The 121,941-nt window shown below is 39.9% G+C and overlaps 1 protein-coding gene and 1 pseudogene across 1 annotated transcript; both read right to left on the reverse strand.

Annotated features, from left to right (window-relative positions):
* Positions 1-51,172: 51,172 nt before the first annotated feature.
* LOC146709596 (PAK4-inhibitor inka2 pseudogene) lies at positions 51,173-53,269 on the reverse strand (annotated as a pseudogene).
* Positions 53,270-58,725: 5,456 nt separating this feature from the next.
* LOC146709597 (guanine nucleotide-binding protein G(i) subunit alpha-2-like) lies at positions 58,726-121,137 on the reverse strand. Its single transcript, XM_085456638.1, has 9 exons — positions 120,368-121,137; positions 73,932-73,974; positions 68,368-68,509; positions 66,188-66,348; positions 63,606-63,734; positions 61,178-61,307; positions 60,852-61,005; positions 59,821-60,031; positions 58,726-59,719 (listed from the first exon to the last, which is right to left on the reverse strand). Exons 1-8 carry the CDS (start codon positions 120,483-120,485, stop codon positions 59,841-59,843), a joined length of 1,068 nt encoding a protein of 355 aa, XP_085312764.1. The 5' UTR covers positions 120,486-121,137; the 3' UTR covers positions 58,726-59,719; positions 59,821-59,840.
* Between the last annotated feature and the right edge of the window lie 804 nt (positions 121,138-121,941).

Genomic DNA, 121,941 nt, shown 5'->3' on the forward strand with positions numbered 1-121,941 from the left:
TCTTTTCTCCATATTTCTCTTTGGCCACTGTATGTCTGAATGCAGATGGCAGATCCTTACAGACAATATTCACCATTCTGGTAAAAAATCCAACAGATCCTTGATTCACTTGTAGACCGTCTTGCAGCATTACTATTCTCTACAGTGTATTTCACTGTTATCATGTTTTGGTCATAAGAAATTTCCAATATGATTTTGGTGACAGCTTTTTTTAGGTGAAGAAATTCATTCTGGATGTGGGTGTGGAGTTTTCATGAAAACCTTTGATTCATCTTTGACGCAGTCAGGCACAGCATTAAAGTTACTGAAAATAGCTGACAGATGTTGAGCCAAAGACAGAAACATCAGATCTACTCTGTAGGGATATGGTAGCTAAAGTAAACACACAATATAATGAAGGAAACATGAAAAAAAAAAACATTTAAGTGGATCAAACCAATTACATATGTTGGTGGCAGGACAGCATCAGACTGGAGTGATTTTCTGAGCCTGAATGTAAAGAACAGTAACATTGTCTGACATTTGGAGACTTTTATAGCTTGGCATTTTGTTGCAACACTGACCAAAACCAGACTGACTATCAACGAGCTTTGATCAGAGCTAACCCACATGAAAGACACATGCTGCCAGACTTGATAAGACTCACAATAAACAGAAAACTTTTGCAGTACTTTGAGTATCAAAGCTACTTCTTATTTTAACCCTTACCATAAATAGATTATGTTACCTTTTAAATTCATTAGGAAAACAACTATTTTCTAATAATTGGAATTTAAATTAGTCTTAGCCTTGATCTGTCAGAAGCAAGCAGTAACCTCCTAAACCGAAAAATAATAAAGGCTACAGCTTCTTGACTAGCTCCAAAAGACACATAATCAACAGAGAGTGCTATTTTAAAAAGCCCCAAAAAACAGCATTGAAACCCATGTTTAAAAGGTCTACGCATAATTATCCCCTTAGAAAGTGGCTTAAATTTATCAGTGTGGCTGCTTTGATTGATTGGTGGTTCATCCAAATATGGTCACTGGCTGTGAACACAATTAACATTAGAGGCAGCCAAAGCTTCATTAAAGTTGAAGCTTCAATTTTTGCTTTGCTTTTCAGTTTTTATCATGTTGTTTGTTTAGGTAAGTTTATTTATTTATTTATGTTTTGGTATGAAAGTTTTTCAAGATCTGGAATATTAATTTGTCTATGTCTGCCTTACTTAGAAAGTACTTGGGGTAAACTGCTGTTTTAAATGCACTGCATAATTAAAAGTGACTTGACCATTGAGTCGGCAAACAATGGGTGACACCACGGTGTCCACCTTTAATTTACACTCTGTGGTCTGATGGTCACAAACTGCCATTTTGATTTATGACAGAATGTAAACCAGTCATATGATTGGTTAAATAACATACATGTATTCTTACTAAATGCAGTTTAAGATCTTGTAGCCGCACCTGAGGTAAGATGTTATATTGAGCTAGCTGGTAAAATTCCACATTGAAAGAAAGCTTTTATTATCATCGGATTGCCACACCCAGCTTCACAGCAGAGGCTTGCTCAGACTTCAAATAATCTAGTTACAGTTTATGTAAAGTCCAACAAAGAGTGCATCAACTTTAAGGTTATTCTTTAACATCTATAACCTCGTTTTGATTCAAATGTGCACTTTTCTAGGGACTTCTGGAGGAAAGTTTGCATTTCACGGTTCCTGATGTGCACACATGTTTAACTGCAGCAACTCTGAAACCACAAATCCCTTCTTAATACCTACTAACACCACCTCTAAAGCTCACTGGTAGATTCTGCTGTAATTATCTACTGTAAATACATCAGGACTCGTGCATTTCTACAATAACACTGCACAGATCTGCTAAATACTGTTCAGTGAAATTATTTTAAAAATGAAAAGAGACAAAAAATATTCAAGAATCCAAAGTTAGATAAAAACCATTAAGACACACCACACTGAGTTTTCTAATGTTCAAACACTGCTTGAGGCCAGAAGCTCATAATCACTGATAAATGTTTATTTTTGTCCGAAACACATCCCACATCACACACAGGAAGCTTAATATGTTCCAAATGTAACCCCTCTTTCCCTTTTCAAAAATCAAAGCATCTATTTTGAGGCTCTTACACCTACAAATTTAAATTATGTACCTATAACTCCTACCTTTTATGTTATTTTTTTCACTGTAGGAAATCTATAGAAGTTCTGTTTATTGCTGGTTTTGTAAGCCAAGTTTTGAGACTATAGTCTATATTCCCAGCCTTTTCTGAAGTACAGTGGCTAACTTACCACTTTGTAATGCGATTTAAGATGTCACCAAACACGCCATCTTATGACTAAAAGTTGCACTAAATGTTAAATGGACTACAAACAATGGATTTTTCTTCTTCTTGCTATTCCCACGATACACTCACAAACCCTTTTCTATTTTCAGGCACAAATCTGTTCACATAAAGTCCTGGTAGAAATACTTCCAAGTAATTACTGCCAATTTACAAGCCAATTGTGGGGTGACCTATTTCTGAATGTTTTTTTGATAGATGTTCATCAAGTCTATATTAACAACGTGTCTAGTCTGGCTTCCACACCTGGAATGTGTAAATTATGAACTGCTTATGGGCATGACCACACCCATGACTAGCCACTTGGCAAATAAACCAATCAAGAGGGTTAAAGGGTCAAAAGCTCAGAAGCTGACTGCTTCTTCTTCTTCCTAAACACAAGTCCCCCAAGCCGTCAGACTCCTGAACACTCAGTGACAGGACTGACACACACACCTTCATACACCAAGTTACTTTTTCCACAATGCTCAGTCTTTTGCACTGTCTTGTTCTATCTGGTGTTACACTGTCTTTGTTTTGTTTTTTTGCAATTTTTGCACATTGCACTTTATATAGTCCTGTGTTGATTGTCTGTTATATATTATGTGGCACCATGGTCTTGGAGGAACATTGTCTCGTTTCACTGTGTACTGTACATGGTTAGAACGACAATAAAGCAACCTGACTTGACTTGAAGTCATTTTTAAAAAGAAAAAGTAATGTGTGCATAACAGCACAGACAGAGGAAGTAAAAGACATTTAAACCTGTGGAAATTGTTTAATACTCATCCTAAAGCTTCTGTTGGAAGTTCGTACAGGAGCTAGACTATGCTTTCTAAAAGCTACACTTTTAGTAGAGATGCCATTCTCCCAGGGGGGCAGCGGGACACAGGCCACTGTGCTGTGACAGAGAGCAGGATTGTGTAAGAGCCAGCATAACATCAGTCTAGGGGACAGAGAGCGACACAAGTGGACAAGGGGATGGAAGGATCAAACGGGGTGGAAATGTCACAGTAAATTACTCAAAGTCTCGAGCTAAAACGCTCAGGATCTTGTGTACTTTGTACCCAAAGGTTGATCTTGGCAACTAGAGACAAGCGCTGCTCCGAGGCCATTAGGGAATTAAAACAAAGAGGGAGGGCTAATGCAGACTTTTTTGACCCCTGAAGTCAAATATATCATCTCCCACTTCCAACAATAATGGTTCCTTTAACCAAACAAAACAAAAACCTTGTAACAGCAACATTTGAATCTTATCCATGACCCCTTGCTGTAACAACTTTCAAAATAAGCTCCAGTCTTATCCTCCTATTTAAGCATCTCACTAGCTTTGTATTACTATTATCAAAAGCCAGACTGACTGCATCTGAGAAATGACAACATTCAATGAGAAGTTATCCGTCTCATTCAAAAGCATTAATGGACTGAGACAAGTCAAATTCACAGGGCTTATAGTTGGTTTAATCCAACATAAACACAGAGAAAGAGAAACCTAAGCACGAGTAAAAATGGGCCATTGTTCATAAAATTGTTAAAGCAACTTTCTTTTCCTAAAACCTGAATAGAAAATGCTGGACAATGCACACATTAAGCACACGCGGTAACCAGCAGCAGCAGGCCTTACTTGGGATGACACACTTGGGATGAGTCCAGAGACATCCACTACCACAGTGGCACGCCAAAAAAGTTAACCAAGCATGGTTGCAGCAATGCAGCAAATTAAAAGGAGAGAGAGCGAGAAAGTGGCAGGGTGCATGTGAGGCTGTGAGGAAGACTCTAATCACTCCTTATAAATATTTTCAGGCATTTTTTTTCTTTGCTGTTGTCTGAGCCAAACCACAGCAAAGAAAATGATGTCCTCAGAAGTAGTACAGACAGTTGAAACCAATCAAGATACAAAAGGCTGAGGAGGAAACGTAGGAGGGAGATTCTTTCGCAGCATCATGGTGTAATAATGGCCTCTCGCTATAAAAGTTCAGCTGAGGTCAAGATGTTATGAACGTCTAGTTCAACTAATCTAGGGATTTGGGTTCAGAGAAAAATTATGTTCTTTCATTCAAAAGGCAGTGGCGCTTACGATTTATTAAGACTCCTGTGCCTGATTCTCGTTATCATACAGAATACAGAAAAGCCAAGCATTTAAAAACACTTGTAATTATGAGAAGGGTGAAAATTAGGTGATGAATGTTCTGGATGTTCTTGTGCCAAGTGAAGCTTTTTTTTTTTCTGATGGCAAAGCGATGGGCTTAAAGGGGCGGTGTACTGGCTACAGTTTGGGTAATTCCCCCATTTGCACAGTTGCGCTTACCAGACTGCAAGGTGTGCAGAGTAAGTGAATGCAGTGCACACATGCATAGCATTCTTATATAGACTGTCATTAGTAGTCTTCAGTGTAGAAATGCATGCAAACTGTGCACGAACTGCACCCAAGCACAAGGGCTCCCACAGAACACAGTTTCCACTTATCTTACCTGGGGATCTCTTCTCCTTGCACCCGACTGCAGCCTGCCGCTCCCCACCTTTCCACCTGTGGCATATCCACCAGCCCTGGATCTCCGTGCAGTATTTTGACCACACAGACGAGAATCACAATCCCGGCGTCCAAAATCACAACTTCAAAAAAGGTAAAAAGTAATCCAGTGGAGCTCAAACGCCCAGATCCTGTTGCTGCATCCCGGTGGAGGACCGTCAGATGTGAACGCTATTTCTGAATCCCGAGGCAGCGCTGCTCAGCGTGGGCTGAACTCAAGCAGGAGCAGAACAGTCCAGACTTGCTCGGATGCCTGAAGGGGAGTCCTGAGCTCTCCCTTTCTACTGCCTTTTTTTAACCTCATTCTCTTTTCCTGTCGTCCCTCCCTGCTGCTGACTGAAAAGCAGCCCATGCAACCGTTTACATGTGAACAGTAATCTCGTTACTTCTACCTGGAAAACTTCTGGTCACATGATTTTTATCCTGCTGTAGACCGACTTGGAAAAAGTTATGTGCACCGGTGGTACTATTACAAAACAAAAACAATAGTGACTAGTACTTAATGAAATATTTAGTTTAACTGAAAAATGTGTAACCAATGATCTCAGACTGTACATTAAAACTCCTCAACAAAACAAAAACTGTAATAAAAAACAGCCTTTCTATGCCTGTACTTTGATGTGGTGCTAATGATGCTCAAGGCTAGCTTCTAAACAGCTTCTTAACCAGGGTGCTGCAACTTTATTTCGGGGGTTTGTGGAGTTTGTTTATTATAAAAACAAAGTTAGAAGATTTTAAATGAGGCTTTGCTTAAAAGGAAATGCAGAAGAGTTTTCCAGAAGGCTCCAAAAATAAACATGTAATTATGTCAGGAGTAACATGGATAGGCAAACCCTCATGAAATTTTCTTACAGACACATAGTAATATAACAAATTAGGGATAGCGCAGTAGAAATCATATGTTTATTTTATTTTTCCTATGGGCTTATAAACCTTATTATAACCCTTTCATTCATTTTTAGGCTAGAAATGCTTATTTTACTATAAAAATAATTAAGATTAAAAAAAAATACCTATAGGTCAGAGAAACCTGCGACATAATGAAATTCCCACGATATAAATTTAGAGATAAATCTTGTGACACAAGACAGCAAGTGCAACTAGCTTAACAACTGCCTTGTGTGGAAAAAGCATAAACTGTCAACATCATGCAAATTAAGTACCAGTTTCTAAATTTGAGCAAAATAGGATATGGGGTTTGATACCTCACCTTCTCAATGCAAGACTTTGACTCACTTTAGTCCCCTGCAGCTTGATGGACTTCAGTTTGGTCAGTTTACGAAAGGGGGTAAACCCTCTGCTTTGACAGGATACTTCTTTGGTCATTAGCAAGGAAACAGTATGAGTTAAAACTGCAGAGTCTCTGCTCATCAGTATGCACTGGGATATTGGATCAACATTCCTACTTAACCTCAGTGCAGATGCAAATCACAGAAAAGTATTTTTAATTAGAAATGGAGAGGCAGGATTGCCTCATTATCATTTGAGGTTTTAAAAGCATGCTTATCCAGCCACTGTTTTCATCAGCATTTGTCAACAGCTTATCTTTTTTTTTTAAGTGTTTTCATGTGTGGTTATAGATTATGTGTGACAGGCATAGCTTCTTTGGTAGCAACCGAAGGTTTGGACTGCTTTTTTTTTTTTCAAGAAACATATCCACAGTTTTTGCTGTAATTGTAGTTCACACTGTAGTTAACGCCATTTGAAACACTTTAAACTGGAAGCAAGAACCTACCAATTTAATCAAAGAAAAAGATTTATGGTAATGAAAGTGTATCCTTCATAATATATGTACCGTTGTTCAATAAAATGAATGCTCTTCTACAGGGAGCTGACAGACACTCCCTGGTTCTGTTACTTCTTGCCAAAAGCCATCACCCTACCAGCCACTCTGAGCCTCTGTAACTCACATCAACACCAAATTAGACTGCTTGGCATTCTTTGCAGGGCAGCTTCCTATTGTTAACTTTTACTAGCGTGCTAGTTATTGTTGCCATAGCAACGACTGCACATCTGCGCTATACCTATTATATTCATGCAGGATTATTCTGACTGTATGCACTATTTACAGGTAAATTACACTCCTACTCTTAAATGGAAGTGCTGCACTTCATATGTCATATGGTGTTGTGAGTTCTATCTGTTTTTATGATATCTGAAGTGATTAAAGTCCCAGATTAGATTTTTCATGCTCTCTTCCTCTTCTGTTCAGAGGGTACATTTACCACTGAATTAAACCTCAGAGGTTTCTTTTTTTTTCCACTTTAAGCGAGAGCCAAAGGCAGACTCTGGTGTAAACAATCAGGCAGGAAGGCAGACAGAAATCTGTGCTAGGCAGATGTGTTGTGTAGCTCTGGATCTTTTGAACCAGCCAGCAAAACTGAAACCATAACCATGCTGCACTAATAAAAACACATTCCAGTACAGAATGTATGTTCTCCTGACAATGCTTTTTTAACCTCTGCTGGTTGGGAACGATTGAGACAAGATGACTTGTGGTTTAAAGTTTGTACTTTGCACATCACCTCGCTGATTTAGTCTCATGTGTATCCTTCAATCATAATCATAACCAAGATACAACAGTAAACAGCCCATGTGGCTTGAATTCAATTCCCAGACCTGCTGAATTCCTTTGGTCAGGGCGGAAGTGAGTAAGACAGTTATCCTGTCCCCAGCTTTTTGGATCATTCTTTCCTGTAGCCAGGAACTGTGGACAGTTATTATAGTAATTATTTCAAATATATGCATTTACTTCAGCTGCAAGAATTAAATTGTGTGAATGTGGCACTGGGTTCTGCTGGAAAACATCTTACTTGTTCAGTAAAACCTAAAAATAGTTTAAGAAAAGAGAGAGTGAATCATATCTTAAGAGAATCATCCGTCTACTCGGTTCTGTTTTCATAGATGTGCGGCCAGGAGAACGTGTCAGTGGAGGGATGTCATGAGAGCTCCGCCATGCATGCAGTTCAGGAGTTCTCATGGCAGTGTTCAGCCTGGAGACATAATAGGACATAATGAACCCCATATGATTAAAACAAGATCAAGGAGGCAGGGATTACAGCTTGTAATATTTTAAAAATGAACTTCTTCAAGCAACTTGCTATCAGCAAGTGTGAACATGGTTTGTGGAGGACTGAGTTGGCACTGGTTACTTCATCTCATCTCGGTTTCTGTCATATTCAGAGTCAGTTACTCCATAATAGCCTTGATAATCTGTGGTGCTACTATTTTCTTTACAATTTCTCCACTAAACATTTTTATTTATTTTTTTGTTGTTTTAAAGATTAAGAGAGGTGCGCACAGGTACTGGGTGGTGACGTGTGATGTCTGTTTTCTGTGCTTTTCCTTGTGATTGACACCAGTCTCTCCATTTCCTGTTCTCCCTTTACCCTTCATTTTTTTTGCACACGTTGAGGTGATTTACCTGGGTTAGACATTAAAGGAGAGTGCAACGTTTCTTCATGTAGGCACTAATTTTGTTCTCTCACCATTTTAAACAAACCAATCGTGTGAAACGATTTGAGCCTTCCTTTGGTTTTTGTTTGTTGCAGACAGGTCTTAAATCAGACTGGTGAGTGACAAAGAAATGCACCATCTGTGTTTGTTTACCAGACTCAACCAGGCAAAGACAATAGACTGGCCCTCTGAATGGCTTTGGAAAATGTAAAGGAGGACAGAAATTTCGGAATTGTGATGCATTTTCATTAGGTTTAGAGCGTTCCCTCATCATAAAGCTAGCCTTCTTACAACACCAGAGTCGATAAGTAATAGATAAATAGTTAAATGAAAGAAAAGTTCCTGTTTTTTTTTTTTTTGCTGTCTATTAAACATCTATCAAAAAAAGTAAAATAAATAATTAAATAGAAAAGTTTCTGTTAATTAACAAAGCAATCTGAGCAATGAGCCACCAGTTTAGCAAATTAATCATTAAGCCCAAAGAGTTTAAGTCATTTACCACAAAAGCATTTCTTCATCATGTACAAAACACTGAGACATATTGTTGAAACTGCACTCAGTATCTTTATATCAAGATATCATAGGGATTAAACATGTAGTTAAGCTTCTTTACACTGACAGAAAGGGGAATTTCACTGGTGTGGCCCACATAGGATCAAAGTGGGCTGGATGTGACCCACAATGTAAAATGAGTTTGACATCCCTGCTTTAAGGTTATCTATACAAACTGCTTTTTCTTCTGTTTGTCTGTACTACAGGACACAACAGAGGAGTGTTTAGTTAAGAATTCACAAACTACTCACCTTGTTTTGGCAAGGAAGGAGGGCGATGAACAGCCAAGCTTCCTCTTAATTCCTTAATCACCTGCAGCTTTCTTCTTAAATACCACACGTCCAGGTGACAAATAGCACAGTGAAATGCTCTCGTAACTAGATTACAGAAGAACGAGAGGTGAGAAGAGAACATAAAGCATGAAGTGTTCTGACAGGTAAAGTATAATTAAAAAGGGAAATTGTCAGATTGGTACATAGCTGTGTCCAGTGTTTGGTGGGGGTGGTTAGCAGCTTAAAGTCAAGATTTAGGTTTGTAGGAAGGTTAGGAGGCTGGGTGATTTTCCTTTTTTCTCTTTTGAAGTTTGAAAGGTTAACGCGATCGTGGTGCATGAAGAAAAGCTATGATGACTAGAAAAATGACATTTCCCCAAAAGTCAGCTGATAATAAGTCGCAGTAAAGTGCTACATAAAAGCTACTCGAGTTCCTGCTCATGCTTGTGAAATAAAGACGTCTGTAGACATTTGTGAATAGAAGCAGTAGCACAGTCAGTGTAATTAATATAATGATTGCACTGACAATTTCACCTCCAACCTCATAGTGTCAAGAATAAAATCTTAACTTTTACTCGTTATTACTTCTTTTTTGAAAATAACATGCATTTAAAAGTAAATTACAGTGTCCATATTTTACAGTACTATTCTGACCAGATGAACACCTTTTTGATCATCTGTTTCCAAACCAGCACACTGTGACTCAAAGCATTTCATTTGCTCTTAGATGTGTCACTGTTGCCTCAAAACAAACGCTGTGTGTTAGGAAACATGCTGTCGCTGCAGAATGCTCTGCTTTGAAAGGCTTCACTTCTTCAGGTCTCTGCTCGGGATGAGTTCCCACTGGCTTGCAGACAGAAGGCAGCAGTTGATGTTAATACCGGGTTTTTTATTAACACTGTGGAAACATGTCTGAACAAACGGATGTAAACAATAGCAGTGTCTTTGATGATTCACCAGTCTGGGCTGGATGTTGATTTCCTCTGTAATAGCACCGATGGGCATTGTCATTCTTGGCTGGAAGATCCAACATGTTTTAAAAGATTTAGAGGCAAAACCTCAGGATTAAATGACTGTCACGTCTTTATTAAAATTAAAAATTAAAAACAAAACGTAAACATAATTGAAAACGAGCAATTATGTGTTTCTTTAATCTTTGTACCAGTCTCTAAGGTATAGAGACAGCTGCTTTTTGTTTTGGAGAAGCTCATCCCTGCATAATTTAATTATAAATCAGAATTTGTGTGTGGTCCCCTTTCAGAGTTTTAAAACACCACTTTACCTTTCCAGCTGTCCCATTACTCTATAACAACAGGGTTCGTGGGGCTTAAACAGAGAGCGTAGACTTCCAAATATCACTGTGATTCACTTTCAGGTCTCCACTGCTCTTCCTGTGAGCGTTCTGTCTGCGTAGGTACATATTAACCCCTCTTGTAGAACTTCTCATGTCTTTTAGGTGAAATACACTGTTCATCACAAGGATTTTTGACCTTTGACTTGAGCAGTAGTGCGCTGGGTCCAACAGTAAACGCTGCTTTGATAAAGCAGTTATTTGAATTGTTTGGAACTACACACTTTGTTTCTCAGAGTTTGATGAGTGGATCAGTGGAATTTTTTCCAGCAGACATCGCAGAAGCACAGCTGGAATTAATAGCAAGGTTCAAGGTTCAAGGCTCTCTATTTGTCACATGCATAGTTATACAAGTATAACACACAGTGAAATGTAACCTGACACGCTCCTCGACATGTGCAAAAATGGGGGTGGGGGGGGGGGGGGGGGTAAAGGAAGAACATTATATATATATAGTATATACATTGGGTGAATGTGCAGTAGTAGCAGCAAGCAGGTGAATTCTGTACATTAATAAGAATAGACATCTGACTATTTTACAGAATAGACAATATAAACATATTTAATTATTAATTATTCATTATTATAATAATTATTAATAACTATCCTAAGAGAAAAAAATTCCTAACAATAAGAGGATTTCCTGCAAGCAAGGATTTGGCAACAGTGGGAATGAAGAATTCACTTTTAACAGGAAGTGACCTGGATTCGAACCGCACGATCTGATATCCTCGTGTTGGTGTTGTTCCCAGATCATCATACTAAATGTTGTTCCAGGATCAACATTGCAAGTGACCAATCAGAATGTTGTGACGTCATACTTTTGCGACTTTGGGAAAAACCGGCGTAAAACAAAAAACTGTGCTTAAGCTGCGTGAAACCGCCTCTGTCCGCCGATCAACGGACCCTGACCCTAACCCTAACCGTAACCCTTTAATAAACAGTAAGCAGAATTGATATTGTCCTTGCAATGTTGGAATTTCATAAATGCACGAATGGCTTGGCGCTCAAAAGAATAACGTCACAACAATGTGATTGGTCACTTGCAATGTTGAACCTGGAACAACATTTTCATGATGGTCTGGGAACAACACCAACACGAGGATATCAGATCATCCAGCTGAACCAGGATCAGGGACGGCCTGCAATCAGCTTTGACCAGATTTGGGATAGGTTGGTAAAAAGAAGAGCAAAACACCCACTATGGGAGAAAATCTTCAGTATTAAAGATATAAGAAGACAATCAGAGACTTACAATCAGTGTTGGTCAAGTTACTTGAAAAAAGTAATCAGTAACTAATTACCGATTACTTCCCTAAAAAAGTAATCCTGTTACTTTACTGATTACTTATTTTCAAAAGTAATTAATTACTTAGTTACTTAGTTACTTTTTAAAAACACGATTTACAACCTGAATAGGTGATAAAGTGATAGATCTTTCAGCCCAATTCTACTTTTTCTGCATAATCCATCATACAAAATGTAATCAAAAGGAAAAGTCTCTTTTTAAAACTTGTTTTATTAGTTTTAATCTTTTAACTTTTTGCATCAAGCAAAAATTTAATTATATGCAACATCCTCTGACTGGAAGAAATTAGTTTAACATTTAAACCTATTTTCTGCACATTCCAGCACATAAAATATTTTTTTGTGTGTGTGTTTACACTCACTCTTTCAAATAGATGCAAGTAAAACACAGCAGAAAATAAATAACATCAAAGACTAGCGGTCCTGTTGCTCTATTTTCACCTGTAAAGCAGGAGTGGGGTAGGCGGAGGTTTACCCTGGTGCAGGTGTGCTGCAGCGGGCAGTGGAAGAATCCGCGAGTTTCTCTGTGAGTTTCCCATTACGTCGTAGCGCACTCGGTGCTTGTTTGGAAGTTTAGGGGTTTTTTCGCTGTAAAAAGAAGTTTTCTTCCCACGCACAACGGACACTAATGTTTTTGTCACTTTTTATGGAATCAAACTCAAAATAAGGTCAGTACTTCCACGCTTTTTTTTTTTTCCCCCGATATTTTTATTAAAGTTTTTGCATCGACTTTTACAAAAGACAAATTGAACAATATGCCGTTTTCTTTTTAAAGAACATAAAGCAATATAAGACATACACTCCCACCTCATAATTATAGCAGTACCAGTGGGTGTACAAACAGAAAAAGGAAAAAATCCAATCTAATAATACTAGTAACAAACCCTAGGGTACAAGACAACAGTTCCTGAGTGTACAAGGGAGATGTGGAGAGTATCCAAAACCCCCACCTCCACACAGACACATAAAAACCAAAACACACAAACAAACAAAAAAAAAAAAGAAAAAAGAAAAAAAAGAAAAAAAAAACCCACACATGATAAATGGTCAGCTTAGTTATAGGGATAAATCAATTCTGTTAGAGAAAAGAAATATGTATAAAGTAGTTAAATAAATACCATCATAGAACGCAGGCACAATAGAATCCATATACTTAAACTTAGGCCTCTTACTTGAACATAAGATAAGAAAAAATAAAATATGATAGAGTCTGAGCTGGCTAATTGGGAGCATTGCGAGACCGCAAAGTCTGAACATGATCAAAAAAGGGTTGCCAGGTCTTAAAAAATTTGGCCGTAGACCCGCGCAGGGTGAATTTAATCTTTTCGAGTTTGCTAAAATGCAGAACGTCTCTGATCCAGATTTCCCAGGATGGGGCAGAAGGGGACTTCCAACATAGCAATATTCTGCGTCTTGCCAATAAGGTGAGAAATGCGACCAGATCCGCTTGAGGCGTCGGCAAGGCAACTGAATCAGGAAGAACCCCAAACAAAGCAGTTAAGGGCACAGGTTGGAGGGTTAGCTGGATGATCTTAGATAAAATCAAGAAAATATTAATCCAGTATTGTTTGAGGGATGAACATGACCAAAACATATGCATTAAAGAGGCAGGTGTTTGATGACAACGGTCGCAGTCAGGGCTAAGATTGGGGTATATCTGAGCTAGTCTGGCCTTAGTCCAATGTACACGGTGCAGAATCTTACATTGAATCAGCCCATGTTTGGCACAGAATGAGGAGCCATGGACCCGGTAAAGAATTTTATCCCAAGAGTCATCCTGAATCACACACCCCAGATCCTGCTCCCATGCCAATTTAATAGCCGAGATTGAAGAGTTGCCAAAGGAACATATTCTCCCATACAAACAGGAGATCAGGCCCTGTAATGAGGGCGGAGGCAATAGAAGGTTATCAAAGTCATGATAAGAAGGTCTAGATGGGAACTGAGAGGATTTCTCCTTAACAAAACTCCGGATTTGTAAATAGCGAAAAAAGTGACTTTTTGGAAGGCCAAATTTCAATGAGAGCTGTTCAAAGGAGGCAAATGTATTCTGAATGTACAGATCAGAAAAAGACCTGATACCCAAAGAGGCCCACAAATAAAAAGCACCATCAGCTAACGAAGGCTGAAAAGAGGGATTTTTCAAGATGGGTGATTGAAGGGGAAAAAAGGTCAACTTAAAATAACGACGAAATTGATACCATATTTTCAAGGTAACTTTGACAATAGAGTTATTATAAGAGCCTGTACTCGAAGGCTGCTTTTGGGCATAAATCAGGGCTGGTAAAGAGGCTGAGACACAGGAAGAAGTCTCCAAACTGAGCCAGGCCGGGGCATTATTCGTGTCTTCCCCCTGTAGCCAATACCTGAGAATACGAATATTACATGCCCAATAATAGAACATAAAGTTTGGTAAAGCCATCCCCCCCATCTTTTTCGGTCTTTGAAGATATGTCTTGCGTATTCTGGGTGTTTTTTGTACTTCCACGCTTTAAACGCTGCACGCTCATACTCTCTCCCGCACTCGATATATGATCCATTGTTGATCTGCACACAGCTGTTGTCACGAACGTTGCACTTGCTTACGTCACTGTCATGAGACATTCTCGCAAAAAAATCACGGTTTTAGTAACGCAGTAACGCAGCGTTCCTACGGGAAAGTAACGGTAATCTAATTACCGTTTTTTGCAATAGTAATCCCTTACTTTACTCGTTACCTGAAAAAAGTAATCAGATTACAGTAACGCGTTACAAGTAACGCGTTACTGCCCATCTCTGCTTACAACACAGGTTTCAAAGGAAAAACTAACAGAGCAAAGAAAACTAGAAAACTGGAAGAAAGGACACAAATTAAAGTGGGAAATAAGTACAACTAAAACCACGAGATATAACATGAGGTCCACTAGCCTTTATTGTATTGTATAAATAATTATGAAAAAAATGCTCTTTTAGTGAATTTTGCCTGGGAACTTCTGCGATATAACACTGAGGAGCTGTGGAGGTTGATGTTTTGTGCACACACTGCCTACTGTCACTGTGAAACCTGTGACCTTTCTAAGTAAATGGGACGTCTGCATTTTACAAATTGTACACATATAATTTTCAGAAATCATACATTTATATTTGGAACATATGAAGAAATTTAAATTATAACCTTAGTGAGAAGCAACAAACAAAATCAGATGGTGTTAGTCATGGGTTGGAAATACTGAGGTTTAGTTTAAAGGGTGGGTAATGGTTTAATTGTTCCTAGCTTGATTTCCAGACAGACAGCTGACTAAGCCTCTTCTCACGTGTATTGACTCAAACAAGCATTTTTGTGTGGTCTAACAAACAAATCTGGCTCATCTTAATGTACACGGATAAACACAGCAACACTCAGCCAGTGTTTCGGGATATACTTTTTTTTATTTACAAAATACATCCGCTATTTTCAAATAGCGATTCAATGAGTCATGTGCAGTTTGCAAGGATTTAATGCTTTACTGAGGGTGCATGTGCACTAGGAATAAAATGTGCAGCTGAGATTCTAGTTTAATGCTGACAGAAAGTAGAGGAGCGGTTTCTGTATGTACATGATTTGGGGGTATCATACATCATCTGGAGGCCACATGTTCGATCTTAAAAACCTCCAGAGTAAACTGTGCAACAATTCAAATACATTTGTACCCTTATTGTGACAAATTCATAGGAGTGAATAAGGAAAGTATCACAGTACCACAGCAGGATCCGAGAGGATGGGACATGTGCAGTCTGGTGCAGGGTTGCTTTTAAATAGCACGGTCTGTATGTATTGCACCACCACTAGAGGGAGCCACAGGACAATGACTTCCCAGCTCAAGTCATATGAGTGTCGTTAAAGAGGTGGAAGTATTTTAATGTATGCCGTTACAAAAGTCAAACAAACGAAACTCACGTGACAGGAAGTGAACATTTCTAAACCATGTGTAATATATTAGTGTTCTGCAATAACTGGTCCTAAAATTACGTTTTGGCAAAAGCTGTGGATTTTTGTTTGTTTTTAGAGAGCGGTGGCTTCCTCATTGGTATCCTTCTAATGGAAACCAAACTCCGTGGACTGTGATTTCTTTTCTAACCCATCCATCCATCTTCTTAAAACTGATCATTTGAAAGGGCTTTATAACAGCTGGTATAAAAGCTATACCAGCTGTTATTAAGCAAGATGTGAGGTACTTTGGACAGGTTGCCTGTCCATCACAGAGCTTATTGTATATGCAAGAAGCAGAAGTAGTGAAGGCAGATGAGTTTAAATACCTGGAGTCAACCATCAAAGGCAAAAGACAGGAACAAGTGCACAAGAGAGGTAAAAAGGAGAGTGCAGGCAGGGTGGAGTAGGTGGAAACCAGTGCCAGTAGTGAGACCTGCAGTGATGTATGATTTGGAGATAGTAGCACTAAGAAGAAGGGGACAGTAGGCCGAGTTAGAGCTGATTTTCATTGGCAGTGACAAGAATGGACAAGAAATGACTAATGTAGAAGAAGAACACCAATGAATGTAGTCAAGCTTCTCAAATCTTCTAGGTTGTTTGATTCCCCGCTTCTAGGGAGAATAGAGATGAACACCTGAACTCTCCGTGATTATTCTTTAACCTTTTAAATCAGTAATTTCTTAATATTTCTTTCTTAAAAATCATAAGTTCAAGCAGTTCCAGATGCTTCCTGTGAGTAATGTCAAAATGCTTTTTTCTTTTAATGACTTGAGCTCATTTGTCTCCATCTAGCTTTTACTGAAATTTGTTGCCTCTTACAGTCACTTGAATATATTCAAAGTCAGCACAGGGAAAGGTTCTCCTTCAGGGCTTGTTGGCAAAAAGCATTTCTAAAGTGTAATTTCCTGTAAACCCAAAAGGCAAATATGATATGAAACAAAGTCAAACATGATACAATATAAGAATCATACTTCCACACCGATAGGTAGTCCCTGAGCTTTTCATTGTGACATGTGCTCATTGTATATATTGTATTGGTGTGGGAATGAAATTGGTACAATTAAAACCAGAATTACATTCTTTCTGTGAAGATGAGACAAAAATGCAGAGTTCTTTAAAACACTACACAAACCATCTTTAAGAACATGCCATGAAGGTAGATGGTCACTAGAGAGCAGCAGAGATTCAGCACTGAGACTTCGAGTCTTTGGGATTAACTCATAATTTTGGTACCATAGTCTTGTGTTGATTACATTTCAGTTTTGCTAGCAATCAAGAGTTGTTACATATTTCAGATGAAGTAAACACAAGTGTAGAGTCGCTCGGCATACAGGTTAAAAGTAACTCTGTAAATGTCAAGGCTCAGTTTACTCACAGAGGATTTAGCTGAAAGTCGAGCTTTTGTTCTAGTACAGAGGAGCAGTAATACTCAGTCCCTGTGACCTTTTGTTTAAACCAACAGACAAATGTTCGATCAGCTGAGGATGAGTTACTGTTTTCTCATCGTGATGCCTTTTGGTGACCTTTCGATGCTTGCCACAGAATTTCAAATCGTCAAAATCATACCACCTTAACAAATTTGAATGTAGTCACATGTGACTGAAATTTCTCTCGGTTGATCCTTCCACCCATATTTATTTATTTCCTTTCATCTTCATGTTCTTCATGTTCAGACCTGTCAGTTTTGTGACACTACAAAAAGTGGAGCAATAATAGAGCAAGGCGTGGAGAGTTCAGATCCCTGCCCATCCTAATGTTTTTGAGAGATTTAGTCTGGGTCTTAATGACTTATTGCTGCATCATTATCCTGCATGTTTGCAGTATTTAGACATACACAGCTGGTAACTAAGCCACTGCTGTGCTTTTATCAGTCATAAATGTTGTGAAAGCAGAGGAATAGATAACCCCCCTTTTTCATACACAGAACACACACCCATTAAGAAGAGTTTCTTTCATTTGTGCTAAATGAGTTTTGTAGTAAATAGCACACAATGATGCTTGAGGAAGAAAAGAAAAAAGGCTTTCTGAGAGTCCTCATAAAGGGTGAGAGGTCCTTTCTTTTCTCAAAGCCCTACTGAATAGACTGCTGCCTGCTCTCTCTTTTTGGACATAATGAAATACAGTAGACTTCCCCTGCAGCCCTTTCAGCCCTGTTGGACACACACACTCACACACACACACACACTTGGCCATTTTTCCATCATTTCAGAAACCATTACATTGACTTATGTTCGTTTCCTGGAAACGCACTCTAACATGAATCTCAACTACTGCTTGCCTAACTGTGCCCATGATTGTAATCTTAAAATGTTTTAGGATTTTTGTTTGGACTCCATAAGGAAGACATGTCCCCATAAGGAGATATAGTAAATAGTCTAGGTTTCCACACTGAAGGAAATACATGTATCATACACACAAGTGTGCACACGATGTGCAGTGGACATTTCCAACAATGGAAATTGTAATCACACTAGAAAATTTATGAGTGGACAAATGTGTATTAGACAAAGCTGAGTGATAGTGGCACAGTGTGTATAATGCTTTGAGGCTTTGATACCCGCTCAAGTTGATGACTTCTGTTATTTACACATGACGAGGAGTCTGAAAGTTGAATCCTTGTACTAGTGATGTATGTTATAGTTCATAAAACAGTTTTTTTTAAGCAAGTACTGACAAGCATCATTTGTATGCCACTCAAAAATGCAGGTTTCAAACTCAGATGAATTCAGACACTCTTCATCAGTGCCACTTTTCATGTGACAAAGGGATTAATCTGAATAGATTTAAAAACAGAAATGCTTTTGATTGATTAGATGTTGGTATGTGTCTAAATGCACCAGAAAATTATCGAAGCCAGCTGCTCCAATGGTTTTCTTTTAATTTCCAGTTTTAAAATGTGGTCTCTGACTGGTTTTCAGGCTCTCTGAATTAAACGATGCGGTGTCAGGTTCTTGAAAAGATTTTTAGGTGTATCAGCTTTTCACCGCTGGCAGTTTATTTATTTGTTTATTTACCAAGTACCAATTTCTATTTTCTCCCAATTTATTTGAGACATAAGAAAACTGCTCCGATCTGTTCATGGCTCTTTGTCTGTAACCTATGATATAATGAATTATAATACATTGAATCGTGGTGTTTTTCATAACGCTGTAAACATTGGGAGAGAAATGCAAAAAAATGCTTTTGTGCTCAAATACTTGAAAAAATATATGACTATAAAGAGTTCTATAAAGAAACGCTTCTCATGCGTCTGATATTTTACAGTGCAGATGAAGAGAGTAAGGCTGGGTTTGCTGTATATCTGTAGCCCTGGTGGGCTGACATGTGATGACAGAAGACTGGCAGCCTCCTCCATCTGGCCTCGCTCTTGGAAGCAGTCTGGTTCACCTATCTGTGTGTGTCTGAAACCCTGGCTCTTGGCTGACTGCCCTACGACCATAAATTACTGTGTTCGTGATCGTATGCTTCCAGTGTGTTTGTGTCGCAACAGTTGTGTCTGTGCCCATTCATATGTGTGTTTGTGTTTCTGGCTTTAAATTTATCCTCAGGTGTTGCTGAGAAATTTCCCAACTATAATAAGTCACGATGTTGTGGATGCGCATGCACAGATCATCCTCACCACAAACTTATATATTCAAAGAGAATTCCAGGAAGAGTCATTTAATGCGTCACAGTTTCAGTGTGTGTGTCTGTGCTTGTCTGAGGTGAATTAACAACTCCAGTCATGTTCACACCATCCCCACCTCTTTCTCTCTGGTTTCTTTATCCTCTTTTTTTTTTTTACCTCCTGCCTGTTCTTCCATCTGCTCAGGGGTCTGTGTTGGTTGTGTGTTTAAGGCTATTCTTACTGGGCAAACATGCTCCATTTTCTTGAGAGAGGTTTTGTCACTTTGTCAGAGCTCCTCACATTCACCCTCACACACATTCAAGCACATGTCCAAACAAAAACTTCAAACATGCTCAAATACAACATTTGCTCAGCTAAGTTAGGCAACTGTATTCAGCATTTTTTAAACCAACAGTGGCTTAAAACACCTACTACTATGAAAAATGGGTGACTTGTAGTGACAAATCAGTACATGACTGTGCAGTTTCCCTCAGCCCTAAGGGGTTTTAGCATTTTTCAGCTAGCTGATTTAGCTTCTACTCTCATTACTGCCATTCCCAATACCAAAAAAACAGACAGATGAAGTCAGTGACCAGCTGGTGGATGTGAAGCAGTATTTAGTCAAGTCATTAACACACACAAGTCCATTACTATTCAAAAGTCTTGAACCACCGATTGTGCTGGAAAACTGAGAAACAGGTTTAGTAATTCATTAAAACCAAATCTGAAATACAATATCTAGACCCTTTCCAAAAAATTTGAATATCAGGGAAAAAAATATTTGTCTTCAAAACGTTAAACTTTCAGAAATTATCGATTCAGGGCCCACAACTTAAATTATTTCAAGTACTTAGTTGTTTATTTGTACATAATTTGGGCTTCCAGCTTATAAAACCCACGAAAACAGGAATTCAAAAAAATTAGAATATGGTGAAGACATCAGCCCAAATTTTACAGGGCATGAATGTTTTAAACTGAGTGTCACACACAACTCATCTACTAAACTCAAAGCACCTGCACAGGTTTTCCCAGGTGTCATTAAATTGCTTCACTTTGATTCAATTGTCTCAGTTAGGTTCAATATGGGGAAGACTGCATACTTGACAACTGGCCAGAAGAGCATCACTGATACCCTCCATAGGATGGGTAAGCCACAAATGTTCATAGCTAAGGAGGCTGGCTGCTCACAGAGTGTTGTGTCCAAGCATATCAATGGAAAGTCTAGTGGAAGGGCAAAATGTGGCAGGAGAAGGTGCACCAGCAGAAGGATCTATGGGGTATTATCAAGGGGAAAATGAGGTCCAACAGACCCAAAAACAAAGAAGAGCTGACAGCAAGCATCAAAGAAATCTGGGCTTCCAAAACTCCCAGGCAATGCCACAGGCTGATTGCCTCAATGCCACAGCGCATCGGGGCGATGATTAAAGCAAAGGGATTTCCCAAACAAGTATTGTAGATTGACATATTGTTTTGAAAGTACCACATTTTGATTGATTTGATGTGAATTTCTTCTTTTTTTTCTGCAAAAACTGAGTAACATGTAACATGTAAAGTAAATGGTGATGTCTTCACAGTATTCTAATCTTTTGAATTCCTGCTTTCATGGGTTTTATGAGCTGGAAGCGCAGATTGAAATGTGTCCCATTGTTTGTTTTTCTATACAGGTATGCTTTTACTGCACTGCCAGTGTGTTTGCCTTGTCAATTAGATTTCCAGATGGTATTGCATGGTGGATAAAAATCTAATGGTAATTTCCTGTATTCATAATTTTATGATTTTTGACAAGATCTCCAACACCACTGGCTGAAATGCAGCCCAAACCATGACAGAGCCTTGTTTGCCTGCTTTATGACTGACTTCTTGATCGCCACATGGTGTCTAAACACTACAGGCCTTGGCTTACTTATTATTGTTATTGGAACCTGCTCTGCTATGTAGCTTCATCAAAGTCTAATTGCCAGATGGTTTATCACTCAAACTTTATATATAAATAGAGCAGCATGACGGTGTTGTGGTTACCACTGTTGCCTCACAGCAAGAAGGTCTTGAGTTTGACTCCACCACCTGGCTGGGGTCTTTCTGTGTTCTCTCCTTTTTCTCCGTGGATTCTCTCCTGGTACCCTGGCTTGCTCCCACACTCCAAAAAGTTCACATGGTTGTCTGTCGCTCTGCATTTGCCCTTCGATAGACCCCCACCCCCCGACCCTGACAAGGATAAGTGGAAGAGAATGTTTAGATATATTACGTGTTCACTTATTGAAATAATCATAATTAATTAATTAATTAGTAACAGTAAGAAAGTGTAAAATATACTGAAAATTTTATTCACTCTTTAATATGTCAGGATCTTTTACTCTATAGAGTTATGAGGTGAGACACAGTGCAAGCAGTCTGGTATCTCTGCCTATTAGAAGTACTGACACAGAGACACAAACGGACAGGATAAGAGCGATCTCTTCCCCTCACGAGCTATATTTTGTAAACTTTGTACCACTGTGAGTCTGTATATATAGAGAGAAGCCTTTGAAACTGTCCTGATGCATCCAGCAGCTGCTTGACCTGCCACTGATATTGGTGGGTTCTCATGGCGTGTTGTCTTTGTGTTGGGGTCCTGGGCCTGGCACCCATCACACACAGGAAACAGGCCCTGGCCCTGAGCTGCACATTAAACACACAGGAAATACACACAGGAAACCATGTCTCAATTCTTCGTGCAAGACTCGCACACTCCTCCATCCTGCACTCCTCTCCTCCAGAGAAGGGCTGGCCGCCAGAGCCCTGCTGCACACTCAGCTGACAACCTGTCTAATTTCTCTGCAGTGTGTGCAGTCTGCTGCAACCCAATCACCCCACATCCTCCACATCCCCCGCAACTGACTCAGATCCACCATGACCCCTCCAACCAAAACTGTTTTTTTTACAAAGTAGAAGGTAGGACAAAGGTCACAACACTTTTCTGCACACAGAATTGTTGCAATTAAATTATACTTCCATAAATGCTCTTTTGCATTTTCATGCACTTAGACACCCTAATGTTTTTATCATAATCAGAAAAATGAGAGATGCTGACCCTTTTTTTTTTTTTTTTTTGCCTGTCCCATTTGGTTCTTTAGCCATCAGAATTGCTGTCTGAAGACCAACAAGGATACCCAATGGATTTACTTTGCCAAATGGATCATCGTGGCATTGCCGTATTGGTCCATTTGGTCGATCTTTGTTTTTATTATTTATTATATTTTATTTTCAGATGTTACAGACGGGACAGACATGAGTGAGGGATAGGAAAGGGAGAAAGAAAGAGGAAGGAAAGGAAAAACAGAAGGGGAGAGGGACAGTGAGAAAGGGGGGGAGAAAAAAAATAAAAATCTCCTGGATCACCTGTTGAGAGAAGAATAGAAAACAAGCAGAAAACAAAAACAAAGCAACATACTAAACACAACACCATCGCATTAATCTAGCTAAGTGTAAACAGCAGTAAATACTAAATATTCAATGTTGTTGTGCAGCACGCAGGACAGATGTGCTTCGAAGTAGCAGCCAAGAAAGGTGTAATTTGGGTCTACGAGCAGTGAACACCCGTGTGCATACCTGTGTGGATCCGCGCGCTTGCATTCCAAAGGTTTCTCCATGTAACGATCTGCTAGGGAGTGTGGGGGGGGGGGGGCCACAGCCCCGTCCTCCGGGGTGTGAAGCGGGTATGGAGGAGATCAAAACTCCAGACATCCAGAGGCCCCCAGAACACAAGAGACCAAGGAAGACCAACAGAGGGGCAGCCGCGCCACTGTTCCAGTAAGAGCTGAGGAGAGTCCCAGATGAGGGCTCACTCAGCAGCCGCGGAGCAGAAGCCAGGGGGGGTTGCAGTGACGCGCCCATGAGCTCCGCCGGCCCCCAGCTGTGCCTGAGTGACCGAGCCCCAGGCCGAGAGGCCGGGGGCACCCAACCTCCGAAGGGGCCCAAGCGAGCCCTAGGCTCCAGGCCCCGATAAGCGGCCGCCAAGGAGTGAGCCGGTGTGTACCTGGACGCCCACCCCCAGACACAAAGAACCACCAACGCACCGACACCTGAGGGAGTCCGCCACTGGCAGGGGAAGTGGTGGTGGGCGGAGATAGGCCTCCAAACCTTGGAGGGCCTGAGGTGTCCCCAGAGAGGTGGCGTCTGATACCCAACCTGACATATAGACACAGACATACAGGCACACACAGACACAAACATCCATTCCCACCCCCCCACCCCCCCCCCCCCCCCCCCCCATGCTCTCATATGCACTCACTCCACACTCAACCAACGTGGAGACAGACATAAAGAGATGCTGTACACACGATCACACTCCCCAAGCGTACTCTACAAACCGGGTCTAGGTACCCTTGCCCCTGGAGGGGGGAGCTGCACCCAGACCCAGGTGGTGTTACCCTTTTCCCTGCGGTGGGGAGAGGCAGACCACCCCGACTCCGTAGCAGCAGGGAGGCCCCACACCCCAGACCGCAGTCGGACGGCCAACTCCTCCTAGCCCTCCCGCTCCAGCAGGCCGCAGAGAACGGGGGTGGGAGAAGACTCCAAACCTCACTCCACCCGCTCATTGTAGTGTTGATGCATGTGTGTTCTAAGGTGCAATTAAAACCCAGGAGGGCATGGAGCTACCTGCCAAGGAGCAGCAGGTAAGCGCATGATGCTGACCCTTTTCTGTAAATGCATTTCAGTTTATGCAGCTTAGGTTTGACAAGCTACTGTATTTCCCATCCACATCCCCAATTCTCCCATGGTCCTTCTTTTTCCTGGTGACTGCCATGTCAGGGAAAAGCTTGCTCTGATTCATGAATCTGAGACTATTTAAAGTCAAATTCAATTAAGAAAGAAAGTAAAGTGATAAATGAATTGAGGAATTTTAAAAACAAAACAAAAAAAGCTTGTCTCCAGCATGCACTGGGCAGTTCTCTGCTCATTACAGGGAAACAACACCGTATTGAAGTTGATCTGTATAAGTGTCAAAATAGTGCTTGATGGAGTTACCACAATGGGCTCTGCTGCCAGTGACGCTGACCTTATTTAATACACAGTGATTCCAAAATCCAGGGTAAATAGAGCCAAGAAAGAGTCACTCATGCAAATACCCTGAGAATGAATCTTTCTTGTCTGCCCTCCCACGGCAGCTAAGCTCCAGCCATCATTAAGTCTTTAGAAGCTATAAAGACTGTATCTGTTTACTGTTGATTAATCAACATCATGTTTGGCTCTGCCGCTTTGGAATGAGCTGTCGTCTTTGTAATAACTATTTCATTCTCATGCCAAACACCCAAGAGACTCTTCATCAAACTGGGATGAATGTATTTGTGGATTTATAATAGTAACGTAACTTTTCCTTCTTGTGTTTTTTTGGGGGGTTATCGGTTAATATCTCTGTATAACCGCTGTATTCATTTGCTGTAGCTGTCATGCATCAGCACCATCCAAACTACCCAAAAGGTGCTCTGAATGTTTTTAGCAAATGTTTGTTTTAAAACCCCAAATAACTAACAGGCAGAAAATGTTACTTACATCCATGACCACATCCCGGAAGTGCTCTGTTGGCCTGAAATCTGATGACTATGGAGGTCATTTGAGTACAGTTTAAGAAACCAGCTGATCATTTAAGCTTTAGGACATTAGGCATTATAGCAGTCATCAGAACATGGGTGACAAAACAATACTCAAGCAGGTTGTGGTGTTTAAATGATGCTCAATTTGTGCTAACAGGCCTAAAGTATGCTAAGAAACACTGCAGCAAAAACTGAGATTCATCAGACCAGGCAATATTTTCCAATCTTCTGTTGTCCCTGAGCCTGTGCAAATTGTACCCTTAGTTTCTCAGGCATCATAAGGCTTTTTCACCCACAGAAGTATCACTCACTGGATATTTTGCTCTTAGAGAAAAAAAATCCCAGTATGAAATACTCAGACCTGCCTGTCGGACAGTTTCCCTTGACCATTTCTACATGTCTAAATACACAGAACTGCTGCCATGTGACTGACTGGTTAGATATCTACGGCCGGTGAGTAAAAAATACCATCAGGTTTCACATAATTGGTTAGCCAACAATAATCAATCCAAGAACAAGTATGTAATGGGAACCCAGGGTAAAGCACTTTGGATAATGTTCATTTTCACAAGACCACCATCAGGCGAAAACTGGACAACAAATAGTGTGTATGGCAGGGCTGCAAAGAGTGGGCCCTGTTCTCCAAAAAGAACACTGCGCCCCATCTGCATTTTGTTAAAGATCACAGAGACAAACCACAAGGCTGTTTGAACAATGTTGAGTGTCAGAATGAGCCTAAAATAGAGCTTTTGTTTTAAGTAAAACGAGTTCTGTTTGGAGAAAGGAAAACACTGCATTCCAGGATACCAATCCCATCCAAGCTGTGAAACGTGATGGAAGCATCATGGTTTGGGACTGTTTTGCTGCATTTGGCCTATCATCACTACAGGAGCAATAAAGTTTGAATTATACTAGCAAATATTAAAAGAAATTTTCAGGACATCTGTCCTTGATCTAAATTCCAAGATAAGTGTGTCATGCAACAAAACAGCCCTCAGAAAACAAGTCTTTCTACCAAAGAATTTCAAGAGAAAAATACCATTAATGCTTTGTAATTCCTGACCTTAATCAAGTGCAAATGTTGTAGAAAACATTTTCTCTTAAATTTTTTCCAAAGACGATCAAACATGACAATAAGTGAAAACATTTGATTGCATGTTTTGATGCACAAAGGAGTCATAGCACAAAGGTCCACACGTTTGCCTCTTACAGATAATAAATGACTAAAGGTAATCCTTCCACCTCATTTCTTTAATTCTTTTCTCTGAGTCAACTTTTGAAACTTTTGGTGTTTATCAAAAACTCTGGCAAACTTGGAAAATTTCAAGTTTGCCAGCTTTCTTATTACAGCTGTATGCTGCATATTTAGAAGGTAAGAAATGGTGAGTGAAGCTGACCACACGTACAGAAAAGTGGCACTGGTTACTCTTGTGATCAGCGAATGACCCAAAGTCATGAAACAGTCACAATATGCGCACCGGAGTCTTAATTATCTGACGGCCAAAAGATTTCTGTAATTTTAAATTGGTTGACTGAAAGATCTGCCCAGGTCATCCTCCAACATGTAAAGGAACATAATCATACTTCCTGATGATTATATAGTATGTAGTGAATGCTTTTGTAATGCCCAGAATTACTATTATTGAAAATCCTACCTGCTGTGTAAGTGATAAATTTACAGACCTACTGAGCAGGAGATGCTCTTATGTAGATATGAACTTCCCTTTTGAACTATTCATCAAACTACAGTCCTGTTTTGGAGCCTGTCCTCCATCTGGTTTCCATGTCTGGGCTTCCAATGTGGAGCCATCTATCAGTGAGATAGAAGTCTCCTGAATATTTCCTTTCTCTTTCCTCTATTTAAGATATCTCTGTTAGTGTTTCTGTCTCCAGCTCATCTCTGAAGTCTTCTTTTGCTGCTCTTTCTCTGTCACTCATGCAAACAGACTTAAAACAGTATGAGTACACATTATCCTGCTTTCTGGATAAAGCTGAATAGAATATCTAGAATAAATACAATAATGTTCAGGTTGCATCCCCCCCCCAATGCATACTTTAATAAATGTCCAGAAATTGCCATAGTAATATGCAATGTAATATAAAGGCAATTCAAAGACCAAGCTATGAGCCTGTGAGCAAATATGTCACAGAGCAGGAAACACATGGGGAAGGAGCAGTGATGCAGGAGTTCGGATCATGTTTGTGTGATTCCTTTGAGCTTCCCTTAAAGTAAAACTAGATTGGATTTTAAGGCAAATATTAACCATGAGCCATGACTTAATTGAAAACCAACTCCTAGAGTTTCAGGCCTTTCTGCCCTCTTCATCAGCCCCTTGGGGTAGAGTGACCTCTTCCTCTTCAACCTCTGGTGACCTTGTGCCAGGTTTTGAGGGATTGACTGATGCTCACCTGCTTTTCATTTGCAACATATGTCACAAGTACATTCATCATTATATCTTATGTGAAGCTGAGCAGGTCTAGATTTGGTTAGGTTAGATTTGGTTAGGTTTAATACTTTAAGGTTCTGACATAAATCGGAAATGTCAAGAAGCTACAGGGTGTATGTAACTCGATACATGGGACAGTCTGTATTTTCCCCTTCGAGCACCTCAAGGAAGTCTGTGTGTATGCATGACCCCACAGTTTCATGCATAGACAATCAGATAAATGGCAGGTTAGCTCCAAGCAGAAGCTCATCATCTGTGCCCGTATTCTGTTACCCGGCACTGACTTACCTGACATGTGTTCTGAGAGCAGGATCCAGATGGAGGCATGACACGTTTGAATAGAAATGGCCATGAGGATCATCACATACACACACACTCAAATATGTGTATGTGTACACATCTGTGCACATCTGTACCGAGGATCTCTGCTCCGAGGTTTGGTGAAAGGTCGCCGTGACCTGAATTTTTCCATGCAGGAAAGTGTTTCTGAATTCCTTCCATTTGTAGTTTGTAACACAGGAATAAGGTTGCAGGGACATCAACACAATGTAAATCAGGCCCAATATTGACCGAGGGAGCGTATCCAGAGGCACACTCCCACATGCTTTTCTGTGGAAAGTTATTCCACACAGCGTCTAGGGAGAAAGGCTCCCCCTGTCAAGATCCTGGCTGTCAGCTATGAGGTTAATGAGAGGGAAAGCAACAGTATTCACAGGGCCATTGAACTCGTAACAATACTCAGTTTATACCTAAGCATTACAAAGACTGAGGGTAACCGACCAGACGTGAATGACAATAAAAGGAGTGGTGATAGTGTCTTACTGCATGTTTGATATGTAAATTATTCTTATTGAATAGATGATATTGAAGCTAAAACAACTGTGTGCTGCATATAAGCAAACATCTGAATGCAGACCGGTGCCATTAACAATACTGTGTTTTACTGCTGAGACTGGATGCTGTACCCATTGAGACATTTAGTGCTCAGTTCAGTTCAGTTTTATTTAAATAGCACCAAGTCACAATAACCATTGCCCAGAGAAGTGTTACATTGTAAGGTAAAGACCCTTTAATAATACACCCCAATAAAGAGCAAGCACTTGGTGACAGTAGGAAAAAAAAAAAAAACTTTTGATAGGAAGAAACCCCACCCCTGGGTCAGCTATAAGCTGTGTCCAATTGGGGGTGATGGGAGGAAGACAGGACACACTGTGGAAGAGAACCAGCGATTGATAATAAGTGATTGAAATAATGATTGAATGCAGGGTGGTGTATAAACAGATAGAGGAAAAAAGTGATGATTGAAGAAGAAATGGTCAGTGCATCATTGGAGCGGAACTAAAGGTGAGTACCGGATCATATGATCCAGTCCTAACTATAAGCTGGGCGGTCTGTCTCCTACATCCAGTGCTTGTGTTCTTGTATTGGTAATGGGAGAAAGGGGCCATGGGACTGAATAATAAATGCCTGCAGAGGATCTTGGAGTCACCATTAGGTTTCTGACAAGACATGTCCCACTGCAGTGACCAGGAGGGGTGACAAATGGTGTACAAACAGTTGCAGAGCGCACACTGAATGGAAATGTATATATGCAGATGGAACGCGGCCACACCGACGTTGAGAGGACTGACCTCGGGGTTAACTACTCTGCTAAGTGCTTAAAGTCATAAAGCTAAAGGTGTGAGAAAAGGATCATAAATAGAAGTCGCTTTTAAGAAAGGGCTGGTGTGGCAATGGTGATTGTATGTGTCTCAACCAAAGATGTTTAATTCCCTGTGGCATTGCCTCACACTGGAACCAGACGGGGATTATTCTGCTAAGTGCTGTAAGATCTGGCTGTACAGCATAATTGGCTGCAACTCCAGCTCAGCTGTGATGTGACTGATTTTGTCAAAAGCATATTCAGTATATTACTTTATATTCTTCATGCTGTTGTCAAAACAGTCAAAATTTCACATAATGTGAAACAAAGAGGAGCCCAGCTCACCAGGAAGTTCTATTTCATCTGTAAAAACACTCAAGTCATCCAACATTGACTTCTGGGGGTAAATCCTGGCTAGCACTGCAGATTTGCAAGTGATTATTGGTTCTGCTGATTTAAATAGCAGGAAAAGCCTCTATGATTCCCATCACCTCCTGTAGGCCAGGCATGGAAGAAGCGTTAAAGCCTGTTGTGGTACGTGGTGGATGCGATGACAGTCCATCCCGTGGGAAATATTTCCTTACACTGCTGGCTTTTAGATCAGAAAATGCGCATCATCACATGTGTTCAGAATTGAAAACTAAGAACTCCCGTTTTCTCAGAACATGACCAAAAGCCTCACTATCCATTGACTGTCTATTTAGAGGCTGGTGTCACTAAAAAGGTGTGAGTGGTGCAGCAGGCCCTGAAGCAGGCATGGAGGGACAGGAGTTGCAGTAGCTCCATGGAGGACTCCATACAAGCTTGCTTTGTGTGGAGAGCCGTTTCCTGCATTCACAGGAAACCCTCATATTGGAAACAGATTTTCTCAGATGGTTGATCTGAGCCAAAGCCCAGCTGAAAGCACTCTCAGATGCTGCAGAGTGCACACAGAAAAGGAAGAAGGAACTGTGGGAGGGGGCCAGCTTTGAAACTCATCCCCCTCATCTTGCAGGGTGTGGGGCATTTCCTTCATTATTTTCTCTTTTTTTATGAGCACATATTTCTCTCTCTCTCTCTCTCTCTCTCTCTCTCTCACACACACACACACACACACACACACACACTCACTCTCTCTCTCTCTCTCTCTCTCTCTCTCTCACACACACACATTCTCTCTCTCTCTCTTGCACTTTCTTTTTTTCTCCCCTTCACATGCAGGTCTCATGTTTCATTGCTGACTTTGTGTTTGGTTTTTCAAATGTCAACACACACGAGTCAGCCTGCGTGGAGGAGTTACCCCAGCCCCAGCGGCAGAGTGAGGACCACGAAGACCTGTGGTCAGATGGAACTTTCAGGGTCCAAACATAAATACAGCATGCAACACACCATCACAGCATGCTTTTAAACTCTCAAATAAAGGACGGTAACATATATGGATCTCAGCGCAAGCAAGTAGTCATCTATTGGGTGTATAAAACTGTCAGGAGAAATCCAGCTGACCCTGGACTCAACCCAAACAATCTCCCTGCTACATGTGGACACGCACACATATCTGGGTTTCACACATGCAAGAATGTGCCTACTTTCTAAGGAGTTGATTTTCTTGGCCTGCAGTACACGGCTTATACTGGAGAATAATTGCAAAACTAAAATAAAAACAAACGCATAACATTCATCACAGAATTTCTGTGTCTTTTTTTGGATCTAGCACTGCTAAAAAGAATTTGTTCCTGCTGTCACATATTAGTCGTACATTAGCTTAAGTAGATGTCATTGTAAGGTATGAACTTTGTAATCTGATATTATTAAGTCATCATTAGGGTATTATCTTTGAGGTAAAAAACACACATATAGAGACAGAGCCCAAGCAAACTGCACGTGCAAGCATTAAACGCAACCAAGAGCTGACGCCCTTCCAAAAGCCTCTAACAGGCTAAGAATAAATTTTGCTCTATGACTGCTCGGACAGACTCCACCTTTAACACACTGGCTTCAGATCTGGCTGTTTGTGTGCAGTTCTCATGGTGTCCCTGTGCCTGTGTGGGGTCTGTCCAGGTACTCTGGCTTCCTCCCATACACATTAGGTTAATTAGTGATTGTAGATGTGAGTGTGAATGGTTGTGTGTCTCTCTGTGTTTGCTAGATTTCACTCCAGGGTGTAGCCCGCCTCTCGCCCCACGACAGCTGGGGTTGGCTCCAGTAACCCATCCTTATTTCATCTCTGAGAATTTATGTCACACCACTGAGCTCTGTGGCATAGTTTACTAATGCAAACTATCCAGTGATGATGAAATCTCCCTTTGCTGATTCTAACATGCCTCTGACAGCAGGCAATGCATCAATATGATCTGAATAAAGTCTCCCAGTGAGAAGGCAGTTTGTGACTATGTCACACTTGATGCACCAAGTAATACCTCAGGGGCCACTACACCAAATCAGCAGCTTAATTCTGTCCAGGTATCACCCAGTAGCCACCACCATACTCCAACATAACCCCGAGGTCAAGGGAAGTGCGTCGGGGGTGGGACCCCCCACAATACAGGCAGGATTTTCAAGGCCACACAGTTAGATCTCTGGATATTAATGTTTACCTCATGACAATTTAAAGCAGCCAAAGAGGCCAAGCAGAAATAAATAAATAAATAGTATAATAAATAATTCCTGCAAGACTTTTTTATGTGACGGGCCAAACTTTTTGGAAAGAACACAGGGTCACGTTCACAGTGTAGTTCTAATTAGCTAAACACAATAAAATGCCTGGTGTTTTTCTAGAACATGCTTTTTAGTTTATTGTGTGTGTTTTTTTTAATTAGGATGAATGTCGTAAAAAACACTGAGATCATAGATCTGGTTGTACAAACCAGTTCAAATAGCTCTGGTTGTATAAAAGTGTAAATCTCAATGAACACAAAAGCAGTGATATTGTTCTAATACAACATATGGATCTAACATATCTGTAGATTATTTTCTTACCCTGATACGTTGAGTACACTTTACTTTAAAAACCCATGTGATTTTCACTGAAGTGATATTCTCACTGCAGGGCTTGTTAATGTTACATACGGTAATTTCCCCAGGCATTAATTAATGAATATTGCTGCTTTTAAAAGATTGTGCACCTCTTCCACCTTCAGACAAAGAGAGAGAAGAAAAGAATAATAAGGAGTGAAACACAAGTATCTACCTATACCTTGATCTGGCCTGGATGTAGTTTCACAGTATTTTAAATGAGGTTTGTAAAGTTGCTACATCAGTCACTTCTTTGAGGGTTTTCCAGCTTTTCCTCAGGGTGCGTTTCTCAGTAATCCTCATTTCTGTAAGGGTCCTTTTTTATTTTGATTAGTCTTCTTCTTTCCTGTGTGCTGCTTTGGCTGACTGCATATCTTTTGTACATGTTGGTGGGCCAGACCTCATCTTACCTTCCAGGTGTTCTAAATGATCCGGAGGAATCTTGGCAAGTTGGCAGCGAGCTGCATCTTGGGGCGCCAAGGCAGATGTGGGCACACTGTGCACTTTGCACATAAATCACTGAAAACAATAGTCCCACTAGATCCATTTATTACAACAATACCACAACTGCAGCCATGCCTCAGTTCTAAAACAATCCTGACATCAACCATATGCATCAGTGAGCACACGCATGCATGACGACTCACTTGGGATACTGCCGGAGAGAGAACATATGTGCTGTAGGTTATGCCAAAGAAAGACTTCTTCTGCTTTCCTTGAGGGAGAGCGTGAGTGTGTTCAAAAACCCCTACACGTGTAGTTGAAGAGCTCTAAACAGGGGTTAGTGAGAGAAAGGCTTCCCTTCGATCATATTTTATTCACAGGAGTGCCACGCTGCCAAATATGCTCCTTTTTCAACGAGGCCTCAGGGTGTGTGCTGTAAGCTTCTGCTGGGAAAAATGTGCTCGCTTTGTCATTTTCTCCCTCTGCTCCTGTCTATATTTGAACATGAGAATCTCCACTGTGGTAAACCAGATGCTTTTCTCTGGCTTCAGACTGGGAGTTTTTCCTTGGCGTGGCTATGTGATTAAATACTAGGACAGAGAGGAGAGCAGCTGAGCGGATCGGACCGCCAACCACAAACTGGGATCCTCACAGTGCAAAAATTGCGTTCCGGTCAAAGGGATATGAGAGCTGTTATCTTGCTGACCGCTGTATGTAAAGTATTGTCTGTCATGCTTTTCCCACTGAATTTGTTCTGTCATAATAAACAATGAAAAGCCATCGTTTTGTTGTCGCTTATCGTGCACAGTCTGCAAACAATGTTGAATTTGTATAAGATAGAAGAAAAGGTTTCTGTAAATATCACACATCTGTTTAGAATAGCAATGCAAATGAAAGCAAACCCTTAAAGTTCAGCAAAGTGATTTTAAGCAAAAGCAAATGAGCTACCCGCGTATATGAGCCCCCAGTGTTTTTACTACAGCCCGTATTTTCATTCCGCATATAGTTTATCTTGTTTTTACATCTTGCCATCATCCTTATCTTGTTGAGGCAAGTCATCCTGAGGCAAACCTCACGGCAGATATGCATACGAGAAAAAGAGTGGTCCTGTCCCACAATGCATTCAAAAACTTTTTGCACTGCTGCACAGCTCTGCAGCTATAATTAGCTGTTCTGCTTATGTTAACACTTGGACCCAAAAGAATATAGCCTTCACATGCACTCACTCCCACTTTATTAGCTACACCTTGCTAGCCCCATTTTGCTTTTAGAATTGGCTTCATTCTGTGTGGCATGGATTCAACAAAGTGCTGAAAAAAATTTGCATTTTGGTGCTACTGCACATTCGTCGACCGTTCCACCACATCACAGAAGTACTCCGGTGGGTTGAGATCTGGTGACTGTGGAGGCCATTTGAGCGAACAGTGAACGTGGCATCAAAAAGGCATTTTCTCTCAGAGAATTGCCGCTTGTATTTGGTCTTTTTTAGACGATTCCCAGTGAACTACAGAGATGATTGTGGGAAAATCCCTTTAGATCAGCAGTTTCTGAAGTACTCAGACCAGCCCATGTGGCATCAACAACAGTGCAATTCAAACTCACTGAAATTTCTTTTTCTCCACTCTGCCACATGCCTAACTACACTGAGTTGTGATCGGTTAGATATTTGCATTAACAAATGAGGGAAACCTTGTTATTCTCGTTCTTTTTCACTCAATGCACAAGTGAAGAAAAAGGCAATGTCTTTAAGGCAATTAACATAGCACAACCTAACCTGTTGTCTTTTTCTGTAAAATGTACCAAATAACCAAATCTGTGCAATAACCTCCAGTGTTTTGTAAAATACTGGAATTCTTTATCTGTGTATTTATTTTTTGCACAGTTACCTTAGCAACCTGTCACAATCTGCAAGATGCTGCTGGGAAATGCTGAATAGGAGAAGACGTTATAAATTACTTAATATTATAATATTAAGTAAAATTATAATATTACTTAATTTTCTTGTATTCTGTTTGTTATTTCTGCCTATTCTTTCCATTCATTTATTTCCACGTTAAATAATCACCAGTATCAGGATCCATGTCAGTATACCATTCATTGAGCACTTCATCACTAAGCAGTTTTTAGCTTAATGTTGTGTTTAATCTGTTGCCAGTGTGCAGAGTCTGGCCTATGAAGTCAGATGATTATAAGATTTTTAGCTAAACCACCTATTATTTCATGCACAAAGTTACGACTGTTTGTGTGGCTTTCATGATCTGTTAATGTGCTTTGAATGTAAAGAAATACACAGTGATTCACTGACTAAGTCACCGTTGACTCCGTGACTTAGTCAGTGACAGCAGTGATCCTTCAATAAAAATTTCTGACTTCATTTAATACATGTCTACTCAAAAGGCATGAATGTACAAGCCCTGCATCCAAAAATATATTTCCATTTCCTTCAACTGTTTTTTTTTTTCCATACTGGCTGGGTGTACGACATCAAGCACTGTGCAGCATGTAGAAACATGATGGCGTTTAATATCTATGGCCACATTTGTAACCACATGTGTATGCTGCTGATTTAAAAATAAATAAATACATTTTTAACACGTGATTGAATGCTAACATATGAGTGGCATTCACAGGTCAGTTACAGATCACGGCTTTTCTTACATTTAACCAGGGCTGTCTTTTAACAGCCAGCAGCGACCACGGAAAAAATATACAGTCATCACTTGTGAGCAAATCTTCAGCAAACACAATAATATTGGTTTAAGGGATGGCAGTGCATTATCTAGACCTGACTACTCACTAAACCCATACGAGTGCAAAGAAGCAAAAAGAATCCAACTCACACCTTTCTTTGTGGTTCGCAGCCTGGTGCCAATTATCGTGATTGGACCACGGTATGCTGTGTCCCAGCACAAAAGCCACACACCATCAGGTGTGGGACCACATGAAAAACCTGAAATAAGAGATGGGCTGGGGGCAGCTGACCACTGGTGTATTCCAGCTGTGATCCACTCGACAAAATTAGACTTCAGTTCAGTTCTCAGACAAACTAACTGAAATCGGATTCCTTCACAAAGTGGTGCACTGTTTTAAAAACTGGGAAAGCAGCTTACTCTCATTTCCCTGATGCTTGAACCAGAGTTTTACAGGGAGGCCTTCAGTACAAACAAGCATGTGGGATGTGTTACTGGAGTGGAGGGGCAAGCAATTTATCTTGAAGAACAGCAGTGGACAAGAAGAAGATTAAGTTGAGGCCAGATTTCATTTTTGGGCCAGTGCAAGCACACAAGTGGTTCCACAGGCAACAGAAAATAACCGCTCGGTTATTTTCTGTTGCCTGGGAATGTCAAATACTTCTTTCTGCAGCTCAACTGTTTAGTTTGCTGATTAATTTGACGATGCTATACATTTTTTGGAAAAAGCAATAGTTTTGTAAGGTTAAAATCATATCTGTCACGCTTCAAAACTCCCGAGATGTTGCCTGTGGTAAGAAACAGCCTGATAAGCCTCACCTGTCACATTCATCCAAATATGGTGTTGGATACAAAACGTATAACCCTTCGTCTCCACATCCGCCTCACTTGCTATTGTTTAGACAAGCTGCTGTAAACGTCTGCCCATAGGGAGGACTAGCAAAAGGTAAGTACACTGTTTAAACTCAGCAGCTTTCAGTGCTTTTTTTAGTATCTCCTTATATAGGCCTGGCTCATCAGTTTGTTGGGCTGCGGCATTTCATGTCCTCCAGAGCAGCAGACAGTGAGCCCCTGTGTAAGAGCAGCCTTCAGGGTCCAGGAGGTCAGTATGTGCAGCATAGTGCAGGCGTCTTTTAGTTTGAGTGGACTCTTGTGTCTTTGTTTTCCTCTGCTCTTGTGCTCTTGTGCCACACTTACTTTCAGGTTGTTAACAGTCCCAGTGGTCTGCAGTAGCCTCTTTTGTAAAGTAGCAGGCCACACTTGGGACTAGTCTGTCACAACTGACCTTATTGATCTTTTTCAGCAACCATGACATCTGCTCGGTGCTAATTGAGAGAAGTTTCATGCCTACAACTGTCAGCCACTATAGCAAAGTGCCAGGCTGTTGTAAAATCTAATTGTCTCTTTGTCCTTAACAAGTAAGTGTTGTTTACTGAAAGGCACCGACCGAGGAGTAAAGATGAACACTCGGTTAATCACTCATATCTGAAAACAGAAGAAAGTTAGTTCGACAAAAACACACAAAGGGAATAGCTTGGCCATGAACCGACCATCTACCAGAACCTCTAATGCACAACCAGTATGCTCACCTGTTACGTTACTGTGCAATTAAACTAAATGAAATGTGTAATTGTGTGATTCCATTGCGGAGTTTGAGTGGCACTATATCTTGGCTCATTGCAATAACTTCCTGCGGTCTTGCTGTCACTGTGATGTTTCCCACTACTCTAGTTTTTGTACAGTCTAAACAAAGAGGATAAAACATGTTTATAAAAGATCTTCGACAGATCTGCTATAATCTGGTAGGCTATACTGATCTGTAAACATTGCAAAACAAACTGTTTCAGTGTGGTAAGATCAGATCTTCACGCTGAATATATATAAGGATGAAAATATATGTATATATCCTTATATGTTTCCATATATGCATTCTAAATCTACCGTTTATTTTGTTTCAATCTGATTTATTGCTCTTGATGAAGAGAAAAAATCTTAGGTAGATGAACCAATGAACCAATTAAAAACCATTTAAACTGACTGGGTTATTTTAAGAATCTTTGAGAATCTGTATTCTCTCAGTTTTTCTTGAACTATAACACAGTATGTGCTGTGTAGACACTGGACTGTACCATGTAGCATGTGAGGCGTCAGAGATCCGAGTACAGAGAGCAGACTGAAGGGCACACATCACCTCTGGGTTCAGAGGTCAAAAGGAGCCACACTTCCTGTAGCCTGTACCATGGAACCCCTGCTGTCTGCTTTACTGGCTCCCTCATTGTTCAGATTTATCATCCCTGCCACTGATGTGGCTTCTCGCAGGGGCCATTAAAGACCAAAGAGCATCACCCCAAACCAGATGTTCCACCTAACAAAGTCTTCAATGCAGTCTTTCACTGAAGCTTAAAAGTGCATGAAAGATGGGCCTGACAGTAATCTGTAGAAAGTCACAACATGAAACACTCCTGCAAATGAAAAGACTTTTCCAGGTATAAGACACTTCTGCTTTGGATTATCACAACTACATCCTTGGATTGTGTGCATTGCATTAATATCATGCCTTAATAATGGTTGAATTGAAACAATTCTGCAAATAAGAGCGGGATAAAATTCCATCACAGTGACATGAAAGACTGAAAGACTGCAGCTTTTGATGCCAAGTGTGGCAAAACCAGTTATTAGATTTAGGGGGAATTTACTTTTCACACACGAGCAGGTAGTTTTGGATAGTTTTTCTCCCCCTTATAAAACAAATCATCATTTAAAACTGCATTTTGTATTGCTCAGGTTAACTTTGTCCAAAATTATTATCAGTTTGAGTATCTGAAACATTGAAATATGACAAATGTTCAAAAACCTAAGAAAACAGTGAAAGTCAGTAGGATTGTGACATGACCTGACCCACTTCTAATTATTGACTTGAGTGCAAAAAAATGCAGGGAAAAAAGCACGAAAAGCCCTCTGAAAAAACTTTTTTTTCTTCTCTTTTTTTTTTTTGAAATAAATTGACCATCAACTTAGTGAGAGTGATGCTCCATCCACCAGGAGTAAGAACAGGGATTGCCCAGAACATAATTTAGCTGTCAGAAACCAGCATGAAGAGCTTATTACGAGACATTCTGTGGTGTAGCTTTGTGTCTGTTCTGGAGGAGGGAGAGCCTGAGCTCATAGAAAAGGGAAAGTAAAAGATGAAAAAGAAGACGGGAATATGAGAATGTGAGAAAGACAGACTACAGTCTGGTGTGGTCTGATGATGTGACATGAAAGCTCTCTGTCATTCATAGTGGCGTCTGAAGTCAGCACTGGAGGATCACCACCCCGCTGCTGCCTGCTGTGCTACAGAAGCAGAATGTGGCTGAAGAGTCAGGGGGGCTGATGATCACATCAACCCTATTAGGAGAGTGCATGTGCAGAAGGCAGCTGTGCACAAAGGAGCACAGTGTTCACCTCTTTCAGCTGATGGAGGACGGTTTCACGTGCCATGTTGATAATAGCATTAGCATCTAATCAATGGCAGCACTTCAGACTGCTCCCACTGCAGATGATGCACATGTATCCTTGTGATGATCATGTGGTTTCTTATTTGTCTAATGCTGACAGTGAGGCGCTGCAGAAAAAGAAAAACAGCCTGTCCCCCAATCTTTAATTTTTAATTATCCTTATGCTAAAGAGATTTAACATTTATTATCACCTCTTGGCTTCACAGCTGTGTCACGGTGCAGTGTGACTGACTAAGCAAATGTTTGCTTCTTCCCAAACAACAAGTCACGTGTCATGTGACAGTTGAAATGACTCAAGCAAATTAAGGCTCCGGCTCATCACAGTGCGCACATGCTCTCTCTGCATGTTTATGTGTAATTAATTTCTAGAGCCAGCAACTTTGGCGTCGCTTCAGGGTTACCAGAGAAGGTGTCAACAGCTCATTGTCACGTACAGGGCTCAGTCTCAGTCAGTTTTCATTTATGCACTTTAAATAGACTAGACCGGCAAAATTACTTTTTTGTATTATATTTTTGTTTTTCATTTTATCTATTTATTTATTTTATTTAACTTTTATTTAACCAGGAAATCCCTTGAGAGTCTGTTTCCAAAGGAGACCGGTCTGAGAAGGTACACCATTTACAAGGTTACAAAAGCAAATTAAAACAAGTAGCATAATCCAAAAAATAAAATCTAGCTTGGGAACAATAGTTTCACTCTAGTAATTCTTTATAAATGCAATGAACTCTATGAGAGAGACAAAAATCCCGAAAGGTTTTTGTCTGTCCTTTTGAAATATTGTTACACAGATTGTTGCTTGCTGCCCAGCAAACATACCATCTTGTATGGCCACTGTGGGTATAGACCCACAGGTGCTGTGCCCCACGTGCACCTCATATTTCACTCTGGTTTCACATTTGCCCTGTGGTATATCATCATTTGCTTGTTGGGCAAGTGTGTAAAGCTCTACATTATGGAGCAACTCGCTCAGCCCATAGTGGGGTTAAAAAAAGTACATGATTAAAAGCAAAAGAGAAAAAAGAAGCAGCAGCAGAAGAAGCCAAAATTCTAAATTCATTCATACTGAATACAGCTTATTTTAAACATTTTCATTTGTCCTTAATAAAAGACAAAGGTTTAAAAGGTAAAACTGTGAAAGTTTAAGACATAGCCACTCGTATAAGTCACTGAATATATAATAATATATGGCAACATCCAAAAGCCAGTTAGCTTAGCTTAGCATAAAAACCAAGACTCAAAGAAGACAACTTGGCATTGCTGCAAAGAGAAGAAAGTCCAGCTAATGGGATGACTGGAACTCAGGTTCTTTAGTAATTTCATGTTGGTTTGAGGCTTTTTTTCATAGCCAATCCCATTAACATCCCATTTTGGGTTCCAATAAAAAAACTAATGCTAGCTCAAGTTTTTTAAAACGGTGGGCCACAATTTGACTCATGTCATAGTTCATGTTCAACTTTTTCCTACAATCTGAGATTTCCACATTATTGTTTAATCTTTATTTATATATTTCCTTCTTTGCAAGTTTATACTAAGAAAAAAGTATGTAAGCCAGAGTTTTACACTTACATACAGATATAATGTAGCAACAATCTTCTCATTTAACTCTCACCAAGACATCAGATAAGGAAATGATTTCACAAATGTTTGAACTGTTTCATTGAATAAACACACGGATAATTATTATGTTGCAGCAGTAAGTGCACACTCAGCACATCACAAAAAAAAAATATCCATGGAACCAGGAAAGCCCATTTGTCTCCCGATTTCACCTAATTTAGGTAAAAACACAGCATGCTTGTAGGTTTACAAGGATAGCTGATGCTGCCTCAGTGTGTTTTATCTGCACCAAGAGAAACAGCCTTGCAGAGCAATGTATTGCTTAAAGTTAGCCAAGAGCACTGCCTGATTTCACTGTGTAAATACAGGCATTAGCTGAGGTTTATTTGCACTAGTGTTGCTGATGTAAGTTTGTATTCAAATACAGGCGGTGAAATGGCAGAAAACAAAACAGAAATGTTCAAGAAATTATGTCAATTTTATTATGCAGAAAACTATGAGTGAGTCCACAGATAGATGGAATATAAAAGTATGTGTGTTGGTGGGGAGGGGGCTTTTCCCTTTCATCATTCCTCAGGTCCTTTTATTATTTTGCCAAGGCAAAGATGATCGTGCATCATGTGTTTGGGGGAGGGTCGATGTCGGCGAGTAGGATGGATCATCACTAGTCACGAGGGGCCACAGAGGTGACAGAGCTCAGTGACACAGTAATTAGCAACACAGTGGTCAGCCTGTGATGTAAAAGTGGCTGTACTGTGTACTGGTCCGCCCCGCAGCTACACAGACGCTGCGGTGCCTCAGGTCACCATGAACGCCCCGGTCATAAAGTGGTCGACATCACAAGCTTATTACCTCTGTGTGTCCCTGTGCAGCTAATTGTATGAGGGCCATTTTGAGCTTTTCACCAGCACAGTGAGGGCATTTGGGGAAAGTGAGGACATCTGGCCACCTCTCACTTCATCGCATCTACTCTAAGGCAGGTTGTAGGTTTTAGACATGGTTTTGAGTTAAATTAGTGCCCAGTTTAAGCTTTGATTAGGATTAGGGTTACTGTTAGGTGCTGCTTTGGTGTGTTTTTATATGGGGAGCCACAGGCTATAGAGATAGACTCTGTCCTCCAAAAGGACAACAGCTTATAGACTCACAAAAGTGTTGCCATGTGTCTGTATAACCTCTGGTTTCACTTTGTTACAAAAGTCATTACAAGAACTGAGGGTAGCCCGTAATACTGGTTGTTTAACACAAAAAAAGTAATGTATAACACATTAATTGCTAGTTTTCTTAAAAGGTATGCAATATATTTCTTAATTACTTGCCGGCGAATGTAATTCATTACGCTACTCATTACTTAAGTTACATTAAATCCCCTTTCTCAATGAGGACACACATATCATCTTTTATCTAGTGTTTACCTATGAACACAAAGCAGAACTGAAAAGCACAAAGACACTTCAGAGTGATCATATGTATTGTAAACAAAGTAGCATTTGATCAGTTATGAATCAATGAGTTTCAGGTAATTTTCCATCTCTGTAAATGTATTATTTAAACTTTAGCCAGAAAATTATTACAACTGTTGCTGACAAGCACTCGTTAGCGTACCAGCAACTCTGTGATTAGCACTAAAGTTAAAGGGACAACTTTAGCTGAGAGAAATGTTGGTGGGGTTAATTTTTTGGTTTTTATACCCAAGAAAGGTTAAACAACAACAACAACAGCAAAAGCATCAAACTACATAAGTCAGGAGGAAATTAAAAGCATAAAGCAAAAGTTCAAGGTGAGCCAGTTGAGGCTTTTCTGAGGGATTTCACTAGAATGTCACTACAGGGACAGAAACAGGATTATTGGCAGGAGAACGCGGATGTTCACCTACTCCAGTCCATCAAACTTTTCATGTGACGAATGCTGGTAAGTTTTTCCCAAGTTCCATCCAGCTTGTTTTTTCCTTCTACTACTGGGCTGGTTTAGCCGGTCGAAGGAGCTCTCGAGAGTTCCCATATTGCACTCCCTTGCGTGTAACAGTGATCCATCCCATTTCCTGACTCATCATCCAAATCCTGCCGTTCACATCCTTTCTAAGCGACAAAGGGAGTGGCAACAGGTAAAGGAGGGACAGAAAGTTGCTTCAAGGCTGATCTGCAGTGGCGGTTGGTTGAGAGGCCTTTAGGTCTTTGGATATCCAGAATATTTCTGATTTTACAGGCAACACCTGTTTTTTCTTCCCGCTAAAAATTGAATGGCGGCTGAATATTACAACTTAATTTCCTAGTGCTGAGCAATGACCTGCTTTGGCACCATATTATAATTGACAAATTTGTCACCAGACATTTCTGGGTAAACTCAATAAAGCACATATTACATTCTCATGATGTGAGGATTGTGTTGGACTGTACTCGAGGTTGTGATCATATGATAGTCTATCCCGACCGGGTTAATTTCTCCATCAAATTAGCCTGCAGAGGTTACCCCATGACTATGTGCTACTGTCTTCTTTCATCAAAATGTGACTCTCATTAAAGTATCTGGTTTATGTAATTGATCCCTCTTTGCAGTCCATTTACAAACTAAAGCTGGGTAAAAATGAAAGTGATCATTCTTTTGAGTAACTCCACACAAACTAAACTGTTAAAGTTCTTTCATAACGTGTCACCTAACCTGTCTTGGTTTTTTTTTGTACACCGTTGACTCAACTAACCGATCTCGTCTAAATTCTAAGGCAAAGACAGCCACAGCTTGAAATTCTGGTTATTAAACCGTGACAGTGGTTGTTGTTGACAAATGTACAGCAATGTGCAAACGTCTTCAGCTACCTCGCTTTTCCTCGTGGTTTCCTGGTAAGGAGAGAAAGAGGAGATTGAAGAGATTGATTGGTTTAAAACGTGCAAGCAAAACACGGAAATGCACTGTATAAGCCATAAAACAACTCATTCTAATGAGCTTGAAAGTTGCTCAGTTGTCTGTTGTGTGTAGACAACAACACAGGTTCATCCCTGGAGTTAGGCGCCCTTTTTTATGCCTAAATGATTCATAGGTCAGTGTTAAGAGACTTAACAAACAAGAAAAACAATCCCTCTAAAGATGGTTAGGTGCAAGGACTGGACTGAAAATCAGTGAAAAGGCAAAGAAAGAAAAACTTTAAACATTTGTTATTCTGTAGCAGCGGAGATGGGTTCACATAAAGGTGGAAAGTCAAAAACTGAGTCTGGTTTTTAATGTGAAATCATACAATGTAGATGGGTTTATCAAATGAATACACATTAAATGATAATAACAGTCAACCATTGAAGTTTAAGGCCAAAGGAAAATAGCTTGAGAACAAATGTAGCTTTACAGTGATGAGTGCCAAATACATGTAAATGAACAGGATGTAGGTATCAGCTGAGTGGGAGAGAGATGTGAGAGATTCTTGGGGGCTGTGGGGGGCTCTGAGTTTAATATTTGACTCCATCAGTCGTACTGAAGCGTTCACCCAGTCACGCGGTCCGCATTAGGACTGACAGCTTTGTTTAAAATCAACAGTAGTCCAGGTGCGGCGGGCAGCCATCTGCTGCAGTAGCCCACCTCCTCTGGCCTGTGTTGACACAGGGGCCACAAGGAGAACGCGCTGCTCCGCCAGACAGGGGATTTTACTTTTCAAATATAGCTATGACATTATAACGAATTTACTAAACAGTCATGTGCTAGCTAACGACCTAGCTTTCTGAATGTAAAGCTGCCTAAAATACATTATCTGCAAATGTAGAATCAGGTTAGCGAGCTTTATGGGTTCTACCATACTTATGCGAAACATAGAAGTCTCTTTTTTAAATTTACTTACTAAAAATTCTGAAGCTGCTGTCAGCAGTCATCAGCTATCATAATGTGGTGTGGAAACTTTTGTTTCTATATAGATAAAGGATAGAGATATAATTTTTTAAACTGTAGTGGTGCTGATAGGTAGCTTGCCAAAAAGTGCAGTTCCTGGAGTGGACAGTCCTCAAACACTTTCATGGTAATGCTTGTTTTAAGGTAACAGAGCTTTGTCTGTTTGCATAGGTAATTGCCTACAGAGAGCCTGCGGAGAGGGGTTTTCAACCAACGCAAACATGCTCCCATGTAGTCCTTCAAAAACCCAACAGCACCCAGCTCGACCAAGCGTAGCGCAAATACTTATTGGTTGACAAGTGAAAAGGAGAAGTGCAAAAACAATGTTAAAGATCAAAAATATATATATATTAAAATACAGCATGACTCTGGTCTGCAAGAGTAGTTCCACTGCACACTTGAATTCCAGGGACAGTTATCAGCACTGTTCTCACATGGGATCAATCAGACATCTCATGGATTTTGAAGTCTGGCTGATTAAAGACAATTTAATTTTCAACAATGTGGAACATCTGCGTTCTTCCATGCAGCTCCATAGGGTAATGTGAACACTGCTGTCAGTCAGTGTTATTACTCAAGGACTCAAGGACGGTAGATTTACCTGCAATTGATAGACAGAAAAGTTGTATCAATCATTGTGGTAAAAAAGTGAACTATATATATTACAAAATGTCAAACTATCCCCTTTAAAAAGAGGAAATATTTTATATATATAACATAAATAGAGGTTGCAAATAGGATGTGCAAGAAAATTAGCTTTGCTTCTATGAACCTTGAACAATGTTTTGTATTATTTACTACATCTAAAAGGTAGGCATCTGGTCTCTCACATGATTGTATTACTTTACAGTCTGACGCTCAACAACCACATGATGACGCACACTTATACCCCCGTTCAATCCAGCTGATCCTCTATGACACATGATTTGAGTTTGGGTTATGTAAAGCTGTTATCTGAGTGGCCTTTGTCAACTTCTGTAAAATGCCATCTACCTCACCTATGGTCTTACAGAGAGTGGTGGAGCAGTTTCAAAGGAAACCGGCGAAGCTCCTTGAATGCATCAGCATCTGTTTTTAATGGATGGAGCCCATGTTGGTTAAAGTGGTCCAAGATGGCCAGATTCTTTCAAAATGAGGTTAACAGTGGGGTTAGCGTTCAGTCATCCACAGTGTATCTTTACTCCATCGTATTAGAAATAAATCTTTGAAAATGTAAACAAACAGCCCGTGAAGTGCCACGATCACTACTTGTGTGTGACTGTGTGAACCCACCCCCCGGACATTTTCTCTCATTTTTCTCAACATTTCTATTTACACTCGGCCTGCTCTGGCATATATCAGGACAAGAGGTCACTAAATAAGTTCAGCCATCATAACAAATTATCCATAACCAAAACAGTATGAGAGCAAATCAGCCATGACCAACTGGTTCAGCCGAACAACGATGCGCAGTCCGCACAAACAAATATCACATCTTACTAACAAATACCTGCAGGGGGCTGGGGTGAGGGAGGGGGGGGGGGAGTGACGGCAAATTTTATTTCGATTAAAAGTGAATTCTGAATGGAGAATCGAAGAATGAGGATGAGTCGGAGGATGTCAGCAGGAAGTAAAAATGTCAGAGGAAGAAAACTAAGAAGAGTGGGAGGAAGCGGGAGACTGAGAGATCTTTGAGACCACACAATGTCTGCTTTCTGTTTGTCTCATCAGTGTAGCACATCTTAAGACTGGAGAAGGACTCCATTGTGCAACCATCCAATGAGGGTTTTCAATCCAGAGCTGTAGAGGGACAGTTAGTGGCGAGACCATGCTGTGGAGCGCCACAGGAAGACAACTTATCAAGGTCGCTCTTCTGACCCCAGTTTCCTGCTCAACAGAATGACCGATTGTCTGATCGGGCTCGCATCCTAATTACTTTTCTCACATCCAGACACTTCTTGCTTCCATAGCTGGGCTTTTCATTGCAGCTTGCTTGACAAAACTCTCATTTATTCCTGTATTTAACTCCTCATTAGCATTTTGCTCCTTGCCTTCTCTTTCTTCTTCATAAGTGCAGGATGAATGTTTCTTCCATTGCTTCTTCTTGTCTCTCTACACTCTTAAAGTTTATCTGACCACAAGCCAGCCCTTCCTCGCTGCTTGCGGCAATGTTGCATCCTGTGTCTGCAGTAGTTGGGCAAGATGGAGATCCTATTTCTTCACTCTTCTTTGTATGTCAGTCACACGACAACACTTTAAGTTATGACCCACACAAGACTACATGTAGATTAGTCTGAGTTAAATCATCCCCTAAGATTAGAAGACGGTGCTGTATGGTTGGTGTAATTCTCCTTCATGTCTCTGACCAAGGCACTGGCTTTTAGCTGAAGTTGCCCAATGCATGTGGCTGCTTACTGCTCCGAATGCTCAACATTAATTAAATGCACTGACTGGATTTCCCAGCAGGGATCAATAAAAAATCTTTTGACCATACATGTATATATATGTGTGGCTATACAACATAAATCAGGGTTATAGTGTGTGTTTTTCCATACAGGTTTGCAGTAGTTATTTCAAGCAGAGAAATCCAAAAAACTGTTTTCTTTGCAAAAAATAGAGCGTCTTCTTTGTGGTTTCTGGTTTCTGGGTTCAGCTGAGCTCTCCAGCAGGGATGCTGGTTTCTTGCCTGTAGCCTTCTGTTCCTGTTTTATCAAAGGTAAACTGTGTGACAATGTTTGTGTGTGTGTGAGTGTGAATACTTGTGTTTGGCAGTGAAAGTTTGACTTAGCTGTGATGTTAGAGTTAATGCCCCGACTGGTCATGTGGCCGTGAATGGACTCTGAATGCCCAGAGTCGCTCTCACACTTACATCCTCCAAAAGCAAAAGCGTGAAAGAATGTTGAGAATGTGTGGCTTTGGCGTCGTCTACATGCTTTGGAGAGTCTCCTTTGTGTTATTTACTGGTAGTGTGTTAAAACCGTTTCCATTGTACTGTAGATCTATAGAGAGCACCAGCCTCTATTTAGAAATATAAACACACACACAAACCATACGTGTTTCTGCCCCACTGTCTTAAACCAAATACATTTTCCAAGTGGACATTAGAAAAGGCAATTTTGGACCCTGTGGGCCCCGTCTTAATGAAAGGGAAATTGCTGCTGTGTGGGAGTGCTGAAACGTGAGGTTCTGCGAAAAATTAAAAAACCCATTAATAGTCTCCAGAGAAGCTAATGTTTTTTCCATCCTCTTCGGTGGTGTTTTTCCATGTCAGACTGCGGAGACATCACGTTGGCAGGCACCAAGGCTCTGCTCTGCTTTGCAGATATGCATGGAACAGGCTCTGCAGTGGCCCATTATCTTGTACCTGTGCCAAACGTGGGTGAATAGGACACAACGTTACACAAGCTCAGGCAGGTCTGTGCTCACACGTAGTGCAACTTCAAGGTAAGAATAGAATGCAAAAATAAAAAAAATGCCACCACATTCCAGAGATGGTGCTTGTGTTTATTCAAGCCTTAAAAACAGCAAAACAGCCCAGAGTAATCCTTCATAATATTGCTGAAATTGAGAAATAGCATGGATGGACTGTTTTTACTGATCTCCTGCAATCAAGAATTCATTCATAAATTCACAGAAATTATGTGGGAAAAATGTGAGAAAACTTGTGTTGGCACAGGTTTAATACAGATGGATATTTGCCTCATGTAGGAACACACAAAAAACAAGCTGACCTGCTACAGATAAAACATTAAACCATCAGATATAAGCACAGAGTAGTGTGGCAATTTAGCTCCTAATGAGGCATTTCTTACACAGTGGCATTGGATTACTTGCAAAGGCATGTGTTGTACTGAACAGAGGAAGTAGGGTCTGACCTAAGGGGCCCTATTTGGCTATGAGAACCAATGCAAAGCCTCCTGGGATATTTAGACCATGTCATCTCAACTGTTATGATTCCCACGAACTTAAGACACCAGTTTATAATTGTGAAAAGCAGCTGTGTGACTCCTAAATGCAGTTTGTACACACCAAAAGGATGAAAAAGTTCTCATGGACTTGAAATTAGACGGAATATATGTATATATATTTCAATTACCTATATCAAGTCGACAGACAGACAGACAGACAGACAGACAGACAGACAGACAGACAGACAGACAGACAGACAGACAGACAGACAGACAGACAGACAGACAGACAGATAGATAGATAGATAGATAGATAGATAGATAGATAGATAGATAGATAGATAGATAGATAGATAGATAGATAGATAGATAGATAGATAGATAGATAGATAGATAGATAGACTTCCTGTCCCAGTCCTGATGAGTTAAGTTAAGACAGTTAAAGTTTTTTCCCCTAAAGGAATCAGTGATGTTGCACTTTCTGTTTCTCTGAAACATGGAATCCAGAAACTGTTGGTAGCCCAAACAGCTCAGTGAGTCAGTCCTTTGGAATTCCTTCAGAATCCAGTGTAAATCATCAACATTAGTTTTATTAATGTCATATATATTACTGTCATCCGATATCCCAGCATTTTGATGCCATGAACACAAGTTTCCTGATCCACTCCAAGGGTAGGTAGTGGTTACCTGGGGGTTTACCCACTGTAAAATGGAAATAAATTGCCAGATTATGCTATTTAATTTTCCTATTTCCAAGTAACACTGATTCACTTGGATCTACATAACTGTCAACAGGAGTTTGATGTACAAGGTAAAAACACCAACTCTCTGTTCTAAACTATCTGAAAAGTAAATTACTAGAAAAATTCTTCTTCAACAGAACTAAAAAGAAAATGAAAGAAATTGTACGTTGCTAGATTTTTCCCTTTGTTGTATTTTCAGAAAACAATAGTCACTGGTGCTACAGGAAACTGAGAAGCCCTACTGACTCTACTTGTTCTACGTCTTGTTACTGGACAGCTACTGTTTTCATAATCCTGCCTACGCCCAGGACAAGCACTAAATGGCCAGTAACCTTTCAAAGATTTTACCTGCAATTTGATGGTCAGAAGTTTAATTACTGGCCCTACAGACCAGCCAGCATCAGCAGTAGAAACTTCCACCCCTGAGAGCACAGAAAGACTAAAAGAGCAAACCGTGCTGAAAAACAAAATTGTCTGGTTACAATGTAGATTTTAGCGCTCACATGAGCTTGTGTGTATGGCAACACAAAAAAATTACACGGCTGAGGAGTTTGGCAAATTTTGTCACCTCATCCATCTACTCCTTTTATTTACTAACGTGATAATTACATGATTACATTCGTGAACATGATTTCATGCTGGCACCGAAGCTCCCGGTGAGGACCAGGACTAAAATTCCCAGCTAAACTTTTAATTAGCAGGAAATATGTTTTGTGTCCACTCTGTTAGACTGGGCCACCCTGTAAGCATGCGATGCTTCAACAGATCTGCCTCAGATCATCTCATGTGCCAAGTTCATGAATGTTGTTTACGACAACTGTTAGTAACAGAGTTGAACTTGCTCTAAGCAGAATGTGGGTGGCAGCCATTCTGTTGAAACTGGAGTCATTTTAAAAGGACCTTCTACTCCTTAAGCAACCTCACCTCTGTGCCCAGTGAACGTGCTCCTCTAAAGCCTTTACGTGCTTTCAGAAGGAGGCAGTGGAATCAGCTGGATGGGTAATGACACATAGTTCTTAGCTACATCGGTAAAGATCGGTAAAGATCCTACACTAATACAGAGAAAACCCCAACATTTAAACGACCCCCTATGAACAAGCCCTTAGCAACAGCGGGAAAGAAAAACTCTCTGTTTAACAGGAAGAAACGTGTGAAAGAATCAGGCTCGGGCAGCCATCTGCTGAAACTGGTTCTGGCCTGTAAATAGCTATAAAAGATGCTCCTGCTTTCACATCTACTGCATGTAGTGGGATATGTTCAGTAGGCAAAATGCCATTGAGGTGATTAATGTGTTGGATTCATTGTTTCTTGTGTCCTTTTCTCTCATTCCCACTGGAAACTAACATGCGCCTTAAATATAATGAGCTCAAGGAAGAACCAGAGAAAAAGAGCACACCCAGACGATTTGCTGAGATTCTCTTCACAAAGACGCTCTGTTTAGCTGCCTTTTAGAAACTATCATGTGAATATTGTAACTGCTTCATGATAAGAGCTCATTTTATCCCCAGTGAGTGCTCAGCAGTAAGCCCTCAGTGACATTCCATCAGGAGACCTTGATAAACAGGCCAAGACAAACAGCGCCCAGTTAGAGCCATCTTTCTCTCCTCTCCTCCCCTGTCCTTGATATCAGGCATGATTGGTGAGTCTGGCTGCAGCAGAGAGCATGGGAAATCCCATTGGGGGAAAATTCTTTATCTTTATATGGTCTGGTGTAGTTTCTCCTCTGAATTGATGAGCAAAGTGAATTTGTAAAGGCAAAGGTGAAGTGATTGTTAGCTTATCTTGGTGCATATGCCACTCAGCATTTTTCTCCCTTTGCTTGGTGAGCACAAGATTAAGTATACCATTAAGTAAAGTGTGTGGATGAGTTGGTACCACCTGTAAGGCTGGACCACAGTAAGAGCAGAGCCCAGGTTAAATGAGGCAGGGAGCTATTAGTGAGACGTTCTTCATAAAGCAAAGAGAATAAATGTGTGCACCATCTGCAGCCAGCTGCTTCGCCTCCTCTCACCTTTTACTGCAGACACATGGGGAATTACCTCATTGGGAACACAGCACTCTGTTGATACAGCCTCTGATTCTGGCCTGTAAATAACTTTGTTGTCCTGGTTAAAGCCTCTCTAATGGATTCAACTTTTTGTTGAGTAAGAACATGAGTCCCATGGTATCTAACAAAGTACTGGAATGACTATAGCTCTGCGCTTCCTACACGCTATCAATTTATCTTTTTTTTTTATTATACCCCAGTTACACTGAACCATCCATCTACAACCACCATCTCATGTGCCCATTTCTAATGAAAATAAATGAAACCACATTCATTTGCTTTATAGGAGAGGACGCTTAAAGCGTCCTTTAACCGACCAGACTGTGGAGATTTATTATCAGTGTAAGGAAACTGAGATAATGATGGCAGAATGTGTTCCAAATGTCTCTGAGAATTTAAAATAACCAATGAAAGGTATACATAAGAGCAGGTAGAGTTTGGGTTTTTATAACTTCTTTATTTTCAGCATATTAAAAATGGGAAACAGTCATATAAAAATAAAGTGACTCTGAGGATTGTTCAGTCTGTAAATGGCTCCACACGAAAATGGATGTCAGATGTAGCTGATAATATTTTTGCAGATTATAGGCTGCCGGCTGCCTGACTTCATGAGAGCTGCAAAGCGGTAGAAGTCCGCATCAAGCTCATTAATGCACGCGTGCGACTGGTGGAAAAACGGAACTTTGGACTGTGCTGCCACAACCGGACAGGACAGACGTTTTGCAGCATTGTCAGTTCTGTTAATCTGAGATTCAGTGGATCTCATCCTCACTTTGTCCTCCACACTCTTAGACAGTCCAACTAGTTTCCTCCTCATATTGACGAAGAAGGCTTTTCCCAGCCTAGGCCTTGAAGTTGGCTTCAGGTTGGTAGGCTCTGGACATTCTGGCAAGTCCATCCAGTTCTGTATGAGATCTGCAAAGCTGTTGTCACCTAAAACCAGAGGTTGGCGGTTGCGCCCTCTGGTCAATAAAGAGTTTGTCCAGTCCTCTGGGTCACTGGCCTCAAATGATGTCCATGTCTCCAGACAAACGTCGGAGGTGGATTTGGGGCGAATACGTCCGCTTGGCAATCTTTGTGTGCGCATGCAGGCTGAAGATGACACCCGCACATTCCTGGTCCTCCTCAGATATACTCCATCATCCTGCCACGAGGCCTCGGAGTAGCCTGAATCAAACTCCAGACTCTTGTGACTGCTGGGAGAGGCCGTGCTCAGCCTGAACCCAAACCGGCTGCTGGAGTCGTCCTCATCCTCTTCCAGAGGACTCGCCAGGCAGCAGGCAGAGTCGTAGGTACTGGCTGTGCTGGCATCAGACATCCGCAGGCGTGCGCGTTGCTCCCGTTGCAAAGCTCGCTGCTGACAAGCGCGTGCCAGTGCCGAGTGTTGGACTAAGGCTGGGAGTTGAGCGCTGATGGGAGCAAGGGGGCGCCTGGCTGCAGGGCAGCTTTTCCAAGGTTGTTTTAAATCTTGCAGTGACCTCATCATATACTGCATCTGCTCCCGTAGGCAGTCACCGGAGTCACTTAGGCAAAGCTGCAAAGAAAAGACAAAGAGTGTTAAGAAGTTGGCAATAAGTCATATGATATGGAGCATGAATAAAGCTAACAAAAGAAGATGACTGATAATCATTAATCCTTTTTAAATGGAGTGCTGGGTAAAGGTAGGAACAGGGACTACTTTTGGGACATGTTCAAACTTGCTTGGAGTACATTTCAGCCTATGAAAGAACATCTTTTCCTATTGTAATCTTTAAGGTCAGCTGACCTGCTGTTCAAAGAGTGCAGTTCTTCAAGAAGCCAATTTCAAAAACAAAGGCTATATGTTTGTCCGTTAATTCACTGAACCACACCAACAACTAGAGTGAACGCCCTAATTTCATTGACTCAGAAATGATTCAACTGACAACCCAGACAAATGTTATTCCAGAGAGAGAAAAAGACGTCCTGCCCAAAGTGAAGCGACCTGCACACAAAAAGGTGATTTCGGCTTAGCTACAGGGGTCCTGTCTCTTTAAGGGTGCAACATGCCTGCATATTAATTTTACCAGGGTAATACTCCTGCTTCCTCTCTGACTCAAGGAGCGGATTGGTCAGAATCAGCCAGTGGACACTGGTGGCTCACTCAAACTTAAACAAGAGGTGATGGAGTAGCAAAAAAGGAAAAGTGGGGTCTCCTTTTTTTAAACCCACTTTAATTCATAATCCTATGAAAGGATAAGCAGTACAGGAGGAAACCTGACACAGTCCAATACCCGCCACCACAACTGCAAGGTAATTGCAGGATTCTTGTCAATACAGTAACCTCTGAACCTCTATGACCTCTCATCTCCTAGTCTACTGCAGAATTTGACCCTGTTGCAAGACCTTCTGCCCCCATTTTGCTTTTTATCATAACTCTGCAAGCTGCTGCACAAAACGTAAGGAAGTAAGGAACGTGCACAGGAGGATTATCAGCAGGTAGCCTATATGAAGTATCGGACAACATGTTCTATCACGGAAATCAAGCAACGTCCCAGTTGATGAAAACAGTGAATGTCTGGTAAACAGTTAAACTTCACCTTGTTTTTATGTGAGGACAGAATGAACTCTTATCATTGTTAGGGGAAACCAATGCTATGTGCAAAACCCACGATTTAACATGTTCCACGCGTGGAAAGACTGACTCTACTAGCCTATTCAGAATATACTACAATGGTTTCGGGGTTTACACTTTTATAATAAAATTAATATAAAGCAAACTTACCATCTATTTTCCTTTCATCTGTAAAACTTTATATCTGCAAGAAAGAAAATGATGGAGTGGATTTAATGCAGCGCCCCACAGACATGAAACCCCTCATAACTAATAAATAACACTTCATGAAAGTATATAATAACAAGAGTTTAGGCTACACAGCGCTTACCTTGAACGTGACAGCTTCGTCCCATTAAGAGAAAATTGTCCCGATTCGTTCAAAGCAGTCGCGGGATTTAGTGTCCCCAGTAAGGAGTCAGCCCTTTCGGCTCCAGTCGCTTGATATGCTGAGTGAAAATTTCAGCCCCCTTGGCCTCCTTTTACAGCTCCGCGCTCTGCAGCCAGTTACAACCACTCGTGTCTGAATGAGCCAATCAGGGCGCAGGATGCCCGCAGAGCTCATTTGCAAAACAGCAGGAGAGAAAAAAAGATACTTCTGTAGAATAGCACCCCCACAACTCAATTCAGATTTTTTTAAACATACCCTTCATCATAAAACACCGTTGTCGTGTAATGTTTGAACGCAAAGACCTGGGAAGATTTAACCCAGACCTAGAGATTACTTTAGTGGGCCTGTAGCATTTATAAATGATGTTATGAGATTATGAGAGATATGAAAAGTCTTTCTTTCTATCGCTCCCAGAAATAATAATAATAATTCAGCTTTTACTTCATTTTAATTCACTTATTTTGTTGAAAATGCGATCATAAAATCGCTTTCTGGCTTCAGAAAAACAAACTAAACAAAACTGCAAATAGTAGAAGTTTTAAGAAGCTTCTGTTTTTTTTGTAAGAAGCAAACCCCTAACTTATCAGATGGTAAAAAAAAAACTTTCTTTCTTTTTGACTGCGACTGACTGCTTCATATCCCCTGTGATGCATTTATACGTAATCAAACACTTTTCACTGTGTTTCCTTTCCTAGCCCCTTTTTCTTTCCCACATGAGTGTTTTAATCCAAACCTTAGCGCTCTTTTTCAGATTACTTCTAATTTTTGTGGTGCTTGTTCAATTGGTGGCTCATTGCACTCTCATCCATTTATTCAGAAGCAAAGTAAGTGCCCGAGTGTAAATGTAACTGCATGCCACCACCACAACAGTCATTTGGCACCCCACCTTCCATTCAAAATAATGCGTATGCAAATCCAATGGGCTAAGGCATGCATTAAGTTGTTGGTCTTTGGGGAATGATCCTGATGGCCCACTGTTCATGTGCAGATTAGTGCTCACAGCAAGCCTCAGAATAACGGAGCCAGTTTACCTGTTCCAGAGTTAGATTTATACGAAAACTTGGCTTTGTGCATGAATCTATCTACCTGTGTTTGTGTGCGTGTGTGGCTCTGAATCTGCCATCCAGAAAAAAGTGAATTGTCCTGACAATCTAATCCTCACAAGACTGTAAATGGTTCATTTTATAGGCTACTATCTGAGTGGAACCTGTAGGTTTTAAAGAACACCAGGCTTTTAGCAATGGGAATTATTTGTTTCCCCCCAAAATTAGTGACTTCAAAAGACTCCCATTATCAGTGGTTCCCCTTAAGAGTCCTTCTGTGTCCACCACACATCCCATACACTTTACAGGATGAATTAAGTAATTAACTGCACTGTGCTTTAAATGGAACTGTGATTATTTTTCTGCACAGGCAGAGCAATGCTGCTCTCCTAAATACCTAATGGACTGACTTATTGTACAAGCTGATACTTAAGCAAATCTGACTATCCCCAATCAGACCAGAGATGAACTGCTTATTATCTTCATTATAGTCATCCCATTGCCTATGCTCAGTTTTCTCCTGTCATTTCAAATCTCAAATGTTTTAGGATTTATGTTCATTATGGAAGCTGCTTGAGTAACTGAGTCAGGGCACACAAGATAAACTTTTAATTCACTTTTAGGTCCTGCTGGAGGCTTTCCAAATTCTTTTATTTTAAACCTGAGCTACATGCAAGTGCTTAAAGTTGTTGTTCAAAGATCAGGGGGACACTTAATTTAACCAGATGTTGATCTTAGCAGATTAAAACAGAAAGCTATATATAAAAATAATCAAAACATCTGCTAAAATGGCCTAAAGTCATATATAAAACATCACAAACACACAATACAGTTTTTTTTTTCCAAGCTTTAGGAAATGTGTAGTTTTATTCTTTAAAAAAGGCTAAGACGAACTTCTTGTTTCACTTCTGGGTACAAAATCATTCATTTTATTCTTGTATGGCCTAATATGCACTGTTAAGTTAGCTTTTCTTGGTCTTTATGGGGTGAGGATGATTCATATATACTCTTATTGTGTGTGACATAGAAAAGTCAGAGAGCCAGAAAACAAACTCTAAGATGGCAAGATCAGTCGAGATTTGGTGATGTGCGTGTGTGTGTGCGTGTTCAAATAATTTCCCAGCCATTGTTTCCATCATAAATGTTCAGCCCACAAGTTCACAGTTATTTTGTGGTTCTTTATAATTCCCAAAGAGGAAGGAAATCTCTCTTCCTGCTGCTGGCTGGTTGTAAATCATTGGATCAGAGTGACAACAAAAGATTCAAAATGTAAATGCACCGATCAGTCATTTAACACCTCACCTGCCGTTTACATTTCGTGAATAGATGTCTATGCAAATCTGAATGACGGATTCATCCAGACAGTTGGGGAGCAATCCAACATTAAGTAGCATATGAGCATTTGCAACGGATGAGCACTTAAAATAAAACTGAAATAACTGGTGACTGCACAGAGACTTTGACATCATACCTGATGATTAAAGGACCTACTGTGTGCCTGAGACTTCACCCTGTCTTCAATTAACAGAACCGGAGCGCCCTCTGGAGAAAATACTTTGCAAGGGAAACTGGCTTGAAGAGTACCAAAGGGTCATGCGGATTTTTCTGCATGCAGCTAACAAGCATTTTTACATTACCACCCCTGTCAATAATAGATTCCTTTACTAAACCTACAGCAATGCAAATATGCAATATAGCATTATGAATGTCAGTATTATTATATATGTGCTTTATAGGCCATAAAAAGTCTAACAAGCTTTGTCACAATTTCCTCCTGAAGGATCATTTCAGGAGGAAGTCACAGCTTTGGTAAGACTGTATTATTAGTATGCCACAAGCTAATGTGAACTTTTTGCTGTTTTCTATTCCCACCTTATCACGCTCATCAATAACAATAACAATATCCCAGGCATTTTCATGTCCAGGTAAACTGAACGTTGCCGCTGCCATTTGCTAATCAAAAAATCTGAGTGGTGAAGTGTTTATGCAGTCAGTTTTCAATAAATAGCAGATGCATCTGACTGTGTGGTTTTTAAGACGCAACATATTTCTCTAGACCTGCAAAGTACAATGTAAACCTTTTCTCCAAAACAGTCTCATCTGCTTCTATAGTTTCCCCTGTAGAAGCTACAATCGAAATGTACTATATATGCTATATAGCAAGAACAGCTGCAACGAGACGTTTTCTGTTTCCTGACAGTGTTAAATGCTTTTGGTGGTGATAGTTTTGTTAGAGACTGACCAAAAAAGTTGAATAGTCTGTAAATATTTGTTGATCAGCTATTATCTCTATATGCATGTGTCCACCAGATGGCAGTCTCAGTGTTTTTAAAATTCGTGCATGCCTCTCGCATCAACCAGAAGACATTATTGAAGCAATAAAAAGCTGTATATAGCAGGTCTCTTACTTTCAAATTAAGAAGTCTTCCTCCTGTAAATGAAAAGAAACATCAAGCACAAGCAAAACACTTTTTAACACTTGTGTTTAACCCGTGAACGCCTAGTGTTTTATATGAGACACGCAGATTTTTGTTTTTGAGACTTCTACGACATCAGCGAGATTTTCCCCCTGAAAAATCTAAATTAATAGAACAATAAATTTTTCAGCTTTTTTTTTTTTTTTTTTTAAATAAAGGCAGATGTAGCAAATACGATAAAAATGAAAACTCATGGCAATAAAAATGTAATTAATTTTTTAAACAAATTTGTCAGACTGTTCCATAAACTCCTGGCTTTCTGGCAATTATTTCATGGTTCAGGTTTTAAAGGGCTAATGCAGCACTCCTTTAGTCTTTTTTGGTCTAATATAAGGAGTAGCTTATGCCAAACAGATGCATGTTTACCAACACTGACTGTTGTACACATTACTGTGCAAAAGTACTGTAACCCCTCGTTTCTTTGTATTTTGTTTGGGAAATGGGTGCAGCGATTTTTGTGATTAGAAACCTATAAATACAGTACATCAGTTCATCTTCCAACAAGCTTAAAAATCATTCTTTGGTTTATTTTTCAACACAGCCTGAGCTCTCTTAGTCAAGCTTTCTTGCAATTTCTGTAAGTAGTCTTCAGGAAATGTTTTGCAGGCTACTTGAAGGACATTCAAAGCTATTTTTTAGATGTTGGCTGCTTTTGTTCTGTTCTTTGTCAAGACGAGCACACACTGGTTCAGAGTAATTGAGGTCCGGGCTCTGAGGAGGCCAATCCATAACCAATAGTTACACATATTTTCTAACCAGGTAATCTTTTACCAGATGTGGGATCACTGTCATGCTGAAAAAAGAAGCCAATCCCAGTACGACACTTTCCAGATGATATTGCACAGTGGGTTAAAATCTGATGGCATTTTCCTCTGTTCATAATTGCGTCACAATTTTGACAAGATCCCCAACACCACTGGCTGTGTAGACACAACACTGGTTGATACCTTGAATTTACTGCTTGAATAATTCATTGGTCGGTGTTAAAAAAAATCCTCTGAAAATTAGTCAGTGACAAAGACTGGAATGAAAAAAACAAAACAAACAAAAAACAGCCAAATGTGCAAATGAAAACTTTGAAAGACCTCCAGAAAGCCCCAAAGCCCGGAGAACTATTTAATCAAGCGCACCTAAAAAGAAAAATTACAAATTAGTCACCTTGGAAGCAAAACAAAGGGGGGTGGTTCAAGACTTTTGCACAGTACTGTAGCTGTGTTACAGTTCACTACATTTGCCAGCTTTTGATCAGCTGCTCTAATGCTAAAGTCAGTCATCTGTGGAGAATTTAAGGCCAGGAGCATTCTTTGCTTTTACCGTGTCCAATTGACATTGATGAACACAAAGATATGTATTACTGGAGTTTAGTTCTTCCTCCGTGGCTGAAACCATCTAATCAAAACCTGCTTAGCCATGATATTAAAAACAACCCTTCGGTTATTTTACTGGTGTAAAACCATCAACCCTTTGTTTGAATCATCTGTACAAATTTACAAAAAAATATAGCATCAAAGCTCTCAGTGAACATTTTATTCAGTTATCACCTGAAACATGAACTGGCAGCAATATTAATGTAACACAACAGACAGGAAACCCCAATATACCGAGTCTGGTGATGTCTACTTTTATTTAAATTAAATCATAAAGGAATTTTTAAAGCATTTTATTATTTACCAAAAACACTAACCTCTTTACGGAATTAGATTTTTGTCTCTCATTAACAATCACAATACTACTCAGAGATTCTAGGCAGCAGAGCACAGTAGGTCAAACAGTTCTGAAAGCATTTCTAAGAAATGGTTGTAAACAGAAGTCAAGGCACAAATATACTGCAACAGACATGGAAATGATACTATAAAAGTGAAAGAATGTTAGGTACACACATACTTTAAATATTGTTTAGAATTGAGCCACAATTTCCCCCCCAGCAGGTGAAGCCATTTTTTCTTTTTTAGCTTTTTAATTTTTTTTCCTATTTTTTTTTGTTTTTGTTGGAATGTTACATACTTTGTGTGGATTACAGAGCTAATATTTGCCAAGTTGAGTCATGCAGAATATATACTTTTTGCTATGAATGATGAACTGATGTAAACATTATAACAAAAGCACTTTTTTATGAATCATATTTTATGTCCATGCCTGTGCTTCAGCTCTTAAAAAATAAGCATCATGTGATTAAAAGGTTAATAATTTGCACATTGGAATTTCTAAAAGTAAAATGAATGCATATATATATATATGCAAAAGAAAACATTTCCCCTCCTCTAGTAATTGAAAATAAAGAAAAACAATAAAATAGATGTTGATTTTTGTGGTCATAGCCCAAAGAGTTAATAACACGAGCAACTGGATCAGCAATTGTTGAAAATCTGCAAGGCTCGTCGGGTTTTCAGTCTCTTAGGTGTCTTTTTAAAAAGCAGATCAAAGCATAAATCGTGGTTGGCCAGTGCAGTCATTCATGATCCGTGTATAATCCCCCATCGCTATGGTCAGAGCGGTTCAAGTAATCCTAACAGAAACACAGAAAACAAACAAAAATATCTCAGTCACTTTGGTTTATGAATCCACATGGCTCTTAGTGACTTCAAGTCCTTTCTTCTTTTGACTCACCTCGACTCTCAGACTGATTTTCAGAAAAGGCCACAGTCCTTCAGGTTGTTCTTGATGATGACATCGGTGACGGCATCAAACACAAACTGCACGTTCTTGGTGTCAGTGGCGCAGGTGAAGTGGGTGTAGATTTCCTTGGTGTCCTTCTTCTTGTTCAGATCCTCAAATTTGGTCTGGATGTAAGTCTGGGCCTCCTCGTACGTGTTGGGGCCTGAGAAAAGTTTCAGGAGAGCTTAATCAGTGTGGAAAAGAAGTCAAATCTTTTTGCTGATAGGCAGAGACAGTTTCACTTGGCACTCATCCAAATCAACTCTTTTCCAGCAATTCCTACAAATCAAGTATTATTATTTCCTTATCCTGCATTGTAGTTGTGCACGTAGTTGCAACTTGCACCTTTATGCATGGGCAGTCTGTTACATTTAAGTCAAAGAAACCCCCGTTTTACTTAAGGACCCTGAGGAATGTTGTTTGCACTTTTCCTTTCTCACATGTAGCAGACGAGAGTTTACTGCCTGCTTCTAAAGAGTTCTCAGGTGAAGGATTTTCCTGATTAGAGCACGCAGCAGGAAGGACACATGGAGTGCATTTGCTTACACTGTACCGATGTGAATCTTTTAAATTTCATATTTTCATTAAAAATGGGGGCACCTTTCTTGTGCCAAAACAGTACACTCATTTCTGGCTTAGTGGAAAGCAAGTGGGGAGGAGGGGAGTATAATTTGCATCCAGAAGATTTAAAGAAGATTTTGGGAAAGTGTTGTAAAAACACCTTCAGATTTTGTTTTCTAAAAAGTTGCTCATTTCTGACACATGAATTGACTGATAATGCACAAGAAATACAAACTGGGGCTAGATTTTGTTTCATGATTTCATGAAAAATACAGGTTGGCAAGTGAAAACAAGTCTCAAAACAGGTTTTTCGTGTTTATCATTCTACACAGTTGCAACGTTATCACTGGGCTTGCTATAAAGAATAAACACAATGACAAATGTGTTTATGATTGTGTTTGTACTGAGGCAGTCATACATACCAGTGTACTCAGGGAAGCAGATGGTCAAAGGGCTGTGAGCAATCTTCTCCTGAAACAGGTCCTTCTTGTTGAGGAACAGGATGATGGACGTCTCTGTGAACCACTTGTTGTTGCAGATTGAGTCAAAGAGCTTCATGCTTTCATGCATCCGGTTCTGGGTGGGCCGGGCACAAATGCGGAGATAAAGAGATTATTAGAGAACACTACGAGACCACACAAAGGAAATGAATTCACTGAAACCTCGGCCCTCCTTCCAGTTCTTTTCATTTTCTTGGGACTGGACTCCAATGTGAAGTTCAGCAACTGTTTTCTAAGTGTTTACTCACCATCTCTTCATCCTCAGCTAGGACCAGATCATAAGCACTCATGGCTACACAGAAGATGATGGCTGTGACTCCCTCAAAGCAGTGGATCCACTTCTTCCTTTCTGACCGCTGGCCTCCAACATCAAACATCCTGTACAAACAAACGCAGTGTAAACATATTCCTATGAGGTGGATGGGACTCAGCAATGAAGGAAACATTTTTAGGTCTCTCGACCTAGTTTCCCACTTCTGCCTCTCTTCAGGCCTCTGCATTTCCCTGCCTCCTGAAGGCATTTCAGCACAGTGCAGCTGGTAACAAGAAGACTTAAGGATGACGCATGGTGCGGAAGGTTTCTCACTCAGATTATGTATAATTTATTCATGAAGATGGAGAGGACTTGGATGCACGAGCGAGGATGCTCATCTCGACTGTGCCAGACTCAATATTCCTTCTTTTCAGCTTCTCAGAAGATATAGTTGACCGTTTGTGACATTTTAAAGCAATACTCATATTATGACAGTATTCTTCCTGCTGAGCAGAATTTGATTCACTACGCAGCACTTTGGCTCTCCCAAAACGGCCAGCTTTGTGCCGACTGAAGCAGGAATCTTTAGAACAGTGACACACTTTACACTGTTTACCCCACCAGTGTGCTCATCCACAGCACTGCTCACATAAGTCATATATATCATACACTCCAGCACGAAAGAGACTGGATTAGGTAAACACGTCTGCATGGATTTGGTTAATGTCCTTTACAAAGGATTACTTTATATATCGAGACACGATGTGACGCCTTCCACATGGGAGCCACGCACTGACACGCTTATTTACAGTAAACTGAGTGAAGAGGTGTTGAATATTTTACAAATACTTTCCCCTGTTGTTTGACTACTGTGCGCATCAGATATGAAGTATAATGTGGTTGTGTGTGGTTATAGCAATGGGGATAACACCACTAGCAATAATCACAAACAAAAACATTTCTGAGAAGCATGGCTAGAAATCAGTGTTCAAATTTCCAAAACAGCAACAGTTTGCATTCCTGCAATTATTCCACTGATGTGTATAATCCTGCAATGGCAACCATTCAGTCACTAAAATCTCACACGTTCCCACAGTTTACTCGCAATCACTGATATCGATCTTTGCTCATCACTGAAGGTTTTCCCCTCTTTTTTTTTTACCCTATGAATCGTAAGTAGAAATGTGACATTACAGTACAGTAATGGATGGCATGAGCTGTTAAAGGTTAAATAATACTAATAATAATGGCCTCAATTGTTCAAATGAGCAACTGCTCTGCAAACTGGAAAATAAATAAATGTTTTCCTTTCTGAGAATTTTATGACTTTCAGTAAAGAAGAAACATTGTGTGCTGCAAAGAAGCCACAACAGTTACAGTGCAAATATAAAAGCATGATTCATAAGCCCATAAACACACTTTCTTGGCTGCTTTGGCAATATTCAAAAAGTTACTAGAAGTAGTGGAGCCCAAACTCTTTGAGGTCATGTATATCATCATATATACATGACCTCATCATTACTTGACTTAAGCCTTTATCAGTGAGGAATCATTCACAGTTACTTCATTTGCATTATAACAACTGAAAAAGCTAAATAATTAAATAGCAGCTGAAAATGGTCCTCGGGAACACAAGATTTTCAGTGTGACATGCATCCAACACTTTATGGACCTCTACACAGAACCTTTCGATGACAACTTGTAGTCAAAGCAGTAAAGCATCATTTTCTGAAAAAGGCGTTTTTATGTGCATATTAAATAGAGCTTAAAGTGACATTATAAAGCCTGGAAGATCAGATTAGACTGCAGTGCTTTTGTTCAGTCATTTTTTGTTCACATTCATAATTTAATGTTATCAATATGTAAATAAGAATGCTCAGAGCAATCACAAAAATGCAGCACTACCCCTCAGCCTACTAATACACACACACCTATGGTATCAATTTAAAAATCCTGCATTTACAAGATTGTCTTAAAACTTGACCTCGATGTCAAGGTCACCAGGATTCGAACTCGTCCGACCTTCAGCAGCTGCACCCAAGGTATCAATTTCAAACGTCTACATTGCCTCATTTTTTGAGTTATCACATTTGCAAACTTGCATATCCACCTGCCCGCCTGCCCAGCGGTTTGACGACAAACCCCATCATCCGTTTATAGCTGAGGGGTAAAATGTAAAGGTGATGCGTCTCATGCTCTATGATTAACTGTATTATTAGATAAATGTTAAATTCCTGACTCATCAAATCCATGTCTTTTAGTTAGCATGCTTAAACAATTATTCACTTTTGATGTTTAAACAGTTGGGGGGGAAAAGCAAAAAAAAGTTACAGGTTACAGCCTAATGTATCTTTTTTAAATTTTGAATTTTGTTTCATAAAATTAGCTTAAAGAGCCGAGAAAAACAGTAAAAGAAGTCTTACTTGAAGTGCAGGTCCTTGAAGGTGAAATGTGTTTCCACAATGCCTGTGGTCTTGACTCGAGTCCGCAGCACATCTTGCTGTGTGGGGATGTAGTCTGGCTTGGCTATCCTCTCCAGGTCATTAAGGTAGCTGATGGAAGGATACAAACACATTGCTATTTATCAACCTTAGAGCATCCTCCTCTAACCTAACAAAGGGTGTTTCATCTTGAGATACTTTGTTGAGGTAAGATGTGAGAGAATGTTCTTTCTGGTTCAAAGCCCCATCTGTTCCTGGAGACAGACGTGAGACATGTCTCATGCTGGCAGTAACAGCACCGGCAGCACATTGCTGTCTAAACACAGACGAATTTATGATCGTATTACATGTGTTGACATCCTGTCAGAGAACACCACAAGACTGCTTGTCCTTTAAGTTTCTATCTACCCAATCGCATTTAAAAATGAACAAACAAAAAAAACAAAAAAAAAAAACAGTCACGAATACTTAAGATGGACTTAATGGGCTTTTCCTAACTTGAATTTTAATTGCAGACAATTAATTTCACTATGGGGATCAATTATTAGCATCTTAAATGTAACACAAAATAGCTCTAAACCAACTGAAAAGTTTTACAAATAATATTTGAAGCTTGCTTTAAAATGCCGCAAACGTCGCAACCTGCGGTTTGTAAAAGCTCAAGTTTTTTCTCATCAAACATTCAGCAATCATAAAATAATGCTGTATGATCAGCAGCTCAAATACAAAATTCTGCTGAGACACTGAGATCTTAGTCTTTAAACAGACACGAGCACAAAGGGACAGTGTCTTTTGTTTATCTCATCTTATCTCATAAACTACACAGAAAGAGCTACAGGGCGAACATATAATCTGTCCATCTTTTAATGCAGTATTCAGCTGCATAAAAAAAAAAGAGTTACTGTGCAAGTGTTGGAACTTAATTTAATCTCCAACAACACCACAACCCAAGTGTAAATATTTGAGCTTTCATACCACTACTCATTCAGCATGCCTGACAGTGTAATCATAATCCCACTCAGCCCAGAGAGTGGTTTAGGCTGCTTTTGGTGTTCATACATCAGATTTAAGAGTGTTTGGTTTGATCATTGTGTTTATAAATCCTGTATATTCATAGAATTTGGTTCTTAACTGCAGTTGTTTTTTGGAAGGTTGGTGGCTTTATATTGTCACGTTTATTACACAGAAGTTTAAGACACCTGGCACAAGGCTACAGTAGATCTGTAGCCTTGTGCTGGAGCTGTTCTGCTGAGAAAACGATGTACTGACAAAACATCTAAAATACACCAAGCATCTTTTACTCAAAGAGCAAAATATGTGTGATAGACCAATACTGACCCAGCTTATGTATATAGACGTGGATGAGAGAAAGTAATAAACTTAGGGGTAAAGCCTCTTTTTAAAAAAAAAAATGAAGACAAAAAGAAGAAGAAGAAGAAGAAGAAGAGCAGATCCAGGGTGTGATAGAAGAGAGGCCTCGGTTAATGTGCGCTGTGCCATTTTCTTTCTCTTTTATCTCCTCCTTTTCTTTCTCTCCCTCTCAGCAGGTACTCAGATATGGATTATGGTCTTGTGCCAGACTCATCTGGTCCTCAACCTACTCACTCTGCTCTCTATAAAAGCAATGATGAAACACTGTAGTGTCCACTCCCAGAGGTGCTAAATGTGAGGCCGTGTTAGCAGCATGTTTCAGGGTCCCCTCAGCTATAACAAGGGCGGTGAACACGAGACTGAGATGTTATGATTATACAGGCCAACACAAACACAGAACAATATTATTCTCCCTGGATGCTAAATATCACCTGGAAGCACTTAGCACTACACTGAAACCTCACAGCACAATCTGGAGGTGTCATCGATCAAAGTGTCATTATCGAAGGGTTTCTATTTAAACAGAAAGCAGTGCTGTTAATTGCTGCTGAAGCTTGTAGGGATATAGTGGTTAACAATGCTCTCTATTCCCCAAGACTCCCGAGGGTGGACGTGATAACCACCTCGCACCGGTAGCGTCTCGCATTTACCTCATTCTCTTCCCATTATTACACCAGTAGATTAGAGCGATGCAGCCAACAAATGGGGCACTTAACTGATAAGGGTCATTGAGCTAATTAAGACCTGCAGAGAGACTGAGCTCGACCTCTGTTGTCCGTATAAGGCAAAGCCACTGATAAAATTAAACACTGATGTCTTCAATATTAATAACCATTACTGTTCCCTGCGCAAGCTTTGTCAGTGTTTGATGTGATGAAGTAGAGAATATAGGACAATATTAAACATAACAAAGAGGAATCTAATAACAAGAAAGGCCAAACTAAAAAAGCAAAACAAATGGAAAGTAAATTAAATAAATTAAAAAATACAAGTAGAACAAAAATAACAAAAGGTTTGGATATTGGGGATTAACCTACTTATAGCAGTAGTTTTAAACGTTAGCTCTAAATCTGGTTTCATAAATTAATTAAACATGTTTTTTTGTTTTTTTTTTTTTAAACGCCTTACAGTACAAGATACGTCCACGAATGTCTTCTTGTTTTTTTCCACTCCCAGGTTATTAAGGCACTTACTAGGCTGCAGAGTCGTTTAGCTGGTACTCTCGGGCCCGTGTGAAGCAGCTCTGGACACCGCCATCAGCCCACAGTCGTTGGATGATGTTGGACAGGTCCTCTGGCAGGGTGCCCTGCTCTTCTGCCGCTCCTGACAGCGCAAAAAGTTGGCGAGCATCATCCTAGTGCAAAAAAAACAAAACATAACATACACATCAATATATAAAAATGCATTTATTCTTATTTTTCTTCATGAAGAAACAGACTGATAAGTCTAACACTGCAGGACTTTGCTTTCACATAGCTTCCATTGTATTTGTAGTTTGCATGGAAAAATAATCCTGGCTCAGAATACATTTTATAATTACGAGACATAAGATACTAACTTCATTAGTTAGGGCAAAATCAGAAAAAATATTATTACAGTAAAACCATCAATCACTGAACCACAGAATTATTTTTTAAACCAATTGAGAAAATTGAAACTTGTGTTTATTGAAGCGTACAGCCAAGATTCCCTGGGTTACTGATATTCTCATTAAAATCAGTTATTAAATTTGGTAACTGGTTATATGCCACCGCCACAGAAAAAACAAACAAACCTGCTGTTATTCCACGTATTCTGTGTGTGCTTATGGTAATTTTGCATTTTAAAGACTGATATCTTGATCGGCATCAATTAAAAATAGCACAAACTACAAACCCTACACACTTCTGGTTTCATAACCAGAGACTTCTTTTTCTTTCCACATTACGTAACTTGAATTTCCTGTAACTGTACGACCTTCAAACAAGTCAATCAACAGGCTCGGGTTAATGATTCTCACGGCTTCATCCAGGCATACCCACAAAGTGATGGTAAAAGTACGTGTATGCTTGTATTCTCTCTCTGTCCTCTGTGTCAGTGTCCTGCAGCTCACCCTTACCCCTCGCAGTCAAGTTTACGGGAGGTAAACAATATTCTGCATTACGAAAACTCAAATCCCTCAGTGATGATTCAAAACAGGTATGTTTTTAGTGAGCTCAGCAACACACAGACATACAAAAGAGTTCTGTGCACTCTAAATCTTGTGAATGCTTCAATGTTAATGTGACTAAGATTAATCTGATTGATAAAAGGAGTATATGTCTGAAAGTGCCGTAACTGATCCTATATCAGTACCTTGCATTCACATTTATTTGGTAAACAATGAAGACGCATGTACACAACAAGTGTAGAGTAAAGCAGCTTGTTTCTTCTTGACTGAAATGATTGAAAGACACAGGATACTAAAAAGCTCTTTGCGGCTCACCTCAATGGCGGTATGCTTAACTTAAAAATTACTTTTTAATACTCTGTCCGGCAGAACCCGTCATGCAGCGCTTACTACCTTGGCAGAGCCAATCCTGACACACAACAGGCAGTTGTGTCAGGATTGGCTGGCGCACGCACACACGTTTATACAGCTACACTGAAATAAAGGTCACCCAGGAGGGTGAAATTTGGAAAACATATCAAATGTGTTTAAAAAAACCAAATCAAGGATTATTCGAGTTACAAAACAATCAAAGTTTCACAGCCTGCATGAATCTAAGATGGGGTGGAATATGAGGCAAGAATCACATGAGAAATTATAGCTCAGTAGAACAAATGATTTTGTTTCATGTTCTCTAGAGTAAAGACTGACTTTATTTCTGTGATCTTTTTATGGGTGGTACTCTGACACTGCAGGCTTCCATCTTCAATATCTGCTGCCCAGTGTTCATTTATGAATAGAATAGATCACACAGCACTTAAAGAGAAATTCTTGATCTGCATAATTTCTGCTGCCTCAAATCCTTAAATCCTCAAGATATGAAGGGTTATGAAGAAGGCAGAGAGGAAAATTTTGGTAGTGATTAGTCAAGATGATATCACTAAAGCTTAACTGCACTATACTATCCTGCAGGTTTAGTATAACCTTGAATGGCAAAGTTAAAATTACGTGGGAGCATTGGAGCACTTCGACCCTTTGTCTGCATTTTAATGTATATTTAACATTAATTATATTACAACAGGTGCACTGAGCAAAGTTTAAAAGTCTAAAGCTCAGAAGTTTCCGGTGACTTATGAAAAGAGCTGCAAAATCTTAACATTTTTGCATCACTAATATCATTTCACTCATATCTCCCTCAGGGAGAGGATGGCACTGGGTGAAAAGTTCTGTATTTTAAAGACATACCGCTCTGGCAGACTCCTCATAGTCAACCTTGAGGTTGGCCATGGCTTTGATGATAGCCATAATGGACTGGATTGTGTTGCTGTAGACGACCGCTCTGTACTGCCTACACTCATCTTCTGAGTATCCATCCTCGTGAATAATCCTGGAGAAAAGAGGGAAGGATGGTGATTCAGATAAAGCAACAACCCATACATAATTTATGTTAAAAAACTAAACTTAGCAATTATTCACAAAGCTGAATGCTGCTATAAAATAATGAAAAGTACTGTAGCAGACACCTAAAAAAAGAACCTGTTAAAACAATAGAAATGTATATTTCATGAGATTAATTTAAAAAAACAACAACAACAACAACAAACACACACACAGATTTGCATGTGATGCTGCTGGTCTGAGCTACTGGGAACGTTCAGGTGTTTTATATCATTCAGTTACAAGAGACTAGAGCAAATATTTACTTGCTTTTTGAGTTGTATAGATACAACTGTAGAGAGGGGAAAAAAGCATTTGTTTGAAAAGACAGAAGCCTCTGGGCTGGAAACCAAACAGAACTATCTTCCCCAGCCTGCCTCAGCCAGGATGTTCAGTGGTTGTGTGATGTGCTGAATAGGACCTCATTAAAATGCAAGAGAGCCCACTGTGAAGCAATGTGAGGCGCAGCCAAAATTACTGAAAGCGCATGGGTGGCTTCCTCTCACACTAAATGATTTTAGAGAATTACGTCCTTACAAGTGACAGTCTTGTAAGGCAAAAATAAACTTGTCATTAAACTCTTTACAACTAAGAACAATCAGGAACTTGATATTTGGCACAAAACTGTTCAAACATCACATGAGGTTTCTCATGTGATGTCAGGCGCACATTGCTTGGGAGTTTTCCGCCATAATGGACATGAAGCAACTGCCAGTTGCTAAGGAAAAATGTGTTCCCGGCTGGTTGGAAGTGATTCCTGAACTTTTCTGGCTCTTGCTATGTGAAATTAGTTGCAAAGAAGGTCCTACACCAAAAACCTCCTACTGACTGCCAACTGATCGGTAGTTCAACTTGGAGACCTTTGTCGTCAAAGCAAAAGCTGTTCTGCAGCAACTATGTTTTAAAGTATGTAACTTTTAATTTGAAGGCAATCGATCTCTATGTCAACTTTGCGTTATACTTTTCATATTCACTACAGCGGTTTCTAGACGAGCTCATCACTTCCACCAAGTCCACAAACATACAGTCCGGATCAAAAGTTTAAGACCACTTGAAAAATGCCACACAAAAAAAAAAAAAAAAATCATATTTTCAATGGTTGGATCTTAACAAGGTTCCAAGTAGAGCTTCAACATGCAGCAAGAAGAAATGGGAGTGGGACAAAACTTTTTTTGTGCGTGCAATTTATTGAAAACAACACTGTTTCACAGCTGATCAACGTTTAGGACCACATGCCTTTAAAAGACCGAATCTGTGCAAAAATGTGGATTCATTTTCTGTCAGGTAGTCACACTGTCATGATGTTCTGATGGCGAAGGCAAAAAACTGTTCTTTTTTGAACGTGGTCGGGTTGTTGAAATGCATAAGCAGGGTCTCTTGCAACGCGCCATCGCTGTTGAGGTGGGACGTAGTAACACAGTCATTTGGAATTTCTTAAATGATCCTGAGGGTTATGGAATAAAAATCTCAAGGGGAAGACCCAAAACAATTTCACCAGCACTGAGCTGGAGGATCCAATTGGGTGTCTGTCAAATCCTTGACCCTTACTGGTGCCGACTGCATCAGACAGCATCTGAGACTGAAGGGCTTCAAAAACAAAAACATCTTCAAAGACATCGTCTCCTTGAATGCCACAGAACTGACCGTTTGGACTTTGCAGGAGAGCACCAAACATGGGACATTGAAAGGTGGAAGAAAATTTTATTCTTTGATGAGAAAAAAAAAATTTCACCTTGATGGTCCTTATGGTTTCCAACGTTACTGGCATGACAAACAGATCCCACCTGAGATGATTTCTAGGCGCCACAGTGGGCGCCATAAGGGGCCGCTTTTTCCTTCGGTGGAACAATGGAGCTTCAGGAGGTGCAGAGGCGTCAAAACCCAGCTGGCTATGTCCAAATGTTGCAGAGAGCATCCCTCATGACTTAGGGCCCTCGTCTGTGTGGTGACAACTGGTGTTACAGTTTTTTTTGGAGGTGTGGTCCTAAACGTTCGATCAGCTGTAAAGCAGTCTGTTTCAGTTTAAGTGTTGTTTCCAATAAATTGCATGCTCAAAAAAAAAAGTTTTGTCTCACTGCCATTTCTTTGCTTTTTTTTTTCTTTTTTTTATTTAAAGAACTTTATTTAACAAATAATGAGTTTACAACACACGAACAGATGAAGTATACAGAAGAACAGAACATGAACACACAAAACCAGGGGTAAAAAGAAAAAAGTAATAATTATATGAATACACGCAAAATTTCACATATATATTGTTTTGAGAGCCTTTTTGTTGGTGGAGTCTGATATTGATTGTATGTACAATTCCACATCCTTAAGAAAATGACAGAAATATGGTGTTTTATTAGTAAACTTACATTTATGGATAAAAAATTTAAAGTATTAACAAATTTATTATAAAAAAAACATTTATCATTTTTCTTGGGGAACTTAAAGAAACAGAATAAAACATTTTCCCGTCGTAAAGAAAACTCCCTTAAAATATGGACAATAACAAACCTGCTAAATTCCTTCCACATCTCTGTTTGAAGAACAGTACAAAAAAAGATGTCACCGTTTCTGGGTGATCCCCACAGAAAGTACAATTATTCTTTATGTCTCTTTTAAATTTTACCATGTAGTGACTGGCTGGATAACATTTATGTAGAATTTTAAATGAAACTTCCTTCACCTTATTTACAATCAAATATTTATGGGGGATCATCCAGACTGTCTTCCAGTTGATATCTGGAACATATCGGTTCCAGTAAGATATTATATATGGGAGAGAGACCATATCTTCTTGGAATAAACTACGTATTCTCTTATTGCTGTTACCAAGTTCCTGTGAAAAGCAGATTTTTCCTACTGCTGACTCAGCTGGATCTGGGAGCTCACTGCCATTTCTTCAAATCAGACCTTCAACATGAAGGTCTGATTTGAACCTTGGTAAGGTCCAACCAAGCAAAATATGGTTTTTTTTGCCATTTTTTAATTGGTCTTAAAACTTTTGATTGGGACTGTATTAGTGACCAAAGCAATCACAAGGTGTTTTTTCCCCCCTCAGCTGATTGGGAAATAAACATTTTTCCCTGAAAACCAGTGGCAGTCAGATGACTGACTCTCAACCAATCAGGGAATACTCAGTTTTCCCTTATGAGTGGCGATGGTTGACCATTCTCTAGGGCATATGACTGGGAGCTTAGTCATCGAATTGTCACACATCCAAAATTACAGACAAGTTAACGTCACGTGGTTACCGGTCACATGTCTGCAAAACCTCAAGATTTTATTTATATGTCAACACAGAAAGTACTCGCACATCATCCATCAAAATGCAACAACATGTTTGATTTCTGGAAAGGTTATAAACACCAAGAGTATTAGAAGAGTGAGTGGATTTTCTTATTTTAATTTAGTTTTTATTGTTGGAATATGCTTAGTTTAAATTTAGTTTTTATTAGTTAAAGTGTTAGTTTCAGTCTTTTTAACTATTACTTTGTTTTCTTTTATTACTGTACGGAGGGCATGTGTCAAAGGCTAGATTTGGGAAAAGTCAACACATTTTACAGGAAAAACACAAAACATCATGAATGCAGCAGACTCAGTGTTGTAGACACACTCATCAGTGCCTCATCAGGCAGCATCATTGTGTTTATTTTATATCAGTTAACTTCCCAAGTTCACAAAATACTTTCAGTTTAATTCTTTTCAAAAGACCAGTTTTTATTTTTATTTCTGTTAACTAAAGTGTTTTGTCACATGTAGTTTTAGTATTTAGTTTAGTTTTTCTTAACTATATCAATCTTGTTGATTTTTTTCCTCATTTAACCATTTTATGACTGCTGGTTTCAAGGCCTATAATGGTTGTTGTATTGGTCTGTGGTGTCATGTACAAAAGAGTGACATCCCCACAGCCTCATCACCATCTGTGGTGGCACTGAGGGCGTGGCTACTTGCTACAATATTCTTTGAACAAGTTTATTGTTTTTTCTTCCTAAGTTTTTTCTCTGACTTTCACCAGCGGATGTGGCGTCACTTTTGGGCTGCCCCAACTTCTGTGAGGGGGACACCGGTGGGTATAATGGGCCTGTATGCCCTGTGGACCGGAGGGAATTTTTTAGAGAACTCAAAAAAATTGTAATCCACTCATTTTGTCATTTCCTGGAAATGTCAAATTTTTTGGCAAGCTCAAGTTGTCACAACCTGGATGTTTACCAGTAGAATTTATTTATAGTACTTTAATATTTTCAAAACTAGATTAAAAGAAACCCCCTCAGTAATGCTGCAGGCCCCCTGGGAGTCTCACACCTTTTTTACAACAAAAATTCTTCTTTTCATCATTATTAGTAATGGAAAAATTCCACACACCAAATATTAAATTTATTTTGTACTCTGACGAAGGAAGACAAAAATGCTGAATCTCTTTCTCTCTCTTTTTTAGTTACTATGGGATTAATGCTAATGATGCATCGAAAAAAAACAAGAAAAAAAAACAACCCACATCAAGCATATTAATGTGCCTGTGAGCAGGTTTTCAAGAACCATATGAGTGCTTAGTAAGCTGCAGCAAGTGAAGAAAATCTACACAATGTGTATGACCTGATGCGTATTTTATGCATTCGTGCACCGGAAATAAATGTTCGATATCAGTGTAAGAGCGAGTAAAGAGTGTTTCAGAGACTGATGAGAGTGAGAATCAGGCGAGAGACCAGCAGTTTCATTTATGAGTACAGAGTAATCAAAGCCTATAAATACACAGGAGAAACCATATTAGTGCTTGTATGACGAGCTTCTCATACAATTACTACATCTGGTGTAAATATTTCTACAAAACCTCTAAAAAAAATCCTTGTATCCTTATCAGTCTGTCTGACAGTTTCAGGTTATGAAGCAACCATCTGGCCTGCACAATATAAAATCATCACTTTTGACAAATAAAATTAACACTTGTGATACATATATAAATATTCTGTGTATATTAGCTACAGTATACAGTTCCTTATAATTTCTGCTTTAAATGTACTTTTATTGTTATTGAACCACACACACCAAATATTACTGTTTTATAGTGGCACAAAGCAACAATTTGTCTTATTTATCTTTTAATAATGGAGCCTTAAGCCATTATTAAAGGCTCCATTATTAAAATGCATAAAAGAAATATGTGATGTTTTTTTTCCAAGATTATAGCTCTCTCACTAATTTGTTCACACAAAACAAAAGAAAAACAGGTGGCTCAAGATGTACTTAAAATAAATAGTTAAACAACACCAATGGCACATTTATACTTAAGCATAAGTGATTTTATACAATCACTTATGCTTAAAACATATACTGAATTGGCATTCATGATGGGAGGAAAAGCAAAACAATGAGCAGTCACTCACTTCATCTGCTTCACAATGGTGCTCTTCCCCGACTCCCCAGCACCTGCAGAGAGAACAAAAACAGGCAGAGGTTAAAAATATGCTCCTGTTAGCTGAGAAATGTAAACAGGCAGCCAGTAAGGCTGGCTCACATCTGGACCCTCGTCTTATCCCCTGCATAAGTCAGCTCTACAGTCTGAATTCAAACGGCAATGCAGGGATCTGTTAATTTCACAGCAGACACGTAATAGCCACTCTCAAGAAACTACTTTTATCGTAGTTAACATTTTAATGGAAATGTCTTGCACTGATAGGATATAGGCTTTTCTTATCCTCTACTATGTTTATTCTAACAGCCTGAGGCAACCAGAGAGAGCTCATCTGCCACAAGGAATCTAACACTACACGCAGACGTACACCCAGGGGTGCCTGTCAGTGCACTCTCTGCTCGTACTCGCCTGGGGTAAAGTCTTTATGGGATGACCCTCAAAATACACTGCTACGCAGCATGCACAATCAAGCCCCAGGGTAGGAATGGGCCAAGATACTTTCCACAGACAGCTGTCAGCTCCTACTCCTCCATGGTATACAAGTGAAGACACTAATAGATCACATGCAGTTCGCCTTTCAATAAAAACAGCTTACACAAACATCCAACGATTTAGATTAACTAAAGTCGCTTTGTGTGCGGTGTGTACTATGATTAAATATATGACCAAAAACCACAGCAATGTCTGAGTGGACAAAAGGTGAAATTGTGCTGTTGTTCAGCAGGATATTGCGACATTCTCAAATTTACGTTATCCTCATGGTTATGAGGCAACTTGCAATTCACACCATGATGGAGTATTCATGAGGCAACACAGTCTCTGCGGCACATTATGAAGAAATGGAAGAAAGATGGACTGTCCCTGGCTCTTTGAGTGTAAAGTAAAAATTACAAACTGATTCCGTATTTCAAATAACAATGATGCAGGTAGAATAAATAAAAATGTGGGGTGTTCACAACATTTTAATCGATTATTATTCTCAGAGTTCAGATCAAATACTTACACTTGAATAAATCATATTTGCTGTCATAGACTTTTCTTGTTTTATTTATGTTGTATAAGCTGAAGCAGTAGTATTTAGTAGTAGTTAATAGGGCTGGGCGATTGGGCGATATAAACGATATACGATAGACAATAGAGATTTTGACTATACCGCTCTATCGCGATAGCGTATGTTGATGATGTCATCAAGCTGCGCCTGTTTTGGTTGAAAGCATCGCAGCGGCTACAACCATTATCATCTGCAAATTATGCCAGCCGACAGTCATAGCAAAGAGATGAAGCACTTTTGAAATATGGGGAAAGCCAAAAACTGCGCTTCCTCCACTTCCGTAACATTGATTCATTAATGTTGAATTCTCTCACAGCTGTTCTATTCCCATGTTGTTGCAGTATATTAATAACTAACCTCGTATTGTGGATGAATAATCTCAGTTGTTCTCCTGACTGAAGTTTGGCCCGTGTATAGCATCCTGCTATGTGATTGCATTTGTCTATAACCACCAGAATCCTTCACGTTAACTTTTATCGAGTGGAAAAAAAGTTGGCGTTCATCCTCCATCTCCACTGTGCTAATGTTATGCTAACATAGCTGTGTCGCTAGCAATCACGTAGCACAACATTATATACCAGGTAGTCCAACTTCAGTAACCCTACAAACGGCACTGCTGTTTAGTTTTCTGTCTTCATTTATGTTGGAAGTGATAGCAGAGCTGTACGTTTTAATTGGTTTCAAAAATCTCTCAGTCAGAACATGCTATGAAATGTTTAGGTGGAAACTAGCGAGCTAACTCCTGTTAACTTCTAACTCTGTTAAATTTAATAAATTCTGTTTTCATGGATGTTAAACTTAATTGTTACACCTGGTAAAGCAGCAACGCTGATGATTTTATTAAAGATGAAAGAATTTAGACTGTTTTTAACTCTGTGTTCTTTTGGAGTTTTGGACCCAGATTACTCCGCGAAGCTCCTCACTGCGGCAGCCGTAATGCTCTGACAATCCATCAAGCAGTGCCGCTTACCAAAGTTGTACTAAAACATTTTTTAACAGATTTCTGCACGCCAAAATCGGTTCGAGGTCCTTAAGCACAACCAGAATTCATACATAAGGCACAATCTCGATTTTTGAGAAAATTAAAGGATTTTAAGTGTGCCCACTTAAATAGTGTGGAAAACACTTATACAGAAGAAAAGAATATATCGCGATATATATCGTTACCGCACGTGCTTCAAATTATACCGCAATATGTATTTTAGGCCATATCGCCCAGCCCTAGTAGTTAATAGGGATGGGTACCGGTATCGCACCAGTTCTAACATAAACGGTAGTAACCAGACCGAAAAGCAGCGCACATTTTGGTGCTTTATTTCGGTGCTTTTTTTCCGGTGCTTTTTTTTTCCTGAGCTGTGATACACTTCTAGCCAATCATTTTACGTTTCTGAGGATAGTAGGCGGGTCCAGGTACGTACGTTCTTTTAGAGCAGAGCTACAGATTAAAAATGCCCAAGGCGAAGCGTTCAAAAGTCTGGCTGTACTTCACAGCAAAATATGCAAACTCAGCAGCCTGCAACAAGTGCTTTAAGCTGATACTTTGATACAGTGCAAAGGAGGTAACACCTCGAATCTGATGAAAGACCTGGCGACGCAGAGCGTTTTTTTTTAAAGCCGAGAAATGCGCCGTATTTGATAGCTTGCTGCGAGACCTCACACCGGGCACATCTACTGCGGGTGGGTTGCCTGTTATTGGACCTGGAGTTAGCAACATCCCCCAAAAACCCGAAGAGGAGAGTCCTGGCCCCTAGCCCTGCCAGTGTAGCAGAAATGATGAGGATGATGATGCAGCAGCAGCCGTTCTTCTCTGCGGGAGTAGCTTAATGTTGTTCGTGTGTAATTTACGTTGAGTAGGCTAACCGCGTTATTACATTAATGCATTTAAGGTGAACTAGCAAACACTGTCGTAGTTACATGCGGCTGTCTTCTTGTTTGATGGCAGATACTCCCTTCACCCTGGCCTAAAAGGCTAAAATGACCAAAGAAAAAGTGGAAAACAGCAAAACATGAGAGGTTTTTGGACAAAGTTTGTGTTTTTTCCATTGATTAAGCACTGTTTCCAGCCAAGAGTGATACCATATATGCCCCATAGCTGCAGAAAAGGCTAACATTGTTATCTTTTTACAAAAGAAACAGCTGAACATGAGAGGTTTTTGGACCAATTTTGTGTTCTCCATTCTTTAAGCACCGGTTTGAGCACCGTTTAAGCACTGGCACAGTTTCAAAAGTACCGGTTTGGCACCAGTATCGGATAAAACCTAAACGATACCCATCCCTAGTAGTTATTTTAACTATATAGCAATAACAGGGCCCTCTTGGGAAAAAACACAGAGTTTATAAATCTGACTGACCAGAGCTGAGATAGCTAGCCTTTCTCTTACCACACCTACACACAGATTCTTCTGAAAGTAGTAAACAAGCACTTTGGAGTTTGACCTGTGAAGCTAAAACTGCTAACAGAAATGAGTAATGATGTCTGGCACATACCTTGATGCCACTGCTGCTTTGATTAACAAATAACTAGAAGCTTTTGATATCGTATAATACAAATACTTTCTGTGATAATTGCACTGATACTACCAATCCTGTTATTTTCACACAGCATACTTTGATCACCATGTCTCATTTTGAACTACACAAGTCCAGAAGACTGCAGATCCATAAACACAGAGACAAGTCATTCCCACATGCCATTTCAATACTAGTGCTAGGAAACATTTCATGAGTCAGTGCTGAATAGAGTGCCTCCACAGTTACCTATAACTTGTGACTGAATACACAAAATGTCAGACAATCCAACTGCCCCACATGCTAGACTTAGCCCCTTCTTTAAAAAAATATATTTTCAGTATACGCAAGGACATGAAACGACAAACAAATTGATGCATATACTTTAATTATATGAAGAAAATGCAGCAAGGGATCACACTGCTGGTGGAAAAGCAGCAGACGAGGAAAAGTGGAAAATAGGGGGAAAATAAATACTGTCCACTGCCTAGCAACTGGGCAATGTGCACGACAGTTGTGGTTGTGTCTGACTCATGGCAGAAAATGAGGAGAAAAACAACACAGAAGGGGAAACAGGACTGCCAGTGCCCAATGTCCAGTTTCATTTGAACAAGATCAGTCAGCTTTAGTGTTTAGCTTACTCTCACATGAGTATGTTAAAAACACACACAAACATACACACAATATAAAAGATGAAGAATGTTAGTGTGCATACATGCGTAGCTCATCTTGCTTGCACGAGTGTTGCTGAAGTAGGGCTTATTAGCATGAAGATGTGTAGTACTAGGAAAAGCAGCAGGGAATTTGTAAATCTCCCAGCAAGACTCAGGAAATTGTCTGATTACTGATGGGTTACCATGTGACTGGCAGAACCAACACAGAGATAGTACAAGGTGCCAGGAAGCCCACAGGATTAACTGGGGTCCAGCTGCAGCTGGATGAAGCTGAGGCCTGACCCGTACATCTCCCTGTATATAATCTGTGAATCTTTGAGCTTCTGTACCAACATTTCTTCAAAATGGTAGTAAAAACTGAATCGTACACTCATGTCTACAACCCAGCAGCAGCAGAAGTAGCACAACGAACCAGATTACAAATATCGAGAGCTGCACGACCAGCCAAAATGTTGAGACATCAACACACCATCATCTAACAAGCCCTTCGGAGACTGACTGAATTTCCAGATTTGGGGATGGGGTGGGCTGTCATTAATACATTTGTGTTAAAGGGAAATGATCCCAAATGACTGTGGTACTTTTTGGATGTATTCCCTTCACACATTACATCAGCACAAAAAGAAAAAAACTTCAATCAAGTCCCAGGTCGCCACAGAGAGAAGAACTTATAATCGCAGAAATGGAGAGAATGCATCAATTCCACCGGGTTATGTAAGACATCAAAAACAATCCATTTGTGCGTGTGGTTGCTCCAGGCCACCCAGTGAGTTTCATTAATTTAACTGTTAAAGAGCAGACAGAGATTAAGAAAAAACCATGTCATGTATAGGGACCCATTTGGTTTGTGATTTCTACTCAGTTAAAACCTAAATGAGTTTGCCTGTAATTGGGTATCTACCCTTTTTTGCAGATGAGCTGGTAGCTGCTTTATGTCATATTGGAATGAAATGCAATTACCTCTATTATCCTAAGGGAAACCTATCCGCTCTCTGTGTGCCAACAGGTGGTTTAATGTTTGGATACTTGTAGGTGTTAAATTAACCACACAGACAGTAATCCCCAAAGCATGAAGGGGAAACACTAATTATCTCTGCAGAACTTCACCTCACTAACACAGACTCCCTTGAGGGACAGTCATTGTATGTACAGCCTTTAAGTCTATTAGAGCCAAATTTGTCTCGGCAGGGAGAATGTGATGGTTCAAATGCACACAGCAGCACCACCACCTGCTACTGCCCAAAGAGTTGAGTTGGGTTGCAGTAATAGTATGGCTTATTAGCAGTCATTAGCTCCAAGCTACAGAGATTTCCTGAGGGCTAATTTGCAGATTAAGCCTCAAAAACAGATCCATTAGCTCATTTTTCCTCTCTTCTTAACCTAGGAACCTATGGGTTGACAAGATTTTAGTTTTCTTATGCAGAGACAGGGTCTTAGAGGGGAAAAAACAACAACAAAAATCAAAGCTCTATCCACCCCCCACATTTGACCAGCAATGAAACATGACGAGAGGAATGACTCTAATGTTTCTGTGAGAATTCCCGGCATGCCCACACCATCTCTACAGTTTTGTCGTTTGGGTGAAGCAAGAAGAAACAGACAAGTCTAGACAACACAAGAAAGAAAATGAAAGGTTCTTCCTGCTGTTGTTTTAAGATTCAACTGCCTGATATGATGAACTTTTATGCACTGTGTCATCAGCACTATTTTAATGCTAGAAATGAATCGCGTTGAAAATGAAACTAGTTTCAAAGACCCACCTCCCATGGCATTAAAGTTTTTATGCTATGTATTTGAATAGATGTGCATGTGTTTGGAGCAAGTGTGATCTATCCCGGTGGGACTGGGAGCAGGACAAAGACAGCAGTGTGGGTCCCTGCTAGCTGAGAACACAGGCCCGCTGTTGATGTTTAAGATGCGACCACTGCAATCAGTGCTATAGCTCACACAAGTTACTCACACTGCACCACTTCCTTTCACTCAGCATGACAACTTACTTGGGCAGCCATAGCCTTTCTCCAGCAAAAACATGACAAAAGGTAAATCTCAACAGACAACAGGCACTTAAGAGTCAAAACAGACAATATTGAACTCCCTTTTACCTTCTTATTGTACAACCAAGTCCCCTAAACTTTCCTTACTAAGCACTGAACACAAAAACTGGGCTGGGAGGAAATCCAGCAACTGCTCTTAGATGAAAATTATGTCTGAGGGACATTTTGGTCAGTACAATCCGGTTGTTAAGTCTGACGTCACTAGCCGTGTCTGGGCCTAAACTCTGCTGCAGGTCCATATATCAAACGATCACTATGGCATTACTGAGAGTTGAAAAACTGTCTAAAGTCTTTCATCTTTAATAAAATGATCAGCGCTCTGCTCTACCAGGTGTAACAATTGAGTTTAACATCCAGGCATCCATGAAAACGGAATTTATGACATTTAACGAGTTAGAAGTTAGCAGAAAGTTAGCTCGCTAGCTTCTATCTAAATACAATATAGCATGTCCTGACTGCGGGGTTTTGGAAACAAATTAAAACGTACAGCTCTGTTATCACTTCCAACATAAATGAAGACAGAAAACTAAACAGCAGTGACGTTTGTAGGGTTACTGAAGTTTGGCTAGCTGGTATATAATGATGTGCTACGTGACCGCTAGCGACACAGCTATGTTAGCATAATATAAACAAGCTAACTTTTTTTCCACTCGATAAAAGTTAACGTGAGTATTCTCGGTGGTCAGGAACAAATGTAATCGCATGGCAGGATGCTGTAAAAGGACCAAACTTCAGCCAGGAGAACAACTGAGATAATCCATCCACAATACGAGGTTAGTCATTCATATACTGCTGCATGGGCTGGGCTGTAGTTACATCCTAAGGTTTTAAAAACTGAGCTTAAATAAATGATTAGCGGTAATAAAAGCCGAGGGAGGTCAGCAGTGATCACTGACTGTTTTAGGAGCTTTTTGAGATTAAATAGAAGAAAATACAAAACATTAAACATGTTAACAACACAAAAGCCATATTAAACGCAGACTACTTTAGGACCGGAAGTAGGATTCGTCACGTCATCACTTAACGACCGGATATGAGGGGGTGTACTCACTTTGGATTTTTGTTATTAGAGTGAAAAAGAGAAAAGAAATTCTGATGTGGTTTACATGGAAAATAAATACAAATAAATCAAATTTTCTAGTATATTTGGACATGATATGAATAGAAGATTTTTTTAACACTTGCATTTAGATTTTCTATCTTCCTGGCTGACACCAGAGTTACAATAACCCACACTATGGATTATTATGCCTGCACTTCAAACACCACTTTGATATAATATATTCCAATTAAAGTTTCATAAAGGCAGTTTTTCTTGCAGTCATTTTGTGCTGCATTGCTTTTAACTGTATACTGTGCGTGCTTATGATATTGTGAACACTACTGAAGCTGTATGTTTCCTGGAGGTTTTAAGCAGCTTTTACAAACTGTTAAAAATATTTAAAACATACTGTTGTTGTGTAATGAGACTGTTTTCTAACCATCTTGACAATTTGTATTAAACCCTTAGGCACACAAGAAGAAAAGAAAAAACAACCGTAGCTGCCGCAAAATAACTAGAGCAAAAGAATACATATACATTAAGTCTGGCTTATTTTTCCACTGAATTTACAATGGCCCTATGGTCAATCCTGTCCCCAAGTCAGAACTGAGCTGATGAATAAATCAATATGTGACCCCTTGGTGACTGGCTGATCCATGGAAATCTATTTCAACCCTCAAGATAATAGAGGCAAACATTGGATGTCATAAGGCTTCAAATCAATATCCACTTAGAGCAACTGAGACTTAATACTGTTTAGCACACTATGCCATTTTTTCATTATATTTGCTTGGTGCTGATAAATACTGGCTGCAGCCTTGTCTGCACTTTGACTCACTTGAGACTTCTAACAATTTATTTTTCCTCGCTTTCCACAGTCTGAGATATACAGATGCACAAATAGCACAAGACGTGTGAATTCTCACAATTTCCTTACTAATATCTAAACATATAGTACATCACACGAAACAGCAGAAACAGAAAGTAAGTAATAAAACAGCTTATGACAGTGTACACTAAAGCAATAAAGTGAGCAATAGGACCTCAAAGAAACCGAAGTAGAGAAGGGCAGAGTTAGATGGGGGAAGATAAAACCAACACACCCTGAACTCTTGGATGTACATGGAGCTTTTATACAACAAAATATTCATTGTCCCCTCCCCAACTCATAACTAATTTCTCCCTCTTCTACAATCAAATTTATTTTATATTCCACCACTTCTCAGACTCTTCCTCCCACTGTCCTCAGCCGCCTACACACCAACAGTGAGTGGCCCTATGCCGCCTGCGCCTCTCAGCTACATGTTAAGAAATGTGCCAATGTAGAAACCTGACGACTTCAACAATGCACGTGCCACTTCCTATTCTCAAAACTAGTCAAGAAGGAAATGGAAGCAGCTTGCATGAACATGTGTAAGCTGTAGAACACAAAAACACACACACACACAGATATACCCATACATATCTGCCTGTTTGAAAGACGGGGACAGCGATTTGGTCTCATCCGACAGATGGCTACAACGCCTCGGGCAAAGAGCACGTCTGGACAGCACACTGACAACTGCTGCCATGAATTAGAGAAGACCAATTCCACTCCCTGCATGTATGCTGACTGAATGATCAGGGTGGACGATGAAAATGTTTGATTAAAATTTTACAAACATGCAAGTTCTATTACGCAATTACTATCCACAGTAACAAGCAAAAATCCATTAATCATTAAAAGCCTCCCAATAAAAAGTCTTAATCTTTTCCTCAATGACAAAACCGCCATAATAATAAGGTGAAGAGCTGCAAAACCTCAGCTCTCCAACAATATGACTGCAACAATATTTTCTATGGAAAACCCCCTGCGCTGTGCCTGCAGTAATGATCTGTTCAGGGTTAAAATTGATTAATCATTAACATCACCGACTCTAGAGGCAGAAAAAGAAAGCAATAATTTTCAAATGTAATGCATTTGATAAGGGAACCATAAACACAGAAAATAAAAGAACAGAGCTTGAAGCACTTTGTGGTGGTTGCAACTCTAAAGTAATTAGTCACAATGGAACCACATATATAATATGCCTCTAGAGGAATTAGGAAGGGTAAAGAATAAGTAAGGCATATCAGAGGACTCAAGAGAGCCCAGGAGAGAAAAGAACGAAGCCTTTATAATAGATGGCAGATGAAATCTATTAAAATTTCAAGTAGGTAGTCTCTGTGCGGCTCATCATAAATATCTGCTTTGTTTTCATATCAGACTCTAGCCTGAGACACACTGAATAGTCACAAAGCAATTCCCTTACTTGAAAGTAAGGATGCTGCACAGACAGCCCCGTGCCTTCAGTAGAAGACTGAGATGTAAAAAGCTGCTCTAGGAGAAAATGAAAATAAGAGACAGGATAAAAACACAAAGGTAGGCTGAGATATGTCTGAGAGGAGATCAAAACTGACACTTGTAGGAACAGTCAGCCTTGAAAGTGTATTAGGAGAGCATTGTTCTGAGAAGCTAGGGGGACATCTGGAGCAAAATATTTCTGTCTCCTTGCTCACTCTGAGGATGTAGTGAACAAAAACACACAGAAGGAAACAGCAGCTGGTTTTACGACAGACTGACAAGTCCCAGCTAACATTTTTGACACTTAGATCCCCCCAGCAGATACTTCACAACTACAGCTGATAATAGCAGGTTAAACAAATGTTTCCATCTTATTTCCCTGCAAAAGTATGTATGTATACATACATTCATACATATGTGTGTGTGTATATATATATATATATATATATACACATATATATATACATATATATATATACACACACACATATATATACATATATATATATATATATATATACACACATATATATATGTATATATATATGTATATATATATATATATGTATGTATATATATATATATATATATATGTATATGTATATATATATATATGTATATATGTATATGTATATATATATATATGTATATGTATATATATATATATATATATATGTATATATATATATATATATGTATATATATATATATATGTATATATATATATATATATATATATATATATATATATATATATATATATATATATATATATATATATATATATATATATATATATATATATATGTATATATATATATATATATGTATATATATATATATATATATATATATATATATATATATATATGTATATATATATATATGTATATGTGTATATATATTAGAGATGGCACGATACCACTTTTTTATGTCCGATACCGATACCGATATCATAAATTTGGATATCTGCCGATACCGATATGAATCCGATATAGTGTTTTTTAATCAACAAAACTGTTTTTTAAAATATCTTGCTGCATTTTGCAAGTCTGCAAGTTCATACTCAAGTTTAAAACAACAACTACACTAAAGCTATTCTGTTATACCTGTATACAAAAAAAATATTTCATAGTTCAGCAATACTGATCAATCTAATAAACTTAGACCTACACCATCCTCCCTATTCTGGTATTTTAAAGAGTACTTAGCGTAAATATTAAGCAACCTAACTAATAGGGTTCCAACTCCCAGCAACAACAAAAATAAATAAATAAAAAATAGGGAACCACCCCTCACGCTCCACCTCATGATGCTTAATCAACGTAATCAACCTTAATTTGATGCAGTGTGAAAAAAAATGCACAGAAATCAATTATTTTTCAAGAAATATTAAATAGATTCAACATCTTTCTTCAACAAAATTGCAGACTGCACAGATGGTACCTTCCCAAAGGAAAATGTACTATAGCTTACTAGGGTATATATATTAGACTTAATAGTCACTATATACAGTAATTGACTTCTATTCATTTTACATCAAATTAAAACTTTGGGTGTCAGATAATTATTTATTAAAAGCTAGACATTTTAAATGAGAATAAGAAAGAAAAGTATGTCTTTGTGCCCCCTTTTCCCAGTTAATGCCCTATCGGCCCCCCTGGCTAAACTTTGCTAGATCCGCCCCTGCACAGTTACCAGCCGTCAGCTACGTAGAAAAAGATCCTGGTGTAGAAAGTAATATTAAATAAATTCTAACAACAGCTTATCAAGCTTAAACGTGCTGCTGTTGTTCAGCCGCTGGTTTCCTCTTTCTGGTGCAAAGTGGGCCAAAAACAAACAAGAGAGACGGACTCACAACAGAAAAGCCGATCAGCTGATCATTAGCAGTTTCACGATTGAAGTAGCAGCCGGAGAGCGAGAGGCAGTCGCTCGTTAAGCTTAACGTGGGAATGCTTTACAAACATTCAGAGATGGACTTACACACTTGCTTTACTTCTCTCGGGGATAACTTTGTCGGAGATGAAATGCCAGGTTGCTAGCGAAGCTCCACATGCTATCCAGACCACCGACAGGTCCGCATGCCACAGCTGCTCTATCACGTGATGCATACTGCTCCGACGTTCTGAGGCGAGTTACGGCGTGTTGCAAGTTTTGTGAGGTGCTTTCGTGATATTTAATGGATCGGATTACATTTTTTTATTTTTCTCCGATATCCGATCCAGTAATTTAGGTCAGTATCGGACCGATACCGATACGTAATATCGGATCGGTCCATCTCTAATATATATATATGTATATGTGTATATATATATGTATATGTGTATATATATATGTATATATATATATATATATATATATACACACACACATATACACATATATACACACATATACATATACATATATACACACATATACATATACATATATATACACACATATACATATATATACACACATATACATATATATACACACATATACATATACATACACACATATACATATACATACACACACACACACACACACACACACACACACACACACACACACACACACACACACACACACACACACACACACACACACACACATTTTTTTTTAAATCCCATAGTGCATCATTAAAACAATTCCAAGATGATGGTGTCTGAGAAGAAATATGATGTGCTCTTGCACAAAAAAATCCATTAGTTCTTTGCCTCCATGTCCAGCTTTATTCAATACACTATCTAAAAACAATTGTCTCAATTCCTCTAGCAACAGTCAACACGCACGCACACACACACGGATTTAAAACAATTCTAATCTGCTGGAGGAGGAATTATCTCTATAAACCATCTGTATTGCAGTTTGTAGGGTTGTGAAGCAGAGGGTCTGCTGAGACTAGCAGAAGTAAGAAGTGCTCTGTGACACATGTGGGACAAACCTAGCAGAGGTCAAGAGAAGTGCCTGTTTGAAAGGCACTGATAAAACAGTGAGATGAGTGCAACGGCAAACCATTAATCACTGGAGAGGATCAACTCAGGAGAGTGAAACATGACTAAAGGAGCTGTAGAGGAGGGAGAGGAGCAGACAGCCTTTACAGACTATGATGGACGACCAGAGCACCGGGTGGGTGGGACATGGTTGCCCCTGGCCTTAACTTCTAATGAATGAAACAACCTTGAAATCCCCAACATCCTGTAGCAGACAACAAGTGTATTTAAAAAATAAAATAAAATAAAAAAGGAAGCTCAAGTTAGCCAAACTCCAATCTGAGTCAGCCAATATTTGTTACAAATGTGTGTCCTATGCTCACCTTTTTGCCAACTGTCTCTCCTGCTTTTCAGTTAGCTGATTAAAATGTTGCGATTAACAGTGAACTGGCATAGAGAAGTGTCAAACTAATCAAGAATGTCAGTAACGTTATTGGTAAAATATTTCAGAAACTTGTTTCCACAGGACTGGCATTTGGAGGGCCATTTTTATTGATTTTAAAAGTATTCTGGGATTATGACATGTGACGAGTTGCAAAAGATAGGTTTCCCTCACTTCCTTGAATTTAGCTGGTAAGACAACATCAGGTTCTTCCAAGTACTGAGGGAAGCATTTAATTTATTCTTTTCTCCACTTCCTCTCAGCCTTTCTGCGTTTCCTCTTTAAAATTCCTAATTCCTCAGTTAATGAGGGAAGAGCCTTACCTTAAAAATTTTCAAACCTGACTGGAGATATAGACTCCAAAGCACTTGAGGTTCACCTGCTCAACCAGTAAGCTGCGAGCTCTAACCAGAACCTGCAGCAAGTGGAGAAATGAATCACATGCCAATATGCCAAGATCACCAAGGCCCAGAGCAGAGCATAGATTCTTGTGTGTGGCCAGCTGTAGTTAAAAACAGAGTTGGAGTCCATCAGGAGTCATCAGCAGAAGCTGAGATTCCCTGGAAAAGCAAGTACAAAAGCTGAGGCTGAGTGACAGACTGTTAAGGGAACTGTAATTGATATAAACAATTCATCCATATGAAGGACTCTCAAAAATCACACTCGTATCAAGAGGGGAGTGATGGTGGAAACTACTAAATCTGCCATCCTGTTAAGAATACTACTCACATGTGTTTTCAATACCTGGTATATGTTATGCCTCCTTGGCCTTCTCCTTTGCCATCATTATATAAATAATGAAGTTCATTTTCAGTCAACACGTCAGGATTTATTTATTTTTTTACAGCTCTGTAACAATAAGTAAGTTGTGGAAGTTTTATGTATATACTGATGTATTTAAAAAAAAAAAAAAAAAAGACAGTGGAACATATTGTTTAGACATGTCCTGAATGATATTATGACGATTTCTGCTACTTCACATTCACAGTGCTCTCACAGTAGGAGCATCTCCACACCATTATTATTTGAGCTTCAGTTTCACTTCAAGCTGCCAAACAAAGCTGGGAGCTCAGTGTCTCTTCCTGGCATTAGCATTCCACAGTCATACCAGCTTTAGCCTCACAATGGTGAGGATGAACAATTGGAAGCACTTTTGTATTGGATACAGCTGAATCACAGCTGATTTGTACTACTTATCCTTCACACTCACACTGAACACTACACTGAGAAAAATGTGCCTTTTTTACAATAACCTGGATAAAATGAAGGCAAACATGAACGCATATCGTCCAGCTACATCTACTGCATCACGGGCTTATGCATTATAAAAATATCCATTACCTTCCTGCCGTGTTGCACTAATCTTTTTACACACACACACACACACACACACACACACACACACACACACACACACACACACACACACACACACACACACACACACACACACACACACACACACACACACACACACAGAGAAAAGTTCAATGAATTATGGATTTGTGTATCAAAACATAAGCTGTGAGCTGTAGATGTCGAATGATATAAACATTTGGAATGAAACAGGCTTTGTGACAAAAGCAAACATTAAAGCCATGAAATTAAAAGTTTCTTATATATTGTTCTGATATAATATGTAATGTAGCTGCAGACCTAGAGGTAACTGTACGCATGTATGCATGTGTTTTAATTTTATATTAATTGAATAAGTATGGCCAAATAGTTACCATGGGAAGATTCTTAACAAATTCAATAGCAAAGAGCTCAAAACATGCCTCAATTCCTCTGTATGTTGCTTAATAAAGTACACCAATATAATATTATGATCATTGTTGAATTTCTGATGGAATTCAACAGAGGAATAGGTACGTCTTTCTGCTTCAGTAGTCTTGCATATCTTTGGCATTCTGCATGAATAAGAAGATGCCGACACATCAAACACCTTTACAAACAAACAGGTGCCTTATCCAACCAAGGACAGGTGAATTTAAAATCATACATTTCTAACTTTTGTCCATCCATGTTGTCCCTCAAGTACTTTCTTTATAATTTTGTTCTTCCCTCAAAGGGACAATCTTGTGTTATAAGTCTGATCAACAAAACAAAGTATGCCTGGATTTGCTGTTGTACTACAGTAACAATTAGAAACCACCATCTCCAGCTTTCTTTGTGTCAACTTAAAATCACATTTACGACAGTAAACTTTACAATACACTACAATACACTATTTTGACATTTTCTAACATAAGGAGACATTGATATCTGGGGCCTGGATCTCCTCCATACCTGCTTCATACCCTGGTGGACGGGGCTATGGCTCCCCACACTCCCTAGCAGATCGTTACATGGAGAAACCTTTGGAATACAAGCATGCTGATCCACACAGGTATGCACACAGGTGTTCACAGACGCGGACTACACCTTTCTTGGCTGCTGCCTCAAAGCACATTGTGCGCTGTCTATCTTGCGTGCTGCACAATATCGTTTATTATTTAGTATCTACTGTTATCTACTGCTAGCTAGTTTATTGTGATGGTGCTGTTTTTTTTATTATGTTGCTCTTTGTTGTTTGCTTTCTCTTCTGTTTTTTTTCTCCATACAGGTGATCCAGGTGTTTTGTTTGTTTGGTTTTTTTCTTTCTTTCTTCCCCCCCTTCTCACCGTCTCTTCTCCCCTTTGGTTTTCTTTCTCTCCCTCTCTTTCTTTCATTCTTTCTCCCTGTCCTATCCCCCAGTCATGTCTGTCCCGTTTGTAGCAACCGAAAATAAAATAAATTCATAATTATAATAAAGGTCAATCAAATGGACCAGTATGGCAAGGCCATGATGATCCACTTGGTAAAATAAATCTGCTTGGCATCTTTCTTGGCCTTAAGACAACAATTCTGATGGCTAAAGATCCAAACGGGACACAAAAAAAAAAACAAAAAACAAAAAAAAAACATAAGGAGACATTTACTTTTTTAATTTCAGTCATGGCACCTCATCTTTTTATGCCGTCTGTACTCGATGCAAGTCTTTTACACATAAGGTCAGAATTTTTAGGAGTATCCGCCTTTGTGCGGACATGGTAGACCACAAAAATCATCAGCCTCCAGTCTGGTCCAGGATAATTACTCTAAACTGAAAGGCCATCGATCAAAGAGCAAACGAGGCGAGCAAGGCTGCCTGTGACGCCTGACCCTCTCACAGGCCTAGAAATCAGAGGCTGTCCTGGCCTTGAAGCCTTCAGACATGAAAGGCCCGATCAGACCGATGCATCCGACGTTGCCAAAGCAAACATCATCACTCAGCTTTTCATCCTACATTTAAACGTTGCACCAACTTTGCATCCAATTTAAACTATAAAGTAAACAACTCAATAAATAGACTAAAACTGTATTTAATAATGTGGAATACAGTGAAATGACTAAAGAGTCCTGTAGACCTGTAGAGAAAAAAAAAGGGAAAAAAAAGAAAAAGAAAGGAAACTCAGTCATAAAAGGCCTTGATCAGATTTTGTGCTAATGCAAAGTATCAAAGATAAGTTCTTCTGACGTTTCGTCTTATACACACAAACACCAAGGTCTGCGCATTGTAAACTTTGATGGTTAAGAAATGAAACTGGAGGTATTTTGTCAAAATCCTGCAAGTTTTGTAAATGCTTTGATTCATGAAAATTTTGTGTGCAAGTTGTGTAAAAAGTGGCATATACCCACTCCACTAGAGCAAAGAATAATCCCATTTAGTATAGGCATGTAGGGGACGTAAACTGGTACTACTGGTGCACTTTAAAAATTAACCACACTATTATTTCATACTTTTATGGCAGTAAATCTATTTCCCTACCGTGCTTAATCATCTGGGAAATCAGTTGCTAAGAACATCCCTAATGAAAAATCAGAGAAAATTATTTGAACAGCTGGGTCAGAAGACTGTTTAGAGACTCGTATTCCTGCCGTGCTACTTGCTGCCAATCACTTAATGATGCCAATTTAGTCATAAAGCACACTTTCATTGTTTCCTCCACTGCTTTTAGCACAGTCTTCAAAGATTCTTTTGTCAGAGTTCAAATGCATAACAAAATACTCAGCTTCACATTTAAAAACTGTTCTGAAAAAGCCTGTGGCTCATCAAGCAAACTAATAATGTACTGTGTCTCTTATAATAAGCTAAATGAAGCAGTGAATAGGATGTAAAAATTAGAAGAGGGCCAATAGTAGCTGCAATTAACCACAGGAAAAAGACAGGAAGTTTATTCCATCTCTGAGTCACTATGGCAACCTTAACTTGCAAGTTCAAAAAAAGCACAGGAAATGAAAAGAGGAGGGGTGAAATGTGAGGTTCTCTCAACGGTTTACACATTTTCTTCAGAGCATACCAGCTGAAACTTGCTTAGCTGACACATTTCACTGAATGAAAGAATTCAATCCACCTCACCCCATTATGAAGCCAAATGCTGTTCCTGGCCTCAACGTTACACTGATCTGATTTTGCTAAACAAAAAGACAACATTTTCAGTGTCTGGTGAATTAAAAAGTTCTGTTGTAAAATACTGTTGGCACTGTAGGTTTGACTGGGAGGTTCACTAGGCACAGTCGCTCCTGAAAAATTTAATATTTTTAGTAGTACCAACCCCCCTGCCTCCAATTATTGCAAGCTGAATGTCTGCAGCACCTGAAAGTAATTGCACACAAGTGCATTTAGATTTCTGAATCAGTATTGTACCTACCTACTGACCTCAGAGGATGTGGAAATTGCTTTGAGACGTCATCATGCAGACTCAAGCAACAGAGAGATACCACTACAGTATCCATCTCACCAAGGAAACCTTTGATCAGTACTAGCACAATGCTATGTCAAGACACTCTTAACGTAGCACATCTCAAACAGAAAAAAAACTTAAATCTACAACCAACAGATTTGCAAAGGAGAAAAATGTACAATAAAAGCAAGCAATAAATAATAAATGCCCCTTGAGACACTCAGTTTGTTTGCAGATGACACCCCTTCTTGAGTTTGTGTCTTTACTGACAATCTGTTCTGGGCCATAAGAAAAAAAGAAAAAAGAAAAAAAAAAACACACACACACACACACACACACACACACAAATACTAGCATGACACACTGGCCTTAAAGAATACAGCTCTCTATACACTGAGAACAACCACCAGACTTCTCTGGTTTATGCATAACCTTGAGTTGTGCACATAGTCATTGGGGCATTAACTGTCAACTGCGCACCATGCTGCATGTCATGGTGGTGGTGAGGGACGAAAAAGCAGTAAAGCCGGCAAATGGTTCTGTCTAACTAGTTCCCCAAGTATTTTTTTTCCCCTGGAGATTCACCAATCTTGCTCTTTTCCTACAGCTTACTGCTGAAAATGTTTTTTTAACCAAGTTCAATCTAGTCTGAACTCTCTGAGAGGCAAGTATCACAAATACAAGAGAACGTCGGAAATATTCATTTAAAACAAAAACAAAAAAAGGGAATTTAAGGTTGTGTATGAATTAAAGCATCCATATGTGACAGAGTTACTTAAGGTTACAAAGCTTTTTTTTTTTTTTTTTTTTTTAACATTTCCACTGAAGTACAGTGTTTACATTCTTAGTCATATGCCCCTCAGTATTAGACAAAAGATTAGCTTAACAGTTCTCTTTTTTTATTGGATCTTTTTTGCAAAGAATGCAAAAAAGTGTTAATACAGAACCTGACTGAACAAATTCTTGGATTTTTTTTCTGCAGCAAGAAATGTGTCTTGTGCTCTTTTTGGCTGATATTTTATACAACTTAAAAAAAAGGGGGAGGGGGCAGCACGCACACACACACCCACACAGAATAAGCCAAGCACAGAAACAAGGAAACTAGTCTGGACTTGCCTAAGGACAACCTCTTTCCAGAGTGTAATATGAAACAAAGTCGTCTTCCCAAGAAATAACACATCATCATCAGTGATGACATGTGAAAAAGCACAACTCCAACCAAGCTCCAATTGTGTTGAACTACCACTGACGCAGCAAGTTTCCTGTCCGCAGACAAACAAGTCATAGACATTTCTAATTCTGGTTCTTTTCTTTCTCCCCACTCATTGTCCTGGGGCTGTAAACGTGTTTACCCTTATGGATATATATTCATTATCACACACTTTATTACCATTATGGACACTGCTTTACAATGTCAATGCTCAGCTTCCTGTACACTTTGGCACTTTATGGCCTAATGAACTCTCTGTTCTCTCAATGCTATGACCTTTTCAAGTTGACCCTGCCACCCGACTACTTCAACACAATCAGACATCACTGTCCCATAACAAGACAGTGAAATATTCATGTATTTATACAAGAGTCATACACATTTGTCTACCACCTGCTTGTACAACACTGCCCTTATGCTTCACGTGCAAGTTATTTATCATATCGGTGCATCCTGAACACAAACCTGTTCTGTTTGTCAATATTCATTATGCTGTCAACAATATGCTGACCGCAATTCAGTTCAGGTAGGTATTATGGCAAAAAAAAAATTTAAATGAGGCACTAGAAATCAAAATAAAGTTTGTTAAAATATTTAGTCAATGCTCAATACCATTATTAAGAATATCAATTAAAGACTAGCACTGAAATACTCAGAACTCTGTTCTGACATTAATTACTCGTGAAGAGTGTGTTTTTAGAAAACACACTGGTATGCAGAGAGAAGGAAGTCTAATTTATCTGTGCACTGTGCTGGGTATGTGATTTTAATTAATGTGTATGTGTGTGTTCGTGTGAGTGGATGAGTACTCTCCAGGAATACGGAGTGCTCCTACTCTCACAGAGAGCTCTTTGTGTGGGCACATTGCCCCTGAACCAGCATGTCTACCAAAGCCTCGTTGAAGCTTTGTTTGGCTTGTTTTCCTTTTGTTTATTCCACTTCCTTTCAGGTTCCTCTCTGTGCAGCTGATCAGAATGATGACCATGGATAGAGCGAAAGAGGCTTATTGAGAAAAAAGAAAAAGGAATAAATGCCAACACCTGATAACTGAATGATTTTAAAAAGCCACCGAACACTCAAACTAGCTGTACTTCATTCAATCATTAAGGTGTTTTGACATTTTTACAAACAAATGAGGAAACCTGTGCACTGTTAGCGAAAAACAAAACCATCAGAACGATGGTCCAACTACGGAGACCATAAATAACTCAATAAGCTCTTGCTGAGAGGGCCAAGTAAGTATTTTTGTTCATTTGCTGTGCTCATTTGTCAACATTTTAGCACAGTTTGTGGCTATGCAGCCCATTCATAACTTCAATACACACTGCAAAAGTTATTGACAGATCTCTAAAGTGACTGCAGCTACTCATGTTGCCTACAGGGCATAAAAGGTAATGGGGACTCCAGTGTATTAAAAGCTACACTGCTCACCAAACCTAAGCTGACCCCCTTGCCTGTCCAAAACACTTTTTGAGAGTTTTTTATTGATTTTGTTTTAGACTTAAAAAAGTTACGTTAAAAAGCGAATAAAAACCAGGCAAATGTTATGACTCCATTTCACTTTACTATACTGTAGCCCATGTAGAGCTGGGCGATAGAACGATAACGATATGTATCGCGATATAACTTTTACTCGATAGAGAAATTAAGCTATCGCGATAGACCTCGCCGCTCTCGTCCTCTCGTCCTCGCTCTTAAAAAAAAAAAAAAAAAAAAAAAAAAGGTCAGCCAATCTAAATTAAGTAGCGCAGAGCCGAACCAATCACAGCCGCAGCGTCACGTCGCGTGACTTGTTACGTACAGCACAAGTGCCAAGCCGCACGTGGGTTTGTTTGGGAAGCAGCCAGCGGGTAATGGAGGAAATGAGTGTGCCGACTAGAAAAATCAACCGAGCGTGACCGAAGAGAAAACAGATGATGGTTCCAATGCCGGAGAGATTGTCGAACGGAAGAGCCATAGAAGCTCCGTAGTGTGAAGGTATTTCGGCTATTTCAAGTCTGACAAAAAACAGAGTAGCGTGCACTGTAAATTGTGCCGAAAGCAAGTCTGGAAATACAATAAACTGGTGCATGCGTCACACTGTGCGCCACGTTATTGTTTCGGTGAAATGAATTTCTACAATACTGTTTCTGTTAATTGTACTCTCTGCAGTGTTTAAATGCTTACATATATACACACAGTTACTGTCCCTCCACACATACGACTCGGTTCTGCTTCTATGCCCCAGCTTTGTTTACTTTTTCCCACCGAGGCTTCTAGACTTCTGATTGGCCAACATTTCTGCACGGTTAGGAATCTAGCGCCACCTGCTGCTTTGGCATGTTCATAGCAGCGTTTTCCTTCATTTCTGCCTTTATGTGTGGACGGAATTATTTTTTAAAACGAAAACGGAAAATCTCCGTTTTCAAAAATACCCGTGTACGTGTGGACGTAGCCTCAGTCTCTGACTGGAAGCGCTAATTCGTCATTCGGCTTTTGTCAGACTAAAGTAACTGTTAAAACTGTTTGAAAAGCTCAGCTATACAACAAGGAGAGATTGAGAATTTCCTTTTAGTTCAGTTTATTTGATATCGACAAAAGTTAGTCAGTTTTGTCTGTTCTTCTGTAAAACAAACTAAGATTTATTTTTAGAATTAATATTTTGTTTCTAAGTGGAATTGACAATTTAGTCTGTTTCGTTTGTTCTGTTTTGAAACTTAAACGCTTTAGCGGCTGCCTTTTGTGTAGTTTGCAATATTTGCCTTTATTTATCTGAAAAAGTCTCATGTTCCTTAAGTACATCTACCCTGTTGAACTTATTATGGGAAATAAATATTTAAATAAAAACAAGCTGCTGATTATTTCACATTTTACTTGTGAGCAACAGCACATTTAAATCTTACAAATATAGTTATTTGGCTTATATCGTGATAGATATCGTTATCGCCTGAAATGAAAAAAAAACATATCGTGATATGAAAAAATCTCATATCGCCCAGCTCTAAGCCCATGTATTGTGTCCACTTTTCTGTATGCCGTTTAATGGTACAGAATCACGGTATGATTTACTGGCACGGTTTTAAAAATAGCAATGAAACCATCTATCTATAACAGCCCACTGGAACAACTGGAAATAGAGAAACAGCAAGCATGAAAGACAGACCAGAGGCTCTGTGAGGAAAAAAAAAGCCACAATCTGTGAATCTTTAAAAGTTCCCAAAGAGTCGATATAGCCACTGCTTATAAGCGTGCCTAATGACCAATCATCTTTGCGTTTAGAAATAGCAACCACAGGCAGTCACATTCTCAGCAGGTGATTACTGTTGCATCTAAAACAATGACAATATGGAGTCAGTATTGAATTTAAATACACTTTCACTTATTCAGTGTGCTAGATTTTACAGCTGTGAAATGAACTACTCCACACCAGTCACTGATGAAGCAAAAATATTGTGCCTGGAATCTCAAAATTCTGCTAATTTTTTTTTTTTTAGAGAGAAGTACTAAATCAATAAATAAAAGATTTAAAAAACAGTTTAAACTTTGTGTGCACATAAAAGGTCTTCATGCAGTCCAGTTAGTATCTATTGATAGAAGCAAAGTGTGTAAAAGTAAAAGTGGGGAAAAGGGCCATAAATTAAACACTGTATTTTATTCCATGATGGTTTAAGGTATCAAGAATTAAAACACAGAGTCGCAAGTTTTCTTTTAAGACATATCCGGGTGCACGGTCACCTTCATTACTCTTGGTGACATCCTTTCCACAGGTTATTGTCCCACACAGTCCTGTTTGCTTTGAAAACACTCTCTGCTCCAGCGATAATTGCCATAGTAACAAGAGAACTGAACCCAAAGCTGTCTGGATCTTTCCACACATTGACAATTACAGTTCACTGAAGCTGACATGCACAAGACTGCCATCAAACACTGGGTCAAAGATGACTAGACAAAGAAGATTCATTCATTAACACCACTGCACTGAGAGAAAAGCCTCAGAGCTGACCTTTGATGATAAAAACATTTACTTGACACTCACATGGTTTCCTAATTGCATTCAAGAAGTGGCACAAAAAAGGGTGGAGATATAGTCTCTGCTTGTTGCACTCAGCTGCTGATTTTTTTTACGCCTTTTTAACTGTTGTCAATCCTGTACTGACTCACTGTGCATTAATGCTCTTTTACAGAAACATCCCCAACAGTCACTCAAGGTAAAAGCAGCCCTACGCAACACAAACAGCCCAAGCTAATGGAAACATTATAAGCATATCAGAACCACAAAGACAGTATGAGGAAGTTGACTTCAAAGGGAAAAAAAAACTTTCTTTGACTGTACAAAAGTCGAAACAAACTCCAGAATGTGGCGTTGTGAGGGTCAGGCTCAAGAAGAATGAAGAAGTCCCTCATTTATACTGTTTATACATAATCTCATGTAATCTCAGTAAGCAGTTCATCATGCATGAACCATTAAGCATTTTGCAAGACTAAGCCTTTGTTAAACTGTGCAAACTTTATGTCTGGGAGGAGATCTATAGGACTCTTAAAGACAAAGACATTGTTTTCTCTAAGTTCTCTGAAGGCTTAGTAATTGTCTAACCCAGAAATTATTACAAGGGAAATTTAAGTTGTTTTGTTTGGTTGCATGTGAACATGGTGTCCAAGCTCTCACGTAGAAGCTGTGCATGTTCTCATAGGACTATAATTAAGTCAAACACATGCTGCACCAACACAAGTCCCCATTATTAGACTATTGATACAAGGCAAAGAAAAAAAACTAAACTAAACACCTTGTCTTCATCTATCCATCATCTGCTTCTTTATTTTATTTTATTTTTTTAATCCAAAGCAAGTTCTATCCAAGACCTCTCTCTAGTGCAATCAAAATTAATTTAAAATACTGAGTAGATTTTTTTCTGGTTTTTTTTTAAATTTTATTTAAACAAGTAACAGGCCAATCACAGCTTTACATTGATTATCTCTTTAATCTGACACTGAATCACAAAGAAAAAACAAAGAAAATTTGCCAAAAATCTAAAAACATGCATAATTCTGATGTGGGGTACATTTGCTGGCTGCCAGTGCCAGGCACCAGACCTGACAAGGAGTGCTTTAACACAGAAACTGGAGCAGAGTGAACCTAGCTGTCATCAAGTTTTCACATCCTGATGTGAACACTTCAGGTGGCTGATAATGAAGTTCTGCTGATGCAGGTGCAAATGTAGATGTAGATGTTCTGAAACTCCAGTTTTGACTAGTATTATAATACCAACTGTAATGGGGTGTGACAACACAAGCTGCCTGTCTGAGAGAGTCTAAATAAATAATTTAAAGAAAAATGTCTTGGTATGAATAGCCTGGCTTTTAGATACGAGTAGTAAGAGAGTCAGTAAAGGTAGGTTATAGCTGGATATCATACAGCAACGCAGAACAAGATTTAAATTTAACTCCACAGATATGTGGAAAGACTTGTTAAAAAAAAGCTAATAAAAAGTATCATGTAAGAAAACCAGCTCTGGTATAAAAAGATTTGTTTAACGCTGCCAGCTTTGTCAAACTCGGGGATTTATTTTCCTGTTTAAGAAACTATACTTTTGTGCATCACATTAGCTTTTCCGGTATATACGTCAAGCACTAAGGCTGAGACCTTACCACAATCACTGCATTACATCCTCTGCTTTCCTGTCTTTCTATAGCTGCTCCATCAAATAAAGGCAAAACAAATTTGTGTTACTGTCAGTAGGAGTCTTGAAAAGTTCCAAAATTTAGCTCCCACCTGTACTGATGACTGTGTGGGTGCATGTAAATGTGTTTATAGTCTGAACACAAAAATGGGAGCAAAGAACATATGCAGTCCAGAACTTAATGTCAGCATAAACAGACTACACCCAAACAACTGAGTCATCCGTGTCCCTGCTCCTCTAATGCTCGTCTCTTTTCATGTAAAAGGTCACAGTTTGATCCTCAGACGAATGTCAGGTTCCTATCCTTCCTCATGCTGCATCTCTGAGGCGCATTAACCTTCAGAAGTCATATTTCAGGAGCTACATGACCACACGCGTTCAAATGCATGGAGCAAAGATCTGTGTGCTGTGTTTGCAGATTCATGATCTGTTAAGGTAAAAGAAGCAACAAATGTAGTCAACATGCATTAGTGGCTGTTTTAACTGCATCTATCTATCAAGTGCACAATGTCTCTTTAAGGGTACAGTGGGTCATTTTTAATGTAGATTGCTACTGCCAACTGGGAAGTGAAACAAAAGTGAATGTAGCCGCCTAATCAAAATCAAGTAACAAATCAGAGTGAAGTGCAAGACATCAATGAACTGTTTATTTTGGACTTTGGCAGTAGCAGCTTAGAGCAATAACTCATAGCAATAACTCATAGCATTTCTGCAGCCTGACCCTGCTCACTTCCTGCTTTACAGGAAACACGCTACACAGCTCTGCCCTGCCCTTCCTGTTCACTGAGCCTGTATTTTTACACACATACAGTTTGCAGTGGTTGATGTCCGTTGCTCCAACCACTACCAACTCAACCAAGTAACAGAAGACATTAACCAAGCTACATACTGCACTGCATCATTTTATCTAACAGTGTGTATATATAATCTGCAGAATTAACCTTAGTATACAAAAACATTCAAACTAAACTCTCTGCAGATCATAACTGCCACTATTCTGTTGCACTGAAAGTCCAATCTACCTTGTCTTTGCCCCTGAATGACAACATGAGATTGAGCCAATGAAAACCCCCGAGACACACAGCTTGGATAACATCAGGACTACACATGTGCCTGGACTGACCTGGTCTGTAATTGAGAAGTTGGTGTTAACAAAGCAGTTCTCCTGTAAAGATGAAAAAGTTCTATTTAAGGTTCCCTTGAGAAACTGCTGAGACCCTCCCCAGAATCCTCCATTGTCACCAGCTCCCCACAGTCTTTAATCAAACTGGAATCTAAAGGGCAGGCCATTTTTCATCACAGGCCCAGGCAAAATCACCAAAATTGATTAAAAATTAAGATCTTTAAAAAAAGAACCCTTCATATGAGCACGAAGACCCGTATGTCTTATTATATTAAAATTGGCATCATCATCGTTATGTCAAGGTTTTTATAAAACATGAAAAATCTATCCAATCAAAACATACCATATAAAAGGAAGACAAACACAGAGACAATGAAGGGAGGGGTGGGCAAAATTGCTGGTGTCTATGCTCCTCAATGATGACCAAGAGCTCAGCTTTCTGTCATCGGCTGTTAGAGGTCAGCGTACATATCAAGCTAAAGCCTTACGATCAAATGGCTTCCACTAAAAGTCATTTCAGAGATTAGCATTCATCCCCATCAAATAGTCCTCTACTTTTTTTTTTTTCTTTCAATCCAAGTCAGATTCCTCTTCTCTCATATAAGCATGGTTCACTCAATCTGGTGCTCACTGTACAGCTGCATTCATGTCTACATCAATCAGTGCATTGGTTTTAATTGAAGAACACTGAAGAGATTTCTGAGCTGACACAAGTGGCAGACTGTCAGGTTCCTTTATTTTCACAGTTGTGACTATCTGTTTGCTAGGCCTAGTGTGGAAATATCAGATGTTGCTTAGACTGTGTGGCAGAAAATACCATGTGCAGCATTTTTTTTAGTTGCTGAAAACAGTCAAGAAAATTAGTGGGCTTGTTTAGTCAGACTAAATGTATCAGGACAGAAGTGCTAAGATGCATCTGAGACAGGAGGTGTATGTTTTTTGGAGGTTTTATTTGCCCCTCTCTTCTCTTATTGATTTTAAAAAAAAAAAAAGAAAGAAAGAAAGAAAAAAGCTCTGAACACTAACACTGTTTCCCTTTCTTTTCCAATACGGAGTGCCACACTGAGACATTTTTTAATACTTTTATCATCCAGTCCATTACAAATATAGACTTTGTGAAGTCAGATCCAAGGTGCAAGATTATAGTCTCAAGTTTGCCGGCACTTGCTGATTTGTTTCCCTCTGAAGGTACAGAGCTGCAGGTCTAAATGAGTGCAGTGTTTTACAGAGGCAAAAAAGCGAGCAGAAAAACAGGAAGTCAACCTAGTGTGACTGGCAGCCGTTGTGGGCAAGTTTGAGTCAGTGCATAGCATTCTTCCTTTGGCTCAGTTTCCCTTTGAGACATACTCAAAGAAGATTGGTCAGATGCTCAGAAAAGGTCAGAATCACTTGTCAATGCAGAGAATTATTGACACAAAAACTAAAAATAAGAGCACCACTTTGAAAGATTAGATTAAAACTTTCAGCACCAAACCAAGCTCAGGAAAACACATCTCACATTTAAGATCAAAAGCCATTTAAAATTGGACACACAGTCATGTCTCTGAACCACTACAACTAAAGAGGCATGCAGGTACATCACTAATTATCTGCCTTCTGCTAAAGCCATGTATCTCCTGCATAGTTCACCTCAGTACAGTTGTCTGTTCTCTTCAAATTAACTGGCAGAGCTCAACTACTAACTGACAGCAAAGCATGCAGCACAGCCATTCAACACCCCAAACCTTTATCACATCAGGTTCCCTTTAAGCTCCTTCCTTCAGCACCCTGTTCATCAACCTCTTAATTCCTAGCCATGTTGAGTTGGGTGAGGCCTAAAGTTTTGAGCTCAACCCTTTTAATCTCACCTGTTCCACTTTCTGTAGCCTTTATTTTTTAAACTGCTGCCACATTTTAAGAAAAGGGACTTCTGTCTGTCAGTCTCCAGAGGGTGCTAAGAATAAAGATTTAGGTTTCAATCAGCACATGTCTGTTTCCACACATGAAAACCAGGTAATGTAGAAGTTACCGAAAGTTACCGAAGTTACAACACACTTAAAATACTGTTTCGTTTCACTAAAGGAACTGCATGGGTAAAGCAGGCAGGAGGCAGGACACATGACACTCCCTCACTGTAAATTCGACAAACAAATACCTGTATTATCATCATATGGCTACAAATGGACATTTTTGTTTTCTCATGTGCTTCCATTAGCTAATGTCTAGAAAAGTTCAGGACTGCGATGCCTTCAATGTTATTAAAGAAAACATACCGATGATCAAGTGTTGCCTAACATGCTCTATTTTTAGTGCATTTCCTGCTTGTAAAAGCAAAAGTAAAGCATCTGTGGAATCACTCACTGCAGCTCTCCGTTATTTAAGGTCTCCTCCCCTGCCTCGAACATCTTTTATTTACAAAATACTCCTGATAGTAAGACACTCCTGATAAGCAATAATGTTACATGCCTCAGTGCTGCTATTGGACGGACTGGCAAACTACATGAAGTATTAGGCAAGAAAAACAAAACAGCCAAGAAAAACTACAAACATAAAAAGGTAGAAAATGTTTATTTAAGAAAACTAGGCAGTGTTATAATTCCTTTTGTGACACTAGAAGTAACATATAACTTATGCAATCCATTGACCTCTGTCCTGAAGCTAAAGCAAGCCAGGGAGCATTATCTCAGTAAACAAGTGAGTGAATCATTTTCTGAATGAGATGCTGCTCTTCAGCAGAAAGAACATGAAGCTGCAAAATAACATTATGCTACAAAAGTGAGGCAGTGCCATGCGCCACACAAATGATGACTCCAAGTTCCAAGCTCTCTCCAAGTTGGCCTAAGTATGCTGGGTGCCATCATTGCCACTCCGTTTCTCAAACATATGCATTCATTGCTACTAGGCATGCACCCCCTTGAGACCCCCCAATTGACCATACATTTTTGATTTTACAAATGAACAGTTGTCCAGTTCAAGCATCACACCAACCACACACATCGACAGCAGGAAGGATATGGTGAAAAAAGGGAAAGCTCTTTTTCTAAAAGGTCTGCTTTTAAATATCTATTTCTGAGTCTGACTTCAGTTCAACTCTCAGATCTCGTGCAGATCCAGCCAAGTCTGCTCACTCTTGGTTAAACAGAAATAGTTAACAGTGACCGTGGTCCCACCCTCTCTCTGTTCTCCTACTCAGTATTCCCTGGCTAAAAAGAGCCTCAGTGTGGGAGCACACCAAACTGAGGCCCCACAGAAAAACCACATAATTACAAATCACAATAAAGCCCTCAGTACTGTGTTCCTGCCTGAAGCTCAGCTGCACCCTACTCTGCTCCAACTCGAGGCCTTTGCTCACAGCTACATGCCCCCCTTCTTTTGACACTTTCTTTCAGTCTGCTTAGCCGTACCCCCCTCCCCCCCCCCCCACACCCTCCCCCCCTTTCATCTCTCGTCTTTCTCTTGTCCCTGCAGTAAGATCCTGAGAGAGAACAAAGGACGCGACCCTAAGCGACGGCCTCGAGGTAAAAGAGCCGGCATCAGGAACAGGCTACGGGCTCGCACACACCGCGCACCCATGCCCAGTATCCTGCTAGCCAATATTCAATCCATCGAGAACAAGCTTGATGACCTCAGAGCCAGAATCAAGTTCCAGAGAGACATTCGGGACTGCAACCTCCTCTGCTTCACCGAGACTTGGCTGAACCCAGCGATACCAGACCACGCCGTGCAGCCGATGGGGTTCTTTTCGGTTTACCGCATGGACAGGACAATGGAGTCGGGGAAGAAAAGAGGTGGTGGAGTGTGTTTGATGGTGAACAACAGATGGTGCGACAGCACAAACATCTCCCCACTCACACGCTCTTGCTCGCCCAATCTGGAGCTTTTGATCGTTAAGTGTCGCCCTTTCTATCTCCCTCGGGAATTCACTGCGGTCATTGCCTGCACTGTTTACATTCCGCCTCACGCGGACTCGGACACTGCCTTATGTGAGCTACATGAGGCTCTCACACATCAACAAACACTTCACCGAGATGCCGCACTCATTGTTATGGGAGATTTTAACAGAGTGAATCTCAAACGGACATTTCACAACCTTCACCAGCACATCAACTGCCCCACCCGGGGCACGAGGACATTAGACCACTGCTACACCCCGTTCAAGAACTGTTACAAGGCTCAACCCCTGCCGGCATTTGGAAAATCGGACCATTCCGCCATCTTCCTCATACCTGCTTACAAACAAAGGCTAAAGCAGCAACCACCAATCAGGAGGGAGGTCGCTCGCTGGACGGACCAATCGGTGGCCGCGCTGCAGGACGCACTGGATGACGCAGACTGGGACATGTTTTGGCGCAGCTCTGATGACATCAACATGTTTACGGAAGCGGTTGTGGGATTTATCGGGAAACTAGCGAACGACACAGCAGAAAGAACTATCATCCGAACGTTTCCCAACCAGAAGCCGTGGGTGGATAAAAACATCCACGACGCTCTGAGATCACGCACCGCTGCCTACAATGAAGGGCTTGTCTCCGGTAATATGGACCTATACAAGGCTGCGTCCTACAACGTGCGCAGCGCGGTCCGAAAGGCAAAGCGGAGCTACGGGGAAAAACTAGAGTCACAGCTACGACAGTGCGACTCTAGGAGCCTGTGGAAAGGACTGCGGACTATAACGGACTATAAACGACCAGCTTCTTCAATGATGAATGCCGATGCTTCACTGGCTGATGAGCTGAACACGTTTTATGCTCGCTTCGATGCCGCAGCAATTATAACAACAAACGGCTGCGCGCGCTCGGAGTGCACCAGTGAAGAAAATGCATTCGTCATCACAGAGCATGCCGTGAGGAACACCTTCAGGAGGGTGAACACCAGGAAGGCAGCAGGACCAGATGCAATCCCTGGCCGGGTCCTTAGAGCCTGCGCTGATCAACTAGCACCGGTGTTCACGGAGATCTTCAACCTCTCCCTGGCCCAAGCTGTGGTTCCCACGTGCTTCAAACGGTCCATTATTGTCCCTGTTCCAAAGAAACAACAGCCCGCTTGCCACAATGACTACCGTCCAGTAGCACTGACTTCAATTGTGATGAAGTGTTTTGAAAGACTGATGAGAGATCACATCACTTCTTCACTTCCTCCCACCATCGACTCACTTCAGTTTGCTTACCGGACTAATCGTTCCACAGACGATGCCATATCTCACCTGCTCCACACATCCCTGAGTCACCTGGACACTGGCAGAGGGAATTATGTTAGGATGCTGTTCGTGGACTACAGTTCAGCATTCAACACAATAATTCCCTCTAAGCTTTTCACCAAGTTGACGGATCTAGGACTCAGCTCATCACTGTGTCAGTGGATCCTCAACTTCCTCACAGACAGACCCCAATCAGTGAGGGTAGGAAAACAAGTCTCCCCCTCCATGTCACTCAGCACTGGAGTGCCTCAGGGCTGTGTTTTAAGCCCCCTGCTGTACTCACTGTACACTTATGACTGTGTAGCCACATCCGACACCACCTCCATTGTCAAGTTTGCTGACGACACTGCTGTTGTGGGCCTGATCTCCGACAACATCGAGACGGCCTACCTGGAGGAGATTAGGAACCTGGAGACCTGGTGCCAGGAGAATAACCTCCTCCTAAACGTCAGCAAGACTAAGGAGCTGATCGTGGACTTCACTACAAAGCAGGCGAGGAATTACAAACCCCTCATCATCAGTGGCACGCCAGTGGAGAGAGTGGACAGTTTCTGATACCTGGGTGTCCACATCACTCAGGACCTGTCATGGTCCTGTCACATCAACACCCTGGTTAAGAAAGCCCGTCAGCGTCTCTTCTTCCTCAGAAGACTTAGAGACTTCCATCTGCCACTGAAGGTGCTCAAGAACTTCTACTCCTGCACCATCGAGAGCGTCCTGACGTCAAACATCTGCACCTGGTTTGGGAACAGCACCAAGCAGGACAGACGAGATCTGCAAAGGGTGGTGCGCTCGGCAGAACGCATCATTCAATCAGAGCTCCCTGACCTGCTGTCCATCTACACCAAGCGGTGCAAGTCCAAAGCTAGGAAGATTATGATGGACCTCTCCCATCCCAACAATGGACTCTCCTCACTGTTGAGGTCTGGGAAGCGCTTCCGCTCCCTTAAGGCCAAAACAGAGAGAATGAGGAGGAGCTTCTTCCCCCAGGCTATTCGGGCCCTGAACCAGGTGTAGGACTGGACTCTCCCAAACACGTCACTATAAGACTGGATTCTCACACACGTCACCACACGCACCACCACACATTTCCTATAATCCTATAATTCCTATAATTTATAATCCTTATCTTTATAATCTCTTCTGCTATTTGCACATTCTTTACTGTAAATTCCCAAGTTAATTTGTAAATTTTTGTAGTAAATTGTAAATATTGTAAAACTTTTCTTCTGTCATTTAATGGTCGGGCATTGTACAGCTACAAGCATTTCACCCCCATGTCATACTGTGTATGGTTGTGTGTGTGTGACAAATAAAATTTGAATTTGAATTTGAATTTGAAGTCTTACTGTGGATTTGGACAAACAGATACAAACGAGGTAGCAGTATGGTGCCTCCATGTCTCTGTAGTTCTGGAGTTGTTCTGTAAAAGGCATAACATACAGTCTACTCTGGCTGGACATTGGTTTGATGTACCCAGAGTTCATAACTATATGTATAATTACACCTAAACCTTTATGCCTGGCATTTTGAATCATTATGTGTCAATGGGCTGTTACTCATTGTGTCCATCTCTCTCCTTTTTTTATTCAAGTCACACAATCCTCCAAAAGCAGCCTACACTATAGTCGTAATTATTCTCTAATATAAAGTACTCAGCCTGCTTCACTTCAACTCACATGAACACTTAAGAAGTAGAGATTTAATACTACAGCTTGCAGTAGTTAAGTGGAAAAGGGGCTGCAGGACTGCTGCAGGCACATCGTTGACAGACAATGTTCAGCCTTCCCAAGAGGCTCTGCGCAATGATCAGCTACAGATAATTAAAAAAAAAAAACTTTTTACCTGTAGCTGTGCCTCACCAAGACATTGTTCAGATCGTTTTGTTTAGGTCAACACTACAAGAGCCTATAATAACTTTCTGTTAAAGCACCAACTATAAACACACAAAAACATTTTATTAGCCAAGGAATGGTGCCATCGAAATAAAGAGCTAATACAGTCCAATAAAGAGCTAAAGCTACGGCTTTAAACAAACAAGACTAAGCCGATCATTAAGCTGCATTCAGGCATAAGAAGCAAGTCTCTCCAAAGACTTAAAAAGGTATATGGGTTCAATTATTGCTACAGGCAAGTGGTGGTCTGAAAAGATGGCAAGGGCAGAAACACAAGTAAGATAACTCACAGAGATAGAAACAGTACAGAAAATCCACACAGCTAAATGCATGCAGAATAATCCTGGAAATAAATAAATCCTGCAAAAAGTGAAATGCCACTGCCTCTAAAGTCTTTTACACACAATAGCATGTGAGACCTTACAACTAAGTATCCAGACATGCACAGGATGATTTCACAAAGATAACTAAAATCAGTTACTTTTAAAGTCAGATATAAGATATTAGATCAGCTCCTCCTGTATCCACTCACTGGATGATTATTTATAACCCGGTACCTGACAACAGATAACAAGTCATCCCCGAAAAGGTTCAAAGGTTAAGAATTAACCTAAAGAGTCATAAAAATGGATAGCTGTGCTTTTTATGGACAGGCCATACCTAACTTAAGAGTTATTGCATGTGTTCCCATTTAGTCAGCTCTTGTTTTTATTTGTCAGCTAGGAAAAGTAGGTCACTAGAAAAAGCATGATTTCATCATCCGGCACCTTTTCTCTGTCAATATTTAGGCGACAACATTAGTTCTATGTCCACTGACAACTTTTTGGCTGTTATTATTTTCTTTTTCTGTTAGAGAAAAGTTACTCCAATTACACCAGGGGTCGGCAACCCTGGGCACGCGTGCCGAAGGGTTAACTGATGGCACGACCATAGCTGGACTGGCCATCGGGCACACCGGGCATTTGCTCGGTGGGCCGATGATTTTTTTTTTTGTAACGGTATAAACAATGAAAGGTGGTGGATTGGCCAGATGCTGGTCGGTGTGTAAAAATAACTCAGTTGTTTGGTGGTGGCTATGGCGGAGCTTCCACAGATTCAGTAACATCAGCAAGTGGTGGAGGCCAGCAGGTGGATGAGACAAAGGGGAGGTAAGAGGAGAGACCCGAGGCGGCCGCCGGTCCGAGTGTCAGGTGAACTGAACTTCAGGTAAGAAGTTATGACCTGCAGTCTATGTGGGTCAGATATGAACCAAGTTTAGGTGGATTTTATTTTCGTTGTGCTGACTTTTTACAGTCAGTTACAATAACTCGTACTGCGTGCTAGCTAGCACGATGGAATGGGGTGGGTGCTTTGAAGTTACTGATGTTGAACTTTATTTTATTCATAAGCTTAGTAGAGTTGCCAACCGTCCTGTAAAAACAGAATCGTCTCGTATTCAGAGAAAATATTGTGCGTTTCGTGTTGAGCTGAAAAGGAACACAGTTTGTCCCGTACTTCAGCTGAAATGGAAAAAGACACAAACCTGGAGTTATTCTGTCGTTACGCTGCAAAGCTGTCTCTTCTCTCATTCTCTCCCCCTCCCTCTCCTGTTTCTACTTCAATCATTAAACTGATCAATGATCAGCTGATCGGCTTTTCTCTCTTGTTTGTTTATCTCCCACTTTGCGCCAGAAAGAGGAAACCAGCGGAGGTCGCGTTAAATAACAGCAGCACGTTTAAGCTTGATCAGCTGTTGTTAGAATTTATTTAATATTAATTTCTAGTATCAGCTGATGTTTGCTGGAACCACAGCTGTAAAGCTGCTGGTCATGATGTCAGTTTGGTTATCTGGTGAGAGGGAACCATGAAGATGAAACCAGGAGATGTCCTTACTGAATCATCAGAGCTGAACAGGTGATGGAGAAACAGGTTTACCTTTTAGGTGACATGGATGAGTTGAAGGGAAGTTATGAACTGTTTCTGAGAGACAAATAACACCAGGATCCTTTTCTAAGTAGCTGAAAGCTGGTAACTGTGCAGGGGCGGGTCTAGCAAAGTTTTTCCAGGGGGCCAGGTAGGGTATTAACAGGGAGAGGGGGGCACAAAGACATACTTTCTTATTCTCATTTAAAATATCTAGCTTTTATTAAATAATTATCTGAAGCTTACAACCAAAGTTTTTATCTGACGTAAAATGTATAGAAATCATACATATACCAACAAGACTGTACATCACTGTCACAACAGCGTTTGTTTCATTCAAAGGCTTTATGGCTTTAATACCTGGTGGGCCGGTCTCTAGTCAAAATGCCCGGGCTGTTTTTTTGTCCCAGTCCAGCCCTGGGCACGACACGCAGTGAATTAATCTGAGAAGGTGCATCAAAAAATAAATGGCCGCACCAGCGGTGCACATCACAAATCAGCTCGCATAGACACATTAGTTGTGCCGCTTCTTAATGACGGTATCTTAGCTAACAACCCCAACTACCAGATTCAACTTGTAATTGGCTAAAAATAACTTGGCCTACTGGTGAGAGGGACGTTGTTAGCTTTCCACGTTCTGACACTTCAAAAGCTTCAGGAGCTTTCTGCTCAGCGTAGCATCAGCACCACGGAAAGACACGGATACATCCGTAGACTCAAGACAATTCACAATGCGTTTTGGGGACTTTCAGGTGTTTGGACCAATGTTTTCTTTTCTGATCAAACCAGAAATCTTTAATGAGCAGCTAGATCTGTCTCGCATTAACTGGCTGAGGTAACACCAGTTAATGCAACATCGAAGCAGCTGGAATCCATAGCTGTGCGTGTTCATGGAGTTTGCATTTTCACCTGCTGGACATCACTACCTGACAAGTTTAACTGTCTTCAGAACATTGCAGAGGCCTTATTGACAGTATTTGGCTCTACATATCTGTGTGAGCAGATTCTCTCTCACATGAGTCCTCAGGTAGCCGTCTGAATGCTGGACACTCGGAGATGTCTCTGAGTGGGAGAACAGAGATCACGTTAACATGTGTGTCTCTGTATTAACAAACATGATATATTGGCCCAGTTCATTTTTCTTATCATTGTTGTGAGGAGACCATAAATAGCATTTGCATTTTCTGTTGTACAGTTCATTTGCTGTTATGAAGTTCTTGTTATGGATAAAAAGTGTCTTTTTTTTGTTTCAAAATAGCTGATAACTACTCGCTGATAGCCGCCAACATCTGCGAACAAATGTAATTCTATAAAGTGGTTCTATATAGTGTGTAACTGTTCATATAGAGCATTATTAAATTTATTGATAATGCAATCATGTGGCACACTGACTTCTGAGGAAATTTTAAATGGCACTCGTCATCAGAAAGGTTGCCGACCCCTGAATTACACCAACATTAAGTAACACTTAAACAACTGTGTCTCAGGGAAGGAATTTGGAATAACGTAAATAAACCATCACGTGCTCCACTTATTTGTTTTCCTAACCTTCAGCTCAATGATATTTGACAAGTGAGCATGAGCCATTGGTGTAGTTGTTGCAGTCACAGTTATTTGAGTAGAAAGTGGCTAGGGTGTCAGTTTTAGGCTAGGTTAGGATTTATAGTAACAATAACCTAATATCTACTTTATACTTCCAGCATTCTAAGGATAAGAATTTGGCTAATGTCATAGGTTTTTTCCTTTACCTTGAAAAACTCCTGAGTTGTATGCTTTGAGTTATTACCAATTTGCACTGTGAAACACTTTCTAATCAGTTTTGCAGCATTTGGTTGAATCTGAGCAGATGGTATAGCTCTGTTCACTTAAAAATTCATCCTGCAACTTTTATCAGCAGTCACAGCATCAATAAACACTGGTGACCTGGTTCCACTGGCAGCCATACATCCCTCTACCATAACATTGCCCCCACATGTTTGACAGATGAGCTGGTAGAAGTTAATCGTGGCTTCTTATGTTCGCATTACGTTTTTGCCCCCCCCCCCCCCAAACTGTGCAGACTCTTTTAGATGTTTTTTGTTCTTTCGTTTGTTTTTTCCTTGGCAAAGTGTAATCTGGGCTTCCTGTTCCCAAGTGCAACCAGTTGTAAACCCTCTGCATTTCCATTCATAAAGGCATCTCTTGATTGTAGACTTTAACAATGATACACCTTCATCCCTCAGAGTGTTCTTGACTTGATTAGATGTTGTAAAGGGCTTTTTCTTAACAGAAATAATTCTCTCATCATCCACTTTAATTGTCTTCTGCAATCATTCAGGATGTTTGGGGTTGCTGACCTGGCCGATACATTATTTTTAAGCATGTACCAGGGTGTGGATTGGGCCTAAAGTTTTTGCTGTCTCTGACGTGTTTAATTTGGTTTTTGCAAGCTGATGATGGCCTCCTTCACTTGTACTGTCACCTCTCATATTAAGAGTTCCACTGAACAGTTACCAAGTGCAGAAGGAACAGACCTAATCTGCCAATTACTTTTGGTATTACATTGGGAACTAAGCACAATAAGTTGTTTTTGTGAAACAACTTGAATTAAAGCTGACAGACTGCCTTTCAAAACATGATAGTGATCTCTCTCTCATACAAGTGAGATACCTCCCCCTTATTACAGTTACAGCCCCTAAATAAATCAGTACTCTGACACTAAGCTGCAGTTATATAAATGTTATATGTGTTACCACATAGCTTGACACCTATCTTACTTTGCTAAATGTTTTACGAAAAACTTTTTACACCACCCGCTTTTAATAGCAGACGTTCTATTTATGTAATGCCTCTACATGCAAAGTGGACAGAGGAGGGGACACAGCTTCATGCTTTTACATGCAAAAACCAATAAATCACCATGTCATCATCCAGACAACGTGTCACAGCTACTGAGAGTATAGTCTAAAAGGTTATGAAATCAACTAGAAAACACTTCTATTGTTGCCGTTAATTATACATAATTTAATAAGCACTTCCTACTAAACACATTTCCTTCACAGGAAGGTTTTTTGTTTTTTTGGAGCTGATATGAAACTGAACACAAGTTCAGATGTCATGTTTGAGGGAATGTCACACTGCTTTCCTCCTGCCAAATTATACACCACACGAAAGCTCTCAATAACACACACTCACACAAACATACACAACTAACAAGTGGCAAAACCCAGCTTATGCTGCCAGGGATTTTTCTTTATAAAAAAATCCCAGGGGTCTTAATTGTGCCCTGCTGCTTTAAGAGTGAATGTTTATGGGGTGGAAAACAAAACAACACACAAAGTACAAACACACTTTATTGCTCATACACATTCTTTCCAAAAACCTTTTTTAGCTTGAGGGGTGTATTCAGTCAAATCTGACTATTATGTGAAAAAGATCATTTATAGCAGTCGTCTAGTATCACAAACACTTATCAACAACTACAGTTCAACTATGCACACACACACTATGCTACTGGCCAATTAAGGGGTATGCAAGTCATATGTCAGTCTCTTTTTTTGTTAGTGTCTGCACTCTTTCTTCTTTTATTTTCCTTAAGCATACAGTTTTAAATAAGAAACAGAAATGCTTCATAAAACTTGTTAAAAAGCTCGTCACATATACTTGTTTAACTCTTTGCGACACACTGCCGTGCCTGCACTTTGCCAACATAAACCAAGCAACTGACACAGGATGGGAGTGCTGGTTTCCTCAAACCCGTCAAACAAAAGGCTCGCATCTAGTTCTCTTTTACATGCAGTCAGCTAAAAGAGGAAGTGAGAGATGGGGGATGGGGGGTTTGGTACTGAAACAGGAAATGACATCAATTGCATCTGCACAGTTAGCAACCATGAAGGAGGGAGCATCACCACTTGGTGGGGGGGGGGGGGGGGGTTGAGGTAATTCGGGGTACTGACTTAGATTTATATTAAAAAAAATAGATTATTTACTTATTTAATAAGCAGAATAGGAATATTCTGAATGGTTTTCATGAAAACTCTTCAAGAATATGGGAGGAATAAAACAGTAATGCCATTTTGAACTCAAAGGGATGAGATTGCCTAAAATTCTTCTTCAGTGTGCTCCACTGCTTTTTTTTTTTTGAGTTACTAAGTAATTTTCCAAGAAGAAATCCTTAATTTTATTAGACACTCCAGTCTACATTTCCAGGGGAAATTTATTTTGCAGAACCAACATGTATCCTATGGCAATATTAATATTTGTGAGGTCAGTATAGCAATAAAAAAGCCATTCAGGTCGTCTGATAAGGGGGAGGAGAATGCAGTAGAGGTTTCAGCTGCAGCAAGGTTAGCAGCAATGCACAACTTCAGCATGTGTTCAGATATTTTTTTTTAAAAAAAGGATAAGATGGGACTTAAGCAACTCAGCAACCATGACTATCATTTTTTATGTTAATAATTAACTGTTCTTTTTCACAAAGCCAAACCACATGAGTGTAGCAACATGAACTGTTTCAGTTTGGTGCTCTAATGAAACTCTACTGCTGTTGACCTCAGTTTGGTAGATTTTCAAGGAATCTTTTAGAGGACAGAACTGTGTAAAACAGTATTATTGTTACACAGGACTTGACAACAAAAATAGCTGTCTACATGGCAGGAAAATTAATTACCTTTTACTGTGGTTTTAATGGGGAGAAATTATGTGGATAATACACATGTAGTTATTTTATTTGTCCATCTGCCAGATAGTGGAGAGGTTAGCAGATACAATAATACTGCACCATAGAAACTGCACATTTAGAGTGCAGCTGTCATAATATTAGTACCCTGAATCCTCTGTGGGAGAAAAAAAAACATGCCCTCGCCCACTGTAACATGTAAACTAAACCCACCATCTATCATGTTCATATCATATAAAGCCCTGCAGCATAAGTTATGTTAGTCACCTCACTTGTTGCATTTTCCCCACAGCATACAGCTCTAATGAACCAACACCACCAAACAGAGGTCAGCATCATCTTAAAGCCTGTAGAGTGAGAGATCAAATGACATCGTAGACAAACTTTTACCAGATACTGAAAGACTTTAAAGAAGCGAGGATGGAGTACAGTGTGAAACACAAAAGGAAAATAGTTCCAACATGCACTCCTGGGAGAGAGACACCTCCATTCTTCTAAAGTCTGCTTCCTGACAATGTCACTACACTATCCTTTCACATCACAGAAGCACACTGTCACTAGTTACAAAAAACAGAGATACAGTCATTTCATTTGTTTGTGACATTTTGCAAGATTAAATTTCAGATGTAGCTAACCTTCTTATCATCTAGACGCTGTCTCTATTTGTCCACTCCTGAAGGTTTTTCTGCGTGCTACCACCTTGAAAACACAAGGTACTAAAAGATAAGACAAAGCGGATCAAACTGAGGCTGCGCTGTGAACAAGCACAGCGGGGACATTTACAGGAGAATGTAGAAGCCATGATGCGCATACCAAGTTTGACCTGAACTATGGACCCACTCTCTCAGCTTAGATCCCCACTCATAATCCCACAAGTTTTTCTACAATGATTTTATCCTACATTTAATTCAACCTAATTTTATCCCAATCTCACCAATCATCCAAGTGCCCCCGTCTCCCTTTTTTTCCCACATTTGGCTTTTCAAGTGTACTTAAGCTGTTCCAGTTTAAATAGGCTCAAAGCTGATGGTGCATGCTCCCCCTGGAACTCAGGAGGACGAGAACAACCAGAGCAGAAAAATGACAGGATGACCCAATGAGAATGGAGGGGAAATGAAGTGAGATCACTTCCTACAATGGAAAGAAAAAGGAAATGGATTGTGGTGGGGAAGGGAGGGGATAGCAATTTACTGTGTGTGTGCTTAATGACATGATCAGCCCAAGAAAGTCCCGACCCCTAGCTCTCCATTGCCTTGTCGTCAGTCAAACCTACTATTTTTATGGTTTCAATCATAATTTCTCTGTACACAGAGTTCATCATTCTATCAATAAATACCAGAGCAACGCCACCCCAGAAAGAAAAGACAGCGCCATAATGGGACGTTCAAAACATCTTAATTTTGACGAAATGTTGCACAATTTTGACCAAATCAATCCACAGACAACCATATAAACATGCGTCAAAGTAGTCAAAACTGCCTTTGTAGTAGTTCCCCCTACAACAGGTGTCTCAAGGACATGCCATGATGAAACGCACACAGACTCACAAAGGAAAAACAAATACCAACCACACGATCATGGATGGTAATTACATAAATTCTGGGAAAACAAATGAACTCATGGTTCAACACCTGAAGGTTGAATGCTTACCTTCTCTACTGTACAGGGTCTACAACTTAAGCGTCAGAGGATAAGATCAAAGACACTATACATATAACAAGACAAATCTGAATAAACATGAATGGATTCCCTTGAGATTAAATTGGATTTCATTTCATTGTATTTGCAATTTACCCAATCCTTTAAAAACAATCATTCATTCATCTTATTTTGCATCTTTCTGTTTCCGGCAGGAACTGTTTCAAAATGCTAAATTCCTGTGTCTGTGCCGGACTGTCTGTGCTGTGCAGTAGCCACTTCCTCCTTACTCTTTTATCTAAGCTAATGTGCATGCACACAAATGAGGCTTGTGATCTGGTTTGGCGTCTTTCACACCCTGTGATATCTAGAACTAAGCTGCAACAACCTGAAGGATGCATTTTAAAACAGCTACTATTCACACACACTCACACAGAAAATGTCGACATGCTGCTTTCAGCTCTTTGCTAATGTAGTATTTTAAGAAACAGCGGGAAGTGTGTAACAATCAAGCAAAGATATGAGCTATGGATAGACACTCAGAAGACGATGGTAGAAGATTTTCCAAGCTATCAGTATTTCCAGAGCAAAGAGGATAGTGAAGCCAAGTCCCAGTGGACCTGTACTGAGACATGCAGTCTGCAGGAACAGGCTTTATCTTCAGAGCTCTCCCTGTAATTGCAGGATATTCAACCCTTTCACATACCAATTCACAGATCTGCCATCCAGTGCGTCATACAGTTAATTGGACAGCACTGTGGTGCAGACTGTTGAGTAAACAAGGTCAAGTCACCCAAAAACACAGGGCAGCAGCTCACTTGATACATTTCACAGAACAGGCACATTTCTGCCAATATGTCTCCAAGAAGTTGAAGTTCAGTAAACGGACGTTCATTCCTGTAAAACGAGTCAGTCTGACTTGTTTTCTCCAGAGAAACCCGGGTCTCTGTAATGAGCCAACTGTGATTACACGACACATCCACTAAAGCTTTGCCATCGACTTTAATAAGAGGGAGGCACTCTGTCTCAGTGTGGACCACATTGAACTGACCAACTGCAGAACGCGTCACCTTGTGCAGTCATCGGGCACGTGTACAGTAAATAGGTGATCCTGTTGAAGACTCACCTTTGCAATACGTGTTCATAAAAATTAAGTCTTCATTTGAGCACAGGATCGGGTGCACACCATTAAAAATAAATGCAGGGTTTTGGAAAATTCTGTTAAATTTGGAGAGTTACTGCTAAATTGCCCCCTCGCCTTTTTGTGTGTGTGTTTCTATAATTCGCTTATTTGTAATGTGGTGAGAAGAGAGCAAGGTGAAGAGCAAATGAAACAAATTGAGTATTACACGTTGTGCAATAATAAGAAGCACGTTAGCAGTGTTTTTGCAGAGCAGTCAAACACACTGAACACCAACTGGAAAACACATAATCAGTTCAGATGTACACTCCTGCTCTCTACTATCACAACTGCAATAGCTCAGGTTTCCCAGTCTGGATCTGCTTAGATTGCAGTTTTCACAAATTGTAGCCTCACTCTGTGATCGATACTTTGCAGTGCCACACTTTGAGAGAGCTACATTCATTTCTCTTAAACTCTTTGATAAAGTAACCGTTTTCCTCCAGGAACCTATAGTTGGAAACTGCCTCTGAAGATATGTGCTAGCGGGGACAATCTAATGAAGCTCAGTGGGAAGAAATCTTCATCCCCGCAGGTTTGCCTCTGTCTTTTCATTGTAATGACATTAAAAATGTATTTTTTTAATTAACTAATAAATGAATGAGCAACCGTTACTCACAAGTACTGGGTAATGGGTGCAACAAGTTGGGGCTCAAGGGTAGTAAAACACATAAAAAATATTGCAATAACTTCTAATCAAACAAATCTACAAAATCCAAACAATGCTTGAATGCTTACTTAAAGTCCAACTCCATGATAAAGACTTCAATGTGCATGAGGATGACTGCTAATTAATCTGTGCATGTTGCTGAAAAGGGTAGCTGTAAAAGAGGAACAGAAAATGACTGGTTTCATATCATGTGTGTGTCTAGCTTAAAGAATTTGTCATTCATAATGATGGCCAGTGCATTTAGGCATGCGAACGTTGTCAAAATGATCTGCTGAGGTTCAAACAAAGCATCAAAACGGTAAAGAAAGGTGATTTAAGTGACTTTGAACATAGCATGGCTGTTCGTGCCAAACAGGCTGATCTGAGCATATCAGAAACTCCTGATCTGCTGGGATTTTCCAACACAGGAAAAGTTTAGGGTCTACAAAGAATTGTCTGAGAAAGAGAAAATATCCAATTAAAAAAAAAAATCCTCGTTTATGCCAGAGGTCAGAGAAAAATGACCAGGCTGCTTCCAGCTGATAGGACAGCCATAATAACTCAGACAAACCCTCCTTACAACTAAAGCATGCAGACGAGCACCTCTGAACTCGCACCACGTCGAACCTTGAAGCGGATGGGCTAAAGCAGCAGAAGACCACACACAGCAAATTAAACTAAACTGATGCTACAGTTTACTTTTAACTCACATGAGCTCACCAAAAATGGACAATAGAGGATTTTAAAAAAAAGTCTAATTGAGATGGTAGAGTCAGAATTTGGCATTAACAGCATGAAAGCATGGATCCATTCTGCCTTGTATAGTTCAGGATGGGGGTGGTGGTGTAATGGAGTAGGAGATATTTTCTTGGCATACTTTGGGCCGCTAACTACAAACCAAGCAAACCAATGGGTTGAATGGATTTTTTTCTTTGACTAATTTGTTTCATTTGTTGAAAGGAGGAAATGATCAAAGTTGACATAACAGGAGATCAGTCATATCCGCCCCTGCCTGCAACTAAAACCGAGGCGTCTTTGAACCCAAACCCCCACCACTCATCTTAGACGGTCTACAGTTTGCTCCGTTTAGTAGACCGACAGCTTACCCGCATGCCATCAAGGGCACAGACTTTATGTGTATAAACAGCCGACAGCTTTAAAAAAAAAAAAAAGATTACCTGGATTTGTGATAAGACACCTCTGTCACAAATCATTTTTTCAGTCAAAGGATTGCACAACAGGCAGAAAAGGAGAGTGGAAGTAGTGACTATTAAGGGTGCGAAATTGTTATCAAGATGAGCATTGTTTAGTCTTGAATGAACTGCTGACGTACAACTATAAACCACTTTAAATAGCTGGAATGTAACTTTGACTTTTTTAGGCGGAAATACATTCCCCACAACACATTTCAGGTTTTTATGCATGTGAAAGCCAAAGCATGTTGTGACACGTTCAAATATCAAATGAGCGGAAGACCCACGGTTTAAGTGGCAGTCTGTTTGGTGTAATATGAGTTTTCTGTTTGTTTGCTTGTACCACTTTTCAGTCAACTGTTTATAGGATGCAACATTGTTACACCAATTTAATTAATGTAAACAAAAAAGGGACGTTTTAATTGATCCAAATAGGAATTACAATGAGATTTGGGCCTGTCCCCGTATGTAGGTTAATTACTAAATGTTATGCGATTCATTCATAGAGTTGGTATGGATATTAATGCTGACGTTTTGCCCTATGACTGAGCTGTGCTGCTGAGCAGCAGAGATCTGAGCGGTGAAGCATGTCAGAGGAAAGGTTTTTTTCTGTTTTTTTCTTCCTCATATTGTGTCGTTTTAATATTTCAAAAGTTTCTCATGTAGGACCAACTATGCCATACCTACCACAAATAATGTGCATCTGTGTTATCTGTGAGAGTGCAAAGTATTTTAATCAAAGTCGTGTGAAGCAGAGCTCCCTCTTGACTGTCCTGAAACTGAAAAAGTGTGCATTTTTCAAAGAAATGAAGGCAGTGCAGTCTCCATGTCGTGGCAGAATGTGACAGTGGTAAAGGTGATGAGACTGCTACACTGGCCGCCCATGCTCTTTACGTAGAAACTCACCAACCCTCAGTTCATTTTCAGACCTCTCCTGTAATTCCTTTCAACCCTCACACACTGCAGCGGATAGTAATTACTGATATGAAACCTCCAGTACAGAGCAGGGTATGCAATTAGCCTTCTAACCAGGGGCACATCTCAACAACCAGCCGTCTCTTCAAAGACCCAGGAGAGAAAAAGATAGCATGTGTTTCCCATCAAACCAAGCAGAATTTTCTGCTCTGTCCAGAAAGAGGGTGTCAAATTAAATTTGTAATTCTGTGATCAACCAACAAAGTACATGACAGCTAAAATTACTAAGTTAAACGGATTATATGTGAGAGTGGTGCAAATTTATACTGTAGGGGGAAAAAGATGTAACACTGCCAAGAAGTGATGTTTGTTTGGTTTTTATATATTTCTTAGTGGCTCCACGCGGGACATGTTTACCTGAAAATTTCTGCTTGGCTGTCGATTTTCTTTAAACATATGTTTCAGTTCTGGGAGAAAATATTCTGAAGTTTCTTTTTTTTGTTTCAGACCTATATCAGTTTTAAGACGGTCATATGCTCAGCAAGGTGCCACCAAGAACTGCTCTAATTTATAAAAAAAACACACAAAAACACAAAAAAAATGCAATTCTTAACTTAATAATTGGAGTTTCAACTTTTTATTTATATGGATTAATTCAGCAGCCATTGAGAAATCCCATTAGCCTTTGTTCCTGTGTATCTGAACTTCATATCTGATAAAGCTTTAGGAAACTTTTTTAAGTAGATACCTAAAAATGCTTTTAGAGTAAAAGGTGGTAAGCAAACCATGAGTTAAATATTTAGAGACAATTCAAATGTATCCAGAAAATCCATCATAAGCAGATATCTGCTAATATTCCCAACGGAAAGAGTTGTAAGTTAGTTTACTGTCCTGGGAGCAGTCAATTTCATCCAAACGCCACACTCCTAAGAAGAAAAAACAGATCCCGAGCAACCCCCTCCAAACTTTTTTTTTTTTTGGGGGGGGGGGGGGGGGGGGGACTGCCTATTCTGGTTGTCCCTCAAATGATCTCACGGTAATCGTTATGAAACTCCTTGCTGTGCAGGGACCTTTGCTTAAGCGTGCCGTTTCTACTCCAAACTATCCCATGCGTTTTTCACTGAAGCCCTCATGTTTGTGTCAAAGCAGCTCTGACACTGAGGGCAAAGCAGACGAGGACAACCCAGCAACATCGGCAGATGGAAGATCTTGGACGCGTGCAATTGTGCCACGTTTTCTCTTTAACATACGAGAAAATCCCACAGGATTCCAAACAGCCCCGGTGTTTTCCCTGAGCCCACACTTAACGGGGACTAATAATAGCGCTGGTTAAAATGTAACTCGCTCAAATTGCCCGTTTCTGTCAGATGTCTTTGACACTGCGCATTTCACCCGTGACCATCATTGTGCCACTTTTGCAACCTAGTGTCAGTGTTGTGACATTGTACTCACCGAGCAGGAGCAGTTTCACTTCTCTTGCCGCCTTCTCTCCATCTTCTCTCAGGTTTTTATCTATCATTTTAGATCTCTCGGCCGCCAACTTATCTTCCTGACTCACAGTACAACCCATGGTTCCCAGTGCACGCTTCAGGTCTGCTGCTTAGTGGGAAAATAACACCTGGGAAAAAAAACAACTAACGGCTGACCCCCTTTTCTTAAAAACAAGGGCTGAAGTTAAGCGAGGCGAGTTCCCTTTTTTGATGAGTGGCGAAAAACGTAACGGAGACCGTTCATCCGCTAGAAGGGACCAAAATCATTAAAAAAGACAAATTATTTCCCAAATGAACTCGGTTTTCTAACTACCGTATGAATTTCCCAAAGATACGCACGTTTGTTATTTAGTTTGTCCGCATTTGGGAGATTTTTAACGTGGGTAACGCTGCCTGAAAAAAAAGGCTTAGCAACTTTTTTCGTTGACTTTTAGCTGCTCCCTACGGTATTTCATTAGAGCAGGTTAAACGCCCGAAAAATTACCGCGAAGTTAGAAAAAAAAAAGTATTCCAGCTGTGGAAAACCGAGCACACAGATTCCTGCTGCCAGTTACGCTACCGGATGCATACCACACTTGTCTGTGAATATTTCTATTTTTTCTACAAAAAAATATTTATATATTGCTTTAATCCGAGTTGCCGATCCGCATTCTTTCCCTGCGAAGAGATTTACCACGTTCGCCACACCCGTGAAGTTCCCCTACGACCGACAGGCAGACAGCGCCGTCACCTCCCACCCGAACTGCGGAGAGACGTAAAGCCGCAGTGCTTCATGGGAAATGTAGGTAAAACGCTGTAGAACGGTGACCTTCAAGAACTGTCGGAAATTTCTGCGTTCAGTCTTCAAGTTTTTTGAATTAGGACTGCTCCGAGTGGGCAGCCGATTTTTATGTAAAAAAGAAAAGACACGAGCTGTAGCTTCGTGTTAATTATAAAATGATTTTGGGGTCATTATCTCAAACATTTTCTTCTTGTTTTTTGTTTTTGTTGTTTTATTTTTGCCAAATCAAATTCGAGTTATTTTCGCCTCATATCCAGTTGGTAGGCCTCAGACAACCACAGCCCTGTTTTTGAGGTAAATTTCGAGCTAATATCCCAAAATTGTAAGTTACAGAGAGCAGAACAAATAAATGACAGTAATTTCACATTAAGGTTGTTAAGGTTAGGAAAATATTAATATACATATATTTATAAGGTTACTCATTACTAAGTAAACACACTATTGATGTTGGGCTTGAACACAGTTGAGTCAGTAACCTTAAAATTAAAATTATGTTCATATTTTGTAAAATATTTGTCTCAGTTATAACCTTAAACGAATCTTATATTGTGTTTACTGATCTAAAGTGTGGAGGAACAAATGAGAAGCACGAGTCTGTACAAAAGTGCACACAGAATATTCGGAATCTAAAAAGTAGGATAAATGAGGTGTTTTGTTACCGTATTTTGCATACCGGTGATCCACTGTGGTTTATGCAAATAAGCGGGGGAACGGTTGCTCTTTGCTGTTTTTAAAATAACAGCAGCTTCTGACCA

The sequence above is a fragment of the Copadichromis virginalis genome, linkage group LG5 (assembly GCF_057382275.1).
Source record: "Copadichromis virginalis isolate Kocher_CV1m ecotype Utaka linkage group LG5, C_Virginalis_male_GT1.1, whole genome shotgun sequence".
In the NCBI taxonomy this organism is placed as follows: Eukaryota; Metazoa; Chordata; class Actinopteri; order Cichliformes; family Cichlidae; genus Copadichromis; species Copadichromis virginalis.

Bases quoted from the DNA above. Each gene is read 5' to 3' on its own strand.
- LOC146709597 (XM_085456638.1), bottom strand. From the start codon at position 120,485: ATGGGTTGTACTGTGAGTCAGGAAGATAAGTTGGCGGCCGAGAGATCT. The intron at 68,510-73,931 runs GTGAGTGACTGC...TCTTTTCTCCAG, and splicing joins ACCATTGTGAAGCAGATGAA to GATTATTCACGAGGATGGAT. The intron at 66,349-68,367 runs GTATGTCTTTAA...TTTTTGCACTAG, and splicing joins ATGAGGAGTCTGCCAGAGCG to GATGATGCTCGCCAACTTTT.